The following is a 144,179-nucleotide window of genomic DNA, read 5'->3' on the forward strand; positions in this document are numbered from 1 at the left end:
TTAAACTCTCGGTCCTTCAGGTGGCATAGACACCAGAGGTGGTGTACTGTTTTACTTTAGCTGGCTATTTATGCTCATGATATAGTTTTATGGTGCCTTCCTGCAAACTGCAGCAAATTTTCATCAAGTGTGCTGGGTCTGTGTGGTGAGGGAGGGGTCTACAGCTGTGGCCCCTCTGAGAAGCTGCTCAAAGCTCCCCCAGATCCAGGTCAGGCCTGCCCCTGGCCAAGGCCAATTAGTGCCTGTGGCTGCACCTCTGCGATAACATATTAAAGACAAGAAACCTGAAAGGAGGATGGGACTTTGAGGAGTTACGAGAAGGACACGTCTGCAAACACCGAGGTCGGTGGAAGGAAGGAGGAGGAAGGGTGGGAGGTGCACCAGTGCAGAGCCCCCCTGTGTCCCGTGTTAAGATGGCAGGGCCCCCCTGCCACTCGTGGAGGTCTGCGGTGGAGCAGGGATACACCTGCAGCCTGTGGAGGGACCCCAGGACTCTGTGGGGAGAAGAAGCAGCCCCCACTGTTATAGTTCAGCACTGGGAGGAGCGGCACGTGGAGGTGACCCACGCTGGAGCACCTCGAGATGAGCTGCATCCTGTGGGGAGGGCTCACGGCAGAGAGAGTTCGTGGAGGACCATCTCCCATGAGAGGGATGCCACGAGGAGCAGGGGGAGGAATGCAGAGGAGTGCTTCTCCCCTTCCCAGCAGGAAGAAGCAGCGGGCTGACTGCTCCCCCCATCCCCTGATCCTGTGCTGCTGGGAGAGGAGGTAGAGAGATCAGGAACAAAACTGAGCCCGGGCAGAAGGGAGCACTGGGGGGAGGTGTTTTTAAGACATCATAACACTTCTCACTGTCCCATTCTGTCTGTTAAGTGTCACTGTTGTTTGTGTTTTGAGTTAAAGTAACATGCTTTTTCTTCCCGTAAGGAGCCTGTCTTTTGCCTTGTATTGGGTCTGGCTGAACTGGAATCGGTTTTCCCCTATAGCAGCCCTCACGGTGCTGTGGTTTATGCTGGAGCTGCAGGGTGTTGATAGCACCCTGGTGTTGTGGCTGCTGCTGAGCAGTGCTTACACAGCACCAAGGCTCTTTCTGATATTTTCCCCAGTGGGACGGGGTGGGCAAGATCTTGGGAGGGGACACAGCTAGGACAGCTGACCCAAACCGACCAAAGGGATATTCCATACCATATGACGTCTGCTCAGTATAAAGCTGGGAGAAAGGAGGAAGGGGGTGGGGTCACCCTTGGTCCTCCGAGGCAACTACTACGCGTATTGGAGCCCTGCTTCCAGAGAAGGCCCGACATCGCCTCTTCATGGGAAGTAGAGAATAAATCTGTTTGCTTTTGCTTCCGCGCGCGGACTTTTGCTTTGCTTTGCTTATATTAAAACTGCTTTTGTTTCACCCACAAGGGTTAGTTTATCTTCTTTCCCCTCTTTACCCTGTTGAGAAAACAAAGGGAAGGGGGGGGGGGGGGGAAGTGATAGAGCGACTTGGTGGATACCTGGCATTTAGCCAGAGTCAAACCATCACATGCCTGTGAGAAAATGTAATGTAATGGGTGAGTGACCCCTCTCTGCCCTTATCTCCATTCCTGAGCCTTTGGATTCATTTTCTCCTTCTCAGCAGGGGAGGGTGGAAAGGGGTGAGTGAACGGCTGGGTGGTGCTCTGTTGCCCTCTGGGCTCAAACCACATCAAGACATACCAATCTGACTTATTTGTTAGGACCTCTTTAAGGGACAGCTGGAGCTAAACTGCTGTGGTCCTGCTAGGAGATATGTATTCATCGAGGCATTCATTTACTGACTATCTACTTTACTGCCAAATAATCCTCTCTGTTTGCTTGTCTTCATCTAGTTTAGATTCTGGAAGCAGCCTGGAAATATCGCACACTGCCCATTACATTAATGGAAAGTATTGATATGTCCAGGAGGTGATCGGAAGACCTGAGGACAACATAATCATCTTGCTGTTCTACATGCTGCCTATGATTACTTATTTTGAAATCATTAGCTGAAAATATTGACATGTTAGGTAATGAATAAAACTCACATCAAAGAAACAAAATTAGTTTTTTAATCTAAAAAAAAACCCTGCAAATGCAATGGATTTCTAATGAGTCCCTCAAGAAAACACAAGTACTCAGAAGGTTGGGTATAGTAAAATTGTAACCTGAGTGGGTTGAGGAGCTTGCAGACAAGAATTCTCATTTTGTAGCTAGAGAACTGTAACTTTAGAATTGCCTAATTTATATGTACATTTATAAATATGTATAATGGAAAGGATGCAATTTTTTTGAAAGCGCTTTTATTTTGCAACTGAATCTGCCAGTGCAGCCCCTGCCACACCACAGAGTAGGATTACAAGGTAAAACAAGCATCAGAACTTCCCATCAGCTTTTATGATTTTGAACATTGTCCTATCAGAGTAGCTGGAATTGGGAATTTTCTTGTCTTGAGCAAGGGATGTGGGGATGCAGAACTGTCTAGACAGACTGAGGCAACAACATATGTGGGAGGGCATGGGCTGGGTGTGGTAGAACTGCTCTGAAAATGCTCCAGCTGAAATTTAACATAGCTCAGATTAAAATGGGGAGAAGGAAAAACAGCTGTGTGCCACCTGAGCAGCACAACTCAGGTGGGATCCTGCACCTTTTGTGTTGCCAGGGCAAATGGAGACATCGCCCAGTAATACTCACAAGCTGCCATCACGGTGGGCAGACGCGCTGGTTTTGGCCTGTGAAGAGCAAAGGCCTTTGCCCTGCTGTCAGGCTGTGCCCGGGGACATGCTGCTGCTGCCGTGGCATTGCAGCCTCCTCCCATGGCTTTGGCAGTCAGGGAGAGTTCAAACCCCAGTGCACCCAGCTGTGCTAACAGCAGAGCAGTCCTGCACCCCCACTGATGCAGATGGTGCTCAGGAAGGGCAGGACCGGACTGAAATTGTGAAGCCCAGGGTTATGCTGGCAGCATAAAAAAGAGGAGGAGAAGAATTTTTGCCTCCTGCTCCCCCCCAGGCCCAAAACCACAAGTGAAGAGTAGATAGGAGGTAGATGGAGGAAGTCAAGCAGTGGTGAGCTAGAAAGAGTGGACAAGGGTCTAAACACACTCTCCTGGATCACAGCGTGGCAGCCCCTTCTCTGTGGGTCAGTAGAGGGACCTAGGCAGGGGACGTGAAGGTTTTCTGTGCGATGGGGAAGTGTCCTGCATTGCTCAGGGTATGGATAAATTGACCTGACAAGCCTTTTCCATCTTCGGTTTCTGAGTCCCAAACAGAGAATGCAGTTACAGCTGCAGCTCCGGCCAAATGGGAGCTGGTGTGGCAGGGGGGTCTTTGCAGATCCTGAGAAGAAAAATGTGAGAAGGAATGGGCCAGGGCTTCAGGGCCTTCCCGTTCCATAGCACTAGGACAGGAAAGCCAGAGGCTATTGTAGAGCAAGGAGTTTCTGCCCATTTTCTAACATGCTGAGCCCACAGCCTGGCAGGAGAGGAGGAAGAGGATTTAACACTTAAGCCAGTTTAATTTGTACTAGCAAAACATCCCAGATCGGGTCTGTCATAACATACCCTCATTAAAACCATTTCTGCCCATGGAATATAGAGTAGCTTGAATCTGCAGAGACCAGTCCCAGCATTAACCACTGGCGTGCCTCAGGCAGCTGTGAGGAGGGAGCTCCTGGGAGCACAGAGGCAGGCTGCAGTGGCTGAGTGGGTGCCTCAGCCCAAGCCTGGCACTTCTGGAGCCCAGGGAAAGGTGCCTTGGTTCACCCAGGTGCTTCCTGTCGCTGCAGGCTCTGGAGCCCCCGGTATGCAGGGGTTGGGGAAGGCCCGTCTCACTCATTCCTTGAGCTCCATTGTAGTTTTTTGAGAGGGCTGCCAGTGTAGTTGCACGTGTGTGAGAACCGTTCCTTACTTTTGATTTGATCCTTATGTTTGCTACGAGCATAGTGATGAGGACCACATCAGTGCATAGTTAATAACCCTTTACATGTTAAGATGTTATGAGAGAAGCATACGAGGGATGTGAGGTAATCTGGATGCCTGTTATGACTCCTCCTTTGAAAACTGATCTCTGACTCTGTTTTCTAAATAGAATAATGTTGCAACAGTCAGGAGAGCTTCAAGCCTGATGCAGAGCTAAAGATCAAAACATTGCAAAGCCGTAATGGAGATGAATTCTAATGGATAGATGGATATAAGCTGATATGTTAATATACCTGTTTAGCTTGATAATGTTAATGATGATGACAAATTTATGAATGTATTTGGATCTACATTTATCATTTGGCTGCAATATATTAAAAATTGGATTATTATTATTTTCAATCCATCAAAAAGCTGTTGCTAAGCACAGCTCCCTGCCTTGCTAAGTGGCAGTTCAGTCTTATACCAAATAGTGCAATATATTATTACAAATTTTGTCCTTAATTAACACAGTCCTGACTTTTCATCATCACCAATCCTGTCAGTGGGCATGACACATACGAATGACTAGAATTATTTTTTTTTCCAGAGCACTACTTCCAGACTGAAGACAGCAAATTTAGAGCAGCATCTAGAGACATTATTGCATTTTGCTCTTTTGCCTCAAACCAGTGTGAACTCCATAAAAAATCAACTCCTAGTTTATAAGAATGATTGTGAAATTAAGTGAGTTGGATACTGAGCTGGTTAGAAAGAAGAAACGAAAAATCTGGCCTTCAGTTTACAACATGCTGAGAACTGGTACCTCCTAGAGAGGTCAGGTTCTCCCAGAGATGCAGATCCTCTGTAATGTACTTCTGAATAATCCTTTGTCCCCCAGACGAAGAATAGGCAGGTCTGCCAGTATGAGTTGAAGACACTCCATCATCTACAATAACCTCAAAAGAGGTTAATATTTGTCAGAGATTAGTTTCAATAAACATCTGGATAATTTTTTTGTAGGAAACCCTTTACGCTATTGGCTGTCTTTCATCTGAGCATCTCAAAAGAATATGCAACAAAAAGGGGGTTAAATCTCACAATTCTGGTGGTTTGTTTGCATTACAAAGATTAAATGCCTGACCCTTGGCAGCACCTTAACACGGAGAGAGAATTTTATGCCAAAACCACATATCCTCACACCTATTCTTCTACTGCCATCAGACACCCAAACATTGACACACAGTTTGCTGAAAGAGCACCTGATTTATTCACAGATTTGCCACAAAGAAATTTCTAAGCAGGACAGAATACAGCTGTGATGTGGATGGAGACAAAGACTGTGTATCTCCACACCTCATTTGGCACCCACCAAGACACTACTCACGCAGGGCACCCCCCAGTCTCCTCAGTACTTCCATTATATCTGTCCCTACTTCAGCTTCTCTGAAGCCACCCGCAACCTTCCTGTGGATGAGTGCAAATCCATAAACCATGTGGACACTGCCATCACGTGCAATTTTATTAAATGCTGTTTGATGTCAGGAGATTGGGATGTTTATAAATAGAGGATTGATGATTTCATTTCAAGATAGGGCAGAAGGTGAAGCTGCATTTGGAAATTAAAATCCAGCAGCAAAATCCCACATCTTTTAGAGTAGTGAAGGAAGTGCCAGAAACTTTGGCTATGAGCAACTGTGCTAATACAAATGAGCCTTCTCTGTCAAGCTTGGCTCTGAAGAAAATTTCCCTTTCTAGCCCTTGGCCATAGTGCACAAAGCTACAATAAGTGGCTTTCTCGTAATGGATCCTGCCAAGACCACAGGCCAAGCACAGCTATTCATTACTCCAGCATAATTTACTATGAAGCTAATAAAAGCAAGAAAATAATCTTTTTTTCAGAGTATATTCCTCATTTGTTCTGATCATCAGCTGGTACCCTGCATTACTGGTAGTGATTCAGAATCAAGCCACATTGTGAGCAACCTGAAATTATTTATTTATCTTTGCAATATCTTTGTGGTGTAGCTGGCCTGTGGTTTCATCAAGAGTCAAAGAATGGGTTGACAATAGCAACTTGCTCAAGGCCACACAAAGTCTGCAACAGAGCTGGGATCACATCTTGCTTCCAGGTACAAAACCAGAAATCCACCCCAGCGATAGGAAGGCAGTTCACAGGAGGATAAAGTCAATCAGAGTGCATATTGCTGACCTGAGGTCTGTGGTCCCGCTCAGCTACTGATACTCAGCCCTCTTGTTGGCTGGCTGATCTAGTTTGAAGCTTGCTAGTGTTCACATACACCCACTTGGAACTGACAGTGCACCTACGCGTAAGATAGCTAGAAACAGGATTTAATCAGAACATAGGCTAGACTGTGGCGATCAACCACAGGGCTCAGCTACACTTGGGCAGCCCCTTTCATCCCTTTTCCCCTTTATTTTGCCATGTTTTTTTTCCTCCTCAATCCACCTCAAACCGTCCCTCTCCCCTCCTTTGGTCTTTGCCCTAAACATTGCACAGTATGCCTTGCATGTTCCCAAAATGGTGTTTCCATCGCATCCCTTAATGTGTCCTATACCACAAGCAACAACCACCTTTAGTTTGCAAGGCACCTGGGAGGCAGTGTCTTGGCTGACTTCTCTTGGCAGACTTCACACCAGGTAGCAAGGTCTAATCAGTTTTCTCTGATGTGCTTGGGAGCAGCCAATGTTGTATGCTCCATTTTCCCTGATGCGTTTACTGAGGTCTCTCCGCCCGTCTTTGTTCCCCCTGCATCTTTGTTTACAGGGATTACACTTTTAGTCACGTAACCCAGCACCCACAAGGTAACAGGGAATCACACTGGACCCTTTAGCCTGTGCTGACTAAGAAACTGAGATGAATAAAATGCTTTTACGGCCTGAGAGCTTCACACTCAATCTCTTAGTGAACTAGAAGATCTCGCTTTTTCCGCCAAGGAGGCATCAAGGAGGCACCCACCCACCTTACATTGCCTCTTAACCGCTATTGCTGCACCCAGGCGGGGTGAGGCAGCTGGAGCCCGCTGGGGTGGGTCAGGCTGGATGGTCACACTGGGAGCCCAGGCAGGAAGGGCAGCGGCTAGGGACCGGCATCCTGGCAGGCAGAGGAAATTCTCACAGCTGCATCCCGCAGGGGTCAGAAACCACTCCTCCATTGCAAAGCCCCTGCTGGGAACCACTTCCCAAGCTGAATTCCACGTGGGAATTTGCTATCAGGAGTTAAAATACCATTAAAGAACTAACAGAAGCTAAACCTAGATATTCAAATACAAGTCTTTTTTTAAATAAAAAAATAAATTTATCCTTCCAAATGATGTGAAATCCTTATCAATAAATTTCCTCAAGCTCCTCTGACTATATTAAGCATTAGTTCCAAGAATTCTGCTTGAAACGGTATTTTTGTGCAGATTAGCTGAGCACAGTTTTAGAAATCATTTGGCAGCTTTTCACTGTTCTAAACTGGCTTTAATTCTTAGCTAAAATGCCTTCTGCACTAAGCCTTCCTCTTCAGCTATTAAATACATGCTGCAAGCTTTTTAGAGCGTCAAACTTTATTCTATACACATGCAGATCTACTTATGTACTTGACACACACACAGGGGAATACTTTACAACCAAAAGGTACCACTTAATGAACAGGCAGCGAGTTTCCCATAAAAGCAGAATGGCTCATGCGGTATCGTGGGCTTCTTCACTCCTGGTCATTATACACTGAAAAATAATGTTCCCTAAAACAAGGCCTCCTCCTCCTCCTGTTGAAGTCACGTGGGATCAGGATTGGGCCCCTAGACTGAAAATGCAATTTAAGTTTTCTAAATGCTGGGCTTCAGAGCTTTACAAGGATATTAAATCCCACAGGCTAGTTCTGATTGACTGGCTATAATGAAAATGTCTCTTATCTTCCAATTAGGGAATGAAGATGAGAGGAGCATGCATGCGCCAGAAGATGGAAAACGAGGTTTTTTGAGGGTGACATACCCCTTCCTTATTTCAGAAGGGGTAGAGTGAGCATCTCCATGCCTCATGAAGGTCCAGCCTGCCCACATGGGACCCGTCCTGACCCAAACTCTGCCAGGTGTCACTGAAGGGCTCCTGCCTGCTGTACACAGCAAGCGGAGGGGTGGTTGTGTGACACGCTAATGCCACCATAACCCTCCACTGTCCTCAGAACTGGCTGTAGGTGTCTGATGGGCAGTGGATGTGAGAAAGATTGTGGAATCAGAACCATGGAATGGTTTGGATTGGAAGGGACCTTAAAGATCACCTAGTTCCACTCCCCTGCCATGGGCAGGGCCACCTTCCACCAGCCCAGGCTGCCCAAAGCCCCGTCCAACCTGGCCTTGAACCCTGCCAGGGAGGGGGCAGCCACAGCTGCTCTGGGAAACCTCTGCCAGGGCCTCACCCTCCTCACAGGGAAGGATTTCACTCCCTGGTAAAGAGTCCCTCCCGCCTTTCCTGCAGCCCCTTTCAGCCCTGGGGGGCCGCTCTAAGGTCTCCCCGGAGCCTTCTCTTCTCCAGCTGAACCCCCCAACTCTCTCAGCCTGTCCTCACAGGGGGGCTCCAGCCCCCCCAGCATCTTCGTGGCCTCCTCTGGCCCCACTCCAGCAGGTCCGTGTCCTTCTGCTGTTGGTGCCCCCAGAGCTGGACGCAGCCCTGCAGGGGGGTCTCACCAGAGCGGAGCAGAGGGGCAGAACCCCCCCTCGCCCTGCTGCCCACCCTGCTCTGGGTGCAGCCCAGCACACGGGTGGCTCTCTGGGCTGCGAGCGCACATTGCTGGCTCACGGTCAGTTTTCCACCCATTAATGCCCCAAGTCCTTCCCCACAGGGCTGCTCTCAACCGACTCCTGGCCCAGCCCGTGTTTGCGCTGGGGACTGCCCCGGCCCATGTGCAGGCAGGCGGCTCGCCGGACCCCGCCGGTGGTCGCCAGCAACACCCTCCGTCCCGGTGCCGGCCGGGGCAGGACTCGGCCCCGTGCGCGGCGAGCCCCGGCGGCAGTTCCCGGCAGTGCGGGCGGGCAGCCAGGCCGGCGGGCCCGGGACGCGACTCCGCGCCGGCCCCTCAGCGGCGCCCCGAGCCCCGGCGCCGGCCCCGCCTGGGCGGGCGGTGCGGGGCGGTGCGGCGAGCCCCGGCGGGCCGGGGCAGCGGCGGCGGGTGGGCACGGCCGAGGGCCGGCGGGGCGGGGCGGCGGCCGGCACCGCCCCCGGGCCCTCCCCCCCGCCCCGCCGCCCCGGCCGCAGGCTCCGCCGGGGCCGGACTGGCGGAGCAGCCCCGAAGTTCGCGGAGCGGCCGGCGGCGGGGCCATGTGGCTGCTGTGGCTGCTGCTGGGCTCGGCGGGTGAGTGCGGGCGGCGGCGCGGGGCGCTGCCCGGGGGCGGGGGGCGTAGCTCCGCTCGGCGGAGGAGGAGGGCGCCGGGGCCTCCCTGCCCCCGCTCCGCGGCTCGCTGCGGGCCGGGCCGGGGCGCAGCCGCCCTCCCCTCCGCTCTCGTCCCCTCCCTCCCTTCCCCCGCGGCCGGGCGCGGGGCACCGCCTGCTCCCCGGCTCGCTGGGCGGCCCGGCCCGGGCGGGCGGGAGGGAGGGGATGCCCGCGGTGGGGGCGGGCGCGCGTCCCGTCCCCTCCCGCCCTCCGCGCAGGGCGTGCTCGGGGTGGTCCTGCCGCCGCCGCCGGCGGGGGGGCGTGAGGGGCCGGCCCGAGGCCCGGCGTCTGCAGCGGGCTGGCGGGGCCGGGGCGGCCCTTGGGGTCGGGCGCTCCTGGGCCGAGCCGGGCGTCGAAGCCGCCGCCGGGCCGGAGGGGCCGCGGCCCCGCCGGTGAAGCCTGGGCCGCGCCGCCCCCGGCCCCGTCTCCCCTCCCGGGCGCAGGGGCCCGGCCGGTGCCCCTGGCCCGGGGCAGGGGGGCTCCGGCCCCCAGGTGAAGCCCTCGGGCCCTGCCCAGGCGTTGAAGGGGCATTTCCTAGTTTTTACTCCCGTGCATCTTTGTAGCGACTCTTTCTCCCTCTCCACGGTCGGCATATGTCTGTCAAAGTCGGGGAGCTGATGATGTTTTGTGCAGCTTTGCTGCAGGTGTGAATTATTTCTGCAACATGATCTGAGCGGGCGCCTTTCCAGGCCGTGTCAGTAGCCCGGCTGCGCGCTGCTGGGGCTGCCTCCAGCTCGCGCCTCGGCGATGAAGTGATGACACGCGGTGGGTAAAACTCAGATTATCAAGTTCAACTTAGGTTTTTTTTTTTCTTTTCCTCAAAGAATATTTGTTGTCACACAGAACCGATAAGTTTCACAGCTTCCGCGATAAAAGTTTGTTTCCAGTTTGGTGTGGATGGGTGGGAAGGAGGCGAAGCGTGGCAGGACTTACACTGTTTGGAAATGACATAACTGCAAACTTCAGCTGCAACGCTTGTAAGTCTTGTGTAGGTTTGGGTGTCTTTGCAAAACCAGCAATTCCCTTTTTGGAAAGCTTCAGGCAAAGCTCAGATTAGTTTATCTGGATTGTGTTGCCTTCTTCCTTATTAATTTCCATTTGCAGTAATGTTGCCAAGATTTCAAGTAACTACTCCTAGCAAGGTACATATTTCCATGTGTTGAATATATTTGCTTGTAATACCACCCTTAGATTAGCACGGAGGTTTCCATGCTACCAGATGCTGGTTTTTACACATGAAGATCTCCCAGCCACCCACACCCCGTGCTCTTGCTCCACCTTGGCCTGGGGGCAGTAACCAAGAAGACCTGTTTCTCATCTGGAAGTTAGTACTTCAGCTTTTCCACTCCAAACTGCCATTCTTGCACAACAGTTACCCTGCAGTTCTTTAACCAGAGGCTCTGGCTTACTTTGGGGCAGATTCAAACAGCTTTCTGAAATCTTTTTTTTTTTTTTTTTTTAAATGCGTTCTGTTTTTCTTTTGAAGAATAAAGTATGGGGTCTTTGGGGATTTGTTTTTTAAATGCTGCTTCCTCTGTATATTTTGGCACCCCTGCAAGCTTCCCGCAGGGAGAATTAGTTTGTCTCTGCCTGGCCTTCACTGTGTTTTGAATTTTAGTTCTGGTAACTCCTGAAAATACTTCTTTTCCTACTGAGTCTTTTTTGGGTACAGATGGGAAACCTTGAAACCCTGGGGATCAATTTCAATTAACAGAAAATAAACACTGTATAGCTCTCTGTCTAAATAGTTGTTCTGTTAGCATGCAGCAGTAACTGTTGCCTCAGATTGCGTCGGTAAAGATTTGCAAGGCAAAGTTTGATCTTTTATTTGCATCTTTATTCTTAATATTAGAGTTGGATCAAATAGTGCTTTTGATCCTGAAGGACCTTATCTGCATGGGAAAGGTTTTATCTTGTTTTGATATATAGTGTGAACTTACCCCAGTCTGTTTTAATTTCAGTTTTTCATTGCAACTGATAATTGATAGAGTCTGTTGCTCTGAAGCTTCAACCTCTGTTCCCCGCACAGGAGCTCCCGGATTCCTTTGCTTTCCTTTTCCGGTCCCCGCCTCACTTCAAGTCTCATCAGGCTCACCGGCGTGTGCACACACACGCACCGCCAGGCTCTGCTCTCCTCTCCTTGCCGTTTCTGGTGTACGCAGGTCACACTTAGCTCTGGTCCCCTCCTGCTGCCCTGCCTGTGCCCTGCTCCAGCCCAGCTCCCAGCATGGTGCTTCGCTCGCTGTCAGCCCAGGAGGTCCTTCAAGGATCCCACTTGCCAGCTTTGGCTGTAACAACGTTATTGGCTGAATGGAGAAGGTTTGTTAGTTAGAAAACAGCTATGTTTATCTTCTTCCACAGTTTGTATTAAGTAATACAAGCTGAGCCATAGTTACAGGGAGTTTACGGAAGGATTGCTTCAGAGAATTGCATGTACATTATAGCTGAACAAACCAATAAAATGTAAACAGTCCCCTACTTTCTGTAATCCTGACTACCACGGGGCTGTATCGTCAGGGCTTTTTTTTATTTATTCAAAGAAACCTAAATCTACTGAATATGATTTGAACATAGATTTATGTAATTTTTTCTTCAACCTGTATATTGTCCATTAAGGAGAGAAGTGATGGCAGGAGTCACAAATATTTATCTGAATAAACTGCTTTTAAAAAAAACATGATTACAAAGTGAGCGGAGAAGGAAGATTACATTTTTTCGACAACTGCAAACCTTCCTGCTTTAGCTGTGAAGTAAGTGTTAAATGCCGGTCTTCAACTGGCTGGAGTGTCAGAATGCAGTTCACAGCTGGAATTGCTGAGTATGGTCCCCAGGATGTCACAGTTAAAGACCTTTCTGATGCGTAAGCCAAATATATAATGTAGATATTATACCTCTTAAAATATACACAACTTACTCTTGTGTCTTGTTCCTTCCAGTCTTGTGGTGTACTGCTGTTGGAATCGGGACCTTGTTCCACAGACAGTATAAACGTGCAGGGCTGCACATGTAGTTGCAAATTGTGATGAAAATGTATCTCAAAGTGTGGAAAAAAACAGAACATCTCCCAAAATCAAGCAGGGCATAGGAGCTACTTGAGGAGTAATGTTACCACATTATTCTGTGATGTGTGATGCCTGCTAGCTTAAAACTTCCACCTGCTCCTAAGGAATACCTTGTATTTCCTCACATGGGTCTTCATTTGTACGGCTGTTCAGAGGTACTGCTTTCAGTAGAATTTCTTTGCTGGAAACCTCTGTGTACCGGGAAGAGCACTGCTGAATACTGTTCTGCTTTACTGCTGTATAAGTGGAGAGTGCAAGAAGACCACTGTCTGCTTGGAGACTTGTGTCTGTCCTGTGTATAAAGTAGATTTATTTTGTATTTTTGATACAGTTCTCTTAAAAACTCTTAAACTGCCTCTAGTGCTCCATAACCCGTGTTTGTGTGTCGGTACACGAGCCAGCTGCAGGCCTTCTGTAGCATGTCAATATGTTAGAGATGGACAAGGATTCTTGTAGGAGCTTTGGCAAGTCTGGAAACTTCAAACTTGGCAAAGTACTAGGAGAAATAGGTGATACGCAACAAGCATTGGATATTTGCTGAAGATCTAAGTCTGCCGGCAGGCCTGATGAATGCGGCTGTGAGGTTCTAACCTTGGTGCAAAGCTCCACGTCCACGCTGGGGAGAATGTTTGGGATTTCTTGAAGGAGCCAGCACCCCAGGCTGGTTCTCTTGGATCAGTTTCTGGTTATTGGATGTTTGATATTTGAGGCTGTTGTCAGACTTTACTCTTGCAAGTACATTTTTGATGCAGGGACTGAAGTAAGCGGATGATGCTTTTGTGGCTTTCATGTAGACTTTAGGGATTTTGAATAGCATCAGGAAAAGGGACGTGTCCCTGTCCAGACTTATGTGGGTTCCTGTTGCTCCTTGTGTGTGGGGTCAGAGGGCCCAGGAGCTGCCAGGCCCCCCCTTCCCACTTGGGATAACTTTGCCACAGCAGCAGCCTGCAGCTGCTAAGGGCTCTTAGGGTGAAAGCATGATTGCAGTGTTGCAGGCACATGTTGTGATAGGAAGCGGAGATTGTTAACCGTAAAATAGGTAGTAAAAATGCACCTTTCATACAAATGTGAAATAAAATGTTACAAGCTTGCAGTCAATCTGCAGTACCTGATACACTGGGAGGCTAGCAAGCTCCATACTTCTTTGGATGAAAAGATTTCCTGGTGATACTATAATGTGTTTATTGTGACAGCAGTAACCTGCATCCTACTTCCATTTGTATGCTGATTATCTATCAAGTGAGGAATAAAACGGCTCACTGCTGTAAATCTGTTAGACTGTAACGGGGAGATAATGATTTGTGAGGCAGCGATGATGAGCCGAGGTTCAAGCATCTCTGTTTCAGGGCAGTAGTGTAGGAAAGCCTAATAAAAAAATTATCATCTGGGGACAGACTTTGTTTTGTGGCTTTTTTAAAAATTTTATTCTTCCAAACTGGTAAATCTTACCAGGATAGTTTCTGTGATATACCCTGTCCTGTTGTTGCTCTCTGCGTAAGCGTAAATGCAGTAATGGAGCAGGCCTGAAGAATCTGTAGCGTAGGATCTGCTGTGATGATAGCAGTGCTCTCCATCTTAGTATCTTGTCTGTTGTGGAAGCTAATGAGTTTTATGAATTGGTAGGAAGCCTTGTAGGCTGTCATTGCTCAGTTGTCCAACCTGCTGCAGACTGAAGCTGTGGCTGTCCTACCTCGGTAGAAGGCACTCTCTGATAAGTATTTAAACTGGCATTTTCAGGGTTTGAACTTGAAAGCAATTTCATTGTCAGTAGGTGGGTTTTGAAGATGAGGAGGGAGAAAGATCTTATGTCTCAATAGTGCTTGGTTTTGGGTGTTCTTGTCTTTTCAAGTATTAAAGCAAACTTTTTTGCTCTGGCAGGATCTTATAACAGGATATGCCAAGATTCGGAATGGAATATTTCAGGTGAAACCAGTTTTAATGATGTATTTTAAGGTATTTCTAAAGTGAAGCATTGAATGACAGACTGAAATGTAAGTAGGTGATGGCTGGAGGAACTGTATAGTCAGCCATTAGTATAATCAGTTTATTATAAATTTACTGACTGAAGAATTTTTGAGGGGGAGCTCACATGTGTTTTAAGAAAACCCCAACAACGAGATGAAAATTTAAACATATAGCCTAAAAAAAACAAACCAAAAAACCACCCCTGCAGAAAGCATTTAACTAAATTAGTATCTCAGATAATGAAACTTCTAACTTATACCATTGAATCACAGTTTGCATTTGCCATGGACTCAGTGCATATCCAGATACTTGCTTATCTGACATGTAGAAACTTTTTAAACTGCAGTAACTTGATCATGTGTTTGAGTGTTTGGGTTTTTTTTCATGCAGACACTTGCGCTAGTAAACTGCCAGATGAAAAGGCAGTTTAAGTCAACCTTACATTGTATGCAGTGTTGGCTATTGGGAAGAAAAGTACTTTTAAGGGAGAAGATGGCATAATTTTAATTGGTTTTGGTGTGTGTTTGTCTTAACTTCCATACGGGAAGTGTTGAGGCGGTGAGGAGATTTCTACATGGATCCATCGGTGTCTGTGCTCATCCTTGTTCTCAGCTGCTTGCACAGAGATCCACACTTTGATTGCAAAGGAGCTTGTGGAATAAGATACCTAATTTAACTGCAGCTTATAGAAATATGTCCTCTTTGAAAGTTTGAGAGAAATAATAGGCAATTCCTGTTAGTGTGAGAAATGTGTTGAAGGACTGGGGAATTGTGTGGGTAGATAATCAAAAGGGCCCAGATGAACAAAATCAAAATGGAAGCAATTTGCGGGGGGGTGGCTGGTGAGAACTTTCTCCTCTGTGATCCTGCCATGGCCTGGACAGCTGTGAACTTGGGCACAATGAAAATGTACCAAGCAAAGCTGCATTTTGTGTATGAGTAAATGGTTGTGTAAGCTGCCATATCACGGTGTGTGACATGTCATGGTGAAAGGGAGCTGAGGTAATGAGGTGATGCGGGCATGAAACTCGGCTAAAACAATTTTACAAGAACGAGCTTTTAACCCACTGTGTGGGATCGTTTAGGATTAGGGGCTGATAAACTCATGGCAGATATGAGGAGGTCCTGATACTGTGTCCTCTTAGCCAGGAGGTTTCAGTTTTAAGATGGATTTAGTATCTCTCAGACACCCTGTGAGGCATAATTTATTAAAGGTTGAGAAGTGTATAGGTTCAATATGGTTGAAGCGTGCTATTGTGTTATGAAATAGTTTGTTTCAGTAGGGCCAAAAATACAGTTTTTCAGTTTTACTGCTATTTTTTTTTTCCTTTTAAAGGAAAATCTGCAAATGCTACATCTTTCTATGAGTCTCTGGAGTGTTACCTTTCATCTACTTAGATTATTACTCCAGACAGCTCCTGGGGAAGATGATGGGGGAAGATTCTTGGTTCAGGGTTCTTCTATTGAAGATTTTAGATAGAAACCAATTCCATCAGATGAGGTAGCCTATGTCAGTCTGTTTTGAAACAACTGAGTTTGTTGGATGAAAAGTTCAATTTTTAAATAACATTTTCCTGTGGGGATTGATCCCTGTTGTTGATAAAATGCAGTAATGTTACTGCAGCAAGTAGGTTGTGGTCCCATTAAACATTAAGATGTGAATTCTGGCTACTAAGTATTACTTTGTGCTCAGATTCCTTCATTCCTTGGAGTCCTTTCTCTTGCTCTATGTATTTTACATGGCTTTATCACTTCAATTGTTAACAAGTCAGATGATGCTTACAGCTCCAGACAGAACGCAGTTGCCAGCCGGATCTGTGTCAACTGAAGACTTGCGCACTGCTGGGCAAAGCTGTTCAGGGTCTTAGTGCTGCAGGACCTACTCCAGGTTGTATTACTCATCGGCAGTATGACTTTGGGCAAGATCTATTTCTTCCTTTTTACCTGTGTAATCAGGTGTTATGGAAACCAACTGTCTTCCCATCTTTATTTTATGTTGTTAGTGCTACCCTAATTTTAGTCAAGAGCTTTATGTAACAAATAACAGGCACATCTTTCTACAGTTCAGAATAGTTCTTTACCTTGGCAAGATGTTCTGTCTTGCTGTTAGGGGTTGGATGCAAGGATAAGTATATATTTTTCTTGATATTACGAATTTTTCTCAAGTATTCCTATTTTTCCTTTCTCTTCTTTCTATTGTTGTTACAGTAAGGTCATTAATATTCTTCAAACAGAGGAGTTTTAGGTTTAGAAAAATGTGAAGCATGATATGGACACACTAATTGATATAATTATGAAAATCCATATATTTGGCAAGTTGCGCTTGTAAGGCAGAGGAAGAGTTGGCAGCTTGTAGTACTGTTGCTTGTCCAGGGTGCTCTTCACAGGTAATCTGCTGTGTAGTACTGTATTGAACCTTCTAGCTAGCAGCTGCTTCATGGGGAACGTGATCATTGCCCATGCATGGCTACGGAAGGTAAAACTTCACCTTGTGTTTTTTGAGTTTGGAAGCTGTAAATACAGTCTTGGGACCGGTATTCTGCTGCCGTTCTCCTGATGCAAGAATAAGTTACATCAAGGGCTATTAAATGTTTCTGCTGGCTTTTCTGTAAGCTTAACTTAAATTCTGCAGCTTAAAATAGCCATTATTTCTCAGACTGTAAATTCCTTTCTTGTCAAATTCACATTTCTTTCCCTCTTTTTGCCTGTATCCTTGTTCTTTTGTTCTGAAGCTGCATACTGATGACTTAGTCTTCACTTGCTTCTTTCCATACCTGATTTGTCTTACCTCCCTCCTCCTTGCATCTCAATACCCTGTCGTCTTTTTATTTTTTTTCCCTCATGACCTCACCTGAAATTGTACCCATTGGTGCATAGTTCTAGATGTGGATTTCCTCATCATGCCTTTGACTCTGTACTTATAAAAGAAAGAAGCTGGCATATATGCTTATTATAACTATACTTACATGCTAGGATTGTACGCTTCTGTAGGCCGAACCTGCGGCTAGGAATTGTCATCTTTCCTTGCCTCTCTTCCAGGTGCTCTGCACCACTCTGCTGCCTTTCTCGGCCTGCAGTCTGGTTGTCCCAGTTTGTACCCCTAGTCTGTTGTGAGAATGCCTTTCCTCTACTTTGTGGTCCAATTCGTCTGTCGTCTTGGCTTGGATCCTACATTCAATGGAATATGAAATCACTGATGCAGGGAAGGGGATGCCTAGGATGATGATCTGGACTTGCACCTCGTCTGCCTGTCCTCGCCCCGATCCATTGCTCAGCTGTGCGGTGTGTTCAGGCCCAGGTTGGGGCTATGTGGAGCTTCTGCTGTAGCCCAGTTTGGTAGGTGGTGTTTGGTTAGAGCAGACTGCTTGGGGCTTGGTCTCCCTAGGTCCTTGGTATAGTTTTACAAGTGAATTGTGCGTCTTGAGCAAATGACTCATTTTTTCAGGGATCGTTTATGAAGTACAGTTAATGTACTTGACACACAATGCAAGGTGTGCATGTATAAATGGCTAAATAATTTGTGAATGAGGGCACTGTTAGAGAGACTGATATAGAATAGGGTAGAGCAGTTCCTCATGTTGTTAAGTATGCAGAGTAGTTCTACTTTGCTTCACCTGACCAAGCACGTCAGTTTTTTATGAACAGATAGATCAGTCAGCTCTTCTGACCTCCAGAGGAAACACATTGCAGTCAATGAACTTCAAAGGCAAAATAACTCTTCTAACTTGCTAACCAGTCTCCTGTCAATGGCCCGAGTTGCTCTTGTGGCTAGGGCCAAAACTATGTGATTTTAAGAGCTGGGTGGAACTGCAGACTATTAAAATGAATATATGGTCTGATTGGAACCTGAACTGCAGGTATTTTTGTCTTGAGGAGAATGGCTGTCTGCCAGAAGAGTGTGGGGCTCTCAATGAGTGATCCTGGGGATGGGGGATTGGCTTCCATGATCTGAACAGCAATAAGAAACATATCTTGTCAAAGACTTGCCATCACGTAAAACAGTCTACAGCTTTGCTCTGTAGCTGGAAGGACCCAATACAGATGCTGAGATCAAGATCCTTTCAGGCTGTCAGAATGCAAACTGCGCTTGTGAAATCCTGGTCTGGAAGAACTGTTCCACTGCTCAATCAGTTTTAGAAGACTTAAGTCATTCAACTAATGAGGCATAATTCAAAATTTACTAACAAGCAACAACAGCATATTTTGTGGTGATTGCTGTCTAGTCAGACTCAAAAAGGGCACTTTTTTTCTTTCTTAAGACAAGGTTTTGAAAGGTGGAAAGAAGGTGGATAGAGACAGAAAAATCCATGTGGATGAACTTCAGATACCTCATAGTGAGTGAAATAAAAGCCTATATGGAGTTAAAGGTAGAATTATAAAAAAAAAAAACAAAACCAAACCAGCAAACCAAAACCAAACAAACCCACCACTGTGAACTTTAAAATGAACATATTATTCACTTTGCCATGTAACTGAGGTTCTGCATGTTAAACTTGCCTTTCATTAAATCAAGTCCTGTTGGAATTCCAGTTTACATTGTCTAAGAAATTTTTGTTTGCTAGCCCTTTCTTAAAAGGTGATATTTGCCTCTACTTGTTAAGCATTTTTAATCTTGTGAATGTACTGGCTTTGAATGTCAGCAAGTGTGAAGCTCTAATATTTCAGCCTATGAGTTCTGAAAAAAAGGACAAGCATTTGTCCTTTTACAGTGAGATGGGAGGGCTTCCCTCTCGATCTGCAAGCAGTAGGTGAGTTTTGGGAACCAATTCACTTTTGCTCCTCTGAATAAGGAGCCACTGTGTGCAGTGAACAAATCAGGAGTGTACATGTGACTAGAACATTAGCAGAGTACCTGAAAGGTAGAAAGGACATTGATGGTAGAGTTGCTAAGAGTATTTATGAACAATTCAAACTGGCAGTACCGGCTGTACCCTAAAAATCTTCCATGGGGAGTGTTAGCTTCTAAATTGCAAGTTTGAGGTAGAGCGTTGTCAGCTTTTTTCTTCCTACAAAGACTGGTGACAGTATCACACTTTTTTGAAACATTTTTTCATTGCAACCTTCCTTTTCCAAAAAACAGTCTAGAATAGTTTGTGACCTTTTTTCATACTTTTATGTCCATTAAGGGTAAAAAGCCCAACAGCCAGGTTTCTTCCTCCTTCCAGGTTTCTTCCTCCTTCCAGGTTTCTTCCTCCTTCCAGGTTTCTTCCTCCTTCCAGGTTTCTTCCTCCTTCCAGGTTTCTTCCTCCTTCCAGGTTTCTTCCTCCTTCCAGGTTTCTTCCTCCTTCCAGGTTTCTTCCTCCTTCCAGGTTTCTTCCTCCTTCCAGGTTTCTGAAAACGTAGAAACAAAATGTTTTGCAGCATAATTTCCTATTTGCACTGCAACTGCAAGTGATTTACTTTTTGAAATTCCTGTCCTTTTCAACAGATGAGATATTAGTAGGCATTTCGTGGAGAACTGATTCTTTTGAGATAAGGTGTAGAAGTGTTTGTCTCTTACATCAACAGTCTTCCCTGAAGTAGTGGGTGCTTGATGACATCGGTTTACACATCCATACCTTTTCATCAGTCTCACTTTTTTAAGATAGTATAGAATGCTTTTGCCATTCTTATGCAAAACTATGCATATTAGTTACAGCAGCAATGTCCATTGTCTTTTCCTGCAGCAGCTTTGATAACTTTCAGGCTTTCAAAATTAAAGTCTCTTTACTTATTAATGACTTCTACAAGAGTTAGACTTCAGCATTTAATCAGATTGGGTATCCTTAAAATTTCTAATGGGATTCTTGAAAATCTGCCAGTGGACTATATAGTTTTTCTGATGAATTGTTTTAATGGAGCTCTGCCTTGCTATTTGGTTAACAGTCTTCATGGTAGCCTCAGGCTGCTTACTTTCCAATTTCCTTGTGTTATCTGTAGATAAATGTCCACCTTATTGGAGCTTAATGGCCAATTAGCTGAGTCAAATGAAATCTAAAAATACAAAAAGCAGTCTGATCACTGGCAGGATTTTCTTGTCCTAACTGAGGTTGAACCCAGAGTTGCTGGCCTGCTGGCTGCCGCTGCTCCTTTAAGTGACATGGGGAAACTCTTGTTCTGCCTGTAAAGGACTGTTCAGCTAATTTTTCTCTACAGTGTTGGTACTTCGTTTGTTTGCTCATCAACGGTTGCAAAATTAGGGAGCCCACTTTTGTGAACAGGCTTTCCCATTTCAGAAGAGATCAATGTAGCTTCGTTTGGGCCTGTATCAGAGACCTGTGTCAGGCCTGTCACATCCTGTTAAAATTAAACTCGCGTGTCTTAAACTTCTAAAATACTTGGTGGTTGTCTCTGTTTTGGACAGGAAGCATGTCTGATACGGGATATTTCAAAGGGACAGTGACTTTTGGGAAATAGGGCACTTTCCACCTTTGTCTGTCTGGCCCTTGAAGGTGGGATGAGTGGGGTGTTTGCAAACACGAGCCCTCCAAGCTATTTTTTGCATCCCTATAAGAAAACTCGTTTGGCATAGGTTTAGTAAATATTCCAAAGTTGTTGTTTACTTCAGTTTGGAAGGACTGTGTTGGACTGTTGTTTTGGAAAAAATGTATTATTGCAATGCTGTAGTAAATGTTTTGGTTAGAGAACAGTTTGAGTGAGCTCAACTGTCAAAATTAACCCCTAGGTGCAAGCATCTGTACCAAGAGCTAGTCATTGCATATCTCCAGGACAGAGTCCTGGATTCCTTGAAACGTACAGATTCATAATCTGGTTTTAAAGCTTCCCAAGTTGTTCGCTTCTCCTCCTCCCACAAATCATGCTCCAGCATTAAACAAAAGAGGTAGGTATGTATGCGTGCAAGAGGAAAATAAAAACTGACACCATACCAGGAGTTCTTACCGAGCCCCTGTGAGTGTAAATAAGAGGGCGGTTAATTTCTATATCTAAAATTAATTGGAACTTTCTAGGTCCAGCGGATCACTTACCTATATAGAGTCATCGTGTGAATTGAATCTAGTTGGTAGTTGATCGGGCAGAAATTTGCGAAGTTGGAGTTTTGTCTGTAACAGAATGAGCCTACCCATACTTTAGTCAGAATCCCTGGAGTGGGTGTTAGCTGCATACCTGCTCAAAGGTTTTTGGTTATGACTTTGCCTGTTTACTACTGAGGAATAAATTATTCAAGATACACCTGTGGGCTTTCATATTAATAATTTACATTTTTATTATACTTCTTAAAAAACAGTTTATATATATGAAAAACTACTGATCAGCATGTATCTTCAGGTACCCATCTCCTTGGCATCTGAGCAGCACAGAAACAAATTATGGATGCTTGCAGCATTCCCATGGGACAGGAGAGCATTTGCAATCAGTAACAGATAAAGGAAACTGAAGCCAAGCAAAGCAGAGTAATATAATCATATCAGACATCTGTGGGAGGGCTGAACCCTGTCTCCAGTCTTGTCAAATTCCACCCAGAAATCTGCCCTTTCCTGAAAGGGACGCTGTCTGCAAGGCTGGACTGTGTCTCAAGTACTGACATTAATCTTGCTCCTCCTGTAGCTTACGTCGCCAACATTCCTGTTGGGGAGGCCACTGGTGTGAAACCATTGTGTTGTTTAACCCAGCGTCATGGTGTTTAGATGACATATGGCTGCAGTTTCTAAAGCTGAAATCTGTGTCTGCCTCAACTCTGGCAACTGCTGTTGAGGGTGAAAGCTCTGGAAGTGTGAGAGACTTAGATTTAAGTGTGTGTAGACAATACATAGGACCTGGTAAGAACTAGGAAGGACAGGATAGGTAACACCATGTGCAGTGAATGCTCATGTCCTCCTGTGTCTTTGGTGTTTAATAGCACAAACAGATAATGGCATCAGTGAAAATCTCAGGTGTGAAGTATGGTAGGAGTAGACTGAGTTCTCTTTCCTAGATTACTTTTAGACGTTAGTGATAGGAAATGTGCCTGTGTGATGTTACTGACAGCCTTGAGTGGCTGGCAAGAGTGTTTTAAATCCAGGACTGAATTCTTTGGCTTTCTGCTGAGCTTCTAAGTTGAATTTATTTGCGTTGGCAAAAAAGTTGGCTGACTTGAAGACATGCTATGCGCAGACTTAGTGTCTTGAAATAGGAGGGCTTGAAGATCTTTGCTTTCTCAGGGGCAAATTCTGCCACTGAACATATGTTGTCGATCACATTTTGAAGTATTTTTTTCACCGGCTCCCATTTTGTTGCCCTTTACTTTGAACACAGCCCTCCCCCCCCAAAACAAACAAACAAACAAAAAAAAAAGCAGCCGGTAAGATGTGATTGCTGAAATTACTGAATTTTGTACGTGGAGCGCTTACTGTGCCCCTCTGAAATGGGAAGTTTTTACACATGGGTATAGTGGGACACAAATCGAGGTCTTGTGTGACCATGTACAAATAAATAGAACTAAGATAACGTCTTAGAGATAACAGTGATCTTTGGCAGTGCATAACATCAGGCAAATTGTTTGCTGTCTGCCTTACTTAAAATGGAGATACCACTTACCCACCTCAGTTTCTTTAGTTTCATAAATGCTGATAAGTGCTCCATTCCCCACAGTGAGTGTCATCAATAATTCATTATCACTTAATTGCTGGAGCTGATTTCTGATTGATTTGGTAAGTAGGATGCGAAGAAATGGTACATTTCCGCTGTCAGTTCCACTTCACTGCTTTTACCAACATTTCATGGGGGAGTTGTCCACATACTTTTTCACTCTTCTTCCATGGGTGCTTTGCCTTAGGGCCACAATAAAACTGCAGGATCTTACAAAAAGAGTGGGGCAAACAGCATCAGATAGGGTTGTGGATTTCTTTCTTCATCAGCAGCATGTCCAGGAAAGGCAGAACTGCAGAGAGGCTGGTGTTGGTGGGCTTAGCCCTGTACATACAACACACTGTCGCTGTATGTCACTTCTCTTTCTTCTTACTTGTTTGGATAGAGAGAATTCTCCTGGACTACTGTCTTTTCTTCCTGCTAGTGCCTAAAGGTCTGCTACTTTTGTCTGATGCTGTTGTCTCTAAGCTTGGCTGAGAAGGCTATTTCAGTTGTCCCTTTTGTATTCTTACTTTGAATCACTTGTGAGCTCTCTCTGGTGGTTTTCTGTCATAACGGGAATACGTAGTTTTGGAGTGGATGACTGTTGCGGTTGTATTTTGCTTTCTTTATATGAGGAATGTATGTTAAATTGTAGTATCAGAGGTGAATTTGGAATTATGCAGGTTCTCTTTCCACCGATTCCTGATTGCAAGTGGGCGAGTGCCTCCAGTCTCCCAGGTGGACTATGGCAGATTTCTCTTCTGACAGCAGTTTGAACACTAGAGAGGGGAACTTTAAAATAGATGTCCTGGAAAATAATGTGGTGCTTGTTTTCAGTAGCATAGGATGGTGTCTGTTCTGTTTAAGATATGAACTAAAATACAAAAGAGGAAGCAGTGCAGTATCAGTCTTGCATACCTAGAAATGAGAGTTGGGGAAGAACTATTGGTTTATATATTTTATCCCCTAGGGCTACTGTAAGCATCTGTCCTGGTTTATGCCCAGCCAGCAACTAACCACCACATGGCTGCTTGCCCTGCTGTGATGGGATGGGGAGGAGAATCGGAAGAAAAATGTAAAACTTCACGGGTTGAGATAAGGACAGTTTAGTAGGACAACAGAAGGAGAGAAGAAGTAGTAATAACAATAATACTAATGAAAGGATGTATAAAGTGAGTGATGTACAATGCAGTTGCTCACCACCCAATGCTCAGCTGGTTCTGGGGCCATGATCCCTCTTCCTCCCACCATAGCCAGCTGCCCTCGTTCGTATTGAGCTTGACATCCTATGGCACGGAATAGCCCCTTGGCTAGTTTGGGTCAGCTCTCCTGGCTGTGCCCCCTCCCAGCTGCTTGTGAACTCTGTCCCAGCTGAACCCAGGACATCATCTTTCATCCCCTTTGTTGGACGAAGGTCCAAAGGTAAGTAGCTACAACAGGACTTTAATCATAGTATCTTCTGATCACTTTCTCATCGTTTGGGACATCATCTTTGCATTGTTGTACCATTTAACACCTGTGAAGGGTTTGGCAATGCAAAATGTTCTCAGAGGCTGTGGTACATCCTAAAACCAGCACAGAGTCTCTTGGAGCATGTCCTTCATCTGAGTCTGGTTTGCCAAGGAGACATTAGAAGGGAATGTGGTGTGTTTGGGTTTTTTTTGTACAAACATACATATTTTTGTATAAACATACATAGTTTCCAAATAGATTCAGTTCTATCTTAAACATATATCAAGGATTATTTTATTACCAAATTTATACATTTTTGAGGCTCTGTGTCCGGATTCTTCTCCTCTTTGAATGAACTTACATGGATATGTTTCAGTGTGTTAACTGTTTTAAACTGCTATTAATATAAAAATGAATTGACAACCTAGCTCTCAAATAAGTTCTTTTGTTTTGAGGTGTTCTGATGTCTTCATTGAAATGGCAAGGTTTGGAAAGCACATCAGTTGCTAAGCTGCTTTGTGGGATTTCCCTAAAGACTACTTCTTTGAGTGAATAGTTTTCCATGGAGGAGTTGTTAAAACTTAGAGTTTGAATACATTGCGGCTAGCATTTCTTACGTGGTAATGTACCTGCGCAGCGTGTTCTGAAATCTGTTCTTTAATGTCTCACAGAAAAATTTATTGTAGACTTTTCTCAAGAAGGGGAAAATAGTAATTTTAAGGTCTGAGTATTGTGGCTTAAAGCCTCACTTTCCACAAACAAAATGCTTGATTCTGTGTTCTTTTTCACTAGTGAGATTTTAAGTTTCAGAGGAGTAATTCCAATGTAAAACTGGTGCAACAGGAGGAGGAATAAAGACTTGGGTTGATCTATGGGGAAGGAGTAATTGGATTTTGATTTCTAGTGGCACGCCTGAGTTTTGTGCTCTGGTTGGGGACGCATGAGGGGAAGGAAGCTTGTTCTGTCTATACATTTAAAGTTTTTCTGTGGTTTTCATCTTGCCATGGAAAATTTTTTTGTGCTAAATAAGTGTATGATCCCAAAGCATCTCTGTTAGCACGTGCTTCTTGCTGACAAGGTGCTTCTGAAGCACAGAAGGTACGTTGACATACCGGTAAAGCTGTGTCACCCATCTCTGGCAGTCGCTGTGAATGACATGACAATCTGCTATGTCTGTGCCTGGTGACAAATGTTGTCCAGGTACCCAAGCCTATTGTGTCAGTGTTGTCTGGCCCTTCCTGAAACCTGTTGTTTACAGGGTTATCTCACATACACTGAGAAATTCTTAATGGGCACTCAGATAATGACAGTAACAAAGCTGCAAAGTTACCTTGCTGGCAGCAGTCTCTGTGAGAAAGTCTTACTGCCTTTGGGATGAACCTTCCTGACTGATGGAAGATACTCTGTATCATTGGCAGTAGATTTTTAGAGGAAGTAAGAAATTCATTTTCCCCAGAGAGCTCATTTCTTTGTCATTGGATTTCTGGTTGTATCTTTACAGCCTCCATCTAGCTGCCTTGACCTGTGTTGCCACTGCTACATGTTGTTTGTGTGTTGCACCCTCCTCTTTGGAGTCAGCATGTTATAGATGAAGTTCTGATCATATGGGTAATCTTAGCTACCTCTTAAGTAGAAAGGAAGCAAGAACTTTCATCATCACCTTAAGGATGTGTGTGCTTGGGATAATTGTATCGCAGACATGTTCAGGTATCCTTTGAGTTGACACATGGAATGAACTAGTGCTATTTGGTGGTAACATTTCAGTTAAGTTTGTGCAGTCATCATCTGTAATGCAGTTAATACAGTATTATTTTTAAATTTATTTATTTGGAGATCGGGAGAAAACGCAGCCATAGTGCAAAGAACTAGTGGATAATTTCAGTGCTGCTGGCTGAGCCACATTATCTCCTTTGTGTATGAAACACAGAAATATGGTGTAGGACACCTACAGCTTGTGTTGTGTTTACCAGGAATGAAGTTGTTTGGTGCTAGAGTCCTGGGCAAGTTTTAGCATTGCGTTATGTTTTCTGTATCTCAGTTTTCCCTTTATACTTTCAGCTAGTTCACAGAATATGGATCAGTGTATATGTCAAAAGTAATATTTTTGTGTTAACTTCCTGAATCAGAAATATCCATATTATATATAACTTACAGCAAAGCAGTGAGTGCATAAATCTTTCCTTTCTGTGTTAGACTATTGTGTTGGAATATGTGAAAATTAATTGCATGGTAGGTTAGGAAAATGGAAAGACCTATAGTAATCATATTCATCCTTTTTTGAGAGATTAAAAAATTTAAGTTAAATGAATTGTATTAATTGAACTTTACACCTTTTTCCTTTTTAAAAGGGACTAACCCTTGAACAAAAGGGGAACCCTGTTGCTTAAGTAGAATGCAGAGATGACTGAAGAGAGAAGTGCTTTCAGTTCATTTCTTCAGCAACCACTCCAGTTACATGGCCATTAACAGTTGAATTATTAATGAATATTGCTAAGGCAGCCACACCTGACTGTCAGCTATTCTCTTTCCTCTGTGCTGGTCACCAGGGTCACAGGAATCTTGTTTCACATGAAGCAGTGTGAGATGTAGTCAAGCTTTCTTCCAGTGGAGAATGTGGCTGAGTTGATGTCTTTCACAAAACTCATTTTTTCTAGTTCTTGAACGCAAGGAATTTACTTTCACGTTACAGTGAATGATGAGCATCCTCTTACATACTGGCAAACAAGGCCTGTCTGAAGTGAGTGGGTCTGGGAGGCACTTGCATGAGTGTTAATGAAAAGAAGACATCCTGATGTACTGTGTAATATATGAGGTCACGGGTTATCCAATGACATCACCTGTCCCTTGTGATGGTGCTTATCCTGTGTCCTAGGTGGCATGGCTTACTGTCATCCTCTAGTGTATAATGTCTCCTGCTCACAGGATGGTATAGCTGTCCTGTTCAGTTGCTGTGACTGGGTCTTTACAAAGAGGAAAGCACCCTTTTTTGGAAGCATCTTGAAGGACAGTGACTTTTTTTGTTTGCAATAAAAACAAGAATAGAAAAGATCCCAAATTCGTGGTCTGTGTGATCTAAGTGCAGGATTCATTTTCTTATCCAAATATTTTGCCTTTCTCAGAGTGATTTTTTTTTTTTTTTTTTTTTTTTTAAGCTAAAGTACTGATCTCCATATATTTCAGTAACTTGCCAGTTTTGGGAAGTGTGAGTGAAAAGAAAATTTAGGGACGATAATTGTGTTAAATGAAAACCCCTTCCTGCTTCTTTTGTAGGAGGAAAGTCTTTTCTCTTTAATTTTTTTATTTTTATTTTTTTTCCATTTGCTTTGCCTCTTGACTGAAGTATGTGATCTCTTTCTGAAATGTTTAATTTTCCAAAGTTATAGCAGGGTCTGTTAGCTCAGAGAGCTTTGTACCTCACCCATGAGGCCTGTTTCTCTGATCCTAATGAAGAGGATTCAGAGAAGAGAGAAAACCTCAGTGTATGGATGAGTGCAGTTTACCAGGCTTTCCAACTGGGAGGGTGGGAGCTGTGACTCTGTAACTCTTTGATGGAAGACCTGAATAGATTGTGTCAGCTTGTCTTTTAAGAAAAGTAGAAATTTTTGCAGTAGCTGGGAATCAAAATTAAATAAATGAGTCTATGAAGAATCTCAGGTGACTTTTTAAGGATATTTATTGCTCCCAAGCATCTTCAGTTCAGGTTTCTCCAGGAGAAAAATGTATTTTGAATGCTCAGCAAGATGGCCATTCTCTTAAATATGGGCTTATGTGTTTCAAAGTGAGGGTATGTGTGGCAGCAGCTCTGGTGCTGCGAGACTGAAAACCTTAGTAAGTCTGGAGTAGGTCTGCTTAGGTACGTTGTTAGAAAATCTAAACCCAAATGAGCAGCAGCCAGTATGGGCTGCAAGTGGGTTGAGTCCTTGTTCTGTCAAGTAAGAATTAGTTGTTATTATTAACAGCAGTGATGTGCAGACACAGTGGCTCATGGAAATGCAAAGGCTGAACGCTGCTTTGCGTGGTCGCTGCCGTTGCACACTTGTGTTACAGGGAGTAGAAAAAACCTTGTCTAGCGCCCGTATGTGTTATACTAGTGGTCTATTTTGATGGCAGTGGCTGTCAGTCTAGCACTATATATTACCAACCAGAGCATCCTTAAAAATATCAATTATGTACAGTTTTCATTGTCTTCTGAACTTGCAGTGTGTGGGAAGGACGGAAAGGAAGGTGCAAATGCGTGAGTGGTAGAGGAGAGCCAGTTCGAGCTAGCCAGCTGCTGATTCCCTGGGGCTGCAAAGGAAATTTGAACGTGGTTGTTAAAGAGAAAATATGTTCGGGTTGTCTTTGTATTCTAGAGATGTCTCTTTCTGCTTGCCTTATCTTACCCAGATTTGATAGCTGCTTGGCAAAAGTCTTGGCACTGCTTGGCACTAGCAATTCTCTGCTCATTGACCTGAAAGAAACAACTGCTGAAATTCAGAATGCACAGTTTGAGCTGTGCTGCCTTTGTTATTATCCAGTCAATACAGTATGGGGTTTTTTTCATATTTCTTTCTTTCCAGAGATAAGGGGAAAAATAGACAAGCTTTCATAATGTGTAATATCTTTCTTTTAAGTCTGATTAATCAAATACAGTCTCTACCAGTGAAAAAGCACAGTATGTGAGACCCACTATGCTAAATTTACACCCTGCAATTTTCAGACATTAGTTGCTGCTAAACTGACAGAGTGATTGGAGCCAAATATACCTGCTTTGCAATTATATCTGTTGGGTTGGTATTTATGGGAATAGCCAATGAGACTCAAGATTAACCCTTAATGGCAACATGCTGAAACTTCTGTTTCATTAGTGTATTCATCAAGGCTTTCAGGAACCTCTGCTACTGCAACTGGTAATGTTTGCTGCCCTAGAACCTTGCAAAAAAAGATTGCCAAATCTATAAACTTAGTGCATCCGAAGTCTCAGTTTGGGTTTTGTGTGAAAACAAACATATCCTGTCATGGAGACGAGTAGATATTCACTTTGAAAATAAAAACTTTACTACTGAATATGACAAGCATTGTCTTTGCCTGGCCATCTTGAGTTCTTGGGGTTACTGAGCTATTACAGACTTTTGTCTTTGTTGAAAATTTCCATGAAATTCCTGAGATCTTGTCTGTTTCTGTAGGTCCCCATCTATGTACCTTCTGTCAGTGATTCCTCAGCTCATCAGGTTGCTCCACAGCCCTCGGAGCATTTGCCAGTTTGGTACTCTCTGTCTGGGCATGTCTTTGCCCCAGCTTCTGCAGAAAGTACACTTTGTAGCATACATAAATATGATGGATGCCAGGAAGAGTGTGGAGCTATCAGAGTTTGTTTAACCAGCAAAATGGTGCATGGGGTTATAGCAAGTTTTTAGAGATCTCCTGAATTTTTATTTGGCTCAGTGGAAGAATACCTGATGTAAAAAATGTTGAATGAAGCCTTAAAAGGCAAGAATGGTTTTATAGTTAATAAAAAACTTAGTAATTTTTGTTAACTTGGAATTTGTCCCAGGATTGACCCATCTGAGTAAAACACATCTAGGTTCGGAAGCTCCAAGCAGCTCAGGTGAGACACCCAAAATATTTGGATTACGGGCTGAAGTATAGAAAGGCTTATTCTTTCTTAACTAGAGTGCACTGGGATGCTTCTCTTTAAGACTTTTTCTCTAATAGGCACTCTGAGTAGTGGTGTGGTTTAAACTCAGTGGTCAGACAAGCACCACGAGCCGCTTGCTCACCCTCCCCTGCCTGGGGGATGGGGGAGAGAATTGAAGGGGTAGGGGTAAGGAGACAAATAGGTTGAGATAAAAACAATGTAATTGAAATAAAAATAATAATAGTAATAATAGAAAATACAAATGAGTAGCACACAATGTGATTGCTCACCGCCCGCTGACTGATGCCCAGCCCGTTCCCAGATAGTGATCCCAGAGAAGTGAGAATCCCAAAATCACAGTTCCAGAAGTGAGAGCCCCAGCTCCCAGCAGCCCTCATCGATACACTGAGCGTGATGTTACATGATATGGAATATTCCCCTGCCCAGCTTGGGTCTGTTGCTCTGTTGCTCTGGCTGTGCTGCCCCCAGCTTCTTGTGCACCTACGCATGGTCAGGACATGGGAAGTTGAAAAGTCCTTGATTTCTTAGCAACAACTAAAAACATCACTGCATTATCAACATTCTTCTCATACCAAATCCCATACTGAATCCAAAACACAGCACTGGTCTAGCTACTAAGAAGGGAAAAAAAAAATTATCTCTATCCTAGCTGAAACCAGAACAAGTAGGCTGGCATAATTTTTTTTTTTTTTTTTTTTTTACTTTCAAGGCCAGATTAGACTTCTAACAGGCAGGTACTAGTTTTCTTTATTGGAAACTCCTCAGAGGATTTTAGGAAATAACGGAAGCAGAATTGGCAGGAATCAAGAAGCAAAAAATTGGAAAAGGAAGAAAGCTGGTATACCACATAGACTAAATCCTGGACTGTTTCTTGTGTGGCCCTTTCCAGAGACATTAACCACAATTGCCTCCACTGCTCCTGGGGAAACGTTCATTTTTTCTCATGCACGTATCAAAAGTTTTTCTGCTTTTTGATAAGTCTTCCTCTGCGTATATTCATTCTATTATTCTTCAGTCTTCACTGTGCTGTTAAACAGATCAACTGTTGAAAGAGCCAAAATCCAAGATTGCCTATATTGCAAACAAACCCCTGATTTTACTGCTAGCTCGAAGGCAGTTTGTAATATATATATAGTGTGCATGGATGGTGTTTTGCTGTGGCAGTATGTGCTGGAAAGAATTGGTCACCAGTGCCTTGCAGAAAGATTGCACAGCAGCGCTACGCACCCGCATTAACATCCCGTCTGCGTGGGGGCACTCTGTGTTCCTCTGCAGTGGAAAAACATCGTTCCTCTCGGCTAGGGCTTCTGGTACTATGAATGAGTGAAATAAATAAGGTGAAACTAAAATGTTGTGCAAAGAATGAGCCTCTCGCTTCAATATAATCCCTGTTATGTATCTTCTTAACAGCATGTTTCCCATTGACAAAATGCAAATGCCATTTATTTTTCTGTTATTGATTTACTTACAGAAAGCAGCAGAAATCTAATCCGTGCAGCAAATACTGAGTCACTTTATCTTCTGTATAAATTTTTATTATTACTGTATAAAGCACATCAAAGAGCTCAGTTTGAATGGGAGAAAATCATGCTTTAGGTAGGTGGTTGTAAAGGCTGTTATTTTTCACTTGAAGTGATTATTTTCTAGGTCTCTGGTAGTGATTATGGGAAATTCCCAACTTCAAATAACTAACCACTTGTATACATCTGTCATTCCTGAGCCCCATCTTCTGCCCCCACTTAACTCTCTTTGAGGCTTGCCTGGTAGAGGACAGGTGACCAGAGCTATGGGAAAAAGACAAATGTAACCTGTCTTTTAGAAAAGAAACCTCTCAAGTGTAAAGCAAGGGCAAAAGCTCTTTAAATATACCTAGGGCATGACATTTGAAGAGGCTTGTGTCCTGTGGTGTCTCAGTATTGAATTAGACCAGTATATTAGCAATGATCCTCAAAATATTGTGAGTGTGGTGTGAGGTCCTTGACCACCGTCTAAAGGGTGTTGCTGTGGCTGTGCCATGGCATGGCAAGTTTTCAATATAGGGTGGATGAAAATTGGCTGATTATAAACCAGCCTGGCAATCCTCTGAAATCAAGGTTCTAGTTTGTCTTAAGTTGAAACTTTTTTCTGAAGGTGTGTATGTCCATTTCTGCATTATCATTGCAGCTGGAGAAGAATGAGTTGTCTTTCCCCTTGAAGATGCAGGGATGTTCTAAGTTCACTTTGCACCGTGTTTTGTCACCCAGCTCGAGTGGGCTTCCTGTATGCCCTCTTTTCAGTCTGATCCTTATCTCTGTTGTATTTGCATTCCTATTCAAAGAGGTTATCTATTTCCAGGTAATGCTTCTGTTGCTCCCTGTGTGCTATCACTAGCACCTAGTACAGTCACTCTCCTCTTAAACTGTTGCCTTTCTTTCACTCTTGATTGTCTTCTGCTAATTCTTCTCCTAATTTTAACTGTTGCTTCAAGGTATTGCTTGGAAAAACATTCTTGTTGATCTTCCAATTTTTTTAGGAGCCTCAGGAGAGAGGTTTCTGGTCTCCTTGTTTTCTGTTCCGAGGGCAGGACTTCAAAGCAGGATCTGAGTTGCTTTCCCAGGGTAGGGAAGTCTGCAGATCTGTCTGTCTCTGTCTAGATTAAAATCGTGGCTATCTGTCATCAGTCTCCTAACGCTTGGAAATTAGTTCGGTGTTATTGAGTGAGAGGTTATGAGTTTTTTGTCTTTTATTGTTAAGGACAATGTTGATGGTCTGTTTTGTTACCTTGGCCTGCATCCTGGCCCTTCTTGGACTTGGCCCCTCTGCAGAGCCTCACATCCCAGCTGTGTCGCAGGCTCCTTCCAAGGTGTTGCCTTTTAACGTAGCAGTACAGCCCAAGTTCTCCCCTTGTTACCAATACCACAGCTTACTTCCCCTCCTGATGTGCTGTACTGACATGCAGTCAGGCCCTAAATGCCTGAGTTACTCTCCTGATATCATCAGGACAATATCATTATCATAACTTCATCCCGTTTTGCTTTTTCCACTGTGCTTATGCAGCGAGTTTGCTTTCAGAACCCTGCATGTTCTGCCTCTAGCCCACGTGTCAGATGGTGGTTCACCAGTAAGATGTCAGCATGGGATACCAGTCTTCATCCCCTACATGCTTGCTGGGACACAGCATGGCGTGTCTGGTTCTGACAAGCAGCTTTCCTTACTGGGGAAGACTTTGATGTGCAGCTGCCAAGACAATTATTGCTCTTAAACTTTCACTGCTTAAATAAGGAATTGTGGCATAGTTGTTAAGGGCAAGCAACTTTATTAGTTAAGTGATGCCTGTTGGAGTTGAAAATGGCAGAAGTGTTTTGGTTTTAGGTTATCTAGTTTACCCTGAGAAAGGCTATAGGTTAGCTATGGTCAGTTTGATGTAGTGCTTCTGTCACTGACCAAGAATATCATTCTGTACTGTCATCACCTTACATATTTGAACTCTGAAAGTATCTGGAGATGCAGAGCTTGTTTTTTTTGGTTTAGGTTTTTTTTTTCCTCAGTGGGTAGAACATTCTTCTGCCTACCAGTTAACAGTTTCTGTTTATAGGTTTTTTTCCTAAAATAAATAGCTCTTGCTTAAACTGCATTCATTTGCAGAGGTTGATTATCTGTGTGATCTGTGTGGTGGGAAAGAAGACTGCAAAAATACTAAATATAAGTGCTGAGTGACTACTTACTGGAGAAGAGGCAAGAGGATACCTCCTCAGCGTCCTGCCGAGGGACAAGATTTGCATCTCTTCATAGTTACAGCTTTTCCCATCCTCTCCTCCCCTTCCATATTTTTGTATTACTGCGTGTTTGGGCATTGTTGCTTTTGTATGCTGAGATGTAGAGAGTGATAGCATGTCCAGTATCAGCTACCAACTCCAAAGGGCTTCAGTGGTTTTTTGCCTATAAGTTACTATATAAGCATACTTTACTGCCATATTGAAAAGCTTCTAGAGCAACTGACGTTGTAGAAACTTTTTTTTTGCAGAGAATTAACACTGATATTTACAGCCTCACAGCTAAAAGCTGCAGCTCCCTGTGATTACTTCTCATTGGAGCACCCTTTTAAGTCATTGTTGTATGGCACAACAGAAAAGCTTGAGGTAGCACCTGCATTTGCAGAAATAAACTAATAGTAAATTCAGTTGTTTTCTCCAGACAGAACGACTGTGAGATTTTTCTTACATTGGGTGTAAGACCTAAAAGAATCTGCCCAGCTAGTAAGGCTGAACATCCCAGAGTTTGCACAGCTAACCATAATTTCTGAAGGCCCTTAAATACAGGTAATTCAATACATGTTTTTAAGCAAGAAAATGTAATTAACAGCAGCCTTTTATGACCCCTTGCATCTGCATAATGCAAAAAAAGTCCTTGCAGAAACAAGTCTCAAAGAGCAATTAAAAACCTTTGATCTTTGAAAGTAAACGTTAGATTCTGTGATTGGCAAACTTAACTTTAATTGTGCTAGGTAGGTTTTTATTGACATGGAGTATTGTGTGACGAAATTCAAACCTAAGCCCCAACTGTTAGAAACCGAAAAAACCCCAAGGTGCTCATTGTTAAATGGAATTTCTGTTCATCTCTTCTGTTGTTATAGGTTATTCCTTTAAATTTGATTAATTTCGGACATTGAATTCACTTTTGTTCTGAACCTGCAGCTTGGTAGGTATTAGCTGGACAGATGTTTCTTTGCCAGCATGTATCTGAACTGAACTGACAGGATTTCTATTGGTTCTGCAGTCACGCTGCAAAATCCCAAATATAATGTCAGTTTGAACTTTGTCATTCTTTATTACCTTTCTTGCTCTTCTGATCATTTAACTGAATGATACATTCTTCTTTAATCTTGGTGTTCACTTTTTTACAAGATTTACTGTCCAGTTCTGCCACTTGTCCTTACTGGTTCACAAGCTTATGATTTACACTGGGTGATGTGTCGGAAGTATCATGTTGCCAAGGAAAACGTTAGACAAAGAAGGCTGTGTTTGCTGAGAGACCAAGCAGCTAAAACCTGGGCATGTAACAGCAGAAAGTAACTATAGACAGATCTGTATGTAGCGGTTTGGTTTCATCTCGCATGAATGTTTAAAGACTGGATTTACGGGTGACTGTATTGGGAGAGCGTTTTAAAATTTCATGTTTTATTGTGTTTTGGAGACAGAATGTAATTGTCTCAGCAGCTTGTGAGATAAAGGCAAATTTGTGTTCAATCCCTAGGAAAGATCCTTGCATAAACTAAAAATTATTAGTAGCACTCCTCCCACCTTCAAGGTGTTTATCTGTCGATATGAGACTGTATTTTTTTTTTTTCTTTCCTTCCTATCAGTAGGCCATTCAGGATTAGTGGTCAGACTTCCTCCTGTTGAAGAAAAAAGATAAGATTCAGCTTGGAAATCTTATCGAGAGGTGGATGTTGTCCATGAGTACGTTTCTCTTACTCTTTATCGGCGGAGTAAGCAGTGAGATGAGACTGCTGGAGGAGGAGTTTCGGCATTAAGAGCTGTTGTAGACAAAAGAATGTAAACATTTCCCTGGCTGTGATTGGTATCATTTAGCTTTTCAGTCAGCTCCTCTTGTCTGCCCTGATAAAGGATGGATTTGGTTCCTGCAGTGGTTCAGACCAGCAGCTAGAGCTGAGGTTGCAACCCACAACAGTGCTGTTTCTTTAGAAATTATTTGAAATCTCTGTTCTAAATAAGCTGACATTTAAAAGCTGTGAAAATCAAGTGGGTTTTATCTTCCAAAATGATAGTGGGTAGTAATTTGAGCATTAGGTCTACAAATCCAGGATTTTCTGCAATCATACACAGGGGGGAGTTTGATATTGATGGTAGTTTGGGACATGAGAAATGAGACTGAGTTTACTTACTCTCTATTTACTCTCTTTGCATCCGTGTCCTGTTGAGAATAATTTCGATTGTGTTTTCAGGGTGACTAGTGGCAAATGACCAGATAGTGCAGGCTTGATGAAGACTGCATATCTGCTCAGTTTGGTGAGACGCAGCAGTGTTGTCCATGGGATGACAGATGATATCAATAGATCATAAAGTTTACTGAGGCAAAGCTAGCCCTTGCTAAATTTTTCAAATCCAGGCTTTTAAGGCACAACTTTAGACTAATCTGAGGTTCTTCACTGTGTCAGGTACTTGCACTTGTATTCATCTGACACTGGCTATGGTATAACTCGATTTACTGTCTCTTCAAAGCATGGTCTGAATCTGTCCAAGAGGAGGATAATACACCTAACTGTATCATATGGGTTCTGCAGAGAAATCTTTCCTCAAAGGTAGAGAGGCTGAGCAAAATAAAATAAAATAAAATACTTTCTTCTGAGAGGCTAAAACCAGTTATCTTTTCTGTACTCTGCAGGTGTCTGTAGTTTGTAATGTGATCTATAAGGTGACTTACTGTTGCCTTTCATTGTGGGGTAGCCGGTATATAGTGATGAATGTATTATATACACTGTTCATGAAGAAGTTGCATTCTTTTCTATGTACACAGATTCTGTCTTTTATCGAGAAGTGTGTTGAAAGTTACAGAGTCTGGAGGGTATACAATCAATAGGATTCACTTTGCTTTTAGCATGTTTGAATATAGAAGTTACATCTAAGTTTTTTTTGTTCTTTCTTGCTGTTTTTGCTCCTATCCCCATTGAGATGCTTAGTTGCATTTCTTGATGTGTATTTATACTGCTTATCTTTTTGACACCTGTACTCTCCTCTTCTTCCATCAAGTTGAAGCTTGAAGTTAAATTCAGGAAGTATCCATTTCTAGCCAGGGAACATCTGGGAAAGGGTTATACATCAGACACTAACCTGATTGCAGTCAAAGCAAAGTTCCACGCAACGGTGTCTCTCTTGGGAAATGACACTGTGATACTCGATAGCGGTCTAAGCCAAACTGTTGGCACTGGTCGGGCCAAGAGAGCCAGAGCTGTTTCAGAAACAAGCAGGTCTGTCACAGCCTGTGAAGGTGACTGCTGTTTTCTGATGCTGAAGCTGAAATTCCAAATAATCTGTCTGTACTCAGGACTGTGCCTTCAGAAGCAGTGCCTTCTGCTAAGAAGTAGAAAGAGAAGTGGTCCTGTTAACGTGCTGGTGTTTGGAGTAGAGCTGATAAATTGCTAGGAGTGATCTCAAGGGAGGAATGCTGCTGCCCTGTGATTCAAAGCACTGTGCTGAAGGAGGTATCTTATGAAGACTGAAAGCCACAAGTCAGTGGTCTTCACTGCCTGCTGCTTGAAAGCCTTAATGGTCTATAAATAACTGTGCACTGCCATACTGAAATCTGAAATGTGAGCTTCTGGTGCAGCAGAAACAAAAAGAATCCCCCAAAGTCTGCTGGTTTTACCTTTTCACTTTTCTTTGCTAACTGTGCACATTACTTAAATAAATTGAAGAACCTGTAGACTTCTCTAGCAACTGTGCAGCAATCCCTTCTGTTTCTCTCCTCATTCTGCTTACCAAGATGCACGAATGTATACCTGGCTTTAAGCTGCGTGGAAGTTGAAGTGATTAAGCACCTGATCGTGGAGCTCATGTGGAGACAGTAACTGGCCAGCTTTCCTCTGTTAGAGAGTAGCTTCCCTCTGGACTCGGTGTTTCCAGGGGGTCTGTGTATGTGTGAGCTGCCTGCTTTTGTTCAGATGCACTGCTATGGAATTTTTTTTTTTTTTTTTTTGGTGACAGTGTCTTCTTCTCTTTTGGAAGATCAGAAAAATAGTAAGAACCTGTGGGTGTAAGACAAAACGATTAGAAGAGAGTCACTGTTCAATAACCTGAAGATGACAATTGATGGAATACGTTCTTTGTATATCAGTTTTTTATTCTGGACTGTGTTAACTTTCCATTTAAGTGCCCGGAGATAATAGCTAAGCTCTTCTGAGAGCATAAGTAACACATAATTGGGGAAAATGTTTCCATTCCAGAGGATGTTAATTATTAGAGGGTTCTGTGTAAGGGCATGCTCTAATTCATTGCACAGTAATAGTTTTCATAGTTTGCTTAAAATCACTGAAGGGGGAGGGAACTGGAGAGGAGTCTGGGGTAAACAAAACAATCCTAAATTTGTAGTATTGATCTTGTTGTAGGAGATGGGCGGATGAGTCAGTCCGAGTTGGTCTTCTACTGTAAGTTATCTTGGGGGATTGAAGGCAAGCAGGGTGGGGAAACTGCTTGGTAAAGATAACCATTTACTCATGTGGCCACTATAGTCAAAAAAGAAGTTGGGGGTCATGTACTGACCCCTATTGCCATGAGCATCCAGGAGTCCCCACTAACAAAAATTAGGGAGAAAGATAGTCATGTGATGACTCCATTGCCTTGCAAAGGATCATAAATGTTATTCACCAGGGGATAAAAAGGGCTCAATTCCATCATTCCTTTGTTCTTGTCTGGAGCACCATATGTACTTCTTGGAGTTAAATGCTTAAACTCGTGAATGAATTGGTCTCAGTCTCGCTGCTGTCACAGTTCAGGCACGATCTCTGTGTTTTCCAGGCAGAATGTCAGGAAAAGTTGGCCTAGTTGTCAGGAGACCACAGTAGTGTGATGAGACACACAGGCTTGTTGTGTCCTCCCTCACCCCTACCCCTCATTTAATTTCTCTTAGGTACAGCTGTTTGATACAAACACTCCTGTTGGCGAGTAATTACAAGTATAGTGCTAAAGCAGAGGCTGGGTTCATGAAATCTAAATTCTGTCCCAAGATCTGCTGTAGGTCTTCTGTGCTTAAATCTTATAGTCTTTTCTTTTTGTGAAGACAAAAATAATGTAGTCCTTCGGGTGGTGTTATAGCAGTACATTCCTCAAAGGTATTAAGAATAAGATATATATTCTTTCACTTCTGTAAGGAAGCGATCTGGTTGGGTAGCTGTAATTTGGGTAAGAACAGTGTATAATCTCCTTTTGACCTTCTTCCTTGGGGAATGCTTCTCTTTCAAGGTACACCCTGTTCAGTAATCTTAAGTATTTCTTCCTACTCTCCCCCTCTGTTTTCTGTTTGAACTTGTACTAGTTTGGAGCTTTGTTCACTCTCCTGTTAATGTCTCATAGCCTGTTTCTCTTCCACCACGCTAACCGTGCCGAGAGCTCGCGGTCCTAGGAGATGTATGTATTTTTGGTGTGTGATCAAGCAGCTGCACTGGAGACAAGCAGATGTGGGGGCTCTAGTGAAATGCCCAGTTCCCCAAATATAGAATCCAGCCATGAAGGCAGTAGGATTAAAATAAGCCTGTTAACCTTGGTTCACTTCCTGCACATGGTGTTGCAAGGAAAAGTCAACTGGTTGTTTATTAGGGAGTGATTCAGAAGACTGTATTTAATTTAGGTCCTTGCATGACTAAGTGTTGAAATGCAGCCACCTACTATAGGAAATGTGCCAATTTCTTAAACACTGTAGGATATTTAGAAAAATATATTCTATGCATATTGTATTATTTATGATGGAGATCAAGATGTGTAAATTGCTCTCCAGTTCCATAAAGGCAGCTTTTGGGTGAAGGATGGGCATCCAGTAGTAGTCAGTGTTCCCCACCACTGTAGGTTTTCTGTCTAAATTAAAAGCTGTCCTTTAGTGCTCTGAAAAGGGATCTCCCATTGATTTTTGACTTGCCTCAGTAATACTTAGTGTGTAATTGGAATTAACCATAGGAGTTTCTGTTCTTTTGACTAGGCTATGTATTTTAAATCTTGACAATGCTAGGTATCAAATATACTGATTCTCATGGACCACAGTTGAAAACTGAAGGAGGGAAAGTTGAACCTGAACAGTGAGCAGTTCCTTGAATAATCACAAATTTACCTGCTGCTTCAGTGGAGAAACATTTTTAAGCACTGGTATTGCAGTGGAGCTGTCAATCTGCATTTACAAATAACCCTCATAAGTTCTAATGTTGCATAAGCAATGTAATCATCAGGCAGTTTAAATGAAGATAGGGGAGGATAGGGATTAAAACTGTTCAAGGGGATTTAAATTGTCAGATAATCACTGGCAGGTGTCCTTTACTTGTGACAGATGGCTTAGGTGTTGTCAGAGCCTTCATGGCAGAGCAAGAGAGAGCTTGTCTTGTTCTTTGCTTCCTGAAGCCAGCCTGAATGTGCGCTGGGGTGCTGGTTTTCTGCAGTAGTGTATAGGAAAGCAAACCAAGTTGAAGATTAGCTAGCATTTCTGGGGACTTACGAGATACACTTATGAACGTGCAGCTGCAAACAACTTTTTTTGGTGATACTTTTTGGAAAGTAAACTTAGTCCTCATTACTGTACTTTCCTTACGTGTTTGGTGCAGCTAATGGGCAATCTTTTTATGCCCTACGTACTTGAATTCAGTATGGGACCTTCCTCTTAAAAACTAGTGCACTGTTTTCATTTTAACGGTGGGTAAAGTGTAGTAAGGAGGTTGAGTAAGTTTGCCACAGACTCTGGGTGGCTGCAGAAGTCCTGACTTTGATATTCTCTCATAAGTGGAAATTGGCTCTGCTGTCCATTTCAGCGCAGTGAGTGTTAAGCCAAGTCTACCTTAATTCCACTGTGTTATTTTGCTGACAGCATGCTTCTATTGCCAGTGAAGTTTATGCATGCACATGTTAAACTGAAATTTATAGACAAAGCGTAATGTTTAGAGTTTCTTCATGCTCAGCTTTTGAGTTCCTCTTCTGGGTGTATCATCTGCACTAGTAGATATTGTAAAGTAGATGTGGAGTGGGTCAGATGCTTGATGTCAACATAAAGAAGTATGATAAGATACATCTGTTCTTAGTGGCTAAGTTTAGAGATGCAAATGGACCTGCATGTAAGCATTTGTAAATAGTTTTGCAGCCTCTGAGGAATCAGATCTTACAGTATCCTAGCAGTCATTCAGCACTGCTTATTTGCTGTCTTTTAAGATGATGAAGGAAGATCAAAAAGTGTTTGTTAAAGTCTGCTGTTATCGCTCACTTTAGCTGTCATGTGTTTTGCTGGTGAGCAAATACTGGCAGGTATTGAAGGTGAGTCGTCTTGATGCTATCTTGCTGCAAATTCCAGCTACTGACTTGTTCTAGTCTCTCTCCTTTTGTTTTCACACCATGTTGCAGATTTCAGTGGAGTGAGAACAGATTTCTGGTGCGCTGAAATCAAACCTGGTGTGGATTTACACCTGGCAAGGGGATAAGCAGAAAAAAAGAATGAATTCATTCAAGTATGGAGCATACCGTGTGCATCATGGGATAGGAAAGTATCATAAATACCCCTTCAGCCTCACAGCTACATACCAGCCTGGAACAAAATAATTCTTTTCACATTTGAAAAACTTGAAGCAACGATGTATTGAAAGTATCCAGTGACAATCCCAGGATTCTCACAAAAAACATGCCAAAGGTTTGGCAGTGAAGAGTTCATGCTTCATCCTTGGCGACAGAGGATTTTTCAAAGAGGCTGAAGTTACTGGCATTGTTCATGAGGGTGTTGAACACGCAAATGTCTGGTATTTCTTCCTCAAAACCTCCTTGGCCAGGGTGACTGCCTACTCTTACACTTTCTGTGTGAGAGTGATACAGAGGCAGCAGTGTTATCGGTGGTGATCTGTTCTGTATTGTGCACAGTTCTCTGGAGTGCTTTCAGGTAAAAGGCTTTTTGTGAAAGATATCCTTGACTTGCTTTCTTAATACAGTGTCAAGTGCTCAGTATGACTTGTCCTTTTATTTTTCCCTGATTCTTTTTCAGTGAGTATTAAATATTTAGATGCTAACATTTTTGGAAGTGGTTGCTAAAACAGATTGACTTTCTTTACTCCGTCCCCTTTAGAGTGAAACATGAGTCCCTTTTTTTATTCAGCCCAGATGGTGTGCTGCTTAAAGTGAGCAATGTGTTGCGGTGAAAATGGACTACTTCTTTCCCCTTCCTCCCTTCCTCCTTTACTTAACTGAACACATCCGCGTAGCTCATATTTGGGTTGAATTCAAAAGTAGTCAAAGAGGCTGCAGGGTAAATATGTCAACTATTGGAAAGCCAGCTCTGCCAGATTGAAGGAATTTCTGCCCCTGCCAACAGGCGGTATAGTCAGGTTTTGTGCAGACAACTTGCATCTGTATGGACCTTACTAGAAAAATGGACAAGATGATCTAGTTTGGTCCTTTCCATGTCTGTCCGGTGCGTGCGTGTAACACTGCTGCTCCTCACGTGCGTGCTCAGAGCCCCCGAGTCACGCAGTGGGCTCTGCGCCGAGCGGGCAGGAACAGCGCGTTCCTGAGGGCTGGGAGGTGATGACTGCGCTGAGGATTTTTTTGAGGGTTTTTGTATCCGATAGAGAAGACTGGCAAAGTGAGGGAAGCAAAGGAGCAATACAATTTAAAACAGTTCCACATGTGCAATTGTTTTGACAGTTCCTTACCCACCAGTGGATTTTTTGGAGATGGAGTAATGCACGTAACAAGTTTCTAGATGTGTTGATGATATTGTTGTCTGTAATCTGCAGTTTTCTTCTAACATTGGATGAAGGGTATGTTTTAAGACAAAGAGCTGTTGCTTTGAAATTGGATTGAGTCACAGTTCTGTGTTCCCATTCTGCAGCAAAGGGCTGTCGGCAAGTAACTTGATCTGCCGGCATTTTTTGTTTCCTGTTTGGTGAAAAGGTTAGTAATAAATACATCCTTGCTTTAGTAGGACATTGAGGATAAATTTATTGTATGACAAAGGAAGTCCTATAAACGAACAATTTACTGAGTAACAAATGAAATCTGCTATGTGTTCCTGGAATGTTGCTTCAGTTTAGTAGGTAGAAGTATAGCATTTATTTAAAGGAGTTGTGGAAAGTAACAGGGACTCGATAGCTTTTTTGGAGGGTTGTTTCTTGGTTTGTTTTGCTTTTTGAAACTAAAAATTCCTTAAATGATTTGTCTTGGTCTAAATTTTTTCATTAAGGTGTGGACATCATGGCTAAAGCTTTTCAGTCAAGATGGCAGCAGTAGATCTGACAGGAGCTGAACTTCAGTTATTCTGCACGGAGGTGTTACAGGGCTTGAAGTGTGTCCAGCTCTGTTTTCTCAGGCACACGCCTGGATGCGTGGAGGGCAGAAGACGGTTCTGTAGTTAGGGCAGGTAGTGGTGAAACCTGGTGTCTGTTCTTAGCTAGCAGCTTGCCCAAGTGTAGAAGAGGTCTCACTTAATCATTGGCAGCAGGATTTTTCATTTTGAATAGGTGCAGCTTCCACGTGGAAGTGGAGCAGTTTGGATGAGAGATGTAGGTATGAGGTTAGACAAGAAGGTAGCACAGAGCAACAGGGAGGGATGCCATGAGAAGGGCACCTTTTTGATATTGCTGCCTAAATGTACTGCCTAGGTGCTTAGGTTCTGAGAGAGTAAAAGCCTCAGTGATTCCTAGTTCTCTTGTTAAGCTTGAAATAACTCTGGTTTGCATCAGAGATTTATTCTTAGCCAGGACATTTCAGTTTTGTAATATTTGAAAACTTGTAAATTTTCTCTAATAAAAGTTATGACAACTACCAGGAGTGTCTTCCAGTGGTACCATACTGACCTGAAAGCTATTTTTAGGGAGGAGTGTGGAAAAAGGGAGTTAGGTTCTGATATTGGAGCTCTTGGATGCTTTATAGCAAACTTGAGAACATGGCATATTGCCTGTGTGTTGAATAGAATATTTGCACTGAATGTATAGAGCATTGCAAAGAATACCTGTGTATCTCATCTCTTTCATATCTTGATCTGGTGACGCCATGCTGTGGCATGTAATACTGTGGTAGATTTTCTCCCATTGCAGGCAGAGGTGTTATTAGTGCACCGGGAGTTGTTTGCTAATAGGAGGTTGTGTAACAGTGACAGTTTCACCCACTGTAGCTGTTTGAGAGTGGTGATTTGGTTTGGTGGTTACTTACTAGGTACAGGTCAGTGATGGAAGACTAATCTGAATGGGTTCAATCGCTAGTTTAAGGAGGAAAAAAAAAAAAGGATAACACCCCCCCCCCCCAAGCCAACAACAAAAAAAAACCCTTGCTGGTTGAACATAGAGCTTGTAGAACTCAGCGGTGATGCTGCACTAGCCTGGGGCTGGTTATTGACAACACCGTGTCTGTTGGGTGTTTCATGACAGGACTAGCCAAGGACAAACTGTTCCTATTGCTGATTCAGATTTAGGGACCTGGGCATGAAGCAGCATTTCCCTGGGAGGTGCTGGGAGCAGGGAGGGCCCTGCCTGAGCAGGCTGGAGTTGAGCATCTGCCAGTATGCTCTGGGTTGTAGCCTTCTCCCATCACAGTGTAGGGAGCAAGCCCATTCTTTCTTGATCCGACTTGATCAGAAGAGCAGTGATGCAGGGAATGAAACTGAAGTTTGAATGAAACGGCTAAAAGCAAAAAGTCTCAAATTGTCAGCTCCAAAGCCTGGGCTTGATTTTTGCTGGCTGTCATTTTCTTTCTTTAAGGTGCTACAGCAGGAGAGTTACAGGTGGCTCTGGGTGAGTGGCCAGTGGCTGAGATTGCCCCATCTGCTTCAGAAGACCTTATTTCCATCTTTTTCTGAACTACATTTTCTTCTCACAGCTCAGGGCAAACTGTCATTAAAGTATCTGCTCTGTGCTGGCAGATTCTTAAAACATCCCCAGGACAGTCAGCTGTTTGCAAGAAATGACATTTGAGAGGAAATGCATTGTTTGGGGCAGACACAGGCATAAAAATAAAACCTCCCTGAAGCATTCCTGTCATGTGTCATTTGAAACAGGGATGTAAAACTTAGCAGTTTTGCCTGTGTCAGGGATGGAGCGTTTTGCTAAATTACAAGGGAGGAAGGGAATCATCTGCACTGGGCTGATTCAGGAGTTTCTGGAAAGCCTCACACTTAGAGGCTCGTTGTTTTGGCAGCTGAGTTCTCCAAAGATGGAGAACATGTATGGAGCAGGTTCTTCCCTGGGACTGCAGAAATGAGCTAGGAAAGTGTCTTCCCTGAAATGGCTGTTCCTGGCAGCTCTGTGCCCCGTGCCCCGCTGCAGAGTGGGGCCCTCGCCATCCTGTGCTTCTCCATGGCCCGAGGAGGGGAAGGGGTTGGGCTCCAACAGGGCCATGGAGGGAACTGCCTGCCACTCCCCTGGGTTCCAAAAAGCATGCGATTATCTTCAAAATAGGTAAATGATTAAGCTGTGCATCGGCTTAATTTGTTCTTCCTGGTTTTGTACCATGAAGATACGTGGGCAGGTGGGGGGCGTATTTTTGTGACACCTCCACCCTGATGTGGGAAGGTTTGTGTTTCTGCTTTTTGCCTGGTCAAGTGCATGTTGCCTGGGACCAGTCTGGAACATGACAGAGGAAGGTGAGGGGAAGGATATTCTTTCTCTCATCTGCTCCTGTCTTGCAGCTTCCCCCCAGCTCGACAACATATTGGTGCTTATTAAAGCCATTGAGTGTCATTATCTTCCTTCACTGAAGTTTGTGTTTCTGTGATATCTGCATCCAAAAACAATGCACAAAGAGGGAAACTCAGTAGATTAAAATGACTGACTAGAGCTGTGTTTAACCTCGAAGGCAAATGTCTAGGTTTCCATCTTGTACTGTTCTCTTGATCTCCAGTATCCTGTTCCACTTGGCAGGCTCTTAACATGCTAACTGCCTTACTAGCCTGTGGACAGATACATGCCAGGGGACTGCATTAACACCAAGAAGCTCAATTATAACTTTGATCAGCAGCACTGTGTTTTAAAACTTAATTGAAAACCTAGTATGAATTAGTCAGTGTGTCACCTAGTTCCTAGCCCTTGGGTAACAACAACAAAACCAAAATACTCTGCAAGCTAACTACTGACCTGACAAAAGCATGGGAGTAGGAGCTGAGTTCTTGTAGTCTCATTTATTTTACTTGTGTTTAGACTGACCCTGTAAAGGAGAGATTTAAAAAAATTTTTTTTTAAACGAGGTTTGCTTTGACCTTAGGATACATTGAAGGCTGCGTGTATGTTCCTAGAAAGAAAATGGCAAGAAAGAAATCTGTAGAATGGGGAGTGTGAATGGAGAACGGGTAAAATGATAATTTGGGAAGAAGAAATTGCTACCAAGTACCATACTCAGCATGCTGGTAGGATAATGACAAAATAAGCAGGGTCAAGATCCATTTATCTCCTCTTCATTCCATTACTGGTAAACAGCTTCCTTGGTGACTGCTTTTGCTGCCTTTTTTTAAATCCCCTGTGAACTTTCCTCTTTTTTGTTTGTTGCAGAGAGCCAACTGTTGCCTGGGAATAACTTCACAAACGAATGCAACATTCCTGGAAACTTCATGTGCAGTAATGGGCGCTGTATCCCGGGGGCCTGGCAGTGCGATGGGCTGCCGGACTGCTTCGATGACAGCGATGAGAAGGAATGCCGTAAGTGACCCTGCTGTGACCTTGGCATGCTTAATATCACAGGGCTTGGCTAGGTAGTGTCACTGGTGTGTTCTGTAGTGTGTATTAGGTAAGTAACAAAGTTACGGCCACTTTCTTAATTTAGCTACTGTTAGAAAAAAAGTACAGCCTTACTATTTCAGATCTTTAATGTTCTTCAAATTGTCCAGTTTTAATACAGCACGTAGTAACAGGTACCTGAAACCCTGTTCATGGATGGATAACTTGAGACGGACTTGACTTGTGATTCTGTTAGTGGAAGAGTGATGCTCTGATTTTTAGGGACCCTGCATATACTGCTTCAGCACACTGGCCTGGTACTATATATTGACCTCCACTACATCAAGACTAGTTCCTTTTATTTCAGAATTGTTGACTGTATCCTGCTATTTTTGTTCTCTCCTGTCAAAATGTAAATAAAATATAAATGATAATAAAATATAAATAGCTGCAAAATGACAAGAACAACTTTCACGAACTGTCACAACAGACTTGAATAAACCTCACTGACCTAGGCTATGCTGCAGCCCCGCATTTAAGTTTCTGCAGAACTATCCTTTGTTGGGTGTTTTTATTTAAATCCTTCCAGCCCCTTTGACTAACAGTTTTCTGGATGAGCATCCTTTTGATCCTGCCCATATTAATGGAGACAATTAGACTGTTTTTTCCTCTTCCCATACATCTATCTGCTAACTGATCACCTTCATAAACGTAAAATTAGCATGGAAAAGGGATAGCAAGGATTCATATCCTGTGCTGGCCTGTTGTTAACAGGTCAGATAAACCAAAACAGAATGGAGATAGTGCTCATTTGAATCTCCAAACAAAAAATTATTATTCATGCAAACAAGGTTCTGTAATGCATCCAGAGAGCTTCTAGCTGCCTGTTCTGCATCACCATCCCCTCCATTTTAGTAGGCAGCTTTTAACTCTGTGTGTGCTGCCATGAGAAGCATGTCTAATGAACCAGCCACGGTGTGGGGGATGCTGAATGTGCCTGTGTAGCTACAGTCAGTGCAGAGGCACGGAGACAGAGGCATGGAGTGGGACAGGCATCACTGGGAGAAAGAATTACAGCATTAGTAAGAAGCTGGGAAGGTTTTGCATTGTTAGTTGTTGGCTTATGTCTGAATTGAGGAAGTTGGCTTGCTGTCTCAAGGATAGATGATCCTTCTAACCCAGGAAACATCCCCTTCTGAGTCCTGCTAAGCACCTAGCCTTGCTGATAGCTTCAGAGGGACAATTCAGTCACTTGTATGTGCATACAGTGTGTATAGCTAAAAAAGTTTGCTTTGCTCTTTTGCTGAATTTTGAAAATGGTCCCATTCTTACGGTGTGCTGTTACAGTGCCACCAACTAATCTTTTACATCAGAAAATAATCAAAATTTGGATGGGCTTATACAGCCCGAATCTGCCATTAGAGTTCCTAGCTCAGAGTTAAGGTGTTGAAAGACAGCCCTAGTGTCTTGTCTGAGAAGGGCAAAGGAAGAAAAAGTATCATTTGTCTCTTCTCCCCTCTCCAGTTTGTGTCAATCTGTAAAGACAGGCTGCTAGGTTACTTGAGGCTGGAGAGGACTCAGGAGGTCATTTGGTCCAGCTGCCTGTTCAGCGCAGGACTAACTTGGACTGGGGTTGCTCAGGGCCTTGTCTGGTCAAGTTTTGTACATTTCCAAGGATGGAGAGTCCATAACCCAGTGGGCACCTGTTCCAGGGTTTGAATATGCCCACTGGGAAAACTACTTCTCCTAGTACATGATCAGTTTCCAGTGATGAAATAGAAGCTGAATCAAACAATTTTTAAAGATGTGCAGTGCGATTAACATTCAGATCCTCTGGCCTTGGTGAGGGTGAGAGAGGAGTGTGGGAGCCCAGGAATTGTTGTTCTTCGCTGCGGAAACAGCAGTTGAAAAGTAAGAACAGTTGGCATTCAAAATGTGTGTGGGCATCACCTCTGGTTGTGTCACTGTACCAGTGTGTGTTGTGTTACTTGTGTCAGGCAACTCCAGGGAGGACAGTCATGCTTGAAAGTGTCATTCTAGCATCACAGGGGTTGGAGTGTGTGTGTATAGATACAAATATAAAACTTTTACATTTTTAAAATCATTTTACATATAAAACTTATTTTTTTAGTTGCTTTAGGCCAGGTTTTGTTACCTTCCTCTTAGCAGAATAGGGCTATACTTACTAAAACTTATCTTGCAGCAAAATTGGAGTCCTTTGTTTTCTTCTGTGATGCTGCTTTGTGTTAGCTGAGCTGTTGACAGTGAAGACAAAGCCATAGGAGCAGCGTGAGATGGCTGAGCTCCCAGTGAATTACTACTCCGAGCTGTGCTTTAAGCTGCTTTGTCTGTGATTCCTCATTGACTAACTAGTTCCCACTGAAAAGCTTTACCTTGCTTTAAAGTGTTTGTGTGTGAACAGGAGTTTGGTTACAGGATTCATTTGGTGCTGTGTATTGCTGTGAAGGCAAGTATGCTGAGTTCTGGCATGCCCACTGAGGGAGTTTCATGCAGACGTGTGTAGTTATGTGCAAAGTCTTCCCTTCTCCTTTGGATTGCCTCATGGTTGAATGTGAACGTCCAGCAGTATTTTATCAATTCTGTTTGCTGCACCATCTCGTCCTGTCTGTCCTCATTCATACAGGAAAACTTACAACTCGTGGTCTGGTTCTCATTTTCTGCAGCCAGCAAGTGCAAAGCGCTGGTCTGGGTGTTAGGAGGAAGTAAGATGCAAAGAAGAATTATCAGTGCCTTGTCCATTCATGTCTTATCTCTTTCCTCTGTCCTTTTGACCCTTTTCTGTCTCCTGCTTTGCAGGACCATCTCTATTAACTGTGTTACTTTGCTTGTGGGCTTTTTCTTCATCTTCCACACTTGCCAGAATCCATACCATCTGTCATCTTCCTTGCTTCCTCTGGGCCCTGACCGTGATCGGTTTAACACTTCCCATGCCAGCTGTCTCTATGCCGTTTAGTGCACAGAACATTTCTCATACCCTTGCCTTCTGTCAGGGTGGTGTGATGACAGAAAAATTTTACCCGGTTTTATCTGGGGAAGAGGGTTGAGAAAAGGCATAAGAGGGAGGGAATAAGCTGAGACAGTGACTTCTTACTGTCATAAATAAGAACTGCTTCTCCTTGAAGCACAGTATCTCTTTGGCTTTTTCTCCAAGCCACTAATTGAGCTTGAAAATAATTAATTGACCGTAGCAGTGTAAATGTTTTCTGAGTATTTCCAGTACTGTATAGTTTGAGTAATCAGCTATCATCAGTGCATCTCCCAAAATGGAGAACCCTTTTGTAGTTCATTGCCCCTGGCTCTGCTGGTTCTTTTCTGTTGGATTGCTCATCAGCCTGTGTAGTCCATTCTCTGCCATGCAGGTTTCTTTTAAATGTTAGTGGGCTTTTAACTACTACTACTGCTTTTTTAGCTGCGTAGATGATTTATAATGGAAGCTGAGGCTCCTCTTGACAAATGAAAAATCTTTACCAACAGGACTTTCCTGTGGAGCACTACAGGTGCTGATTGTTTAGCTCCTGAATCCTGCTCTGGTTGCATACCAGGCATAATACTTGCACTGGTCAAGGCGGGAGCTGCACGCTGTCAGCCACTGTTACCTGTTACCAGACACAGAAGATCCAAAATGGCACAGAATAAAGAATCTGAATGGAAGGAGCCTAGAAATGTGCGCTTGCATGTTTCAAAACATTTTGAGTTAAATGGATTAGCTTTATACCTACCTGCTGACATGTTCCTTTGGGGCCAAGACCTCTATCCTGCTGTTGAAGGCATTCTCTCCTTGAGATTTAAGAGTGCACTAATGTTCTTATTTAAGCTCCTAATTTACTCTGTCATCTGTTTCCTCTTTTCTTTGCTCTTTGTACATCTTTGTATTAGATTATTACAGAAAGAACAATGTGAACACTGAAAATGGCTTTTGTCAGCTAATGAGCAACAGCTAGTGGAGAGATGGCATGTTGCTCCCTTTGTCAGCTAACGAGCAGCAGATGGTACAGATTCAGAGCATGGCACATCATCCCTGCTAAGTGCCTGGCATGACAGCAGCCAGAATTAGAGACATACCAAATACCCAGAATCTAGATTTTCCTTCATTGCTCTTCTGAGAGCCGTTTCTTACATGCCAAGTTTGTGTGTTCAGCTATGAGCAAATAGTGGCGCACGGTGAATAGTGAGTAGCTGTGTTAATCCAAGGGCCAAAGAGTGTAGACTGTGGGCTAGAAAAAAAATCCTGTGTGAGGATAGCCTTGGGACAGTGTATTCTCATGTTAGGAACTTCTGTCTCTCACATGTTTTTGTTTCCAGTTTTCACTGTTGCTCATTCAATGCAAACATAAAGGTGAAGGAGGTTTTAGAGTCAATGCTGAAGGCTGTGTGATCGGAGTGTATAGAGGTCTGAGCAACAGGGCATCATCCGTGCTTGTAAGAGTGTGCTGCCAACACACTTCTGCACTGGCTAGTGAGAGCTGGCCTCTGTAGGAACATCTGGAACTGCAATAATAAAAACTTCATCACCAGCAATCCATCATCATCAGACCTTGCTCCGATTGCCCTTCAGACAGAGTCTTTATGAGTACAAGACAGAGTCTTTATTCTCCATGGGGGGAGTGTCTTCATTAAATGAAGTGCTGCATGAAAATGGTCAATTTTAACTAGCATTCCCCAGGCAGGTACTGAAGCCACCTGCCAGTAGGCTTCCTCTAAAGGTCAGCTTCATCTCTTGCCCGAGACACTTGTGCTTGCAGGGAACCCCCTGCAGTCAGACCTGCTGGGTTTATAATGTCTGCAATCCAGGGTTGCACACAGCGTGGCGTGGTGACCCAAGCTCTTCTGGAGTCCCACACCAGCGGGCTAACTCTCATAGCCCTGAATGCTGTGACTTGTATTTGGGCAATCTGAGCAACCATTCTAATCTGGGTGTCTAGCAGATCTGATAAGACCCCTTCTGTTTCTGTAACAGGGACCTGAAGCCCTTGGAACCCATGCAGAAGCCATGCCATGGTGACAGATACCCTAGGCACTCTTAGAGCTGGTAGGCTGCCTGCTGTAGGCAGATGAAGGCCTGATAAAACTTAAATTTTATGTTCAATTTCTTAAAAAAGTGTTGGCGGCAGGGATTTTATTGATGTGTGGTGGGAGTGTTTTCTGATCTATGTTTTTATGGTTGTAACCATGCTTCTACTGTTGCTTTTTGAAGCATTTTTAACTGCCTTTGGCAGGTTAGTAGAATAAGATTTGAGATAGTGCTGTAATCACTTGTTCATTACTGATATGTTGGCATATTAATCCTTAATTTCATCTTCTCTTATGTGTTTCTTAACCATGTTCTTGGTTTTACCCTGTAGAGTTTGAACTGTGTGTTTATATATAATGAAAATGTTCTATTTTTTTCACATTCCGTTCTGTGTCTATCTTTTCTATGTTGGGTTTATTTTCAATTCCATGCAATCCATCTAAGTCCATACAGCATTTTGTATAAATGCTTTATAGACTCAGAAGACTTTATAAATCTTCTGGTGTCATCAAGGAGGTGGAGTGAGGGAATGAGAGATGTGGCACAACTAAACTTGCATCATTCAAAGAGTTTGTATCTGCACACTTGCTCTTACTCTTCGTTGGCCCTGCACTCGTGGGGAATTAAATTGGATTAGTAATATATTGTAGTTTGAAAACACAGCCCATGACAACCATTTTTAAGTTAAGTTTCCCCAGGGTTTCCTGTACCTTATTGTTCCATGTCCAATTTAAAAACTACCTATCAGACAAATGTTTACTGCTCCCTCTGGTGTTCACTTGCAACAGGTTTTACTGCTCGACGTGATCAGGAATGGAGAGTCTGCAGGACAGTGTTGTTAACAAACAGCTACACGCAGTTGTGGATGCGATATAAAGAGGCTTTTCATAAGAATGCTAAATGAAACCTACATTCTGCAATTAGGAGCCTGGGTTTCCTAGATCATGTGAAGAATCTTTCCCTGTGCTCTAAAGCCTTTCAGTCTGGAAACTGAAACTCTCACGGAACAAAGGCAGGTTGGTTAGGTTTTTCATCTTCAGACTGGTACTTCAGGTGCTTTTTCACTGACTTAATTACATCAAGTTTCTACAAAAGAGGTAGCTTTTGAAGAACTGCATGCATTAAAAGCTTCACAGCATCAGATGGGTGTAAATTATTTAAAAAAGAAAAAGCCCACTGAAACCAAAGTCATGGCTGAGGAAGTTGCTCTGTCATTGGAAAAGCTCTTGAGTGCAAGAACTCCTTCGCTGCCCAGTGCAGCCCACATCAGGAAGGAAGAGGAGGACTGGATGGGGACTGCACCAGCTTCAAACCCATGTCATACACCTGGGAGTCTCAGATGAGGACTGTCAGACTGCCCTGTCCTGCCCTCTTTGATGTGGGGTAGATTTAAGAGGAAGGCCTTCAGATTTGTTGCTGTTCACTGCTTTAAAAAGAAAAAAATAATTCATGGGGTTTGCCCTCGATCTGGAGCTTTGAGCCAGCTCTACAGGAAGATCACAAGCTGGAATTCTATTAAGGCACATTATGTACCCATGCTTTTCCCTTTGTAGGTCCTAAAATTAAAATGGAGGCACAGACAAAATTTACTAATAAATGGTCGTTACTATCAACCCAAATCATTCTGGTGACAATCTGAATTTAGATGTTTGTCTTTCCCTTCCCTTAGCTTTGTTGTGAGAGCAAATTCATTACTTCCACACTACTAAGTAACCAGATCTAGTAGCCACTTTAAAAGACAGAGGGAAAAGGTCTTGTAGAGACAATGAGCTCTGCAATCTCTATAAGCTATTTAATGACTGCTTATTATGATAGTACAATTACTAGAGCTGAAGATATTTTGCTTGGGTTTAGCCACTCAGCAGAGTCAGACTAATGAATGGCTTTCATGTAGAGGAACAAAGGGCACAAAATAACTCTGACTGCTCTCCTTTTAAATACTAGGCTTTAGGCTCAACAAGCAGAGCTCAGTGCACTGAAGAATTACGTGCAGCGTTTTGTTAATAAGAAATATCTGCCCAGTTCAGAAGGGATTGTCTAAACCAGCTGAGGTTTCCTACAGATACAGCAGTGGGCCAAGACCCCAGGTAGGACTAATCCTACCCATCGGGAAAGATTGCTAATTTTGAATTGTCTAATATATCAGTGCCCCCCCCAAATGGTTCTTAAAATGTCAGTTAAAACCTGGTGTTAACTAAGGCTAATGCTATAGATGATGGGGGGTAGGGTGTTAAAGAGACAAATTCAGATTCCTGGGATTAAGATCCTGCAACAATCCTTTAAACTGCGCCATCATGTGTAAAGGTGAAGTTCTCTCATCTGCTGCCGTCTGTTGCTGCTAGCCAAGTGCACTTTTAGCTTGGAGGAGTTTCCAGTGCTGGTTTCTGATATTTGGATTCTCTCCTGCTAGCCAACAGTTTGTAGTAGTATGAGCTAAATAGCTGTGAAATGTGTGTTGTATCAAAGCTCACCACATTTTGGAAAAAATAAATAAGCGAGTAATGAATACCTTCAAGTAAGTGATTTAGCAACCTGTCACTTGAAAAAAACTAGCCATGAAACAACAAGCACCAAAAAAGGGAACTCCAGCATCAAAATCACTGTCACATTGGAGGATTTTGTCTTACAATTCTAACACCATTCAAAAGTATCAGAGCTGAAGTTGTCCCCTTCAGTTCACCAAATCTATGTCTGCTGCTTTGGGAAGTGTGGAGTGGCCGTGGCATGGCCAGTGTTACTCAGTGGAGTCTTAGGTGGCTGTGAACATGGGTCATTGTGTGCAGTTTTGGAGATGGTCACAAGCCTCTGCTGCAGACTGATGTGTCCAAAGACACTTAAATGGTTGATACAAATAACTGAGCTAGCTGTCAAATACTGACTGATTTAATGTGCTTTGTGATCCCCTAGGAGTGTGAAGGAAGATGATACGGGCACAAGGAACAAGATACAGGTATAGAGATAAATATAAAAGCAGTACATTAAAACTGCAACTTGGATACTTTGCAACTCTGTGTTCCTGCTGAAATCTTATGTGCAATGGTGGAAGTGTGGGGTTTTTTGAGAGTATGACCTGGGAATTGAACTCTCTCTATAAATGGGACTAACTGTCTACCTTTGTGCTGCCCTACCTTACACTACATCTCCATCTAGTGCATTTTAAATGTCTGTGGAGAAAGCACAAGTCTGTAAGGAAACCTTTAAGTAGGTAATTCAATTTTTATTGACTACTTATGGCAGTGGGGGTTAATACATGGAAGGAGAAAATCTAACAGCAGGGCCAGAACTAAGGAAGAGAAGCATTCTACCAGAGCGTGCACTCTGGAAGGATCACAGCAATGAAAAGCTGAAGTCAAAGTAGATTTTGTGTATTTATGTTAATAGAGTAAGCATTGTCTTGTGCTGGGAGTCCAGGCTGCCAGGTGTTGTGCAAACAACAGTCTTACAAAACTCTGCAAAAACAATCTTTAGTGGTCCTGTTCTTATTTGTAATCCAGTGGTAATTTGTGTAAAAGGCTAATGAAATGAACACCTTTTTTTCTTTTTCTAAATGACTATATAGCAGAAGGCTAGGAATTTGTCTATGGAAGTAGTTGTATGTATTGTAGTAGTTGTACGTATATCCATGTATATCCATGGAAGACCTCTGGACTTCTATTCACAATTTATGATCACTGAGGGCTTTTAAGTCTCCTTCTGTTTTGCTTGCTGCCTGTTATCCAGGTTGACCTGGAATATTTCTTGCAGGTAGGTGACAAACGTCAGAATTCTTAAGCAAAGCTGAATATTAAGCAGTGCATGAAATGAGCATTTGCATTAATTGGGAAGATGCTGTAAGCCAGCTGCTGATCTTTGTCGCATACTCAGATGGCTCTCAAACTTTGAATATCAAACTGGAATTAACTCCTGTTTTCACTCGTGATTAAGCAACCAAATACTTAGCAGTTATAATAGGATTTATAATGAAGTGACCATGGTGAATGTTTCATTTGAAGCTCAATTACAGAAATTCACACATGGGTAAGGGCAAGTGCAATAGCTATTTACATTTGATAGCTTTTTATGCAGGGACATCAAGAGGGTTTGTGGTGCTAATTACTTAATCCTCTCGATGGCCTCCTCTAGATGGGGTTCAGTAAACAGCTGAGTTGGAGAGCTTGGAATCGGACAGGTTTAGCAGTCCGATGGAAGCAGTGGCACACCTGAAATAAAAAGATCAGGTAGCTCTTAGCCCAGAATGGGGTGAGGGATCATTAGCCGGCTGATTTAGAATTTGTCCTTTTGTATGATATTATTGTTCAGGTTGTTTAATGAGTAGTAACTTCTAAAATACTTCTTGTAGTGAGAAATTGCTTTACTGACTGTCTGAAAAACAAGCTTTTTTTTGTCGGTGCTCTCTTCTGACATCTCATCTGCTTTGTGATGATTTTGAAGGACTGGAACATAGACTTCTAGACCATGAAAGATTACTTTAAGGCCTTACTATCTGGCAAGAAGTAAAGGCCACTGACCTATAGTAGTCCAACTCTGAAGTGCTTTCTCTTTTTCCCCCTTTTCAAAGGCAGCAGTTTACTCTTCAGGGCAGCAGACTCCGCTGGCTTTTTTACTTTAGTAATGTCCTTTCTCTTACTGTAAGCTATAGTGTAAATGTTGTCCACATAAGTGGGTGATCGTTTACTATGTTGGAGGCAACCTCTGATGTTCCTATGGTGCTAATTTTACTACTTTAAAAAAAAAAAAAACAACAAACAAACTTGTTGCCTTTAAAATAGAGTCATTTTTAGGCTCACTTTCTCTAAGTTTACATTAGCAGTTTATGACTAGCAGCTCTTTCTCCTGAGTGGTTGGTTAAACAAGGCACAAAGCTAAGAGTGGCCTAAGGGCTGGTTGTAGGTGCTGTGAACGCTCTGCAGTTGGCTGGTTTAGATCAATTAAATAGTTGTTTTGTCTTGAATTGGAGAACTTCTGGCACAGTAGGCTGTTGGTGGATTTTATACTGGGAATAGTACTCAAGTGCTAGTGTTTCTTCTAGAGAGGAAAAAGCAAGGCGAGGAAGTGAAACTTCTCTGTCATTCTGCAAGACTGTTAAAGAGCTCTGTGGGCCAACAAATGATGCATTTGCCTTCTGGGCTGAGACAGCTGAATGACTGCAGGTAATAGTGGTTTTCCCACTGGGAACTGAACTGAAAATACTGTAGGGTCCAACAGCAATTAACTGATCCAAAATAACCGGTAGTATTAACTGAGTTATGATTTCCATCAGTTCTTGGGGTGAAAAGGTATCCTGGTGCCATCCTGCATGTGTTACACACCATTGTAAAATCGATCCTTCTCTTTGTACTTTGAGGTTAAAACCTGTTTTTCCAAGAGCAGGGACAAGTTGAAAAGATACCTGCCCTTAACTCCTTCATGTAGAGACTTTACTGAAATGCTGTGCCTCGCCATGCATCAGGAGAGCCTGGATTTACAGTGCTGTCTGATGTGGCTGTGGCATCTCTCAAAATAAATGAACACCACCAGAGAAGTTTAAGATGGTTCATTATCAAAGTCAGGAAAATACCTGTGGCTCTGCAATAGTGCAGCATCTGCACACAACAGTTTCTGTCTGGAGAGTTGCTCTTGTCGCATGCGAGTAATCAAGTTTTGATTAGCTGAATAAATCATCATCTCTTGCTGGATTGTGACGTGTGGGTGTGAAGCAGCATAAAATTATTCTGCATGATTGCTACTTGGAGGGATTCTAAGGCAACAATTTGAGTTTAGAGATGCTGATGCTGGAATCCTGTGCAGTTTACTTCTAGCTGCAGATTTTCACAAAATGTCTGCTGTTGGATCTGCTACATCCCATTTCCCTCACTCCAGATTGCAAAGTAACTGAGAAGTATTTCGAAATAGATATGCTTGTCCTAGTGTCTGCATCATGTGGGGTGCCTGTTGTGTGCTCTCTTTGCATCTGTTGCTGCAATAAGCAGTGCCTAATTCACTGTAACTAGGCGTGAAATGCTGGAGGTGTGGACTAGCTGGCTCAACAGTAACCATTCAGTCAAAGTTTCTTCCCTGAAATTTCATTAGCAAGACTGTACTGGCTTCTGTAAGAGACACTCAACCTGTTATAAACATATAATCTCTTCTCTTTAAGCATTGTGTCATAATGAGGCACAGCTCTAAAATTTTACTGTGATGCTGAAACAATAAGTTAGTGTCTGCTTAAACTTACACATGATAAATTCTTTTCCAAGAAGTTGGACCATGTTTTCTTGCCCTGGCTGTATTCCTCAAATCTGTAGTCCACAACTGCACTTGCTGATATTTATAGAAGACATTTGATGTCTTTGCTACTTTCTCTATGGAAGGAAAAATCACCTGCCCATCACAAAAGATCTACTGTAACCCTCTAGTCTGGTTTTAAGTCTTTGTAACCAAGTCAAGAGTGTCAGAATTGCTTTTATACAAGGGGGCATCTATATACAGTTTAAGGTTTTACACCATGCATGCCAAATCTGATCTTTTTTTTTTTCCTCCTGCTGTTCATCTCTGCTGAGAAATAATAAAGTGGATTGCACTTTTTGAAAAATAGTGATGTTTCATGCTTACTACCCTAAAGATAGCAGAATGTTTTTCTGTTAATGCTGTAGAGCCGTGCCTGCAAACTGTCACATCTTCAGTGGAATGTACAACTGGTCCTGATGGGAAGTTACTATTTTTTTAGAGCTTTAAAAGAAGGGGGTGGGAGGGTTGGTTTCTGCATAGCATAAGGAGCTACTTCACACGCTCACACATACAACTGCCAAAATAGTTTTCTTCAATTTAAGTAAATCAACCTGGAGGGAATGTTTGGGAAGCTTATACTGTGGCCAGCAGTTCTCTGCCACCATCTTCACCACTTGCTTCGTGTTTGAATTTTAAGAGATGAGAAGAATATTTTGGTGAAGAGCAATTTCTTCCCATGATTAATGGAGTCAGAGGAGGCTCCTCCAGTGCATGGTGGTCCACTGACACCTCTTTCTAAACACCATATCAATTCCCTTTTGTGTAATGTACGTACAGATTCACGTTAAAGTTTCATTCCTGGATTGCTTCTGCCGTGACCAGATAACAGATGCAGAGTGCAACTGGAATGAATTGATCCTTTTCTGCCATAAGTTCACAAATTGGTTGAATGTCAGTTTATTTGGGGTGGGTTTTGTACTTGCAGTATTTCTGCAAGTGAATTAAGACTGGATCTGCTACTTGAGTAGCCTTCCTTTAAGCACAGTTTTGTAAGTTGCTGTGTGATTTCTTTCTGTATTTTGAGGGTGTCTTGTTAGTCCTTACCCCTTCCCCTCCAACGTGTGGTCTCTCAGTTTCTTAGGTTCTGGAGATCAGGGCTCAGGAGGACTCGCCAGTTCTTTTAAAAACAACTAACTTCTCCCTTCTGTTTCCTTTAGCTGGTTATAACACTAGGGCTAAACAAGATCAGATGATCCACATGGATCTGTGTCCTTTTTCACTTATCTTTTGTAATTTCCTTATATCCTGGGAATTTTGATTACCTTGAGCCCATTTCAGCCAAGTGTAACAGAAGGATACAGATTGCAAAGATAATGCTGTCCTTGAAAGCTTATCATGGCTGAAGTCACTGAAGGAGCCAAACAGATAGCTGCTGTTAAATAAATGTAAAGCTTTTCACATACAGTTCTGCCTGAAAACTTTAGACCCGTGCAGTAGAAGACACAATGATGAGAAAGGAGAATAAAACCTTTTTCATAGCAGTGATGTAATAGGAGATGGAATTGCAGAGGAGTGCTGTGAATAGTGCAGCACGTGACTTGAATCTGCTGCAGGCAGTCGTGATCCTGGTATACGTATATTTGTTACTTGCGAGGGGCCGAAGACCTGGAGAAAATGGATAAGCCCCTTCACGTTAAGGGTGTCTCCAGAGATGGCTGCAAAATGGGAAGGTGCATTTCTTCTCAGGAGGAGATGATTGTGTTTTCCATAGGAACTTTATAAGCAATGACCAAACAAAACATGCTTGAAAACCTCAGGAAAACTGTGCCAGAGGACAAGAAGGATGTTAAATTGAAAATAAAGCAGAAATTCCCCAGTGGAGTTCTTCAGAGTCAGGAGACGTGGCTTGTAGTAAGCCATTACTGGTTTCTCATTTTTCGTACGTTTATGCATAGCATATGAGAAATGCATTTTGTGTCTGGAATTGGAACTTGGAAAACTGAGTTCTGTTTGGGAGTGAGACTTGTCTAGTAAATGGCTAGCTGTGTGACTAGTGAGTCGTTACGGTGTTTGAAATGCTTTTATCTTTCCAGGGTGTACAGTGTAAATGTAAATTTGAATTGGAACTGGTTTGTGTGTATATCCATGCCTGTTGAAAAGGGAGACTTGCATTTGGGTTTTGTTTGTTGTTTTTTCCTTCCCTCAAGCTTTAAAAGAAAAACAAACATCGGTCAACTATGTAAAAGGGAAACCTAGAGATAATTTGAAGGTGTTTAGTTTCATGTTTGGTTTTGGTCTGTGGTTACTAGTATGTGCTCTTTCAATAAACAGTTATTCTGAAACAAAATTTTCTTGTTCTCTGGCTGCTGTTTCAAGAGGAGGAGATAGGAAAAGGTCTGGGGAGATGATGTTGAACAAAATGTTGTGTATTGTAATGGAGGTGTCTAAGTAATACCTCCATTAAATCATTGTCCTGAATGGTTTCTCCCTCTTTTTGATGGGGTATTGGGATGCTTTGGATGGAAGACAGAGTTGCATTTTCCAGAAACTTGACTTTGTTCCTGGTCATTCCAGTACCTTTTTCCTCCACATGTGATCAAACATTAAATATTGCTTATGGCTTTACTGCGGTAGCTCAAGGTAATGCACCAGATGTGCTTTGATCCTCCTTGCCTTAGGGGCCAGGACAGCTGAGGCTGCTTAGACATGTGTCTGCTGTACCTGAAACAGAGCTTCTAGCTCTGGTCACAAATGTGCAGGCACATGGCTTCTGCTCTTCAGAGGGCCAGAGGCTCAGGTTTTCATGGTTCTCAGTCTGAAGTCTGTCAAGCATAAGGCTATAGGAGTAAGAGATAATCCATATTAGAAATTTTAGAATCGAGTAATTTTGAAGCCTTAATTTGGTGGGATTTTTCAGAGATGGCAAAGGGCATCTCTGAATATGATTTCCCAGAAAGTTGATAGCCTCTGAGTTCAGACCCCGAATGACTGAAGTAAATCTGCTTGAAGAAGAGTGATCCAGTAAATGTTAACAAGGGCAAAACCACAGTTGATTTCCCCTTCTCTTATTTCTTCTTCCTCTCCTCTTCTTGGAACTGTTATGGCTTAAAAAAAATATATCTCTAAAAAAGGAAGCTATCCAGAGGCAGTCATTTGGTCTGGGGAATGTAAATGCACTGTATGGTTTCAAAAAGATATTAGCTTTTGGAAAAACAACAAAAACAACATAGTACGTGAAGCGTTGGGCACCTCTTCACATAGATGTGTTATTAGCATGCGCTCCCCGCAGCAGCTTGGCTGGCTGGTTAGAGTGTTAAATGTTGGTCAAATGCTAATACAGGCTGTTTGCCTCCCTGACAGTCTGGGAATCTGTTGCGGAGGTGTTTGTTTTGCTGCTTTTGTTTAAAGACTGGGGGTATGGTACTGCCTCAAACCTTGTGGTTACTGAATTACTTAGCTGAGATCAGTCTGCCTCAAGACTCTAACAGAAGTTGCTTTTTGAAGTTGTGTGAAGAATTGCAGGGGCTCGCATGTCTTGGCTGAGGGTTTTCCATTGTCAGTGGTGCTAAGCACGCCAGCTACTTCTGGGAAATTTATCACCTGTTTTTCTACAAAGTAACGGTTCCCTTTTTTTCTCCTTAAGTGGACCTTGGATACTCTTCAGAAAAAGTGGTAGTTGAATATGTGAAATTCAGTGATACATCATATTTTAACACTTCATAATTCTAATTGGAAGCTACTGGCATAATAAAGAAAAACATGTAAGAGAGGCGCTGCAGGAATTTGCTTTTGGAGGACACTAAATCAAGTAAGAGTTACTGTAGCTGTGGTTTAAAACAGTTTATATACACTCTGTTGAGTGATGGAAGAAGGGTTTGCTACAGCTGCACTTTGTTTTTAACTCTTGAAGAGGCGATTCCTTCCAAACTAATGCTGAAGCTGTTTGTCCTTATTTCATATACTTTTTTTTTGGTCAGATTGTCCCTGACCTTGTCCTGGCCTTATATAACTGTGTAGGTTGGCGTATTGATGTGCTGTATGGCTCCATAAAAACACTGCCTGTTGCTGTGATCTCCAGATCTGTCACATCCCAAAACCTGGGAGTTGTAAACGCATCTTGTAGATTTGGTGTAGGAGTACATCTACTCGAAAGGCCTGCAAGTTATGGAGCTGTGTTCTCCCATCAGTGGTCTGTGCATGGCATTACGGTTGTGTTCACGTTGCGCCACACACACCTTCCTGCAGTTATGTAGAAGAATTTTAAATATAATCCCTGGTATATTTGAAATAGATTTTAAGGCCTAATGAAATGTGGTCAGGACTGAGCTATCTTGTAAGGCAACTGGAATGCTGCTCAACAGGCCTGAAAAGTGTTCTTAGCCTGCTACTTGTATAGTCCCAACCCAAGGCTGGTTTAAAACCCAGTCAAGCTAGTCATATAGAGACAGTTTTAATAAAGGATGATTAATCGACTAAACACAGGTGTTTTGCTAGTAAGAGAATTTAGTATATAGAAACTGCTTGCTCTACCTAAGATTTTAATAAACATCTTGAAGTCTTTCTCAGAATTGTGTGAGATGAAAACTAGTGGAAGAAAGATGAAGAAGATGGTGACCTAAAAGATGACCCTGAAACTGAAGCAAGAATTGGAACAGAATGATGAGAATCAGCTGAAGCTGTGGAATAAAATGGACTTTTGAAACTGATGAAGAACGAAGAGCTAAGAGTTCGTGGCGAAACACCGAATACTTTTGTATTGCATAATGTTATGTAGAATCTTATATACAGAAGATATTTTTTATTAGCCACTGCCGGTCACTGAGGTGATGGCCCAACTCTGAGTTGTTAATAAAGCCAGCCTAGAGATACCCACAGTCTGGCAAAATTCTTTAACAGGTTACCAGCGTGTTCTTCCTGCAGAGACTGGCTTCGCTTCTGAAGAGTTCAGTGTCCTGTGATGTGCTCCATTGTGTCATGTGCTGATTTGAAAAAACAAAAGGGAGGAAAAAAAACCCTAACCATGTCTCCTTTTTCTCTTTGGGAGTTGCTTTGTTCTAAGCTGGCTCTAGGCTACACAAGACTTAACTGGCGCCTGCCTTGAGCATCATGGTGGAAGTGTCTGCACCATTCTAGCTGAGGGCAGTGTTCTCCTCTTGCCATGAAGAGTTGCTGCAATGAAGTAAAAAACTGTGAAGTACTTGAGATCATAGTGAGAGTCTGTAATCTTTTGTTAAACACATTTTGATGCTATTGTTTAGTGTTACATGAATAGCTGTGCTGGTACTGTGAAATAGATGTAGTTTTTGTCCTAAAGAACTGTATAATGGGTGATGGAGAAAAGTACAGCAATTCATATAACTCATGTTCATTTTGCACCCAATTTTATATAAATTGTTCTGAATAAAGGCAGTGTTAATTATAGAATTTTCCTTTTGAGTTTCATTTTTTGCAGCCTGAAAAATACTTTCATGAAGGTCTCTTGTGTTGCTTACTCTCACAGTCACAAAGACACTAACTTGCTTGATATCTCTATTCCTTCTTTCCTTCTTTCCTTCTCCAGGTGTTGCTTTACTCTTTGTACACCTGTCTTTGCCCAAGTTTGTCCCCAGATCCCAGATTCTCTGAACTTGCTGCTGTGTTCATTATCTCTGTCTACCTTGGGCTCTTCACTGTTTGACTTCTCTGAGCAAGCAAGGGAAGCTTGATGGTGTACAAAATCTGGACTTTTGCTGCCGTTTAGTGTTTGTGGACTCCTCATGACATATAGCTACAGGCTGGGGGGGACTGTGGCTAGTCCAGTAGAACTTTGCTTCTGAGGGTTGTTGTCTGCCGCCTGAGGACCTGCTTAGATGTCTGTCTCCTGGACTTAGGCCTGGGGCAGTGACATTTACAACAAGCTTCTGTGCAAAGAGGAATTTCCAGTTGAAAGGAGGAGAAGGAGATAGGAAAAGTTCTGGGGAGAAAATGTTGGTCTTGTTTTCTGTGAAGTATGACTCTTTATTGTAATTTTTTTCCCCCACTGCTTCTAAGTTGGTCAAATTCCTGTAGGTCTTAAGGGACAGTAGGGAGTACCTGCTTGTCAAATTTACAAACCTGTACTCCAAAGCATTGCTATCTAAACTTGATTTGAGAAGTCATTTGACTTGTTTTAAGTATTTTTTCAATTTTTCTGGAATGTTTCTGAATGTTTCGATTGTTCTGGAAATCATAGAAATTGGAAAAAATTCAGCCCAAGCAAGTGAAATCTCACAAAAAACTGAAGTCAGTTGAAAGCAGGTCATGGGGAATTTGGAAGGCACGTAATATCAGTGCCACCAGCACTGCCTAGAGTACCCTAACCTGTGCTGCTGTAAAAGTATCTCAAACCTTTGTAAGTTATTTCCCTCATCTTTGCCCTCTTCTGTCTATGTGTTTTCCCAGCGAAAGCCAAATCCAAATGTGGTGCCACGTTCTTCCCCTGCGCTAGCGGGATCCACTGCATCATCGGCCGCTTCCGCTGCAACGGCTTTGAGGACTGTCCCGATGGCAGCGATGAGGAAAACTGCAGTAAGTGCGAGCCTGCTCGGGAGTGAGGCTCCTTCTTTTTCTTTAAGCTAAATACTTAGAAAGGAAGCATTTGTTAGCCTTCAGTTTCTGAGTCAGATATTCTCCCTGTCATATATGACCCAGATGATCCTTGTGCTTTTTACTTTATAAATGACAGTCTTTTTTATTCTTAAGGTCCATCTCAGTCTGGGTTTGTGTATAATGCCTGACTGATAGGTCAAGCTCCTCTGTAACTTTGAATTGAGATTTAAGCTGCATGTTTGCTTTGAACAGGTTCTCTGAACTCGTAACTCCAATTGGGAAAATATAAAATGGGACTTAAAATTGTTTAATATTTATTTGCCTGTTTTTTGTCACTGAAGGACATGACTTGTTCATCAGGAGATTTAGGTTTCTTTCTTTGTACACGTTCTCAAACAACAAAAAAAGCACATAAAATGTTATTTAATGAAACAGTTTTTGGGAAGGAGAAGGAGCTTCTCGGAGTTGGAGATGCCTGCCAGTGCACTAGCTTCAGCTGCTGTTCAGCAGCTTGCAGGGAAGTCACAGCAGAGAGATCGGCTGAAGTACTCCTTGAACTTGGGTTTAAACCCCCAGTGTGTGGCTGCATGGATCCATTTGTATCTGGAAGTCTAGCAGGGATATGTCATAGCAGTAAGGAAAGGTTACGTTCGATCCAGCAGCTCTGTTGCTATTATGAGAAGCTGGTAAAAGCATGGGTCTGTAGGTGGAAGCTTGCAGCAAATACTTGTGCATTCTCCTGTTGGAGCACACCAAATGTTTCCTTTTAATGACATTTAGAGGTCAGGAGGAGGACAACAGACACCAGCTTTCAGAGCTAACAAAAGGGGTGATCTTTACGGTTGATCTATCACTGTCTGCTTCTTGCAGGACTTGCCTTTCTTGCTTGTGTGCTTTCCCCCACAGCATGAGCATCTCTTGAGGTGCTGCTGTCTGTTGTTGGCCTAGAGAGGCTGGTTTGGGGCTGGGAGGACTATGGCAGGGAGACAGCACCTTTGTGGAGCAAGTGGAGCTAGAGAAAGAAGATTGAAGGCCAAGGAAATTACTTTGGGTTATGCTTAAACAAGTGGACTAGGAAGAAGTTTTGACAAAAGTGCTTTGAATATCCTTGATGTGGCGTACTGACAAGTGGCAGATCTCACCTGAAAATGCACCAGCTCATGGAGTTGGTTATGAATGACATAATTTCCCGTGAGCTTGTGGGGTGTAGCTCCAACGGGACCTTACAGCTGCTGATCTCCCCATTTCTCTATGCCCTTTAAGCACACACTTGGTATTTTCTAGCATATCCAAGCATCTAGTCACTGTTTTTGTGTATGCAGAGGAATAACAGTGTAGGCCCTGAAGTGACCTGGAAAATCAGTGTGCTATGCAAGGTTGCAGCAGTGTCAGACCAAAGGGGATTTAGCATGTTCATGATAAACATGCTTTTTTGGGGGGTGGAGGAATTGGGAGTGTTTGTTATACAGGTTATATGCACGGCAGACTTTAAAGTTTTGTGAGTTTTTTTAAAGACTCTTTAAAGGCAGCTCTTACTTTAAAGAACAAGAAACGAGAAGCCACTTAGTATATGAGAGCTGTAATCCCCTTTGTTACTGTGACAGAGAGGCACTTTGAAGCAGGCAAGGCATCTAAACATCTTTTTTAAGGATTTCAATTGGAAAGTTGCATTCCATTTCAGTCACCTCATTACCAAAAACTGGCATGAGTTCAGAGAAGACTGCCAAAAGTGATTAAGGGGCAGAGAGAGTGATTTATGAGGAGATATTAAAAACTGCTAAATTATGCATATCTCAGCTAGGTGATGACTGTGTTGGAAGATAAGGCTGTATATGCTGTATATGAAGGGTGCAAACACTGTTCAAGGTAGTTATGTATGCTGGACTATAGCTAAGAGTAGAGGGATGAAATTAGAAAACTAATATGAATATCAAGGAAACTTTCTTGACAGTGAGATGCATTGAAGCTGTGCTGTAATCTGCTAGAAGTGGTGAAAACTGCACTGCTTGAAGCTTAAATGAAATTAGACATAGCATCTTATGGCATATTTACTACTGGGTTTGGCGTGGGTGAGAAGACTGCTCTACCTAAATGAGTCTGCTTAAATACTATTCTGGTTTTGCTCTGTGTGCAACACTGGGCCTTATGTGAAAGGATTTTCTGGGCGCTACTGTAATGTGTATATTACCCTTAAAAAGGAAGTTGAAAAATTGAAACACTAAGAAGTTGAGAAATATCAACATTGCCATTGTATGAATTCAAAATAGTGAGGAGGATGGGGGAAGGTGAAAAAAGACAGAAGTAGAGGTAAATAAAACACTGCCTGGCAGTTCTCAGCCAGGGTTGTTGGCTTATAATATGAAACTTGAGCTAAACTGAGTTTGTTGCAATGGGATGCAACAGGCAGTGTTTATGGTAGGCAGTGCTACCCTCCATATGTCTTCAGCGTGAGCAAATGCTGAGCACCGAACAGTGAACGTGATAGGGGCTCTCATGAAAGTGAACAGAAGGCTATCACAACTGTGGGTGGACTAAATCTCTGCTAATTTTAATGAATCTTGCATGAATTAGAAATTTCAGCACGCTCTGTTTAGAGAGACAAGGTTGGTTGGATTGCGGAGTTACTCCCACATATTCAGCGAATTGACCCATTGTGGCCTGTTGTCCTTGATTGCTTAACGGCTATTTCGCAACCTGGACAAGAGAATTTCTAATGAAAGATCTTACTTTCTCTTTTCACAGCAGCAAATCCCCTGCTTTGCTCTACTGCCCGATTCCACTGTAAAAATGGTCTTTGTATTGATAAAAGTTTTGTGTGCGACAGTCAAAATAACTGTCAAGACAACAGTGATGAAGAAAGCTGCGAAAGCGCTCAAGGTAGGCACGGGGTTTTTATTCTATTCTCCAATATTATACCAACTCAAATTAACGTGGAACAGGCTCAGTAGAAACTACAATTCTGTTGGCTTGCTCTGTGTTGGCTAGAGCTGTTGTTTCCTAATTCTGCAAATAATGAGAGTGAAATGTGGATTATGTGTGTATGTGTGCATATATACATTTAATTCTCAGTTCTCAGAACAGTGGTATCTTTTCCAGATCAGTAAAAATGCACTTTTGCAGGAAGTGCTTGTAGTCTGTGATCCAGTGCTCACTGGAGTTGCTGGGAATCCATGTAGTGACTTCTATGAGAGATGAATTGGACACAGAGGGTTCAGTACTCAAACTTCAGTTTGAAGTAGTTTGGTGGTCTGTCTGTTTACCAGATGAGTACATCTGTGTAGGTTTAAAGCTTTAGATCCTCGTTGCTCATTTACTTTCTGAAAGGCACGTTTCACTGCAGGATGAGTCTACAGTGAAAGAATTTATTCCTACCCTTCCTTGTTTCTGTATCTAGAAAAAAGGATGAGGACAGGGAAGAAAATCTTTGCTTGAAAATTGTTGTGTATTGAGTCTTGTGAGAATCTCAAAACAAAATCTCTGACTTTTTAACTTACATAAGTCTACATCTAGTGCTCCTCAGTTATATTTTCTGTAACTTAATACTATAGTATTTTATAAAATGTGAAGTATATATGAATGACTTGAGGTTAACAAATTTATGTGCATTGGACATTGGCTGCTAAACATTTTAATGTCTGAGTTACCACTGAGAGATCAGGCTAGGCAAAAAATGGGAGATGGTGGATATTTTCAGGGGAGATGGGATGTGCTTGGGCCTATAGGAAGCAGGGCACATGAAGAGAGATAAAGCAGGGTATGAAGGAGGAAGAAATTAGGGAAAATGAAGGAGAATGACTTTAATATCTAACTGCACTGATGATTTAGTCCTCTGTGGGAGAGAAAATAATTCTGAGCTTACCATGGTGATAAATATGCTTGACAGCTCACAGGAAGAGCAACAGCAGTGCCCACAAAACAGGGTTTATAGCAGTGGTGTGCGACAGTCTCCTCTGTGCCATTCCTCTGTCAAACCCATGAGCTCCTTCCTCTGGCTCCATGCGTAAGGGCTGAAGGGGTCATCCTGGGAACTCACCTGCTTGCTGGGCTCCTCGGCAGCCTGCTCAGATCAGAGCCTGGCAGAGGGGGCTGACCTGCCCCTACTCTGTCTGGGGCATGCAAGGGCTGGTGAGGGGCTGATGTGTCTGTATTGCTGCTGCAGCAATGCTGCTGCCCCTGTGCCGAGGATGGAATTGTTTTTCACTGCACACCCAAGGCAGTATCTAATAAGATTAAAGCGGGTGGTAAGGTTTCTTGTTGGGTGTCCTTTTTTTTTTTTTGGGGGGGGGGAAGTGGGTGTTGTTTGGCTTCTGAGGCTTAAAGCAGCAGTGTTTTTTTCCAAGGTTGGGATGACTGCTTCCTCTGGAGATTAATTGGCTGGATTGCCTCCAGGTTGTTTGTTGTCATGACAATCTGCTTTTGGAAGTGACTGTCAGGCTCAGGAGAAGAAAAGAGCTGTATTTCTTGAAGCCATTACTTTTGTCTTTATCTTTGGTCCTTCTGGAAAAGTCAGATTAGTAAAAGATTTAAGCAAAGTAATTCTGTCTGATTCTATGCCTGAAAGAGCCCTAAACACGGAGGAATGAACTATCTCTCATTAGGACCGGGAGCAGCAATGGTTTGTGGGCTTTTTTACTTTAAAAAAAAAAAAAAAAGTCCAAGTGCAGGGTTGGGAATGAGGAGTTCCCAAAATGAAATGCTGGTTGTGGGGAGTGTGGGTGATTGCCTTTACCCTTTGGCAGCTCAGAGCCTCCCTGAATTGCCTTTTGACGGTCTGTAAGTGGATGTTGCTCATGTCTGTCAAAGCGAGGATTAAACAGTATAATGTGCTTTACTTCCCATCTGAATGTGAATGACTCTTCCCTCTGAAGTTTGCAGCTATGTCTGTCCTGCCTTCCAAACACGCCCACGACTATGTGTTAATTGAGAATTAGAGGCTACTGTTAACAGTCTTTCTCACAATCCTTTCTACAGTAGATCTAATTACTGTAATTACAGTGAGTTTTGTGTTAACACAGTACCCAAGAATCCTGGTCATTAACTAGAACTCAAGTGCTCTGGCTATTTAGGGACAGAGGAAAGCAAATCTGTAGAGTGTTATAAAATCAAGGCAGAGGGGTTTTTTCCCACTAGCTGTTATGTTGAATGTGGTAGCTTTAGTTCAGTGCAACTGGTAGTCTGACATACGAGATTGCCCTTGTGTGCTGCTTTTCTGTGTAAAAATGTGTTCATTTAGAAATCACTGAGCTTCTGAGCCACTGTATGATAGTGTCATTATCGCCATTTAACAGATGGGGAAGAGGGGGACATAGATCAGCTAAATGAAATGCCCCCGGAGTGACATCCTGGCTGGTCGGAATACAGCTTCATCCATGCTTCTGTGCTTCAGAGGGATGTCGTGAGACTTAATCAATGTTTGCAAACTGTTTTGAGATACTATGATAATGTGGAATAGAAGTGTGAATTAATTGGCACTTTGCTCTCCATCGGCTCTTGGGTATACTGACACGGTTTTTAAATTAACACCTCTTCCTACTCCTCCATGAACTTAAAAGGCCCCCTTTATCCTGTTGTCATTACTGGAAAGCTCCAGTAGCATATCAGTTTGGTTTCTGTCAGATACTCCTCCGTGCACAAAGATCCGTTCAGTCAGGAAGGGTCACTCTGCAGACTGGGAAAATGGGAATGTGACCCCCTACTGAAAACCGTATTGACCCAGCTTTGACATAAACACTTCAAAATGTGCCATCCTTGATGGATAATAGCTTTGTTAGCATGCTGCAATTTGAGATGAGCCTGAAGCCGTGGCTTTATAAAGAATTAATTTTAGTCGTAAGTAGTGGCAGCTTCTTTTGAGAGGAGAGGGACAGAGGCCCCAGGATTTAGTTGTGAAAATGGGAGGAAGGTCAAATTTTTAAAGTTCCCGCCCCCCTTTTTCCTTACCACTTGTATCTGAGTGTTGCACATCTTACAGAGGTTAGTATGTTGTGGGGAGACTGTCAGTTTAAATGCTTAAACCATGACAATTTAGCAGCATGTGAGACAATTTTGCTCTAATTCCCAACAGTAATTATTTGTAGCTCTTGTAGCTGCCATGTTAAACTTCAGAGCTGTTCCTTTAATCCCACCCCAGCTATACTTTGTTCATCTCCAGTTTCCAGCACTATGGCCAGATGTTTCCCTTAGACTGGAATGTGTTGTATTCATCGAAGTATGTGCTTGAGTTTTGGGACTGGATGGAGGATATAATTGTTTTTTCTAGGGCGTTATTCCGGTTTTAACAACAGTTGCAGCAATTGGAAATTTCTGCTGCTGTTCCATACTTAATGGATCTTAATCCAGGAAAGTTCCTCTCCCCTGAACACTTTTTTTTTCTTACTACTTTAAGGTCTCTCCCTATGCCTCGAATTAGCTGGCAGTGCTAATCATTCACACCGGCTACGTTGGGTGTACTCCTTTGGCCACCTGTCCTTGGGGGGATTCTCTGCTCTGCGACAGGCATCCACTCAATTAGAAGGGAATTCCTCCTCAATATTTTTCAACAACCGTGAAGATTTGTTCAGCTCTAGGACTGAATTTATTCTCCTAATTGCTTTTTATCTAAATGTGTCTTCACAGTGCTTCTTCATTTAGTTTTCTCCTCCATTTTGTATTTAGAGTCTAGAAAGCTTTAACACCAACAAAAGCATACTGGATATTGTAATTCAAGCTCCTTTTCCTTTCATGGCCCTTCTTTTCTTTCCTTCTAAGTTCGCTAAATACCTTTATTAGCTTTAACCCCGTTGCCTAGGAAAGAGGGTTTTATTGCTGGGAGTCTATATATGCACTCTGGTGCTGTAGAGAGAGGCTCTTGTCTTCTGGAATGTTCCTACAATTCTAGCTCTGCAATTGTTAGTAAACACTACCATTGTGGTCAAGTTATAAACCAAATGTTTTGCAGGTGTCTTGAAGTTGATGCCTGCCCCGTGTTTCTACAGTGTATTTGGTAATGTCCACTGTTATACATGGGGATAGCTCCTTTTTTATTTTTGCATATTTTTTCCATTAAATTTGTGTTAGGATTTTGTATTACCCCAATATTCTAAAACAAATTTGGCAGCATGTGCAGCTGTCAGAAGTGTCTGTCCTTTCCTCTGTGGCATGTACAAATTGCTTGTATAAAAATGGGCAGCATGTGAACAAATCAAAAATCTGACCCTGTGTCAAACAAATGGAAAAGAGTTCAAAAGGTTGGCTTACTAAAATTAATTTTAAAATGATAATACAATTTCTGTAATGATAACTTCTGTGGATTCACTTGGAAGGGGACTGGCTGTAATGATAAATATTATGGCCCATCGATGGTGTTTGCACAACTGCATTGCAATGCAAAGTGGGTTTTGGGACTGACAGCCAAGTGGAATAGACACACTCTAAATTTCAGTGAAATACCACAAAACCTAATTTATGAAACATAAATAGCTCTCAGAACATCCCACTCTGTATGGGGCTTGTAAGCAGCCCTTTGCACATGGCAAATTGAAACTCTGAAATTCCCAGATGCTGTGGTATCACTTAGACATCCCAAAGCTTTGTAGTTGGATCCTGGCTGCATACATTTCGTTTTATCGAGTCTCTCTTTGACTCATTATTGACTTAGTCTGTAAACTGAAGCTCAACTTGCAATTACTGTGCATCATTTTAGGCCAGATTCAGCCTACAGCAGGAATTTAATACTCAGAGGCAGACTAAATAGAAGCAGAAATTTAAGGAAGGATACAAATGAAATGTCACTGGATGTTTTATTAAATGAAGGCTTTGCTTAAGCGTATTTAGCTCTCTAATATCTCTTGTTTGTAACACTTGCCTTTCCTCTGTTCCTCCATTCCCCGATTAAGTCCAGGTTTCCTCCTATTTCTTTTTTTCTCTCCTCATAAGATTATTTGAGAGGGTTCTCATCAAGAAAAATACTGACCCATCTGCATGGAGACTAAAAGGTAAGGTGAGCTGCCATAGGCAGGTGTTAATGTTAGTTGGTACTGATATTTCAGATGGCCAGTAAGTTCATCTGTGCATTTATTTCAGCAACATGTGGACACCACAGTCCCTGCTACCTCCCAGGCCAGTCTGTTGTTTGCAAACTTGATCATTTCATTTGAACAGCAGATAATAACACAGGCATAATTGTAGACGGTCCAGACTCATTCAGAAGCGTGAAACTGTGAGAAGAATTCTTACTTCACTGTTCATTGAGGCTTTGCAATTAAAGTACTGATAAATAGATGTGGGGGTCTCAGGGAGAGGTCCAGGCAGCTGGTACAACTGGATTTGAGTCGCTTCGTCTTGCAGCTCCCTCAGCTTGCCAAGATGACAGGGTTTTGTTACAGAACAGGCACAGAACCTGAGGAAGATTTTGTGGATCAGCACATTGCTCCTGCAGCCACTTTGGCCTAGCATTTTGGCAGAATAATAATAGACATGCTGCCAAAATGTTAGGCTACCACTGTTTGGAGAGCAGTTACTCTATTAAGAGGAGCTAAAATGTGACAAGCAGTGATTTCAGGTCTTCAAATGGACAGCAGACTTACTTAAAAGGGTGTTTGTAGATCTGGGAGGTGTCTAGCCTCTTCACCCGATCTCCTGCTCAGCCCACCTTCGATGGCTTGAAAGCCCGAAGCAGTTACCAGCAATTATCAGATGATGACTTGGCCAGTGTAAAAATCAGTTTTTTGACCTAGATCAAATCTTAAACAACATATCACTGTATCACTGGAAGCTCCTCATGTTTGTCAACAGCTCTAGCAGGGAAAAAAAAGAAAGAAAAAGAGGATTTGGCAACAGTCACCTTGCCCTGAAAGCAATTCCTTGAGGACAGGGAACTGACTGTGTCTCCAGCTCACATCACACCTGTTCTGTAGGCAGGTGTACTTCAGGGTGCTGATGGAAGCCTTCCCTCAAGTCACAGCTTACTCCCCTGATGGAAGTGCCGTTCTTACAGGAGTGACTTATTGCACTCTTGCTGTAATACCATGGGTTTTAATTTTTTTTTTTGGTTGGGTCTGACATTGCAGTTCTCAAGATGGTTACAAAAACAGTACGTGCAGGTAGTGACCATGTATCAGCTACTTTCAGCCAGTGGCTGATGAGGGGAGCTGGGAATTGAGACTGTAAATGTCATGGTTTTTTTCCTCACCTGTGAAGAAATGAAATGTGAGCTCTTAACAATTATGTCCGGATATTTTTACCTTCACTGTGTGGAATTTAGGCCTAATTAACAGTTCCAGGAAAAGCTGATGACATGAATATCCAGTTTCTTTGCCTGTGCTTCAAAACTTAAAAAAACAGGTGATAAAATGTCATGCTAGAGGAAGACAAGTTTGAAATAAAGGACATTCTTTTTCCCCATTATTATTGAAGCTAATTAAATTACCTGTTGAGCTCTCATTAGTGAAAATCGATTCCTTTCAAATACATTTTCCACAAGTTTTTAACGGCATGTAGATATTGGAAATACACCGTATGTATTGGCATGTCACACCGTGTCCTGGCTGCTGAACTGCATTAACTTTTCATAGATGTCTGTGTCATTCAATTGTGCAGGACCGTGGGTGCCAGCCCACAGCCTTTTTTGCTGTTAGTGGAGGGAATCCGAATAAAAGGCACAGATCTTTGACTTGCTCTAACACAAAGTCTACTCCAGGTAGGGAGACTAAGTGCTTTTTCTACAGGTATTCTAGAAAAGGATCATAGCATTTGTATTTAAAATGAAACTTTCATTTTTGTTAGTACAGGTTTCAGTACTGGGACAACCTGGTTTTTATGTGAAAGTGATAGTTGTCATAGCAAACGTGTGTCAGGGAGGAATGACAGCAGAAGTTTCCTGGAGAAGAGAAGCTCTTGCTAGCAGAGAGGGAGTTAGCTTGGCTGTCTCTACTCTTCCTAGTCCTAACCCTCATCCATGAGATCAGCCTGCCCCAACCTGTAATTCTACTTCCAAGCCCAGCTGGGAGCTGGTCTGCACAGCTCTCCTGTCAGGTCTGGCCCATCAGCCCTGCAGTTCCAGTCAAATGGCAAAACCTGTTCTTCAGCTTGGGGTAGATTTTTCATTTTGGTTTTACCCTTGGCAGCTGCCAGCAGTAAAGTTGGAAGATGTGGCTCCTAAAATCACAGGCTGCAGTTCTGCTCCCAGCTGAAACTAGTTTTGCACGTGGTTAAAATCCGTGTCTTTTCATAACTTCACTTATATCTGGGAATAATTTGTGACGTGTGAGCTCTGTCAAAGCTTGTATGTGTGTTCTTACTCAAATTTAAAACCACAAGCAAAGCCAACATGGCCAGGTGTAGAAGTGTCTCTGTTCAGATGTTGTAGCAGTTTAATACATAATCAGTTATGTCATTGACCTAAAGCAGTGTGTTTGCACTGTAGCCAGTCCCTTGGAGCAGGGTTACCAAGATCTGTTGAAAAGTTTTACTGACATCTGCTCAACAAGAATAAACGCAGTGACTCCAGGTCAGCCAGATGTCTCTCTAGCTAGAAACTGCTGGTGCAATGCACTTGACTCATAAGGAGGAGAGCAGCTAGAAAGGCAGAATTGTCCTCAGGAAGGTGGGTAACCCCATGTGTGCAGGACCTTGATAGGTCTGGGCAGTTTGTGTCTGTTATTTTGAGAAATCCTTGCTTAGAGTAATTCTGCTTTTTCTCTAAGTGGTTTCACTGTGCTGGCATAGCTACAGTTTCACTCTGCCTTACAGAAAATATGGCTTTATATCATATACAGGAGAAAGAAGGGTATGGAAAACTGAATTTGGGGGGGATACCTTGCAACTGAGCTGGTATTAACATCAAAGTGTCTCCCTCACTATGGCTTCATGCCCACTCCTTCCAAATGCTGGTCCTGGCCAGGTCAGCAGGAGTGTTAACTTTCTGCAGCTGAAGCAAATGGCATTTGTTTCTTTATTGCAGGTCACACTTAAGTTGCTGTACCAGTGTGCTGTATTCACTCTGGAGCATAAACTACTTCAGGGTGATTTTTAAAAGCCAAGCAAGTTGCCAGCCAGGGTTCCAGAAAAAGGTATTTAATACTGCCTGATCTAAAACTAGCAAGTGAAACTCGATAAGTAAGTGGATTACCACAAAAAAGAAAAGTTTCTTGCCAGGCTTTAGATTAAGCCAAGATTCATCCTCAGCCAAGCATTTCAGTACCTGTAAATCTGTGAAGGATGAGGCTGTTGAATTCTAGCTTTCCCTTCTTTGCTGCTCTTGCATTAAAACTTGTGTCCCAGAGTCTGATCAAGCTTCCTTGGAAAGCTGGGCACTGCAGCGGATTTTCTTCTGCCTGCTGAAAATTGTGAAGTCGTGAGAGACATCATGCCAGTCTTCAGTCTGTGTGCTGTGCCCTGAGCTTGCCATCTCACGTTACCAGATAGTCTGTGCTAATTTGCCATAAAGGATTGTGTTAAAAATCCATATTTATGAGGGATGTTAAAAACATAAAGCAATTATATGGTTTTCAATTACATAAACATCAACATGCAATGGGAATTAGAAGCTCGATAATTAATTTTCTGTCTTTTTGTAATATAGAGTCTATGCAAACAGTAAAACCTGGAGAACAAGTAGAGGGAGGAGTGAGGAGGGTACAGTGCCATAAAATGCTTTTAGTATCTCTATTCAAAATCGGTTCAGATGTCGAAGTAGATATTGGCTGTTAAGGGAGGTAGCAGCCTGGTGAGTGGGAAGCACTCACTGGGTGCAGGAGTCCTGTTCGTCCCTATGCCCTATTAGTGAAGTAGTGTTTCCACTAATGTGGCTGAGGTTGGGCAATGGGGGTGCTGTTCATGTGTCCTGAGCACAGAGGTGGCAACTAGAGCTGCCTGGTGCTTCCTGCGGATGGCCTGGTCAGTGACCTTGGGCATTCCGAGCTAACGCCTGTCATATACCAAACTTACAACCTTTGAAAGCTTTATGAAAGACTGTGAAGTCATTTGAAGAAAATTAATATCATTAATCATTTCTTAAACGTATCTGTCACCTGAAGTGCACCAGCTGGTTACTGTGGGGTCTGGGCATTGATGCTGAATTACATCCTCCAGGGCTTCAAAGCAGAAGCTTTCAAGGCTTCGTTTATTCTAATAGCTTTATTGCACCACAGTAAATGCAGTGATTACCAACTACTTCTTAAGTGGAAATAATTTTGGGCACCTCCTGTTTTTGTTAAGAGGTTAGGAAACATGTTACGCTGCACTAAAACCTGTGTGAACTAAAAGCTAGATTGTCCGTTTGTTCAGCTGTTTATTCTTAGATTGTCATTTCCCTTTGCCTCCTACATGGTGAATAGCTAGCAAACACCAACCTCGTTTTACTGATGGCTGTCTAGGAAAAGGCTTTTAGGCTTTCTGAGGCAGGTTTTTCCAGGGTAAAAGGTGCTCATGTTTTACCCTTTACAGAAGACTTAGGACTGTTCTTCTACAGAACAAATTCTAGAAGGGTTTTCTTCAAGAAAGGTTTTCTGAACTAAAACTTGAACTATTGTGTCAGTTAACCTTGAAGTCCATGGTGGCTGGACCCTTGCTGACTCGTTTGCAAGGAGGTAGTTTGGACTTGGCTGGAGGGAAAGGGATCATTATGTGCAATTAAATGGAAGCTTTGCAAGGTGTTTGGCACGATGCTTGTAAGAACCTGTAGCTGTAGGAATGTTGTAGGGGAAAGAGAGTGTCCTTGCGGTAAGTGACTAACCTGCTGTCAAATTTAATTTTCTTTTTTCACACTCTAGAAGCAGAACACAATAGGCATGTGACTTCAGGAAAGCAATGCTGTGGGGGAAGTTATATCTTTGTTTAATAACTGGACGACTGTGATCAGCCAGGAAAAGGCGAATGAAAAGACCATATGTTCTGTTCAAAAGCTAACAAATTCCAGGCTGAATATTTTCTGTTGTTTTTTCTTACTATTAAAGCCAAATCTGTCTGGCCAGATTGGAACGTTATATTGGTGATCGGTGAGATAGAGAGATTGTTCAGAGATGGGCTCAGACAGCAGGGTGGCTACAGCAGGTACGGGAGGACTGAAAGTGCTGTTGTGATAAAAATGAGACGTGGTGGCACTGAGCAGAGCCAGGCTTGCAAATAGGGGTGGACATCATAGGTAGAGGCTTAAGCCATTCTCCTACTTTTTGTTTTGTTTTGGTTTTAGTTTTGTTTATGAAAGGATCGCCCTGCCACAGTCTTGTTATTTGCTGTTGTAGGGAGCCAGCTCACATAATTAAGACTGAGATGGTGATAACCTTCTGCTCTTACGCACACACAGTCAATTTTGTGATGAATCAGCTGCCAAGGTTTACATTCCTGAGCCCAAAGTTCTTGTTGTTTCCATTGAGCTCTAAGTACGAGTGTGACTGAATCGCTGAGTGTTTGCAGAAGCCATGGTTGGTCTGTCCCTTGTTTTCCAGACTGCCTTTTCCACCACCTCTTGATATATAAATCCTAGAGAGCTAATGATTAGTTGGCAGCCATATGAGATCAGATTCTAGTCATGACTGATAGTTGCACGAAAATACCCAGAGAGAACCTTTCTGGCCAAGCTGGATGTAATTCAAGACTCTGTATGTGAAGGAGTGCTGGCTGGAGGTGCCTGAGGAGACCTGAGCTTGCCTGTTGGAGAGAGGTAGCAGCACAACGCCTTTGCAAGCTATACGGCCTATCTGAAAAGGAAACCAAGCAACATGGAAAAACACTGTGAAATGAGTTAACCTTTGAATAATGAATTTCCCAGCAAGGTACAGGAATGCTTTTGGTTTGTGCCTTTCTTATCTGTACATCAGTAATATGGTCGGTCTTTTCAGAAAGCCTAGTGCAGATACAGAGTAGAGAAAACATCCCAAACCTGTTCCTGTGCTCTTTCATTCATCGTTTCACCCTCGCCATATTCTCTACTTTCTCTTGTTGGAAAAACTCCAAGCAGTTTATTAAGTTTTTGCTTGTAAAAAAATTGTCAAATTTGTGCTTCCCTGACAATTTTTTATTTTATTGCATTCTTTCCTGTAAGTCATCAGGGGCTTTTTCTCACTGTTTCCTGTTGCTTGTTTGGTTTCTGGTTTCTTTCTCCAGTTTTTGTATCATGCTCTCTCTTCACGTGTTTGTTTTTGGCTTTTCTGGAGGTATCAAACAGGAACTATACATTCAGACTTCAGTCCACTACCTACAGTTAAAACACTACGAAGTTTTGTTGCCCTGCTCAGGTAAATCTCTCCTACTCAATCATTGTTCTCATATTTAGTGTCACCCTGCAGGGGCAGAAAGTGGTCTAGGCTTAAAACACACAAACAAATAGAAAAGAAACCCAAAACCTGCATGTGGGGGAAATCACACATGTCCCTGAGAAGACTGGACATACATTCCTTCCTGTTCTGTCCAGTCTCTGAAATGAGCCACATCTCTCCAATATGAGTGCCAGACAGTGGTCCTCTGAGAACATTGTCAGTTGGCGATATTGATAGCAAATGTGTGTTTACTGATTATAATTTAAGCAGAGGTTGCGATATTAATGTTCAAAGCTGTCTGCAAGTCACAATCAGGTGAGAAAACGAGTCAGTTTTTGCGCTGGTTGTGCTAAAGCTGTTAGAGCAGGAATTTCCTTTCTGCCTATTACACAACATGATTTGTACTGCTTATATTTTATGGCCTTGACTTAAAGTGTATGTCACGAGTTTCTCTGCCACTGACAGCAGTTCCCTGCCTGTGGTTTGCTAGGTGGGGGCAGTCTCCTGATGCGTTTGACAACAAGGTGCGTGTGTTGGCCACAGCACATTCCTGCTGGACACAGAACCAAGCACTCGCAGTGGCAGGGGGATCTGGAAAGATGCTGCTGAATTAAACATCTGCTAGAGGAGGAATTTTCCCCAGGAAGTGGGTTAATAGTCCACTTCTGGAGTGTAAGCTCGGAGTGGCCGTTCCGCCAGCCCCCGGCCAGGCACAGCACATGGCAGCACGGGCAGCACTGCAGCAGTTGGTGTGCAGGGCAGGAGCTGCACCATTTGGAGTTACCCACTCATGTACTGAAGGGGAGGAGGGAGAGGAAGCCTTTGCAGCTGGGTGGAGTGCAGGCTGCTGCCAGCAGTTGTCTGGAAGCATCCCTCACTGCTGTGAGATCTGTCAGTGGTGCTTCAGTGAAAAATCTCCCCCCGGGTTTTTGATGTTTTTCAACCACAAGTCTTTGTCATTTGCAACAGGGTGGAGTTCTCTGCAATGCTCTTCCCCAATTTTCAATTGTGGGAGCTGAATGAAGGGAGAGGGGAGAGGAAGAAAATACTTTTTAATTCCTTCCTTTCCAGGGGCTACATACTGCCTCCCCAAAACTGTTACATAACTCTTATGGTAGTTGCCTCTGCAATTGCATTTGTAACATATTCTGTCTCTTCTCCTAGTAGTTAGAAGGGGCTTCTTTGTGGTTTTGCTTGCTCTCTCTTTTTTTTTTTTTTCCCCATACCCTTTTTCTTCTAATTTTACTACACAGTGAGAGCACTAGGGAAATGAAGAGGGTGCTGTGCACCTCTGCCCTTTTTACACTGAGAAAGGAATGTGTGTCTTTTGTGTAGGCTGTGGCTATGTCCCAACAAGAAAGCCAAAAACTATGATGATGGATTTTTTTCCAAAAATATCTGTTTAGATGCACAAGTAAGGTCAACTTTTAGTAGTTTTGTGCTCTTAGGGTGTTTGAAAAGATGACTCTTTTTATGTAAAGTCAATATTTTTTTTTAAAGGAGGTAAATAATGAAGCACCAAAGAAAACTTAATGCAAGCAAAACTTCTCCCTCCTTGCAAGAACACTGACTTTAGCAGATATCACACAGACTTTATTTTCACTTCCCTTGTTGTTAGAGGCTGGAAAGAGGATGTCCACTGCTTGACAATTCAGTTTGCCCTCTGCAACACCACTCTGTCGTGCTTTGTTCAGTGGAAGTTTCAAGGCCTTGGGTCGTGAGGATTTTATGTACCTGCAGTTCTCACAACAAGTTTTCCTGTTCTATCTTCACCTCTGCTCTAAAGCCAAATAAAACTCTTCAAGTATGACATTCTCTACCTGGTTCTGGGCCTCTACAAGCCTATTGTGCAGGTCATTTACTGTGGGTACAGAATGATTCTGACCTTTCCGTTCTTTTCTGTTTTGCATGCAGAACAAACTCTCTCATCCTCTTATTTCCCAAATAGGGGAGTGAATTTATCTCAGCTGTTGTGGGTGAAGACTGATGTTGAGATTTGAGAGCTCTGCCCTACACTGGGCTGCTTCCACTCTTTCTGAGAACCGTACAGTGAACGTGTGCTCTGCATGTAATGAACGGTCCGTCCCATCTGCATTTTTTAATGAAGATCTCGTGGACCAGTTGTTGCTGAGTCTTTTGCTAAATAACTCTCTTGCAAGAAGATTCTACTTGTCCTGAGGTAGGAGCATGTAGTGCTGAGCCTGTCATCTGGCTTGTTACCTTTCCAGTGGTTAGTTAGATCAAGCTGAATTCAGGCCCATTCTGTCATTAGGAGCTAATTAAACTGCTGCTCTATGGCTTCATCTTTAAACATCAACCTTTCTGTTGACATTTTGTGTGTGGTTCAGCCTGCCCTAATCTTCTGTTCTCTGCATTTTATCTGTTGTGGGTTTTTTTCCCTCACAAGTCTTGTGTGTTTGCATAGGTGCTTCATTTCAGAGGAGTGCAGGAGGGATGCAGATGCTATGACTTCATTTTTTATTATTTATTATACTGTTTGGGCTTTTGATCTCTGGAACTCAAAACAATGATCAAATAAGGATTCTTTTTCATTTTTCTTGGCACTAGTTTCTCTCCTCATGGATGGAAGTGACTGAGGTTGGTTCTCACAGAGTCAGTGACCGGTAAATCACATGAATCCATTCTCAGTCCAGCTGAATTTATTACCTATTTCTTTTTTTTTGATGGATATCAGTTTCTAAACCCTTTCTGCCCTACATAGGTTATGTTTAGTGTTTCAGGCTGAAAGTGTATCTTATGGGCCTGGGGTGGAAAGCTTGGGGGTTTCCCCCTTTCGGTTCTGCTTGTCCCTTGGGCAGGATCCTGTTCCCGGTGTCCAACACAGAGATGCCCCGGGGAGCCGGGAGGGGAGGGGGATCCAGGCCCTTGTCCCCAGCCTGGCCCGGGCAGTGGCCAGGCCCCTCTGTGGGGTGGGACTGTGCCGGTGTTCGGCAGCTGCGGGTGAAAGGCAGCTCTGCCACAGCCTCAGCAGGTGCTCAACTGCGTTTGTTTTCCTAGGCACTTTCAAGCTGCGTGAAAATGATTTCAGGAAGCAGAAATACGTTTTACTTGCCAAGTATAGCATGAAATGTCCAGAAAACAGATCTGGTTAAGAGGAGACCTTCCTTGGCGGGGTAGGAGGAGAAGAGGAAGATAACAGTTGTGTACTTTTTACTGCTTTGAAATAGCACCTCTCACAGCTTACTACCTACTTAAATCTCTTTGCTTACTGACTTGTTTGTTTCCATTTCAAACCTGAATCTAATTAATGTAATTTTATAAACACGAGTGCGTAGAAAAAGGGTAATACAACTTGAGGGACCTCTCTGGCAGTTCCTTTTGCAGAGCAGTTTACGTGCAGCTTCGAAGTATTTATCCTGCTTAAGAACAATGTTAAGTATCTTAATTAGCTCGAAAAATGTTCTGGGCTTTTTTGTGCTTTATTATATTTTAAAGATATCTTCCATGGTGAGGCTTCAAAGGGATGTTTCTACAATGCCTTTGGCTATGCCAGTAGGCTGTCATATTCTCTAGAACTGTGTAAACTACCTGCTGACATTTTTTTGTTTTCAGGACATCTCATCAGATGAGATGAGGCTTTTGCAGATAGGCCCAGAAGCCAGGTTCGAAACCATCAAGAAGAGTTGGTGCCACATCACCAATCCTTTTGTAGAAAGAGGGAGGGAGAAGGCTTGAGGGAAGACATATGTGCTTTACTGGTGTGGAACACATGGACATGCTGCATACATCCCCTTGTACGTGGCCCAAAGAAAAATCATAACCTGCCCAGGGGCTGGGATGGGCACAGGTGGTACAAGCCCCATCCTGAGCTCAGCCAGGGGTGCTGTGCCTGCCCACTTCAGCCCTCAGTTCTCTGCATCACTTTGTTTTATCTCTATGTAGCTGGCAGGTTTTTCTCTTAATTAAAATCTTTTGCTGGAAGAATCTGCTGGAACATCAGGCAGAAACTTCTACATCTGTAAGTGTGTAGACATCAGAACCTGTCTGAGGGTGTTCAGCAAGGTGGAAAGGGGGGTATCTCTTTGGTCAAAATAGTGAAGTCCATGATAGTCCTGCTTCTTTCTCCTCCCACCCCAGTATCTCTTAAATTTTCCAATTGTTGCTGCTGTTTGTTAAAAGATATTTTCATTCTGTTGTTCATGTCTCCATCCCATATTAACTCACTGGTTGTGCTGCACCAGTCCCCGGTTATGCCACTGTTGGTGAAAAGCCTTCAAGCAGAGTTCCTTCTCATGCAGGCAGTTGTTGGGTTTGCCAGGTTGGGGTTGCTCTGTTAAAATAGGGGAGTACATTAGCAATTTTACAGCACAAAAAGGAGAGGTTGTCGCTTGTATTGGTGATTCTGAAGGTGGTCTGTTCTCTCTTTAATTGGGAAAGATGCTCTGGTGTCTTCACACCAGCTCATTTGGCAGTTTCTGGTGAACCTGAAAGCCTGTTCAACACGTCTCCGTGACATGAGAAACTCTGGGCTTTTCTGCTGGGCCCTTCGAGCTTGGTGATTCGGTGTCACCCTTCCCCAGGGGCATGTTTCCACCTGTTAAATGGTCTGTGGGCAAAACTGCTGTTTGGCTGATGTGGTTTAGGTTCTGTTGATGGAGAAGTGGTAATGGGAAAAGTGGAAAATCAGATGTTAAATGGGAGATGTGGGCCTCTACCAGCATGTAGAGGGAGGGAGGGGAGGGAAGGAGGGAGGGAAGGGTTGTTCTGTGGCAAGAAAGGATCTTCAGGCTGCCAGTGAATGCATTTTTTCAGACCTGTCTTTTCCCTCTTGATTTCATGCTGCTTCTTAGCCATATGTTGTCAGCCCTGGGGAAAGCTGCTGCCTTTTCTTGTTTCACGTGCTTAGCTAAGGTTATGAATGTTCATTCCTCACAAGGATGAAACCCCTGTCTGTTGTCATTTAAAAGTGGTTACTATTACGAATTACCGTGCTGCCTCTGCTCTGCCCAAGAGTGCTTCAAACCAAGCAGGGGCTTGGTTCACTGAGCTGTCGCTGCAGCAGGAGTCCGTAGCGTTAACATCGTACTCGTTCCTACAACTTTTGCCATGTTGCATATAAATACACGTTTTAAAAATGCTTGATGTAGGCTTCCAGAGCTCAGATCGTTCAGTCTGTGTTCTGTTAGGTACATCCTACCTTCAGTTTTAACTTGAGAACTAATGAAATCCAGACTAATTACAACAGCTTGCTCGGTAGAGGTTTGTTCAGAGAACTCCAGGAGGCAAAGTGGGAGTCCTAAGAGCTCGCACAAAGAAACTGCTTTGTTCTCCGTGAACACTTAGTGATGCGGTGGTGGTAATTGTTCTGGTTTTAGGTACCTTTCCCAGAGGAATTGCATTGAGGGCGATGGGGCACAGGCAAAGGTAAATTGTAATTTGAGTCCTGTGAAAAATGCCAAGTAAATCAGGTATTGAGGTACAGGACTGTCAGTCAGGACCTTGTGTTTTCATCTGAGAGGAAGCCTTGAATATTGAGGAGTCTTTTAGCATGGTTGGCACAGCAGTGTTCCACTGATAAAAGTGGGCACTTAAGTTGTCGAATTCCTAGTTCTACTGTTTGCAGTAGCATTTTTTTTTTCCCTTTCTTCATCTCCACACTGTCACAGGCATCTCAGGAAACTCATTTACCCCAATCCTGTGTTTGACTCATGAGACCAGATGAGCTAATACTTTAAGGATAAATTGCTGTGACGATTGCATTCGTAAATATCACAAACAGCTTCCTTAAAGTGGTGTTTTATTACTTGAGACAAAGCTTTCAAAACATTAAAACAGCTTAAAAATGATTAAAACAGCTTAAAAATAATTGCATGGCTAAAGCAGTAAAGTTTTTTGGATACGTTTCATTTTTCATTTTTTCCCTTTTTCAGAAAATGGACAAGAAGCCTGTATTAAAAAGTAATTAAATCTACAACTCAAGCAAGACACAGAAAATTCAAAATTTAATGCTAGTGCAGTATTTTCATTTTGCAGATGATTGTTGCCCACTCACATGCACATCATTAGCATTGACATGGAGCTGTTAACTTTTGAAATTCTTGTTTTCCAGGACTTTATCTCACAATCTCATTACGTAAATGTGTTTTTTTTTTTTTTTTTTAACTTTGACAGTTGCCATGAGAATAAGTGTCTGTCTGGAGCACTGCATGGGATGTATCCTGCAAAAGCTAGGCAGAACTATCTGTTCTGTTGAGAGAGAGTTATGTTGCTTTGATTTATAATTAATCTTTCAGACTCTAAAGCATCATGACAGTATAAAACAAACAAATCTGACTAACGGCGGTGTTGGATGAGACAAAGTGTCCCTCATTGCATTGTATGCATTGCACTGAGGCTCGATGTTTTTCTGCTGTGTAATTGCTGGCTTTCCTAAAGAAAAGGTGCGTGTTGTGTGAGGCTGTGCTCCTGCTGAAAAACTGTAGGAAGGAATATGCTTTAAGAGCAAGCCCTTCTGGCTATCCTTTAAAAAAATAGTATTGGATCCCTAATTTTGTCTAGCACAACACGGGATGTGTTCATTGGGGCGGTGATATTTGACAAAACCTTATTTTTGTTGCTTCTGGAGGCCTGATGTATTGTTGCTTACGTGTCTGATCCAGCACGAGGGAAAGGAGAAGATCCCGTGGAGCACCCCACTGCCTGAAGCTGTCCTGGCTGAAGGGCACCTCTGGGAGTTCTCATGTCAGGTAGTTCACCTACCAAAAGGAGCAGAAGAGAAGCCTCGTTGCAGTCTACTTTATGGTGGTAGTCATGTACAGGCAGGAGTTGGTGGGGACAGGTGATGGGCATGGGAGGATTTATTTTCACTGGGAGAACAGTGTACTTCTGTGAAGCTGCAATGCACGGTGCCAAAATTACTTTTTGTGAATGCTGTCAAATGCTTTAGGAAATAACATACACAAACTTGTCCCATCCTTCTGTGAAAATAGATTCCTTCTAGCTTTTTCATGTGGGGAAGGGGTTTGAATAGGCAAATGGTTCAAGATCATACTTCAAGGCGCAGTACTCAACGTGTCTTTAATCTTAAAAGTTGTTAGTATTAGTCCATGAATTCTGACTTTGAAGCTTGCCATGGGTGACATGTTATGTTATTTTACCAATCTTGTCCTTTTTAAAACAAAACAACACACCCTTAGGTGGGATTGCTGCTTCGGACAGGAGGTGTGGTTTAACTGTTAGATTGAGAATTTTATGTTTGGTAAAGAACTTTGCAGGTCTATGTTACGCCAGGAACATGGAGAAAGGGGCTTCTTAGCACTACTGGACTCATGGTTTGACTGTCACAGAATATTTATTAAGTGGTATATGTAGCTAGAGGTGAGCATCAGGTTTTTAAATACAGAAATCTGTTGACTTTCATGTGGCTTTAAGCTTAGAGTGAAATGCAGTAACTGATGATTACTCAATATAATCTCTGCAGTAATGGCAGTCTGGTTTGAACATGACTCTGCTAGTCCCAGTCCTATGGTGGATTCTTCCACTAAAGCTTCACCTTCCTTCATCCTCATACCTGCAGGGTAAATGAGTGCATTTTGCTGTCCTGACTGTCACAGCCAGATACTGAAGATAATGCTTTGTTCTGAAGAAGTGAAGCATCTCAGGCATCTTGCCAGCTGCCATCTTGCTGTCAGGAGAGACTTTGTAGCTACAGCATGAATGTTCAGTGGTAACACCTCCCATCTTCTGCAACCAGCACGGCCTGGCGTTCCAGGGATCACTGGATCCGGAGCATCTTTGCTGGTGGTGGTTTCATTTTCCATGATCTGGTTCATATATATGCAACTTAACCACTGTGAGTTTTGACATTCAAAATATTTTTTTTTCCTCCTGGTCCCATACAGAAATTGCTTTGAAAGCTGAACTAATGTTTTGAATACTTCCCATATTTTTCCCCATATTTGCAGATATGCCTGTTTCATCATATTTTTATGACTTGAAAATGGGCCACTTCAGACACTTTCCTGTATAAAAATTGAGCTAGATCTTTCTCATGATGAGCCTTTAAAATTAGAAACTTCACGCTTGAATTGCCAGAGTTGTGTATAATTTGCTATGATGACAACCACATGGCCTCTGTCAAGGAAGAATGAAATGTCTTGAGCTGTTAATGGGTAAGTTTGTGCCTGTTTCAACAGCTTCTGTGCTCCCATAGTACAGATAAAAAAGTCAACCCCGGATTGTGTTATGGCTGAGCCTTTCTGGTGCATTAGTCACTCTGCGGGGAATTATCAGCCTTTTGTTATTTGTGCCATGCCAGGGTTATGCTAGTTTATATTTGTAGTTTCTGTTCTGCTATTAATGGCATCATGTAAATACTGAGTTTGGTTTGTGTTTAGAATTACTAGAGCGAAGGAAAGATCTTTCTTCTCTGGGCTACATATAGAAAGCTCTGGAAGAATATGTTTGATTTCCGATCAGAATAACTTGCCATTGCCTCCCTCACTCCAGAGCAGAACGTTTTCCCTTCTGGTTCCCATTACTATAATTACATGCCTTCAGAGCATTCTGTTTCTGTCCATTAACGTGTAATCATGTGATTGATTCTTGCATGCCAAGTAGATACTTTTACCAGAGGAAATGCGTTATTTACGTGAGTTTTCAGACCAGCTATGTAAATGGAGTGCTTATGAGAGGCACTGTGATGTGCAGCTTGAACACTAGTCTTCCAAGCTTCTGTCCTCTGCACTTCCCCCTCGTGTACCTCCATAGCTTTCTGCTACTTTAATTGTTGGTTCTCCTACTACCTCACTTAGTCCGATCTTCAATGCACTGGCTATTTAACTTGCCAAGAGATGTTTCTGTATCATGTGGATTTTTTTATTGATCAGGATTTAGTAGGAGGCTGACTTGCCTTTCTGAATAGATCACTTGTGTCAAGGAGAGCTGCTGACCAAGGATATTTTTAGACATTGTTAATGATCCAGAGAATGTACTGTCAAATATTTTCTTTTCAGTCTCTTTTCTTTTTCTGGCATCACATCAGGTTAACATTAGGCTTGTTGTGTCTGTATCCTTTGGTATTATGAATCCTTTGCATACTTTGGGATAACTGTCCATACAAACCCTGTGTATCTGATTATTTCTGTACTCCCTGTTTCTTTTGTTCCCTAATGGCAGGGGATAATATTGCCTCTGAGCTATAGTAGAATTCCTAAAAGTAGCCAGTAGCTGTAAAAATACAAAACCCCTAAAACACCTATACAAAAAACCACCTCTGTTTCTCAGCCCTAGAGAACTAAATTGTGTGCCTGTGGATAAGGACATAGGTGATCAATACTGTCTTCCTTCAGATTGCCTTGTGCCAGAGTGTAGGATCAGTCTGAGCCTGTGATTCCAGAATCATTAACTCTGGGGATGTGTGCTGTTGTATCAGCCAGCAGTACAGATTTGACCAAAATTTTTGCTGTTAGCCATGACACTGGGTTTAGATCAGCTGAAGGAGGACAGATGATACCTATCTAGCACAAAGTCTTTAGACAGTCACTTGTTTTTTAATAAATTGCTTATCCAAAACTAGCACTTTGCATAATGTGGCCCAGGTATTTTTAATTTGATATTTCAGTCTGTGGCCCCAGGACTTGTGCTGGGGGTGCAGCGGCTCAACAATGCATCTAATCTAGGAAGGGTTTGAAGCCCCATAGGTGAGCAGATACTGCATGCTGCTTCTACTGCTATTCTGAGCTGAAACAGACCACTTCACCTAAAAGCAGGAGCTCTCTTCAGAGATGTAAAGAAGGATGTTTTAATGTCACTTCTTTATCCTGAATTCTCCAGCCTGTATGTCTTCAGAATTTATTGTGGTTTATGGTATAGGGCAATTGCAAAGTAAATGAGAGCATCCCAGCTGCTTCTGCTCGTGTAGCCCATTGCTGGGTTGACAGACTCAGGAGCAGGGTATTGGTGATAAGTCTTATGATCCTAATCTGCTGCTGTATTGATATTATAATGATTCAAGTGCTTCCTCTATAATAGAGCCTCTTCCTAGGGAATGAACATTTGCTAGGAGTATTTGTGGAGCTTAGCTTTGAGAATGCATCCTCCCAAGAAGGAAGAGCCTGCTGGAGGGAGTCTGACATACAGTCACACGTTTGACAGTGCGACCCCGAGTGCTTACATGCTGAGTATGTGGAGCTGTTCCTTGCTGTTGAACTCCTTGATGTTAATAAGAGGATCTGCATTGTTGGCAACTGATTTTGCAAGTCAAAGATGATGTCATTTTTATTTTTAAAAATACTTTTCTGCTATTGTAACTAGAGTATAAATATAGGGACAGTCTGTATTTAGGCTTCCTGGCAGACTCTAATTACCACCAGAGATCATAAAGGTAAAGATCAAAGAAAGCGTCCTTGCCATTTGGGTCATTCTAATCAAAGAATTGAGAGATTGAATGCACTTCCTTGATCATTTGTGATTCTACTGCGTGACTTACAGCAAGTTTCTGTCTCGGTAATTTTTTTTCCCCCCAATTTTTAAAATAGCAGTACTCTTCCTCGTCTCCCAAGGATGTAGCTGGAGATTATATAAACTATTTGTTGATTGCTTAGTTAAGACTGCCTTAGGTAATGAGAGTCACAAAAGTAAAAAAAAAAAGAATTTTTAGCATTATGCTAAGACACTGAAAAGAATGTGTCCTGGAATTGACTCATACTTCCTTGCTTTTTTTCTCTATTAGTTGAAGGAAGGACACTCTGGTAACACCAGATTTAATAGTGTCTCTTATTCTTTGTGCCACCATGCTTGTTCAGTATTTCTCCAGTGATGGAAGAGAAGGACCTGAGGGTATTGATTGACAGCCAGCTGAACAGGAGCCAGCAGTGTGCTCGGGTGGCCAAGAAGGCCAATGGCATCCTGGCTTGTATCAGGATTAGTGTGGCCAGCAGGGACAGGGAAGGGATCTTGCCCCTGTACTTGGCGCTGGTGAGGCTGCACCTTGATTACTGTGTTCACTTTTGGGCCCCTCACTACAAAAAGGACATAGAGTTACTCGAACATGTCCAGAGAAGGGCTACAAAGCTGATGCAGGATCTGGAACACATGTCCTGTGAGGAGCAGCTGAGGGAACTGGGGGGGTTTAGTCTGGAGAAGAGGAGGCTGAGGGGAGACCTCATGGCCCTCTCCAGCTCCCTGAAAGGAGGGTGCAGAGAGGGGGGATGAGTCTCTTTAGCCTAGTAGAAAGCGACAGGACAAGAGGGAATGGCCTCAAGTCGCGCCAGGGAAAGTTCAGACTAGATGTCAGGAAGCATTTCTTTACAGAGCGGGTTGTCAGGCATTGGAATGGGCTGCCCAGGGAGGTGGTGGAGTCCCCATCCCTGGAGGTGTTCAAGAGTAGGGTCGATTTGGAGCTTAAGGATATGCTGTAGGTGGGAACTGTGCTAGGAGAACGGTTGGACTAGATGATCTCCAGGGTCCTTTCCAACCTAGGTGATTCTGTGAAGTCAGTGAAAGCAAAGGACTGCCTTTGCCCTGTCCACCAGACAGATACAAGCAAAGCACAAACCTGCCAACCCAACAACTCCTTTCTGAAGAAAAGTTTGAAAAGAGGCAAGGAGAGTTGTGTTTCTGAAAGAGACGTGTGTGTTCATGGCTCTTAGACAGGTCAGTGAGGAAGCGTGCAAGTACCGTGACGCAAGCTACAACCCGTTTTAACGCCCAGTTGTGTGCAGCTGTGGGAGGTGGTTGTGCTGCTGCAGGAAGATGAGCTCTTCTGGTTTATACTGCTGCAGAATTCAGCCATTACCACTACAGCGTTCTGGTGTTTGATCTCTCTTTCTTTAGGAGCAGTCAATAAATTATATGTAATGCCTGTCTTCAGCAGACTTTCACTTGCTCTTTGGAAGACTATGGCCATGGTAGTGTTTTACATGTATGTAACAGCTGCATGTTCTAAAGAAGTGAGACTGTTTTGGGGTTTAACATAACTATTTTCACTACTCTCAAAATTGTCAGAGAAGACTGAGAGGTGATAAACACACACTGTAATCATTGATCATGGGCACTTAACAGATGCATTACTTGATTTACAGTCTTTTCAAAAGGCTACGTAAATAATTTTTAATTGTCAAGCTGATATGTTAGTAGAAAACAGTTTTGTTTTTTCCAATCCTGAGATTTTCTTATACTGAATATCTCAATGCTTGTTAGCATCATGGCTTATTTATTTTTGACAGCATACATAGAAAAATAAGTTCATCTCTAAGGGCTCTTATAGGTTTTAAGGGAGAAGGGGAATCATTTATGTAATTTTAAGCTTGACAGAGTAGCTGTAATTTCAGGTAATTAAAAAAGGAAAAAAAAAACCAACAAAAAACAAACTACAGCAAATAACCAAACCTCAGATTTAAGTAGTCAGTTGTATGCTGACAGAAGGAAAATCTCCAAGTCATGGTACTGCGTAATGTTGTTTGCACCTTGATGTGATGTGGTATCCAGAACTTGCAGTAGGTTACCTATTTGTTGAAAGATTGTACCTCTGCTTTAGCAGGGTGTCTTGTGTTCTCTACACAAGCTGCAAAGCACAAAATTACTGTCTAAACAGAGCAAGACTTTTAGGAAATGGGAAAAATATATTTGATTTTATTTTATTGAAGTGAAGGGGGCAACACCTTGCATTGAGATTATGAATGGGTTTGTACCAGTGGTCTTAAACACGGCTTTTAGATTAATTGTAGTGGACTCTGTGCATTAGTGTCTTGTCTTTAGGATCCATCAGGGCAGAAACATACTGTCACAAGTTCACCTGAAAACACTGTTCAGGAAGAAGTTAGGAATCCATTTCTCGTTTGGATGTACCCTTGGAAAAGTTAATTCATGCAGTTCCCCAGGGCTTCTACACCGCAGTGTATTGGAATAGGGTGATCTTGACTGGATCTCGCTGAATGGTTTGCAGTTTGATTCAAATTGTGCTTCTCCTAGTAGATTATTTCACTGGGAACGTGGAGCTTGTGCGTGTGGAGTTTCCCAAAAGAAATTAAAGCTGTGTTACTCAAAATGCCAGCAGAACTGCTGTCTGACCTCTGCACAGGTGAGATGAGCATCTCTCTGTGTGCAGAAAATGCTTGTATCACTCGGCAATTTGAAGTGCAACAAAAAAAGTAAGTTTCCCTTCTGATCAATACAGTCTGATTCTAGCCGTTTTATCTTTGTTTTTTAGCATGACTCTTTTATCCCTTGTTAATCCTCTCGAGCAGTGAGACCCATTTCACCTCTGAATTCCTGGAAGCTAACACTTGAGAATTGTATGAAAAAAGTAATGTGGGGACAAGAGGATATTTGCAAAATAAGCATTTACACTCTGATCTCAAAATGTTCACTTTGACCTCTAAATCTATCAAATGCTTCTTGTTCTTATCTAGCAAAATACAAGAATATGCACTCATCCCTTTTCATATTTATACATATACATTTGAAATCAGTCCAGCAGCTGGTAAATATATCAGAATATCAGAACATAATTAAGTCACACTTTTGCTTCTGCTGTGAGAGCAAATGATGATGAAGGGAAGTTTATCAAGCTGCCTCTTATGTTTTGTAATTTTTTTTGCTTACATGGGTAAGAAATTTATCAATTTACATCTCTTAAGAGGATGAAAGGCTTAGGTAGCCTTTCCCTAGCCTTGGCAAATACTTCTAAGGAGTCTAGGTATGTTATCCTCTGTTTCCAGCAAAGTCTTTCTGATTTTATGGGGGGTTTTTGGTTAAGCTTTGTGTGTATTAGGCAGATTTTAGTTATTCCAAAGACTGCCTTTATTAATAAAATCCCCAGTACTCATCGGGAAGAGAAAAATATCTGTTAGCTAAAACAATGCAGTGTTCTTCAAGAGTCGTGCTCCTTCAGCACAGCTTTTCTTTGAAGACAGTAATACAGAAAGAGAGGATTTTTAGCTGTAAATCAGTAACGGAAGGCTAAAACATGAAGTAAATATGAGGCATAGCACAGAGAAGGCACTGAGGTTTTTTCATTTAGTCAAATGGCTTTTGTTTTATTATAGGGGCAGGGGAGGAATTTCACTGTTTTTAATTAACAGCAGGAAGAAGCATCTGGTGTTCTACAGAGGATTTTTACTTGGAAAGTAATTTCTTTGTTAGCATCTTCATAATGATCATGTTCACATGGTTTGTGTACATGCCAGCCTCTGTTCCCCTAAGCTACAACGTACAAGCCCCTTGGAGTTTGGGGGATGAAACAAATGCTGTGGGGGTACTGGGGATAAGAGACTCACTGCTGCTTGATTCTGTGACGGTCTGAAGCCTGTACGTGTATGAAGATGTTCCTGTCTCCCCTCAACTTGACAAAGAACAGCTCTTGTTTGTTAATTGTTTTCAATGTGAGAAGACACTGTTTTATTCTGGCATCTCCTAAAGTTGTTTGAGTCAGAAAAGCTTCTTCTAAAGAATTAAAATTAAAAGCCGTTTTCCGTTCTGTAGACAATTCTGAATTTTATGTTTCTGTATATACTGAAAAGAATTAATATAAAAAACTCACCATATAAAACATTATGTGGGATATACAGTTCATTGATGTGAATTCTGTATTCGGTGCTGCTCATTGAGCTGCTTCTGTTTCATTTCTTTGGAGAACTCAGTGAAACAATCCTTAAGTTACCCAAATTTAAAAGATATCAGTAATTCTTTCATGGATAAGTGTGGTAGAAATACAGTCTCTACCGCTTTAAATCATCATCTCAAAGAAGAGACCAGTCAAGCTGAAAATCCAGCAAATGGGGTGAGGATGTTGTGTGAGGTGAAAACACCATTACCTTAAAGAATATGATTTTCTAAAATGGAAAAGGCAATGTAAAAGGAATCTAAAAGGAATCTAAAATTGAAAAGGCAATCTAAAAGGCCAAGTGAGAAGAATAGAGACTAGAACAATTATTAAAATTTATAGTAGTCAGTGAACAATAGAGCAGTTACGTATTATTCCATTTCCTCATGGTGGACACACTTTCAAATAAACATGATGTATCACAGAGCTTCAATACACGGCTCTAATACTAAGCCAAGCAAAAACTGGAGCAGTGTGGTAATCAGCTCCGAGAAGATCTGATGCTGATGGTGACAGCAGTTTTTCACTTACCTGGTTGGGCGCCGGTGGATTCCATCCTGAGCTCCTCTGGGCCATGCGGTCTTAAAATTGGCCTTTTGCTTGAAAAATAGTCTACTATTAAAAGTTTTGTCTCAAGAGAAATTTTGAGACTTGCATAAATTTGGTTTGTTTCATGTCTACAGAGGTGTGGAGGGAGGGAAGGAGGTGAAACAGTGCCCAAAAAAAAAAATTATTTAAAATTTCACAACTGCCAGATCTTGGGTCATTTTCTTTGTAAGTAGATCGGCACTGCATGTCATTACCCACTGATTTTCATTTCCTTTTAACCCAATTAGAAGAAATATATACACTAGCAGTCCCTGTGTTTTGAGGGGAAATGTGTGAAAAGGAAAGGATCTTGACGTTACCCCTCTTGCAATCACTCCTCTCATGGGTCGGGTGAATTTTTTTATATAGTGTAGAGAAGAACTGGTTGAATCTTCTTATTTTTCTGAAATTAAGTATTGATCATTTTAAGATAGAAACAAGTATTGGGCATTGCAAAATGGAGCCCAGAGCTGAAGGAAAATGGAACTTGTGTGTGTGAAGACATGCCCAGTAATGCATTGCTACTGGCATGGTAAATTAAACTCAGCCACACATGTATGTATATACCTCAATTTAAATATTCAGTTGACAGCTCTTGAATCACTTGATCTCAGCAGGAGCGGAAGAGACTACTTCCCTTCCATTATCTAGATTGATTTCAGTTCTCATCCCCAGGTCCGAACTGGAAACTATTAACTGACCTGTAGTCTACAAGATTGGCCTCACATGCAGATGGAGGCTGTCTGATTTCAACAGCACAGTATGTTAATAAACTTAGATTTGCATCAGTCCAAAAAATGAAATGTCTCTGTCGTTTCAAGCTTCAGCAAGTGCTTGAAGTTCAGTGCTAATATTGGAGCATGAAAGTGTTACCAAGTACTGATTAGTGTGACAGTATTTGTTGTGAGAACTTGTCAACCAGTCTTGAGATTTGTTGTTTAAAAAAAAAAAAAAAAGGAATGCCTAAGTAGTTTAAATCACTTTGTAGATGTTGCTGAGATGAATTCTCCAAGACTAGTTGCCCTAGGGGAATCAGTATTAAGATTGTCAAAATGCGAAGGACCTGATTTTAATAGAACATACTCCATTTTAAACGGGTAGTAAGTCATCTGGTATTGTAGTAATTAATCTGGTGTAAATGAGATTAAAATCAATATCAGATTAATGTCTAATTGGAGGCCTCTGATTGGTGTGGGTATGTCTTCAGGGGCCGGGGAGAAATTCCCATGCCTAATTCTGCTGTGCAAACTGTTTTCTTTGTTCTTTCCCTCATTTGCTACCGTGCTTTTCCTCTATGCCTGAATTTGCAATCTCATAATCTAGAGCACTGCACAGTGCAGTTGAAGAGCTCTCCTTGGGGGAGAGTATTTCAGAATTGTCTGCTAATCTCTGCTAAGAAAGATAAACCTGAAACCAGAGCAGATGGTGAGAATTCATACTTACTAAGAAGTAGATGTTACAAAATTCAAATCTTCCTGCCTAATATTGGTGCAGTTGTCTTATTTTCTTACTGTTCTTTGTCAAATCCCGATTCTGTCTGATTTTCTCACAGGCTTGCTTTATTGTTCTGTGTTCCTTGCATTCAGGTTGCAGTACAGCTGGCTGACAGATGAGGGGGAATTGCAATTGTTTTTCTTTGAACAAACTGTATTAATTAAAATGCCTCCCACTGGGCTTGCAGTTTGCTGTAAGTAACACATATCATTAGCTTTTAAAAACCAACAGGATCATAAACTTAATATTATTTTATCTTAAGTGCTATATGATTTATGATGCACCGTATAACCCCGAGGCAGAACACTAAACCTAGACACACAGCTCAGTGTCCCACAGAAGAATGTATTTTTGTTGTTGATGGAAAAGAGTCTGTATTAACTAAAAGGGGGAGAAAGTTTATTTTTTTAGTCAGCAAAGCAGGTTCATCATTTGACCAAAGCAATCAGATGGGAAAATTAATATAGTCTTGACAGATAAGTTCTTTTTTTTGTATACATGTGCATATATTACAGGAGAATAGGGTGCCTGGCATGTTTTATTCCTGCCAAAACGCTTTCAGCAGGCTTCATCTGTGGACAAGTTGTGGCTTGAAAAGTGTAGGTCTGTATCTTCTTTCCTGCTTTTCAACCTAGGTCAGAATATTCTTCTAGACAGGTGAAACCATTTGTTTGCATCGTTTTGGGACATTTTAATGATCAGGAGTTTGTTGGAGTTAGAGCGTGAGAAACTTTGGATCCAGTAGGAAGAAACAAATTGATTTCTCTGTGAAGCAGGAAGGGGTGAAACGAGCATTCCAAGGTACCTGGTTTGCTATATCAAGAATAATTGCAAGGAACAGGTACTGTGTGTTTTAGGAGAAGGTGTCATTAGTTACAGGAGAAAGTCAGAGCCTTGGACTATTTCTATACAATTCAGTCTGGGTTAGGGTTTATTGAAGTGACCCCTTGAACTGTTAAAAATGTACAGTATACAATGGATGAATGAGTAGGAGCTTTCCTCTGCTAGAAAAGGAGGAATTTCCATATAGTATTTAAAATGTTTATCACACACCAGAAGCCCTAGCACCGAGTGTATTGCCATGGCAAATGCTTATGCTTTGTGGCATGCATTCACTGAGTATAAGTAAATAGAACGGATGAACTTGGTCTGTTGGGCCAAGGGAAAATTTCCCTTATTAAGGGAATTGGCCTTGGGTAATGTAATGCAGTATCTTTTTTTTTATTCCACTCAGCCTATTATTAAAAATGCAGTGCAGTATAAAGGATTGTTAAATAAGGATGTGCAGTTCATTAAATGAAATGCTTTAGATCCAGTTAGCAGTGAAACAGCAAGCAACTAGTAAGCAGATGAATAGTTATATTTAGAGCTTAAGCAAAGAAACTATGCCAAAAACAGGAAAGAAAATTTGTTGTTTATCTGTCCCTCATAATTTAGAATTACACTGATGATAATGGTGCACACAACAGAATGAGAAGGATGCATGTTTGAAAGATCTGTGCCGTTGAGGTGTGGCAAGTAATCGGTCAAAAAAATAGCCCTAGATTAATGCAGTTGAAATGTTCTGTTTCTGCTTCTGGACAGGGCAAAGCAGTTTGGCTTTGGTTTCACATCTGTATCTGATTGGGATGCTTTCAGCTGGAGTTCATTCACCAAAGGCTCCCAAGGTGGAGGACTCAGGTGCACAAACAGGATTTAAATTCCACCAGAAACATATTGTTGGCACCTATTTAGCTCAGAAAGACCCAGGATAAGATGCTTTTCCCTTTCATCCACTATCATAGTTAAATCTTTGTCCAAGAGTATGGAACACTTGGCTGCCCTCATCTTAAAGTCATTAAGAATAAAACACCTTAAGAGAGAGCCTTTAACTGTACAGCTTCAGGCTATTTGGGTGGAAACACTCTTTTCCTTCTGTTTTTTTTTTTTTCCTTTGCAGGAGAGAATTTGAGAGTCCTTGGGCTGATCAGGGGGAGAAAGAGGAAGGATGCTGCAAAAAGGGCACAGGAGGAGGCAGCTCTGTATTCCATTCTCCTCCTTGAGACTGACTTATGTATTTATATGTTGCACCATATAGAAGAGCGTAAGCAGTCCTTGGGCAAGAGATCAGAATTGCTATCTCCTGTTTCCCAGGTGATCTCTAATTGCTAGGCCACGACCTACAGCCTGGGTAGGTTCAGTAACTCTGGGGAGATAAAAGAACATGGATTTGAACTCCCTTGACTAGATAATATCCCACCACCCCGTTTCCTTTCCTATTAGATGCTAGTGAAGGAGGAGGATAGGAGAATACTGCTTTTGTGTTAAATGTCATAATGCTGCAGTTCCATTATGGAATTAGCATGCAATGAAGAACATGCATAATATTTGTTCTGTACAATGAGTGTCAAGTTTGGAGTCTTTGTGTAAGGTGCAGCATTGAAAAAGGGACGTGCATCACAGAAATTGGCATTGTTTTCTCCTTCATCTCTACAGATTCTATTACTTCAACGCTGGTTTAATTACTTCCCTGGGTATGGTCTCTTGCTACTCGTCCTTAAAGCATCATGGTTTTAATCCCAATGGGAGAAAACCTTTCCTTTACTGAAACTTGGCAAGTCACTTTCAAAAGGATGCACTTATTCTGAGTCTGCAAACCTGATTTATTGGTTAATCCCCACAGAGGAGGTAGAAAGTGTCATATGTTATACATTCTATGAGTTTTCTGTCTAGACAGAGTATTAGAGTAGGGTTATAAAGATACTCAGGAACATCTGCAATTTTTAAATGCAAGAGGACTGTATTACTAAGTACCTTCTCAGCTGCCAGTTGCTTTTCACTGAATACTTATGTTTTTTTAATAAATCCAAATGCTTGCAGTTGCTTCCTGCTAAACAGCTTTGGCCTGTGTTCAGCTACTTGGCTATCATTGAGCCAATAATTGCTTTTGTTGCTCAGGTTTGCCCAGAAGCAGAACCACTGTCTCCATCTGATACGTAGCCTTTTGAAATTCTTGGTCCAAAATCTTAGTGCAGAAAAAGAATGAGGATGTACACAGGTTTTCCTTCACAGAGGGCTGAAAATGGATGAGGTGGTTTCAGATTGCCAACTGCTAGCCTAGAAGTCCCTTTATGTCATACCTCAGGAGGGAACAGAATTTCTTACAGAATCACACAGAATCATCAAGGTTGGAAAAGCCCTTGAAGCTCCTCCAGTCCAACCATGAACCTCACCCTGACCGTTCCCAACTCCCCCAGATCCCTCAGCGCTGGGTCAGCCCGACTCTCCAACCCCTCCAGGGATGGGGACTCCCCCCCTGCCCTGGGCAGCCCATTCCAACGCCCAACAGCCCCTTCTGCACAGAAATCCTTCCTCAGAGCCAGCCTGACCCTGCCCTGGGCAGCTTGAGGCCATTCCCTCGGGGCCTGGCGCTGGGTCCTTGGCTCCAGAGACTCATCCCCCCTCTCTGCACCCTCCTGTCAGGGAGCTGTAGAGGGCCAGGAGGTCTCCCCTCAGCCTCCTCTTCTCCAGACTGAACCCCCCCAGTTCCCCCAGCCGCTCCCCATCAGACCTGTGCTCCAGACCCTGCCCCAGCTCCGTTGCCCTTCTCTGGACACGCTCGAGTCATTCAATGGCCTTTTTGGGGTGAGGGGCCCAAAACTGAACCCACTCATCCAGGGGCGGCCTCACCAGTGCCGAGCACAGGGCTCAGATCCCTTCCCTGTCCCTGCTGGCCACACTGTTGCTGACACAAGCCAGGATGCCATTGGCCTTCTTGGCCCCCTGGGCACACTGCTGGCTCCTGTTTAGCCGGCTGTCAATCAATCACCCCCCAGGTCCCTCTCTGACTGGCAGCTCTCCAGCCACTCCTCCCCAGGCCTGTAGCGCTGCTGGGGGTTGTTGTGGCCCAAGGGCAGCCCCCGGCATTTGCCCTTAGTGAAACTCCTCCAGTTGGCCTCAGCCCATGGCTCCAGCCTGTCCAGGTCTCTCTGCAGAGCCTCCCTACCCTCGGGCAGATCAACACTCCCACCCAGCTGGGTGCCATCTGCAAACTGACTGAGGGTGCACTTGATCCCCTTGTGTAGATACGTCATGTTGGATTGGTTTTGGTCTTTTCCAAACCTTAGATGTGAACAGGAAGCTATGCAGAGTCTCTGCTCAAGGTGACAATCTTCATTCTCAGTGTTTAATGGAAACACTTTGTACTGATGCTGTGTGATCTAAAACGATCTTCTGCCCCTCAATCACCTCCACGCTCGCTTCTGGCTCAGAGTTGTTTCCTAGGTTTCATCTTTCCTTTCCCCTTTCCTGTACTGCTGTTGTCCCCAGTGAGAGCTCAGTCACTTGAATGGACCTGACCCCTGGCACCTGTACTGAGATGGCCGAGTGAAATGGTCAGTGAGAATAATGAGTCAGAGGAGAAAAATATCAATCAAACCTGAAGATATTTAGGGACTTCTGACATCAGGTCCACTCTTCCTGAGCTGATAGAGTTAAGGCTGAATAGGCCATTTCCCTGTAGTGGTCCAGTTAATTTATTTCCATCAAATGTTCAGCTGCCACAGACCTCAGCTATGTTTGGATTAAACTAGTTAAACCGGTACTTATTTGTGAGCCTTGTATTACTGAGAATAGTGTTTAAACTATTCCATAAGGGACAAATTCCGGTGTCCAGCATCTTGCCAGACTGAAGATTTTCCACTAGACTGAGGTCATCCTGCTAACCTTCACTGATTTCAAGTGGAAACAGGCTCATTTTAAATCACAACAGTAATTAAATCTGCATGTCTACCTGCCCAATTTGGTATTTAATTAAAGCAGAAATATTATGGTGGGGTAGTTGAGATGACAGTCAATATTTGCAAGACTGACACGATCTGATTTTTGTTCCTTTTTAGGTTTTAAAAATGTTTCTTAGCACAGTATGTAGGTATGCGTGGAGAAGTCCTTAGGAATTATTCCACTAGCCTGGAATGTTCCTAGCAGGTGGTTTTCAAGTTTTGAATAACAGCATAGAAGACTCATCAGATGAAAGAAGCAAAGTACATAAAAACTTGGAAGAATTTCACACCAAACCATTCATTGTGTTTTTGTGTATATACCTGTGTAATACTATTGCTAGCCATTAGCAGAATGAAGAATGAAAAATTCTTTGGTTAAGAAAATTTTAGACTTGTTTACAAAGAGCTTTGCAATACTGTGTGATTAGAAGTATTTAACTATAGTCAGTCTATGAAAGTGTGCGACTGAATTTATGTTTTGCTTGACTTTTTAAATTGGACATGGTAAACAAGTAGGGATTTTTCCCCATTGAATTGCAAATTATCTGTAAAACGGAAATCATTGCTTTCCGACAGCGTATCAGTCTAGTTTGTTCAGAAACTTCTTAGTTAATAATATACGTGTGGCTCACAGGTTCGACAGCTCTTAGACTACTGAGACATAGCAAATGAATATAGTATTTGTTTTACTGGTAAGGGATCACTAATCATAGATCTTTACGACACTTACTGAAAGTGCTTTTTTGGCATTCTTGGGCTCTTGACTTTCAACGCTTTTTCTTTTTAATTACCTTTTTAATTACTCCTCATTTACTGTGGGAACTCACTATTGGCTCTTCGCTCAGGAGTTTTGAAATGAAGAATTCCTCTTGGCTATTAAGTTTCCACCTTCCTTATAATATCTGCTCTGGTGGTTATGATGTACACCTCCTCCTCTCTTACTGTAGATGTGGTCCAAGCCAGCTTTATCCCCCTGCCATGTCCTACAGCTTGTTATTGCTGACGTGTTCTACTAAGCAGTTTCCAACACAACTGATGGGATTAAGTGTCTGGGATCTGATTTTTGTTGCAACAAGATTTTGAAGCGTTCTGGACATATTCCAGATGTAGTTGCTCGTACCAGTCTTTTGGAAGCTCTTGTTCATTGATGTTGTGCCATATCTGAGGCGTTCCTCTTCAGCCTTTTCCTTTTTGAGGACACCAGTCTTCACTCTAAATGACTGGAAGAAAAGTTAGTGGTAACAATTCCCTTCCTGGCAAGATAGATAGCCTGCGCTGTGGATGTGTGTGACAAATTTATTGTGGGCAGATCTTTTGCACTGTTGGAGCAACAGGAATTTTTGCAGAATTGATCAACTTGGTTTGCTCCCTTTGTGTAGTGCTGTCTTGTTCATTGAGCAGCTGTCACACTTTTGAGAAGAATTTGCTTCCTGAAGGAGTCAGCCTATAAACTGTCCACCTTGAGTTGTTGCAGCTCGCTCTCTCTAGTTCTTGTAGTGAAGCCCTGAAAGATTATAAGAGAAAATTTACCAATTGAGTTAGGTAAGTAGCTTATAGAGACTGTGGAGGAGTAAGGAATAAGTGTTCTGCTTGCAAGCTTCTCTTGCCCTTCTGAAAATCTACTAGCTGATTAGACATTTGCAAGATTTCTTCACAGATGAAAAAACTTAAACTTGATTAAACCCAGAAAGACTATACGGATCAGTTGACTCTGTTGTTACTGTTTTGATTTAAACAGTAATTAATTGTTTTAATGGGCCAAAAAGCTAATGTTGCCGTTATTATTAGGTACTAAGGACATGGACATAGCCCCATGTGGTGTGGGCCTCTGAAATGTCCTCTGGTTTGCTGAAGCATGTTACTGGTCCTTTTAAGTACCAGTTGCATTGTGGAAGTTGCGGGGCTGCTGCATCTTGCATCTGCTGTCACAGCATGGAATTTAGATGCTTTTTAGTGGACAGCAAGATTTTACATTGTACAGTGTCCTTTATAAAAGGCATATCCCAAATCAGTAAGACACCATGTGTCCATAATGGGTGAGGAGACTCTGTTAAATGTGTGTTTATAGCTTTGAAAGCCTTTAACCTGTTGATTTAAAGGTTTGCCAGGCACAGCATGTACCCCAGGGCAATTATTTTTCTAAGCTAAATAAAAATTTTTCAGACAATTATTTTTCTAGGCCAAGTCAAAATTTGGCTTTCTTATTTGATCCTTCCTCTTCCCCCACCTCTCAAGGGAAGAAATGTTTGTTACTTTTTTTGAAATCCATTGTAGTACTGGAAATCCAAAATAATTAGTCACACTTTAAATATTAGGCACAACGTTTGAACCAGAGTCAAAGAAAATTCCAGGTTTGAGTTTGATCCAAGCTCACTGTGGCACTGATGGAGTAGCCTGTGTCTCAGGCAATGATGTGCTCATGTACTGCATGAGATGCCAAGTGACAGCGGGCAGGTTGAATGTTCTCTGAAGAGTGTACAACCAACAAGCATATAGTAAATATGTATTAGGGCAACACTCTTATTTTTTAAATTATAACATTTACAGTACTCCTCTCTGCTACATTACTAGTACTCTATGCCACGTTACTAAAAGCAATTAAAAGAACATTTTGGTGTATGAGCTAAAAGCACCATGCTTACAAGAATGACTTGATTCAAAAAATTTTAATTTTCAATTAAGCTTGAAAGGACAAAGTGCAAAATTAACTAACTTGCAATTAATTTCAGTAGTAATTATGTAAAAAATTCCAGGCATATAGAAGATGAGAAGCATGGCATAATTAGTTGTGGAGTTTTTTACTGCTGTAATTACAGTGATGAATATGCATGAGGCTGTTTGGGGAAGGGAAGCACAGCAAGCAATTGTATTTAATTAAACTTTTAGCTGGCTTAGTTATGGAGGCTGTTCTTTGTTTTAATGCCTTCAAAACTGCTGTGAAACTCCCAAGGCAGGGTAGTTACACCCTAGAGTGTAAAAATGACTTCTCTATTTTTTCTATGTAAAGGCCTCCCAGATCATCTGTCACTTCATGAGTCGTAGGTAACCATTATGCTCCAATTTTCTAGCTCTTGAAACTTCCACGAAACGCCTGATGAAAGCAAAGTACATCTTTTATTGTTTCTGTATTAAAAATGTTCAAAGAGAAAGATGTAGAGTTGCACAGGTGAGCATGAGGTGGAGGAACCATCCTGATCTTCAATAGCATGAGGCAAGAGTGCCTGCTATATGCAGTGATGTTAAGATCAGAGTCAGTCCCTTCGCTTCCAGAGGTCTTTTTTGTGGAGTCCTTATCTGTAGAAACAGAAATTAGCTGAAAAATTAAAGAGAAATGGTTTGTAAAAGGAGCAGGAGCTCATGAGGAGCGAGTGTATGCGATTGTTCTGGGGTTTTATTTAACATTTTCTGTATAATTTTCTTTCCTAATTTGTGTTTAGTCAAGATTTTAGGCTGATGTATAAACATGTTAAATCAATCTCCATCTTGAATACATGGACACTGTAAGTGGCTTGTTAAAATGCTGGGGAGGACAGTACTGAGTTACTCAAGGATAATTAAGTGCACTTTAAGAGTAAAGCAATAAAGCTACCTCCTTTATGGCAGTAAAGAAAAAGTAAATAATGCATGTATGTGTGTGGAGAGCAGGGTGTGGCTGATGGAAGCCAAGAACTGCTGTTTCTGATCCTGGCTGACAATTTTTAGCTCTGCAACTTTAGGTGAATAATTTTATTAATTTAAGCCTTGTTTTTTAGGTAAGGAATATGTTTACCCATCTGTAACATTTCTGTGATTTGTCTGTAAATACTTGAAGGAAGAATACTGTAAAAGAAATACTATCATTAGTTACTTGCATCTGTATTATGAAGGAGAAGTAGTAAATGTTTTTGTTTTTTCCTGTTTGAAATTAGGTAAACTCTTAACTTTTTTTGTTTAAAGAATGATTTTTAAAATTGCTACGGATGCTGTTATGTGTGTGTGTATGGAAACATGTCTCAGCTGTTACAAAAGATGCTCCATAGAGGCTTTCACCATGTGATGTGGTTATTCTCCACATATTCCATATGGTCACCCAGCTTTTATTTAAATATAGTCATGAAACATCATCTCACCTATTTTCTCTTCTTTGTGTGAAATGTGTCATTAAATTTATCCTGCATCTATTCCCTTTTACCCTTTAGTTCTGGTCTGCCCAACAATCTGAAAATGAGTACTGAGCTTAATTTTTATAACCCATGGCTATTATAAATACTTCAGTCATGTCTCCTCTTAATCATCTTTTCTCAAGACTAAATAAATCCTACTTTTTTCTCTCTTGATATTTAAGCACTGTTTCCCCATTCATCATCTTTGTTTCTCATGCTGTACTCTCACTAACCTAATTCTGTCTGTCTTCAAATAAGCTGTCCAAAATAGAATGCCAGCATTCAAACGTGGTTCCATTGGGGTTTTGTAGAATCATGCAACAGTATGTTTAATATCCTTTGCTTGTGATAAGCTGGTTTTCTATTAACCTTCTTTACCACTGCTATGCATTAGACCAAGATTTTGTCAATAAAGGTTCATTTTTCTGTGACACTTTAGCTAATTCAGTGCCTTTGAAACTATGCTTAACTGTACTAACAGTTCTTATTTGCCTCCAGTCTTTCCATGCAGAATGTGAACTATAAGTATGCTACCAAAACTCTGTTCATTTGTCCTTGCATACAGTAATTATTTTTACACAGTGATTAATAATTATGATTCTTGCCTCTTAATACAAATTTTAAAATACATTGTTCTGTCTTGCATTGTACACGTGCTTTCCATATCAAGAATTGCACAATTCAGTATGACTGGTTCACTCAGCCAGGGTCAAAGGGAAAATAAATGTTTCTACAGTCTCTGTGGAAATAAAAAGCAAGACTACATCTTCAGTGAGAATAAAATCTGGCGCACTCACATTCATTAGGCTGCATTTGTCAGTGCTGAATAAACAACCTTTCATCAAGTGCAGCAATTTTCTTCGTTCTGTAATTAAAGATATTTTTGCTTAATTTATTTATATGAAAACTTGCTGAAGTGAGACCAAAATTTTTATAATGCGTATTTCAAAATGAGGAATGAAGGTTCTGGCTAAAGCCCCAGGTACTATAATATCTTGATTTACTGTTCGAAATGTTATGCCGAGTCCATCCACAGAGGAAAGATATCCAAGTTTCCTCTACACATTAAAGGAGGAGATGAGCTCCTTCTTCCTTTATGAATGCATGGTTAGTTTCTAAGGCTTGTAGAAATTATAGATTTGTCAATGAAGTATGAACTTCTGCTGAACTTGGCAGTAGGAGGTGGTCATGCAACAAATGAGATAAATTTCTCTAAAACAGGAGGTCCATACTCATTGGTAGAGGGTGTATTTCGTCTTTTTTCTGTTTATCTGAACTCAGGCTTGGTGAAACTAGTGGAGGTTTGTTAGGTCACTTGGAGAAATAACACAAATTTGGGGTTTAGGGGGTGTTTTGGGTTCTTTGATTGGCAGGGATGGAGGTTTTTTGGTTTGTTTGGGTTTTTTTTAACTAAAGGCCAGCATATACCTTCAGGACTATCCGGGGTCTCGGGGTACCTCCAAAGAGGCGTCTAGACCATTGTTAGCTGGAGGTGATGTATTCCAGAGCTTCATTACCCTTTCCACTTGGCAAGTTGTATCTGACACAGAGCTACACACGTAGCTGATAGTTGTTGTGGTGCTTTGCCTTTGGGGGTAACTGATTCAGTTTCACCCTAGCTTGTAGTTACTTAAAATTTGTAGGATTTTTTTAATATTCTCCAGAAAAACTTAGGAAGCCTCTCCTAAGGACATAAAGGGATGAAAGTCCCTACAGTAAAACCATCAAAGCAGTCAGGGTAGCTGGAAATCTAAAGGCATGGAGGCATGTGGTGCTACTCCTGTTCACTGACAGACGAAGGCAGCAGCTCTAATCAGTTAGATGTATGAAATAAAGCTGTGATCTCTCATGTAGTCATCTGGGACATGTTCCTCCAGCTTTTGAAAGCTTAAAACTTCACTGAGTTTATATTGTTATTTGTACAGGCATTGTTTTCATTCTCTTTCACTTCAAACTTCTGTATTTAAAAATATTAAAAGCTTCCTTGCAGTGTTTTCTTCAGCCTGAACAACCCTGATTCTTACAACGTTTCTCGGTAGTTAGTGTCTTATGGACATCTGATAATTCCTGTTGTTCTCTACCAAGCTCTGATTCATCTTTGCTTGTTTTTAAGAGTGATGTCCTGAGCTGGATGAACACCCCAGCAGACACCTTGCTAGGGCTGGGTACTGTTGGGGTTGCATTTTTTCAGGGCCAGTTAACACTGTTCTTTGCTGACACTTGACTACATGTGAACCTGACCATGCTTGCTATTTTCTGATCATTTTGAATTTTAATCGTGTTTAGCAGAGTGCTTGTGCTACCTCACAGCAAGCTGAATAAGCATATTCTCTCCACATTGTCATTCAAGTAGTTTACTGAATAGTATCAGATTCAGAGCAGAGCCCTTTGGGCCCCCCTGAAAAGCTTTCCATTTTCTGATGAACTGCTGGCAGCCACCGCCTTTGGTTACCTACCCTCCCACTCCCTACTTTCAGTGCCATATTTTCTGATCAAGTGAGATTTTTAGCAGAAGGTGAAAAGCACAAGTTTATCTTCTTCCTGCATTAATGCTTTACAGATGTTCTTTGGTGTCCCATTTGTGTACAATAGCTTTCAAATGCAGCTTTTTTCCTTTTTTTCCCTCTGCTTCACTTGCTTGTCTTTTTTTTTTTTTTTTCCCCTTTGCTTGCTTCTGTTTTTTTCTTTTTTTCTTCCCCCTCTCTCTCTGGCATTAGACAGTCTGTGTCTTGTGATCAGGAAGGCCAGACAGCTGTGCAATAGCTACTTTCACAGCCAATTGTTGTCATTTTTGCTGTTGTGTTTTATGCTTTATTTCTTTTTTTATAATATTAGAAGAAAAATTTAGAGTTTGATTTGCAACCAAGTATGGTGTTTAAGACCTTCCTGAAGGTGTAACCTGAACATAGCGGATCTTCTGAGGACACTGTTTGGCAAGTCTCTTGCTGTTTACACTGAGCTTACAGAGCATGTAGCAGGAGAGAAACATTTGTTTGTGTGTCAAATAATTGTAAGGCAAAAGTCAGGATAACTCTAAGGAGCAAAGAATCTCATGATGCACCTTCACACAGGTGCTTTCCCTGGTGGAACCAAGCACTGAGCTCCACCTTGGTTTGAGCTGCGCATCTACCCAAATCCACTGAGCCATCATGGTCTTGCTTTCCTCCCCAGGGGCCTTTTGCTTCCAGGAGGCAGCCAGGGCAGCCTGCAGAGCTTTTGCTAGGCTGGACTTGCCACCCGTTTCCTCTGTTGCATCCTAGAAGCAGTCAGTGAGGGGATGAGAGGTATGAGTGGATGATATGAAATGTGATTCTAGGAAAGGGGTTAGGTGACCTAGCAGGTCTTGTCTGACTCTGCCTTCTGGTTTGATTCTTTTTTTTTTTTTTTTTAAACTCAAGATCCCAACCTACTAATGGTTTCTAAATCGTGAGGACACTATCTTGAGTAAGTGAAGCTATGTGGATTGTGTATCTGACATCTCTTTGTGACCTCTTCACAATGCTAGAAAAAAAAAGAAAAAAAAGGATTGATAACAGTAATATATGACCGGGCACAGACATTGTACTAACATTTTTTCAAAAAGCAGAGCCATTAAAATACAGTCCTTCAATGATTAAATTTAAAAGCTGATTAAAAAGTTACTTTACAGTATATCTAAATCACACTTAAGCAGTCTTTCTTGCCAAATATAGCTGACTCTGCAGGCTCCGTAAACCCTGCACCACATCTCTTCAAGCCTTATTATCCTTCTTGTGCGCCAGCTGTCTGTACCACTAATGCAGCAATCTAGGAAGAAGATAATGCACACATTCTAGCTGAACAGTATGTGTCTCTTCTTACCAACCTCCAGAATAAATGCTGTAAAAAGGCGATTCATCTGTCTGCCCTGTACAGCATCCCACGTTAAGCTTTTTCCAGACGTTCTATTGAAATAACATGCGTTTTTGCAGGCGTGTAGATCACCCAAGATAAACTGGTAACACTTTTGCAACATGGCGTAATTTAGTTTCAGGGTTGATAGATGGTAAAAGCACACAAGCATTCCATCCACTGACTTTCATTTTAATTAGTTTACTTTTTGTTTTGAGTTGTTTTTTTTTTCCCTCTTAGATATTCAGATGATTCCAAGGAACGTTAGCTGAGCATGTTAGCATGGAAATGTGGATTCTAAATTCTCAGGGTCAGACTAGAATAGGAAAGACAAAGCCACCCATGGCCTTTGACAAACCTATTTTCCTTCATACTTTTGACTTGAAGCTGCTTAAGACCTTTAAGAATTAATCAAAGAACAGCATACTTCTGTGCTAGCAGGGAGCTGATACAACATCGAGGCTCTTACCTACCTCAGAGCTCCAATTAACCTTTGTAGAAGACAGGTTGGAGCACTTGCACATAAATTTGCCAGTGTTGCCAAGGGTATCTGGTAGAAAATACACTTGCTATGCCATTAGTTAAAGAAGCGAAGATAAAGCTGATGTTGGAGACTGTGTGAGTCCACTTGGGTCTTGCTGGTTGAATTTCACATTTCTGTTAACTTTTCTATTAAAACATTCTTTTGTTTCAACTTTCAAGACTATGCAATACTACTCATTAATTGTACATAAAGGATTACACAGCAACCAGAGACCGAAAATCTGGACTTTTCCTGCAATTGGAGAATACTGTTTGTGACTTGAACAAGGTGAGACTGGAATCTCTCTTTGGAGATTAGGGGGAAGAAGCAGGCTGGGGTACGAGATCAAACGGCTGTTATCTCCAACTTGGAGACAGTGGGGCTAGAGCCTGGGATGCTGCTCATTGTCATAGATCTTGGCAAGAGCACCAAGAGCACGTTTATGCTACGAAGACAATGCAGTTTTTCTTTGAACAAAGCACGTTGTTGCTTTATTTTATCGGATTGCTCCACCAAAGAGCCTTTTAGTGGTGCTGCTATTTGAGATTCTGCAGAACAGGTTTAATTTAGTGACTGGGAGGAGAATGATAGTAGAGAAGCCCCTAGAGCTTTCAGTGCACCAGGCTCTTGCTGAGCGGCATCTTCCTGTCATAAAACGTTATGAGGAGTGTATAATAACTAACTTCTTGTCAGTCTCTATGATGGTGACCCTTCATTTTCAAAGGACAAAGAGGAGACGAACAGAAGTAACTGAGCTCCTCATCAAAAGAGGAGATGAACAGAAATAACTGAGCCCTTCTATTTAGAGAAGAGGAATTTATTAGTAGAAAGTTTATCCTTTTTTATCCTTTTTGTGTTCTGCCCCTGCTTTTGGGCATAGTTTCTGTGCTAGCTGTGAATTAATCAAATTACACCACTTGCCTTTTGGGCTATCACATGTCCAGGAAGTGCTGCTTAGATCAGTGTCAGAGTGATCCTGAATTGCATTTGAGTAACACTTTAATTTCCTCCTTGGCCTCCATCCAGCTGCCAAGCCTGGACCTTTTGTTTCCATGCTTGATGTCAGGTTTTGCTTTTGCAGGTTTTTACATTCCTGCCAAGTTAATTTTAGAACTTTAGTTGCCATGGCTACTGCTAAGTATTTCTTAGTTCTCTACTTATTTGCTCAGTTTGCTGCTTTCCTTTCCTTTTTTTTTTTTTTTTTTTTTTATGTTTAAACTGCAATGTCTGAAGTGCATGGAGTAATTATCCTACCCTGAAGATGATAAAAAGGGGGGCATGTGAGAGGTGAGGCTCTTGATCTTCAGTCTGATGACTCAGCTGCTCTTTCAGCAGCTGCAAAGACTTGAAAAGCACAGCTCTTGCAGTGCCTGGCCAGGATGAGGGGCTTAAGTCTGGGCAGGAAGACATGGGTAACGCACTCATTCTGATGCACTGAATGAGACTTGCTGAGACTGCTGCTAATTCTGCTGACCAATACTGTCTTGAGGTTTATCTGTGTCTTGCTGGCTAGTTGTATCAACTTAGAATTATATATAATTCCAAGTCTTACACTTAGCTTTAAATTCTTTGGAACAATGACCATTGTCTTGGTCAGAACCTGTACAGTACATTATACAGAGATATCCTATTTCATCACTAGAGCTCCAAGATGCTACACTAATACCAATAAGGATTAAAAAAAAAAGATGGATGGGTGGATGGATGGATAACAAGTTCTCCATATCAAGATGTCCTACTCTGTTAATGCAGGCAAGGTCATGAATGCCTTTTCAGTTTTCTGAAAGAATAGGCTAAGACAGAGCACCCAGCGGTATTTAGACTTCTGATTAACACTTGAAACACTTAAGCTTTTGAGGAAAATGTAGTTTTTGTCAGTACAGAAGAACCTGGAAGAATGTCCTGAGAGCCCAAGAACATCCTTATCTAGTTTTCAGGTGGTGAGAGCAGGGCAGGGAGCTGGGCAGAGGTGGTGAAAATTACCTGATGGGCAATAAGAGCAGGGAATGGAGTCACCCTCTGCTCCAGCTTTGTAGCTCGAGGGCTGTGCTGGCTGCTGTGGTTCTGGTCCATGGGTATTAGAGACACTTGTGATTAGCACAAGGTGAAACGCAGAATAACCTGGTGCCATTTCAAGCCAGAACATCTGTGCAGATCAGTGTTGTCTGGATGTGAAGCCATCGCTGTTGTAGATGTACCTGGAAGGAGTTTGGGGTTTCATCCTGCTGCTTTCCCAGAAATCCATTGACCTGGTGAGCAAAGAGGTAATTGTTAACCTTTGGCCAATTCCCATGGATAAATTCTATTAAGAAATCTATCTTCTGGGCCTGAATTGGAGAAAGCCAAAGCAGGGCAGAAACATGCTTTGAATTCAGTTGAAAACAAATCCTTGTCTTGGGTGTCTGAGGGAAATAAGAATCTGCTTGGGGAGGGGAATACATGGTAACTGAGGATGAAACTCCATGAACTCAAGGTGCTGTGCTGTCTAGGCTAGATCTTTTTTGTAGCTTGGAGAAGGGAAAAAAGGTAATTGGGTTAGAAAGGACATCACCAGAATAAAGAATATTCTGATGTCCATTGCATAAAATCTACATAAGACTTGTTCTAGTGGGCCATAAAATGACCAAGGATGAGAAATTTAAGAGCTTTTGGAGACCCAGCAGAATGCCATAGGAACTCCTAGCACAAAAAGTAAATAATGTGCAGAGGGTCTGCCTGTTTGTATTTGATATTTGTCATCTTGAACCTTCCAAGCTGCAGCTCTGCTCTTTAACCAGTTGGAATTTAAATGTGTTGTTACAGTAGCGTCTTTGCTGGAGATGGACCATGACTCGTGCTCATTAAGGCTACAGATGTCTGCTCAGATTATGTATTTCAAAAGCTTTTTCTCTGATGAACTGTGAAAAGCCAGGCTTGAGCAGAGAATTGTGAAAGATAAAATAATAGACCCTCATCCCTGTGTCTGGCAGACTTAATGCCGTTAGTCTCAGATCTCTTTAAAAACTTCAGGACAGCAAATTTGTTCACAGTCAATAAGATAGCCCTCTGAGCACAACTTGTTATGTTTCCTTTATCAGTCTTTTCCTAAATTACTCACAAAGCTTTTTACACTCCAAAAAATCTCTTATCTGCAAATTCAGCATTTCCAAGATAATAAGGTTTAATAGGCATAAGTGGCATTGATAAACTGTTTATATGTGGTGTGAGTAGAAAACATAGATCTTCTTAAGCAGGGTGGGGGGAAGCATGAAAGAATAAATACTCCATGAATTTAAGCTAAAATAGCTAGCCCACTCACCTTTTTTTGTGAATTTGTTTTTAATATCAGAGCAGAGCAGAGCTTTTTAAACCTGCCTGGATAATACCTGCTTCCTCTCGGAGAAGATGACTGAATTTTCAAGAAATTCCATTTGATTACTTCTGTGATGTGTAAATATTTGCTGAAAGTTAATAGAGCAGAACTAAAGTGTCGTTGGTTTTTCCTTCTGGAGTCATGCATGTCCAGCTAAGATTTTTCAGGTGTTCTTATATCTCACCTTCTCCCTATTAAAGTGTGCTCAAAATGGGTAGAGGTTCCTCAGGCAGTCTCAGCTAGTTACCCACCACAAACCAGAATCTTACCAAGAAGTTACTCATTTCAGCATGATCAGATATATAGTAAGATGAAGAAAAAACTTGGTGTGAAAGTAACTTGTATGCAAAAGTGCCTCATAGTTCTGCTACTTTTGTTTCAGCTGTGCTATAGAGCAGTTTTCTTGCCAGAGCATTATTTTGGAAGACCGTTAAGGGCAGTTCACTTTTTTTCCTTGAATGGGAAGGGCCCTCTGTAGGGCTACAAGTCAGGCAGTGTTGATAGGCTCAGGTAATGTTACTTCCATCATTTGCAGTTTGGGATTTACTGACTCTACTAGGAAAGGGAGGTTAGATGCAGATTGGTTGGTCTTTCTTGGTTTAAACTACGCCGCAGCAGAAGCTAAATGCCACTGGACTTCCGCTTGTGAGCATGTTTTGCTAAGGGACATTAAGATTGTGTCTTCTAGGCCCAGAAAACCTACCCATAAGGTAAGAAGGTGGCTGTTATGGTGGTGGAAGAAGACTTTGTTTCGATGATAGCTGTATCTTCCTAGGCAGAACTCCATCTCAGAGATACAGTGTGCCTCTGTCTGTCCCTGTAAAGGCGTAAGGACAGCGCGTGTTTAGGGAGCTGGATTCTTTGCATGGGGAGAGAGTCTCCATGCAAGGTACTCAGCACTGCCCACGGCAGTAGAAAAAGCACTTGACCTATAAACCAAATCCTTTTCTCTTCACAGGATATATCAGTGCAGCTCTATGTTAGAGACACACAGGCTAGAACTAGCTGAACTGATGGAGATGCTAATTGAGATCCCTGAAGCAGTATTGCTGTGTTGGCTGGTTCAAAGGTTGCACCAGATAGTGCTATTCAAAACAGCCCCTTCACGGCTGGACTTCTGGTTCAGAGCTCTCCATACAGACCTGTAGTCCCTAGCCTAGGCATGCCCTTAGATTGCTCTTGTTCTCAGAGGTATGCCCGGATAAATGGGAATACAAGCCGCATATCTAAAAACCTGAGAAGGAGTAGTTACTGATAAACAAACGGGTGTTTCATTAGCCACAGTAATCCCAAAGCATCAAAACAGCATGTTAACAGCAAATTTGCCCAGAATCTATGCAAGATATATGGGTGGTTGTTGTATGGAAAGGATCATAAATCCATATAAAATAGATGTTTTGTTTCAGACTGTTCTAAAGCTGGTCATCAGATCTCATCTGACTTTTGACAAGATATTTTTTCTTCAGCAATCCGGTTAATCTGTTTGGGTTTATGGAGGCTTTTCATGCGGGACCTAGAGGATGCTATCCTAAACAGATGGATAACTTTAAAAGTTTTGAAAAGAAGTAGATGTATAATTCACTTCTCTCATTTTTCTATCCTTTTATGAAGATTATGAAGAGAAGAGACTGTGCTGTTGCAGAATGATCCCATGGTAACTAATTAGGTCCATCGGGTCTGCAAAGGCATCCTGTTCTCAGTCTTAGGCCAGCGCACAGTAACCAGTCAGCCAAGCTGAATGAAAGTCTTGTGGTATTTTACTGGGATGTCATAATATATTTATCTTCCTTGCACTGAAGAATTGAAGGTAGTGGTATTCGTCCACGTATCGTCCTTTGCAAATAAATTTGTTGATGTTTGCATAAAAGTGATCTACTTGTCACTATACTCCCTACGCTGGCCCTTGTCCGTGGTATGTGACGTGAATTCATTTCTCAGGTGGTGAACTCAGGGAGTGTATTTGAAGAAGCCACAGCAATATGTGATGAGCTATAATTAAAATTACTAATACATGTAAATTCCTTTCCTCCCTTCTGCTTTGGTTTACATTCTTCATGCAGTAAGTCTCTTAGCCAGAGACTTACTGTTGACGGGTAGCAATGGTTTCTGCTCTCTCTCCAGCACAGTTGCATGGGGAAATAAAATTAGTAGTGATGCTTGCTGCAGTGTGACACTAGGTATCAAGAAAACTGTGGGGCTTGCAGCTGGCCTGCAAAGCTCTGCTCTGTTTGTAGTGGCATCCTCAGTAAAACAGATGTATTTAAGAGTGGTAGTTTTTGTAGTCAGTAGCAGGACCAATAATCAGGTTCTCCTAGTTCTGGTAGAGTCTTTCTTTCCCATCTCATCCCTTCTTACTAAAACATATGTGATTTTAAATGGAGGTGTTTAAAGGATTAGCCGGTTTATGTTGTATTATCTTACCTAACTAATGCATAAGTTATTTTTAGTGATTCTGGAAAGTGTGGTTTGGTGTTTAACCGTGGAAGTGAATTACCAAAATCAAATATTGAGAGAAATACCGAAAGCATCTAGATGCAGAACAATGGGTGCTTGAGGAAAGCTCTTCTATTATGCCAGACACAGCTGGTATAGGTATATAATTCATTATTTTGTTGCTGGAGAAATTTGTAAGTGGCTTGGTCGCAATTCTGAGTGACCAGAAAGCGGGTTTAGCTGATAAGTGCAAGAAAGGGAAATCGTGTGTTAAGATTTACTGTCCCGGCCTTCTGCAGTAGGAAATGAAGAATTTGGATGGATAGTGCTCTTGTAATTGTGTGGATTTTGGAGGTCAAGGGGTTAGTTTTGTTCTGTTTGTTTTTTACTCAGCCTCTCGTTTTTCTTGAGGTAGATGAATGTCTTATATCAGTATAGTATTTTTCTTTTTGAAGCTAATGAGGAGTTACAGCTTGCACAGAAATAGAAATTCTCCCCCAAAAAAGAAAACATTACTCAAAGGCTGTATGACCTTGTGAACAGAGGGCTGAAACAGAGGCGGGGGAGCATGGTTCTGTGGTGCTGGCACCGGCCTCAAGTGCAGCAGCATTGCATCTGTGTGTTTATAACATTTTGCTTCTCTGAGTCTCTTTCCTCCTTTGCATTTTGTTGCCTTTCATTGTGTTTTCTCATAAGATGCGTGTGCAGTTGAAGATCCATTCAGATGTTGTCCGAAGTCATTATTCCATCACCTTTTTCATTCTGCGGACCCAGGGCCCGGGTGGGAATTCCTTCTCCTGTATCATGGCTCTGAACAAATCCAACTGTAACTTCTCTTACAATTCTTGGAAACTTTGCCGATTCCTCAGTGCCTCCTGCAAATAAAACATATACTATATGCTATCTGAAGTGCTTCTTCTGATCTGGTCTTCTAATCTCTTCTCATCACCCCTTTAATACAGCGGTTTAGGGTTGTGCTTCTGCTCCTACTCCCTGCCACGCAGTTACCCTTTCCAACCATTCTCCTTACCATTTCCAACCATTCTCCTCACCATTTCCATCTCAGATGGAAGCTCACTTGTCTGATCTTTCCTGGCCTCAGCCCAGCTCATGTTTTTCTTTTCCTCATCTTGTTCTATCTTAACCTGCTTTTTTGTTTGGTTTCGGGCTTTTGTTTTGTTTTTACCATTTGCTGCTTTCACTTCACTCTGCTTTTAGACTTTCACGTCTCTTACTGGTATCACATCTACCAGGCTTACATTACTGTTTTTGCTGTTTCAAGGCCTTTTCTTTTAAATTTTTTACAGCAGGAGCTCTTCTCATCATAAACATCCAAATAACCACCTTTTACTGGGCAGCTATCTGTATTTTCCCCTGTACTTATTTTGGGCTGTTAGATCTGTGGAGCACAGGATGTAGTTGCTGCCTTTTTTGATATACTCCATATAAACTTTGACTGCACTGCAAAGTTATCATTAAAAATAAAGATCAGGCCTTTTACATCTGGGATTCTAGTGTGCTTTGCCGGGTGCAGCTGAGGTGCTGTGCTTATGACTTGGAACTGGGAGCCTCATCTCTGGAAACAAGAAGTTACGACGTAGAGCTAGGGATGGGGGAGATACTCCCAGGATAGTGCACATGCTTCCTGCTGCGGTGTGTATTTTCCTCTTTCTCAGTTTGTCTCTCCCTAGTAGTTTATCTGCTGGCATTTATTGCTGGTGAGGATGGGCTGAGTCATAGTCAGCCAATCTCTGACTTGCATGTATATGCTTTTAATAAGCTAATTTTTCCCAATCCGATTTTAAAAAAAAAAAAAAAAGGAAAACTTGCTTTTGTCACAGAGTGCATTAGCAGAAAACGCAGCATAGGTTAAGAGCATTTTTATATGGAAACAAATCTCAGGCTTCCTTTTCCTTTTGTCGTGCAGAGGCAGGCAGCGGCCAGGATTACGTAACCTCAGAAAATCAGCTGCTGTACTACCCCAGTATTACCTACGCTATCATTGGCAGCTCTGTCATTTTTGTCCTCGTGGTGGCCTTCCTTGCCTTAGTCCTGCATCACCAACGGAAACGCAACAATCTCATGACCCTGCCAGTGCATCGACTGCAGCACCCTGTCCTGCTGTCCCGGCTGGTGGTCCTTGATCACCCACACCACTGCAGCGTCACCTACAACGTCAACAATGGGATCCAGTACATGTCCAGCCAGGCCTACCACAGGCCGGTGGACCTGGACTCTCCACCCTCCTACTCAGAGGCTGTGCTCGACCAAAGGTATGTGCAGGAGCCAGTTCTGGGCTCACCAAAGTTTCACACCTACTGGTTGCAGCTCTGTTAATCTGTGCTTCTGCTCCCCATTTATCTGTGTGCTGCTTTTGACAGAAGTACAGCATTGCAATTCTGGCACATGCATAGGACAAAATTGGGCAAATATGAACTCCTCCCGCATACGAAAAATTCATGGTCCTCACGTCCCCTTACTGTTACTGGAATTAAAGGAATTTAAGGGAAATGTAAGTCATGCTCTCTTTGCACGTGCTGGTGGTAGTAGAGGTTTTGAGGATGGCAGAGAACGCAAAGAAATGTATCACTTGTAGTGATATCCTGTGCCAGTCTGGAATCGAAGCATGAAAATTGAATTTGGAGGTTTGCCAAAAAACAGCTAGGTTGTAGGTCATACTATTTTAAAAAACCTTACCCTGGTCATATATGGTAAGTATATAAAGGTGAGAGGTCTTCAGTTCTTGCATAAAGCAATTGTACAGCCCCTCTGCTCTGCCCTACTTTCCCTTTACCAGTAGAAGAAAAGAACAGGATTCTGAAATGGAAAGCGCTGTTCTCATTTTATATAGCCAGAAGTGCTTTGAAGTGTTGTGGGTGGGTGTGGTTTGGGTGATGATATTTTTGTAGTTATGACACTGATTTTATTTGTAGATAATTAACCTTTGTTTTAACCTCTGTCTGTAAAATCTTTCCAAACAAAACTCCTAGACTGCCATCCTCTGTACGTAAAAAGAGCGTGGTGTGAACTTTAATGATCCAGGCTGATCACTGTCACCCTGTCGGTGTTTTTTAGTACAAACTCTGGCATCTAAGAATGACAGTGTAATCATTTACATTCCTCATGTCTACTGCATTTGGCAGCAGCTCCCTTGTCTTAATGTTGACATTCATAATAATGGTATCTTTTCATTAGTAAGGTCAACGAAATGGGCAGCCATCCAGACTGTAATCACTTCTCACCTGGGCTGATACAAACCATCAGCAATTTCAGAGCTAGTTGCTCCCAGGACCCATCATCTGCTAAACCTTTCAGTCCCTTTACTTATTTACTATCAGAACAAAAAAAAAAAACAGTTTTCCTGAATCCAGTACTCATCTTGTCTGTGCCTACTTAGCAGTTGCTCCGCATGTGATATCATGACAGCAAAAGTGATTTGTCATGTGAAGAATTCAGGTCATTATTTATTTGTAGACTGTAAACCATTAATCTCTGTCACTTAATGGAGGTTTTCTCGCAGCTTTCTGTGTTCACATCTTTATCTACAGGTGTAAATCCACTGCTTACTTTATTTCTTTTAAAGCACTTTCTCAGGGTGTGTAAATGCTATACAGAAAAAATTCTTACCTCTTGAAGCTGTCTTTGAGGGTAAGCCGAGATTTGTTGGAATTGCATACCCGTGAAAATCAACAGTGTTAAGCAGGATGTAATTGGCTATTTTGCATCTTGACCACAAACCTTAGTGCCTAGTGGATGTTTTGGAATGACCTGAATAATGTAGGCAGGTCTGTTTGAGATCTCCGGGTAGATGTCATCGTGGAAAAGCTAAGAAATATGGTTTCCAATATTTTTTCTAAATTTTTTTTTTTTTTTAAATGTTTTTAATAATTATAAAACTATGTACTTTCTTCCCTACCACTGTTTTCAGTAACCTCTTACGATGTTGTGTATCTCACAGCAGACCACCTTGGTTCGACCTTCCTCCACCGCCTTACTGTTCTGAGTCGGAGTCCACAAACCAGCCAGATCTTCCTCCTTACCGATCTCGGACGGGAAGCCTGGTGAGCTCGGACACTCCTGTAGCAGGAAGCCCCCTGGGCACAGCTGTCAGCTGGACAAGAGACATCCATGACAGCGTGGATGGCCACAGAACTCTTCTGGAGAGGACAGCAGATCAGAGCGATTCTCTGGTTGGCCACATAGCTGAAAGAGAAGTGTAACTGCTCCGGTATTTGGGCTGGGCGGGAAGGCATTTACTCTGTCAAGTATCTAGGGGTTAATCTGCTGTGGCTAATAGGTTTCAGGGGAACATATGCCTGAATGATGACTTGATTTGGATGCACACTAAGTTAATAGCTGAATTCAGCATTTTGGGCTCATCAAAGACAGAGCTGTGAGAGCTATACCTAGAGTCACATCAGCTTTCCACAATATTTCTGCAAGCAAGTTCCAGATCAAACTAAGAAGAAAAACATCAGTGCTGGGTCAAAGAACTGATGTGATGTATTTCTTGGACTGTTTACTGTATATGAATGTATATATGTGCATGTATAATATATACAGATGTTGCACACAAAAACTTTGCCAGAAGGACTCTTGTTCTCAGACTGCCTCCCGTCCTGCGGACATGGGAGCTGTTTCTCTTACCGCCGGTGCCAGCTGGTGGTCACTGAAGCACGGGAGCAGCAGTCTTTGTGCTTGGAGGTCTGGTGCCCAATGCTGGCCCACGGGCAGTGCTCAGATTGCAGAAAATGACCTACTTGACCCTTCCCTACATCGCCTAGAATATTCTCACTGTGAATGTAATTTTCAAAATTTAAGCTTGTGAGGATGCAACAACTCTCTAAATGAGCAAACAGAGTTTTTTCCCCAGATGTTAATATCTAGGCCAAATATACATGGGTTTTCTCAGGAACACCACAAAAGTTGTCTTATCTGTCAAACTTCAAGGCTGAGCACAGAGGCACTGAAGCTTCTCAACAACCAGCACAAGACTTCTTTTCAAGCATGGCAAAACAACATTACTCCATGTGTTCCTTAAAAAAACAAAACAAAAAAAACCCCAACCAAAAATACCCCAAACTGTTTCAGCTAAATCTTGAACACCAAAACCAGCCTGAGGCAAACACCCATCACGGAAAGTGTTAATGTGAATGACTAGTTTGTTATATTTGTAAAATAGCTAAAAGCAGGTCATGTAGTGAAATGTGTTGGGCTTGTTGACCGTATCTACAGGGTGTATGCGTACATGCATGGATACACATGTTTAATACTATGTGTACATACGTAAGTAGGTTTTTTTGCATAGGTTTAGTTCTGCTGCACCAGTAGAACTCAAAAATACCAAAGTCTCACTTAAGATATTCTTATGGGTTTTTTTATGGAGTTTGCCATTCATTTGGTTAAAATTGTAGCTTCTACAGAAAAACAGAATTATTTGTGCCTGTTTTGTCCTGACTCTTGGAGTGGTCTCCTGTGAAGTGTGTTGAATCACCCGTGTGAAAGCATCTCGGAGGTAAAGGTATTCGGAGTGGCAAGAGGGGAGGTAAGCTGTGAATTTAAATGCCACTTCAGTGGCTTGTGCTCAGTATACAGAAAACAGTGCAGTGCCATCCTCTTGTCCAGAGGGAAATTGGCCTTGAAAAATTATTTATATTTGTCTATCAGACACATATCCCACTCCTCCTTCCACATAATGAACACTGTCATTAAATGGACTTTGCTGTTCAATGGAAATGAAGGAAGCTGACTGCCCACACCTTCTGCTTCCTTCCTCCCCATCTTTCTAAGGTAATTTCTTTCACCCAAAGGTTGTATGCTCAGAACCCAAGAATTTTTGAGCTTGAGTGTAGGTAGGGGAGTGACTGAAGTTCAGTCTCATTTCCCACACATAGACCTGAAATTTTTTTGTGTGGTTTTTTTTTTTATTTATTTTCAGCTCCGGTGTCTACTGCCATGCAGGGGCCAGATGAATTTAGAAGCACAGGTCATTCCAGGACTGAGCTGACACAGTGAGGAGCATTGGAGAATTCTAGTGCTGATGGGCTTGGCTGCCTTTGGAAGCCGATTAATGGCAGGTTTTCATCACAGGCTTAGGCAGCCTGTCTTGAAGGGCCTTGGTGAAGATGCTCCTAGGTCCCTGTAAAGCAGTCCACAAGGTTGGGTCAGCTTTCATCCTTGCTGTGAGATCAAGCAGTGTAATTATGCTGTCCTTCACAAAGCAGGACTTGGCTACTTAATGACTCCAGCTTGATAGGCAAACTGTTATTGTCACAGAGCAGACAGTTAATCTTTATTTTACAGGTAAGTTAAACTCAGGTACATAGCTGAGTTAATAGTAAAGGTGGGTGCGGGGGTGTCTCCTGTGAGCACCGGGCCCTGCTGTCCCTTTTGCCTTTTGTTAAAGTTCTGCTCAGCCTCTGTCAGAGCTACGTAATGGTGTATCACAATTAGCCTTAATGTTTTTCTGTTGCAGTCTTTAAAGCACTATATTAAAACATATACTATTGGAGTAGTTTCATTAGAACTAGACATCTTTTTAATGTTAAGGTTGCCTAAGGCTGTATTAGTGAAACTAACCCATTGTGCCCAGTCTAACTTTCATGGCACACCCCTCACACAAGCCTTCCACGGGGGACTGCGTTTCACCACGTGTATCCTCAGACACCAGGATGTCTGCAAACCAAGTATTGTTTGCCTATGGCATCGCAAAAACATTGCCTTGCATTGCTAAGAAGTTGGAAAAGAGTGGACATAGCCTGCTTCTTCTGCCTTCTGTGTCAGTCACTGTCACATATGTACATATATATATATATATATTTTTAAAATATACTCTTTCAGGTTGTATATATTCATGTAACTTTTGCATTAAGATAATCCATTTGGACTTTACAAAAAAAAAAAAAAAAAAAAAGGAAAAGGCATTCTAAATGGTGTGACGTTTTCCCTTCCAGCTAAGGGTGTATTTATCTTTGTATAGGAATTGTTTAGTTCATGAGAACACGAGTTACAAAAGGAGATTGTGCCTTTCTGGTTGAATGTTGATTTGGGAGGCTGTTAACTCCATTTCTGGGTGTTGTTACATATCATTGTCTAGAGATCCAAAAAGAGAAACAAAGTCTCGTCTTCCTCTTTGTTGTTCATCATGGGGACCGCTGAACTTTGAGGGGTACGGATGTTAGTATCTGGTTCTGAAAACTTAAAGAGGATTTTCATCTTACTCCAGTTTTCTGGTTTGTAGAACAGATTTGCTAGCTGATTTGATTGGAAATTGCTGTAGTATCACACAGAAATTGTTTATAACGTGTCACTTGTAGTAGTGTTAATGCAGCATTATACTGCATTATTCAGTGGAGTCGTTGGGAAACCACGATAGCAACAACCACACTGATGAAATTAAATATTTCACTAAAAATCCTGCACCTTGTAAAGCTGGAGTTAAATGTTCATGAAATACCATGTGGAACAATTTCTTTCCAGTAGCTGGTAAAATTGGGATTGATCATTCTATTGTTTGCAGTTGCTCTTAACTTTTTAGTTTAAGGTTAGTCCTCCAGGAGCTTTCCTTTGTACTTAATAATTGAACAGGTGGATGTTGTTTCAAAGTCCTGTTCTCACAAAAGTAAAACCAATTAAAGCTTTCTTCCAGAGCCAAATTCTGATTCCGCATCTGTGTTGAACGGTGACCACTGTAATGAGTAGTTCTCCTCAGCACAGCTATTAATATATTTGATTGCAGCAAAGCGGTTTGAAAAAATGACCACTTGAGGTAAATGAAGGAATGTGGATTAGCCTCTTGGAAATCAGATTTGGGTTATTTAAAAATAAATAAATTTTAGGAGTTTTGAGCGTCTGTAACCTCTGCTGAAGTCAGAGTGCTGTGTATTTCAAATTAGGCCATTAGTGAATCTGCTTGATAATAATCTCAAGTTCCTTGTAAGGCAAATTACAACTTACCTCTCTGCTATTGTGCTAATGGAAGACTGGTGGTAATGCTTCTAAAAGAGAGCCTGTGAATAATTTTCTTGGCTCTTGTCTACAGCGACATACATGACAACACTGACTGCACTGCGATTTTTAAATAACCTGCATTCATTCTTCCTCTCCTTTTAAGTCAAATACGTTTTATTTACACCACTTCACTTTGATACAGCTAATAGGGCCCTTGTGATAGATTTAGAAGCTGGGTGGAGGAAAAAGATGATGACTCTCGTTTTAATTAATGCTGCAGCTTGTTAATCTTGTGCGCTTTACTTTTTAGACATCTTGGGAAAGACAAATGGTTTTAGTAGATAAGGAAAAACTATTAACGATGAAAAGGATAGAGGGACACTGATTCTGAAATTTAGTTTTTAATGAATATTTTAAATTGTATGAACAAAGGAAGAATTTAATTCTGTATTTTTCACGTGGTGATCAGACGGCAAGTACTGTTTTTTGACTGTTGCTCATCAGAAGCTTCTTTACATATAAAGCCTGGAACTAAAATGATAAGACAAGTGCTCTTCTTTGCAGTTCAGACTAGATCTGAAATATTTTTTGTTAACACAAGGCTATATTGTACCCATGGACTAAAATATGGACTGCAGAAAGAATTTCAATACCATGCTGAATTCTGCCTGAATGTACCCCAGTACAGGACTGTGGCCTTCATTTGTCCTTTTCTTCCTCCCCTCCCCCCCTTATTTGAGGGGTTTTGTCAGCTTGAAATGCAGATGTAACATAAGAGCTTTAGGGGAGGTTGTATGTTGGAACCCAACCTTGTCTTAAACTTTTGTAAACTGGAAATCTTCAAAATTGTATTCTGTTTTCCTGAATAAAGTTGGTGGTTTAATACTACTCACAAGTAGCATGTCCCCTGTCTCATGAAGTCTCAGCTGTCTTAGTTTTATAGCTTTATGTGGTTGTATAGCTCTATAACATGAGGCTGCTTCTATCTTCTTTTGCATTCAATTTTTTGTTAAATCTTCGTGAGGTTTAAGTGTGTTTTTGAAAGTAAGTGATACTGGAAGCCCACAGATGTGTATAAAAATATACTGAAGCGTACGTCTCCGTATTTATACAAAAGAAAATTGCTTAATTTCATAATTTCTCATTCTCATTTTGCCACTCTGTTTGTACTATCAAAAGACGAGGCATTTGAAGCAGTCATGTTTTGTTGTTGTCTGCTTTGTGAACAGATCCCTAGAGGCTTCAGGAGAGACTAGTGCTCTGCACGGGTTGAGGCATATGAACATACTGGCAGAGCCAAGGGGCCTTCAGTGCGACCTTCTCCCTCCCCCTTTCCCCCCGCCACGTTCCCAGCGCAGGGTCCCTGCGTATCTCTGGGGGGCCAGGTGCCCGTTGAGCCGCTGTGGGAGGCGGAGGGGTCTGGCTGGAGTCTGGCGTCGGGGCCCCCTCCCCAGCTGACTCCTGATGCACCACCACTGTCATGGGAACCACCCAGCCCCACGAAGTCCAGAGCCCCTTGACAGCTGCATCGTAGCCACACTCCTTGCCAAGGTTCTTCATTAGAGACAGTCCTGTCACCCAGAGGACTGGTGTTAATGAGTGCCCCTTACGTTACGGAGTTCTTTTTGCAGGCTAAGAAGAAATGGGTTCAAATGTTATGTCTCAATATTTCAATCTATATAAGCATGCAGAGGGCGACGTCTTTCACCTCCATGACTCATCTCCCCTTGCTACCTTCCCAAAGGCACGTCAGTTTTATCATTATCCCGGTTACTCAAGTCACATACCCTCACCAAATTTCTCAGATGTTAATCTTTGTTTGACACTGGCAAACTGCCCCAGCGTAAATAGCTGTGGAGCCAGAATTCACAGCAGCGGCACAAGGGAGGTGCAGCTGCTGAGATGGCCACGACGGGCGCTGGGGTCTCAGAGCTGGCCCAGTCGCTCATGTCCCAGCAAGAGCTGTGCTTGAGAAACATTGATTCAGAAGATGGCCGCTTATGAAAATAAATAGCATACTCTTCCAGCTAAGCTCCCTGGTTAATCATTTTTATTCTCTCTGTTTCGATTTGTTTAAAGATGTTCATTTTTACACCTTAGAAATTAAGTGTGCCATTCATTTCAGCAGTGATTTCTGAGTGCAGCATCTTTCCTTGCTGATTAGCAAGCAGTCTCTGAATCATTCAGCCTCAGTTGGTGAGAGAAGTAAATAGCATTTCACTTTTGGGGGAGTTGTCGTCCAAAATTTTGTGCTGTTATTAATTGAAGTAAAGGCATCTTCCTGCAGAAATTCACAGCTCTCCTTTGCTTTTCAAAGCTAAGTTGAGGGTATGCATATTGCATAAAGCACTTTGGAAGAGTGGATTGATCTCTCTAGGAAATTAACTTTGCTTATCTGCCAAACATACTGTGAATAGATAAACTGAAACGTGATTCTCTGCTTCCAAAATGCCAACAGTATTCCTTGCAGCCTCCCTGAGGGGACCACTGCAGATGAAAAGGCAGAGCAGTTCTGCAGCTGATCTGGCCCTTAGCTTTTCTGTGGGAACGGGGACAGAGTGGGTCAGCAGTGCCATTGCTTTGGTGCCGGATACCATGCAGAAGACCTTTCTCACTGAGAACTGATTTTGGACCATCACTTCCTATATGCTTCCCAACAGCCACAAGTAAGTGAAGTTTTTTGGTGGTTTTTTTAATAGCTCTCACCCAAGGTTACTTCCACCCAGTTACCCTGAGGTAAAAAATTTTATATCTCATTACTTGATACCACAGCCTGTAACTCCTTCAAATTTCTCGGCACAAAAGTACAGCAGCCTTCACTTGTGTAAGAACAAAAGGAGCAATAGCTCCGTCTGACCCACAACAGCTCACCTCCGGAGGAGCATCCCAGCAGCGTCAGAGTGATGGAGTGAATGAATGAACGGTCTGCTGCGTTTATTTGGAATACCTGCTATTTCCTTGACAAATGCAAGTCGTGTTGCAGCACAGTGATGAAAAAATATGATGTTTTATTTGACAGAGTGGTTTTTTTCTTCTCGTTTCTGTCATTTATCTTTTAGAAAATGCTCTTTGCCCAACACTGTACCCAGAGTAGCGCTAGCTTCCAGAGTCCAGGGTAAGGGAAGGACAGTGAGGTTAGCTGTTTGATATAGCTATAACCCTTTTTCTTAAGTGTTCCAGCCGTTATACCTGAATAAGAAATATTTAAATGCTGCACAATACGTGTGTTTCCAGGCTAAGGCAACATGGATGCTATCTGGCTGCTCTTTTGCTAGTTTCTGTGTACTCAAATACAACGCAAAGCCAAGAGCAAAAATTCTACTTGGATCCGTGTTGCTGTATTTATTGTTCTCCCTTGGCAGTCTGTGTAGAGCAGAGCAGTTAGCAGAACCAATGAATTACCCAAACTGGGTTTGGAGAGGGTGCTGCTTCAGAATAACGGAGCTGGCTTAAAGATCTGCTTTCAGGGTGTCGCGTTAGATATGCTGGTTAAGATATGGATTACATAAGATACATAAAATCATACCTGAGCTTCTACAGGGGAAAAAAAAAAAAACAAAAAACAACAACAAAAAACAAACAACCAAATACAACAGCCCTGTGCATCTGAGAGATGCAGCAGATACTCATGAGCAAAGCCAGTCTCTCTAGGAGCTGCAGGTCAGGGTCAGGAATTCCTGTGCCGGGGGTGTGGCTGGACCTGGTGCTGGTGCAGTCAGAGTTGAAAGCGATGGCTGTTACGGTTTTGGTACCACCAGTTGGTCTATCTGATACCTGAAATATGTGAAAATCATCCTAGACCGGTTGTCACCTTCCTTCAGGGAGCTATACAGAAATCCTCTGGCTGCTTAGTTGAAGCCGTGTTTCTCAAGCAACTAACCACTCCCGATACTCTCTTCCTTTTTATCAGTTGCAGGGACCCGAGGAAGATTTGCACTGTTTGCTAAGTGACAACAGCCGAGACAGGGAGAGACATCCAGATGAGTTTTAGGAACAACAGAACCTGCATCTTCCAAGATCCAGCCTCCTGACCCCTGGGTAGTGCTGTCTTATCCCTCCATTTGTAATCTTTTAAATCCATTCAATTTAACAAAAAATTTTTTTGCAGATTTAAGAAAAAAGGAGAAGAGGTAAATCTGGACCTGCGGCTAACTGTTTAAAGTTCTCTTCCTTTTTTCAAAAATTCAGGCAGTGATTGAAAAACAGAAACAAATATTTGAATTCCATGTTTTCTCCTAACCTCTAAGTACCAGTTTGCCTTATTTATATTTTCAGGCTTATTGAAACAGTTATTCTGTATAGCTCTTTGTGTGGAGGAGAATTCTACTCTAGAATAAGTTTCCAGGCTGGGACTTAACCTAGAGTTAGGTATTTCTGTAGGTTTCCACAGGTGAACAAATATGTGGACTCTGAATGTCTCCCAGAAGGGAGCTAGGGTGTGTTGGGAGCGGCTGGTTTAAAGATGCAAACTGCAGTTGCAGTATGTGGAGGGTAGGGGCTCAGGTTCCTTACAGGGGCTGTGGGAACACCGTCAGGGCCGGCACCAACATTTTTTGCTTTCTGCAATTGGGAAAGGAGGGGGAGGAAACGGGAGGAAGAAATATCATTTTGACCTGGAGTGTATAGGTAGCTCCTGTAGGGAGCTACAGAGAGAAGAGAGCAACCTGGCTGACTTTTATGCTGTCATTTGAGAAATGAGATCAAGATAGTGCTTTGAAGCGTGGCTTGGTAATGTTATTAAAAAAAAAAAATTAAAAAATTCCTCGGTTTCTTTTCTTGATTTCGGTGGGGCGAGAGTGGTTTGAAATTATTTTTGGATGTTGTGGTTGTTTTTTTTTTTTTCTTCCTTTGAAATTTTAGGTGAAGTTAATTATGGAATGGCAGCAGCGTCTGATCTGAAGCGGGCGCTTTCATCTCACCTCCTGCTTTTCAAATAGCTGCGCTCTTATCTCTGCTTTGAGGAAGGGGGTGCGGGGGGGAGAGCACCCCGGTGCTCTCTCAGCCTGGCGGTTGCCAGATGAATGAAAGGCCTTGTGAGATCTGAGGCCATTAAAGACTGCCAGCAAAGAATTAGTAAGACTTTAGGAGCTAATTTCCCATGATGACCGGAGGAAGAATAAAAAAAAAAAAGCCATGATCTCCCAAAGACAAATGAAAAACATAAAAAATTAATGAGCCCAATTACTTTAATACTGTCCAAAATATGTTCTGTTTAAAAGAAAGCGGAAGCAGACAAGGATTGGAGATGTGATGGGTGTTTGCCATAATACCCACTGACAGCCTCAGTCACACAAACGCTGACATTAACCCCCTTCCCTTCGTTAATCACGACTAAATTGCAACTATTAATCATTATTAAGAGCCCACCACTATGCTGATAGCATTTTTAAAATTTTAATCTGATAAAGCAAGCCAAGGAGCTCTGTCCCCAGCAGCGGCCAGGTGCACTCGCTGCACAGCGAGTCAGGGCACGATTTGGGCTGTCGGGGAGGGGGAGATGTGGCACCGAGACACAGGACTGAATGCAAAATCCCAGGAGGACGATCCCTGGCTGGGGAGGAAGAAGGAGGCAGGGAGCTGGAGAGCTTCAATTTGCTCTCTCCTTGCTGCCTGCTAATCACATCAAGGCAGAAATTGCCTTGTTTTATCCCTGGGGGGGGGTGTACGCCCCGCACGTGGTGGATCCCAGCTCGTGTGAGAGCTGGAATCGATACTGCTGTGTCCGGGGGGGCTCTGCTAAGCTGCTGGGTGATGAGGTTGGTAACCCCTGTGCAGAGGTTAATAGCACTGTGTGATGTGCTGGCTGCCCCCACAGCTGCAGGGGTTACCCCTTATTTCTCAGGGACATGGGACTTGCCTCTGCAGGCACACCTGAGTGTTTCCTGTGCTTTTGAAGAAACGGGCATTTGTTTCAGTGGGAGCAGAGTCTGATCTGAGTTTCTACAATCACCTGTAGCCAGTGGTTCATCTCTTGTCCTGCTGAGCTGTGCTGAGTGGACTTCTGAGGGTGGCTGTCCTACTTCTGAAGTAAGATAGACTTTAAGGAAAGAATCATTCCTAGGATTTTTGGGCTTTAGGTCACTGAGGCGAGATCTATGTGAGGGGAGCTCTTGGGTTGCTAGGTATGCTCAAGATGAGGGCTTTGGGCTTCAGGCCTCTTCCAGTGCCTGTTCCTGCCCGGCAGCCCCAGGAGGAGGGCTGTCTGAAAGCCCTCAAACCGCAGCACGGGATCTGAGCATCCCCTTGAACACAAGCAATGCACTTCATCTTTATCAAACAGACTGCGACAGGTCCAAAGGCAAAGGGGGTGGAAATGAAGGGGAGGGAGGGATAAGAACATAAAATATCATCTGGAAATGAGCTTGTGCTGTATTCAGAGAGTTCCTGACTTCACACCGTCAGACAAGCAGGGGCCTACAAAGGATCCCTGAGGCTGTGGGGGGGCTTTTCCCCACCACTTTCAGCTGCTAGGAAAATGCCACTGAGTCAGCCTGCCCTCATCTCTGTTCAGAGAGCTTATTAAGAAGTCCTGAAGAAAGTTTATTAAGATGCCCTGAAGAATTTCTTATTTATGCCTGTGGTTAGATCTCCTGTCAGCTTCATGTTATGTGTCCCTTTGGTGAAGGTCTGGTGCTCCTGTCTGAGGACTCAGTCTGAGGACTGCCCTTCTGCCCGTGCTGATGGAAGGGAGTACAAGCCAGTAAAGGCCATATCTGAACTGTTCTGGGGTATTTTCACAGCCTAACATCTGCCAATGCTTCCTATCGCAATTTGGGATGAGGCTGTCATGTATGGGCTTTGTACCCTCTTGTATGGTGGGTTTTAGAATCATGGAATCATTTAGGTTGGAAAAGACCATAATATCATCGAGTCCAACCATTAACCTAGCACTGCCAACTCCACCACTAACCATGTCCCTAAGTACCATGTCCACACGTCTTTTAAATACCTCCAGGCATGGGGACTCAACCCCCTCCCGGGGCAGCCTGTTCCAATGCTTGGCAACACCTTCTGTGAAGAAAATGTTCCCTAATATCCAGTCTAAACCTGCCCTGGTGCAACTTGAGGCCATTCCCTCTTGTCCTATCACTTGTTACTTGGTAAGAGACTGACACCCACCTCGCTACAGTCTTCCTTCAGGTAGCTGTAGAGGTGATGAGGGCTCCCTTCAGCCTCTTTCTGTCCAGGCTAAACAACCCCAGTTCCCTCAGCTGCTCCTCATGAGACCTGTGCTTTGTTCACCAGCTCCGTTGCCCTTCTCTGGACACGCTCCAGCACCTCAATGTCTTTCTTGCAGTGAGGGGCCCAAAACTAAACACACTATTTGAGGTGCAACCTCACCAGTGCCGAGTACAGGTGTAAGATGAATTCCCTGCTGGCCACACTAGTTCTGATACTATTTCCCATAGTTTTGTCCCAAAGCTTGCCAGCATGGAGCAGGTCTGGCTGCACTGCTGTGGCTTGACCAACTGCTTGGATCTCCGCTCACTGTCTTTAGGCAGCCAGTAAGCCTCCCTCTCCTGAGGCAGCAGGTTGGAGAAGTCTCTCCCAAGCAGTACGCCAGCAATGCTTGGTAACACGAGACATCCCCGGCATCTGAGGCACCACTTACCCTTTCTTCATGCAGTCATATTTTCAGTCAGCAGCCCGTGCAGATAGAAGTGGTAGCATACTTCTCTGTAAGACAGACCCTGGATTCAGGCGGATTAGCAGTGCATTAGTTAGGATGTGTTTGTGTTTTTCCAGTTTCGTCTTGTTTTTTTTCTACTAGGAAATTATAGCTTTGGCTGTAGTCTGGTGAGTCGAGGAGTCACAACTTAAGGAAAAACCTTTCAAATCCAGGGTCTAAACCAATAAAACATCTGGGATGGTTACTGCTGAGTTAACGGCCCAGTGAGGAAACAAATCACTGTGTGACCCTTCATGCTTCTAGTCTGCCTGATCTCCATTTTCCCCCTGCAGCCAAGCTACCCTCATCATCCAAAAATCAAATGCAATGCAATACAATCAAATGCAATGCAATAGTTTTCTTTCCCTTCTCTGTCTGGGCTTATTTTTCATCCTGTGCTACAGAACAAGGGGGGCATGCAGCCATGAAGCTGAATTCATTGCTCCCCCTCTGATTCAGCAAGAGATTGCTCAGATTTTTTCATAGATCAGTGAGTTGCCATCGTGTCCCAACAACCTTGCACTCCCTGGTAGTGACATGAAAAACGATCCTTTGTCTTCCATGTGGCACTGGCACTGTGGGTGACAAACACTCCCTTTTTTTATGCCTGCTTATTTTATGGCATTGTGCACTTTTCTAGATAAGCTGTGTGGCAGCCCTCTCGTTAATCGAATGTGTTGCTGGCCTATGAACTGCTAGCCTAGAGCAATCTCTGTAAGATTTGACCCCGCTGAAGGCAGGGCGGGAGGGGCTGGTGATTCTGTGGGGACTGGGGTTGCGTCCAGTAACATCACATTTCTGTGCCGAGAACCGTGCATTGGGGTAAATAAGTGAACCTATCATTAGTCTGAATATTTAAGAACTCACTTTAAAATGCATGAAGCATTTAGGCCTCTTTAGTCTGCAAGTAAACCAGTGATTCTCAGTTAAAGGGAACTGAGAAGGGGAAAGTATCAAGAAATGGGCACTGCGGTGGTTTTAGACAAACTTCTGAAAAAAAATGCCAGAGAGCAGCACTTTATAATTTTCCATTTGAATAATGTTAGTTTCAAGGGGTTTAATTTTTGAATGTTGAATGCCCTCCTAAATATACCCCGCCCCCCCAAGTGAGACTGCTAATGAAACAAGCAGATGGTGATTTGAATAGAGTAAAAGGACATCATAAAGATGTGCTTTGAAATAGCTAGACACTGCAAATCACACAGGAGACGGGGGGAAAGAAAGTGGTGGAAAACTGAGAACAAACCACAGCACTCAGGTTATTGACCAAACAGCCCAGCATGTCAGTGGAGAGGTGTTTAATTATCTTCCATTGTCTGATACTAAAAAGCCACGTTTTCCCATCCTGAATATGTTGGGGGTGATAGACAGAGGATTGTAGTCTTGATCAAGCACAAGAGCCAGTGGCGTGCATCTCCCTTCTGTCTCCAGGGCTGTGTGTGTCAGCAGTAACATTTGTTTGCTCTCTATTTTTAGCAATTCCTGGGAAAAAAAACACCCTTATTTTTTTTTGTTTGCCTCTTTCCCACATTAATGCAACTGGAAATGCTGTGCCAGAGAGTCTGGAAGGCCTGAGGCAAAAGCTGAAGCTGTGACCCTCCGAAGATTAGACTGCACGGTGGCCAGCTGAGTGCAGTCTTACTGTCTTTCTGTCTGGGGAGAGCAGAAGTGCTTTACAAACACCATGACTTAAGATTTATAAGCTGCCATGAAGAGGGAGAATGACAAAAATAAATAATTATTTCAAGTCCAAAATAAAAATAAGTAGCGGAATCTGCCCCGAGACTTCATGCTGAGGAAAAACCCAAAATTGATTTTATTGCTGCTCTTCCCAAGGTTTCTGCTGCTGGAGCAATGCAGCATCTCCCCTTTATGCCCCATTTCCCTGCCCCAGTGTGTCGCAGCCCGCTTTGCTGGCCCCTGCCACGGCACTGGAAGCAGTTACCCAGGTGTTGAGCACTTTGTAAAGTTACAAGCAATTCACTTAGACTAAGGTGAAGTCCCTGAGGGTGGGAAAAGCAGAGGTGACACCTTTGTTTCAGGCCCACCTACCAAAGCCGGGAGAAAAGGAATGAGTTTTACAAGGATTCTTAGTTACAGAATAACCCCCTCCCTCATCTGCACCTGCCCACAGGGAGGTAACAAGTAGATCAATATCCAAGAAATGCCCATCTCCAAAGCTTTGGTATTTCTGTGTCTGACATTCTGATACTCCCAGTAAAAATTAATTGTGCTCTTCTGTTGGCCGAAGTCTCCACGGCAGCCTCATTAACACACAGCCAAATGTTTCTCTCTTCTGACTTGCTGAACTAGAAATGAGTTTTATTTGCTTGGCTTTTGTTTGCTGTGAACAAAATGCTTCCTTGTTTCTCTGATTCCTGCAACTGCTCCCTGAAAGGAGGAGGAAGGCAAAGCAGGTCTCTCCATAATCATCAGAAGACAGTTTTGCAACCTTTGAGCATCATCTTGCACCTCCCCTGGCTGTATGGCAAGTTCCCTGGTTCCCTCCTGCACCCTTCTCTCTGATCACTGGAACTGCTATGATCACATCTCCCACAGCAGAAACACGCAGGAGCTGTGGGTGCCCTGACGGCCCAGCTCGCTGCTACTCAGTTTGGTGCCAAAACAGCTGTGGCAGCTATTCAGTCTCAGAGAGAAACTTCTGTCTCACTTTGTGTCTTTTATTAGGTTTAGTGAATAATAAATATGTAACTTAAGAACAGGTTCCTCTCATGCAGACACACATCAGTTCTGGCTTGAAATCCTTACACAGGTCATTACGCAGCCCCTTACAGAGAACCAAAGCTTTTTGTCTTCCATGTGTAAGCTAGGAAGAAATTATGATCTGGCTTTTACTCTGGTGTACCTCACAGGCAGAGAGGTGAGACAGCCTGCACGCCGGGCTCTACTGCGTGAGTCAGGACGCGACCCCTGGTCCCTGGCTCGCTCTTCCAACAACTGAGCTGTGTGCACCAGCTTCAGCAAAAAGTGATGACAGGGGGAGATCTCTGACAGCATCAGAGGGATTTGGAAGCACAACATGTTCCAGAATGTACCACCTTGTGCGTGTTGAATATGCTGCTGGCACGGCTCTGCTTTACTACAGGGTGTGTAAAAACATACGTTGCCCACAATAGTTTTGGGGACAAAAGGTGGATTATCAAGCCTAAGTAAATGTCTAGTCAAAAACCTGATTAACACGTGGCTGTTTTTCATTACATGGAATCAGCTTTTTGCTGTTCTGTGCTCAATCCTGCTGGCAGTGATGAGGCAGCTGCTGGTGGTGAAAGAACTGTCTCTGTCTTACCCCTCCTCTTGCAGCCTGCCACGTGCTGTGGCCGTTGAGGCATCCCAGCAGCCATCCATTAGTTCTAGCAATACGTGTTTTTGCAAGGAGTAGGGAGTCATCACAGCGATGTGTAAAAGTGATTTTTGCCGTACTTTGGAAGACTGTGGGGTCAGCAGCTCTGGAAGAGGTCAAAACCTCAGACTAATGCGACTTGAGGCTGGTTTTATTAAGTTTTTCTAGAGGTTTGTGTGCAATGCAACAGCTTTTTAACTCTATTTCAGCTCACCTTGCTTAGGCAAACTTTTCTGTGGTCTTCCCGGAGAGCCAGGGCCAGACAAGACAGCTCCAGGATGGCCAGGACCTGCCCCGTTTTGGAGAGCGTTGCTTCACAGCCTGTGATGGTGTGTGACGACCTGTCCTGGATCGCGGTGAGGAGCAGCGCTGGCAGTGCCCAGGAGTGTGGGGAACAGGGCCCACAGACCTCTGCTGCCAAGATCACAGCTCCACGGGGAAGCACCGCTTTGCTTATGGGGGAAATGATGCACTGGAGTATAGCAGCTGGGTTTAACTGGCAGAGCTGGTCTCTGCCCACAGTGGGACTGGGGTGGTGGATGGGGGTATCTGCTGGGCCGCCTCAGCCAGTGTTGCTTTGTTCAAGCTGAGCTTTCAGGTGAGGAGGGAGGGACCTCTACCTACTTCTGGGGCTCCCCAGAGTTTCTGCCTGGGGAAACGGCTCCTTTCTCATGGGGAGTAGTCATGCAGGGGATTTCAGCAGGGCAGGATGGCAACAGCTTTTCTGAGGGGCAGGGGCTAGGCAGATGGCTCTGAGCCCCCAGAAGGATGTTGAACTGTCAGAGCCTCAGGGTGAGGGCTGTTCCCCAGGGTGCCCTTGAGTAAATCCCTGTGTTCCTGTGCCTCTTCAGTCACAGAGCCCTCTCAAGCAGCCTCAGGAGGAGGGGACATGAGAGGGGACTGCAGTGGCGGCAGGGAGGGAGGGGAGGGTCCCTCGGTCTCCTGTTACCTGGATGGAACAAGCAGTTGGCTGAAAATTCACATCCAGGCTGGGGACTGGGGAAAATGTCTTTGAGAAAAAGGCAGCAAGGTATGGGTTGGGCTGCTGGAAAAGCCTTGTGCCACCTGAGGAAAAGAGTCATCAGAAGCAGAGGTGCACCCGTCTCCTGCCCGAGCCACACCGCAGCACCCACCCAACCGACTTTCCACAAGCCATGGTATGGGAACATCTCGTTCGCTAACCCTGTCCTGGGGTTACATTTGCTGTGGAGTCTTCTCCAGACATTATCTTGCTGTCCTTTCCAAACGTCCCTCCCCTTTGTGGCTTTTGGCTTGTGGTGTGGAAAAACCAGAGCGGGCTCTCTAAAGAAAGTTATCGCAGCTTTGTGTGGTTGCTAGCCTGGCCTGGTGACATGCAGGCAGTGGTTTGTGTGTGAGAAGTAATGCAGACAGGGTAAGCAGTTAGCCACTGCCCCTTGCACAGTGTGGTAATAAACTGGAGGAAGGATAGAAAAATAATCGAAGGGTCTTTACATCCAAGGCAGAGAGAGAAGCTGTGATTAACATGGTCAGACGTGAGAAATTTGGCAGGGGAGAGGATCGGTACCAGAATTTGCACTGATGTCCTCCTGTCCAGACCCTATCAGACTTAACAGGGGATTTGATAGGCAAGAAAAGTCAAAGAGCAGCTGAGGGATTCTGAAATCAAAGGGCTTTGATAGCTGGATCAGAGAATGGAGCACAGTTTTCCATCTGCTTTGAATTTATTGTTGCTAATGAGGAAGCAGCCTCTGGTCTGAGTGAACATGCTGGACCACAGGGGTCACTTGACATTTCCATCACGTTCAGAAGAGGGTATCGAGGGACTCTCTCCGTCAGCCCTTTCGCTGTCGAGCACGTACAAATGAGCAGTTCAGCACGAAATGGCACATGGAGGGAAACATCGGCCCCTTCCAGGCTGACAGAACGTGCTGCTCGGACTCCCAGCTCCCAGGGTCCTATTTGTCCATCTGACTGGTGGGAGCTCCTGCAGGCAGGGCTGAACATCCCAGCATTAGTCCCTGATGATGATCCCTTCCTAAGCGTGGCTCTGTTTCTTCTGCTTTATTGCTGATGTTGGCTGTGATGTCTTTCGATGTTGTCTTTTTCTGTAGGGCTGTGAATCCAAGATCTGCAAGTACCTTTGCTCAGATATAGAGCTGGAAGTGGTTGTGTCAAACAGTTATTTACAACTAGGCCTTGTGTCCCCTTCAGGTTGGATGCTGTCCCTGGCAAGGGAAGTTGTGTGAGGGGACAGACCTCCCTACCCCAGCCTCCCCTAAGCAACAGGGACCACACTGTGCTTGGGCGAAGGAGCAGGTGAGCAAATAGGCTGATGAGACCGAGAGGAGTGATGAAATTAATTTGAAGCCTTTTGCAACCCACAAGAGTTTATCTTGAAACTGGTAGCCTCGTTATTTAAATACCAAACACCAACCTCCCCATCCCAAATTCCCCAAACCTTTTCTGTATTCCCTGCCCTTTCCTGCCTGCTGCCCTAAATGCCGATGCCATCGTGTTTGATCTTTTCTGACTCCTTCTGATAACGCTGAAGGTGCAACAGCCAGAGACGAAAGCCATGAGAATCTGTTTGCTGAGGTTACGATCCCCAATTATCATTTCAGGCTGCTGCCAGTCTGCAAGGCAAGAGCTTTAGTTGAGACTCACAGAGCTGCAAATCTTCAGAGGGGGACAGAGTGCGAGAGGAAATGTTGGCACAGGAGCAGCATCCTTGACTCATCACTGAAGAGACCGGCCATGCAAGACAAGGAGTCTCTGTTGCACCAGGGGCTGGGCTGCTTGCACTGCAAAGGTACGCTGCATCTCTTCTCCTAAACGCTGCAGAGCTCTGAGCTGGCTGTTGGAATAGGCACCGGTCACAGAAATTAGTTCAGGGGTTGAGCTCAGAAAACTTGCAGAGCAGCTGAATGGAAGCTTGAGTGGGTTCACCTCCTGCGAATCCTTTACCAGCAAAACACATTTAAACCTGGCACACGATGTGATGGATTAGCCCCACCATTCAGAAGGGGATATAGTACGGCCTTAACTTGGCATTTCCAACCTGACCGTGTCCTGCCTGAAGGAGGGAAGTGTAAGGTGAGAGGTGTTAACCTGCATGTTGCTGCAGTTCAAGTCAGTGCAGTTGTGCGTGCTCTAACTAATGAGTTAGCGTGGCTCAGCTGTCATGCAATAACTTGTTAAATGCTGGTAGACTGATTGTGTGGCCCAAGCATGAGATTTGCATGAGCTTAAAACCATAAAAATGAAATTACTCTCTAAGGATTAATTCACAACCAGTCTGTTTGCGATCAGACAAAGCTGCATGACGACCTCTCTGCTATGCCCTGTCCATCTTTCTGCTCCTCTGAAAGACTTTGCCTTTCCTGACATATTTCTTCTTTAGTTGTCTTCTTGAATGTCAGGATATGTAGTTTTAGGGCAATCCATCATCTGACTTCAGCAGTGTTGCACTGGGTCTTTTAACAGCACTTCTGAGGCTACTTCAGTGGATTGTGATAATGCAGTAGAGATATCAAACAGCAAAGGCTCCCGGAGTGGGTGAAGGATGCTGTGGCCATTGGTTAATGTGATATTTAGGATTATGTAAAGTGTTGGGAATTAAAGAGACAGTGAGTTTTCATTTTATCTTCTGGGAGTGTTTAAACCTGGAAAGACACAGTGCTGATAACATAGCAGGATTAAAGCTTGTTGCAATCAGAATCAGCCTAAATTTTGTTGCCAGCCAGTAGCTGGAGCACAAAGCCCCTGTGTATCAGTTAATTCTCTTATTTGGAGGCGTTCCTACTTTACTGCCTGCTAAACTGCAAATACTGACCGACAATTGTCTGTTTAAAGCACTGTCTATCCTCAAATCTCCCCTCTGAACTTCCACCTGGATCCCTGCTGCTGTACCCAGCCCGGCTCACTGGACACTGCCTGAGCTTGGCACAGAAACCCGCTACATGCTCTAAACACTGCACAGCTTGGGAGCATCTAGCCTTTCTGGGGCATGCCAGAATTAGTAGATACATATTTTTAATACAAGCTGTTTTTTCAGGTAACATAGGTATTGATTTTCTAAATCAAATGGTTTGCTAAGTCTAATCTTAGTTAGCAACCAGTTAACGAGTGTTAAAATAGGACCGAGGTGTAGGTCAGGCTCAGCCTGCCATTTCTCATCAGTAGGCTGACGGTGAACATTTTCAGTCTTGTTGCTTGCACAGAGCATAGTAAAATTGATCCTTCTCCTCCCTGCCTAATTCCTTTTTTTTTTTTCTTTTTTTTTTTCTGTACTTCTCCTAGCACCAGCTAAACAAGACAAGCCGTAGGCATCGGGGCAGTGTCGATGCTGTCAGTGCCTCCCTAACAGTGCCTGGCGGGTGGCAGAGCCCTGGGCTGCCGGCAGTCATGTCACAGCCGTGCAAAGCCGGGATTAACACTGGAGAGCCCCAGTCCAGGGTCCTGGCAGCAGACCCGCCCTTCAGACCATGCTCCTGAGGAAGAGAGACAGAAACACCAGCTGAGGGACTGCTACATTGTCATAAAAGAGCTCTGTGGCATTTTCTGTGTAAGTTGGTGTACAGTAGATCTCAAGGAGATAGTAACGGACCCATAAAATTCTTTGTGAGCTAGCCCTAATAAAGGACAACACCTGAACATAACCAGTTCGTTGCAGGCATTTCTGTCAGGTGTGGGATGTCCAAACACCATAAAAGCTGTAATAAAAGTGGGTTAATAAGGCAATAAATGGCAATGATGAAGTCTCTGGTTGATTTCAGCTAAAAAAACCCTGTATTTATATTTCACTTAGGATGGCTGAAGCCTTCCTTCCTTGTCTCCTGCATCTGCTTCATCTCAGGTTTATTTGAGCAATATATCACTCCACCCATGAGACATCGCTGGTATCTGCAAGCTCTGCAGACCCTCCTAAAGCCCTGCCGAGGCTATACTGCCTTCCAGGATATATTTATTCTGCAGCAAATCTGTGCTGGTTTTGGCTGGTGTAGAATTAATTTTCTTCAGCGCAGCTAGTCTGGGGCTGTGTTTGGGTTTGTGCTGGACTCAGTGCTGGTACCAGAGGGCTGGTGTCGTTACTGCTGAGCCGTGCTTACGCAGAGCCAAGGCCTTTCCTGCTCCTCACCCCACCCCACCAGGAGCTGGGAGGGGACACAGCCGGGACAGCTGACCCCGACTGACCCCAGGGGTCCCAGCCCATACGGCCTCATGCTCAGCAGATAGAGCTGGGGGGAAGGAGGAAGGGGGGGACGTTCGGAGCGATGGATTTTGTCTTCCCGAGTCACCGTTAGGTGTGGTGGAGCCCGGCTGTGCTGGGGATGGCTGAGCTCCTGCCTGCCCGTGCCAAGGGGTGAATGAATGCCTTGGTTTGCTTTGCCTGCCTGCACGGCTTTAGCTTTACCTATTAAACTCTCTCTACCTCAACCCACAAGCCTTCTCACTTTTACCCTTCCGATTCCCTCCCCATCCCACCAGGGGGGAGTGAGTGAGCGGCTGTGTGGGGTTTAGCTGCTGGCTGGGGTTAAACCATGACAAAATCCTAGAGCATATGACTGGAAACCAGGCAACTCTAACAAAAACAAAACACCCTGGGCAACAGGGAGCTAGCTGTGAAAATGAAATTCATGTCAGTGAATGATGATCAGAATCACCCAGGCTTGATTCACTTGGAAGCGCCCTAATCCGGCACAGAATTTGGCAATGCATGGGCACGTGCTGCACGCAGGCAGCGGGGAATTTAGTATGTGACATTTCTTTCTTGTGCCCAGCAAATTCACCTGCCCCGTCACAGCTATGTGAAAGGAGATGCAAGGCTAAGGCAGAAGATGCCACTGGAGAGGTGGAGAAGGGAAGGGGAATCATCTTGGTAGTTGCCAGTTTACATGCAAGGTCTGAAACTGAGCCAAAGCAAAGGGGTGTTCTTCCGAAACAAACTGATGATCGGCTCTTTCATTGAGGCCTCTGTTCACAGTTCCCTTCTGAAGCCTTTCATATGAATGAGGTAGAAGGACAAACTTAAAGTGGGTCAGGGAGAGGTGAAGACTTGCTCTCGGCTATAAACCCAGCAGGACGCGATCCCTTTGAAGAGCATTGTAATAGTGATTCAGGCTTTAGTTCAGGAGTTGAACCCTGTTGTATTTTCAAAGTTCTGTGGTACTGTGCTCCTGAGGAACTGGAGAGAGTGATAAATTCTGCAAAACACTGTTTTCTTTGAAGGCAGCAGAAAATCATTTCAGCCTGCGCTGTCATAGGGAACACAATACTATGGCATTGACATCTTTTTCTTGGCAGTACGCTCAGTACGCTTGTAAGTTCCTTTGCCTACACACTTCAAGAGGCTTAATACAGAGTGGACTGGTTAATTATCCCATCATCTCCCCCAAAATAGGTGTAACCTAGCTTTCTACCTGCCAGGCAGAAGACAGGTAAAAAGTGAGCTGCTCGAGAATCAAGGCAGAGACAAGCATGCCGCTCAGCAGTCCTTGCTCATTTCCAGTCCTCACTCTTCCCCCCATCCTACCTGCTTCCGTTTTCCTGGGGTCCCAGAGGTGACAGCAAGGCCTCCAGTTCTGCTGTAAAGGTCGAACTCAGTCCCACTGCCCAGGGTCAGACATGGCCAACAAGCCTGGAGACCTGCAGCTGCTCTCCAGGGCCCTCTGTTTCTGCACCCAAGGAGCTGCGAGAGGTTTGACTTTTAGGGCATGTGGAGGTCTAAGCAAAGCCAGGCCGGGGTCACGAGTTGCACCAGGGTCTGCCATTCAAGCAGCTCTATGCTAGATGACACTCCTTCCCCAGAACCCTGCTCGTGAGAATAAGCTGTACTTAAGAATAAATATTAGTGACCAGGATATTTATTTTGTGTGTAGTAATCACCTCCAAAGCTTTCTCCCCCTCTAGAGAATTACCAATGAACTGAATTTCATCACCTGGAAGTCAAGTTCATTTTCTGTTGCTAGCAGACTTCATTGCTCTTCTTCATTGCTTCAACAGCAGCATTGAAGACAGTCTGTGTAAATTTACTTATTTTTATATTTCAGTACTTTTCATTTATTATTGAATTCTTGAAATAGAATGGTGTTCTTTCACTGCCAGAGTGCATAGGGGATGACAGTATGATACAGAATGACTTAAGAAAAAGGAAATGTAGAGGAAGAAGAAATTTTAAACCAAAAATGCCACAAAAATTTATTTCTCTTGGGGAAAGAGATTGTACTGGAATCCCTTCTGATACTGCGGATTGGACGAGCCTGGAGGGACAGTTATCAGAATTACATCAGAAGTATGTGAAGTTCCACAGAAAGCACACTACACCTCTGAAAATGTGACTGTTTCTCTGAGAGCTGCCACGGGGGACACAATCCACCCATTAAACTGCATAGGTCAGCCTTACACATCCAGGACAAGGGAAGCTGTGTCAAGCAATGAGAAAGCCTGAAACCTGATCCTGAAATAATTAAACTGTGTTGGTGATGCGTTACAGCCAAGGGACAGGAGCCTTAGTGCTGGTGATGACAGCACCGGTGGCAGCGTCGGCGCCCTACCTGGGGCCGTGACAGCAAGGTCTCTGCCTCAGGGAACGTGCACTCCAGAGAGGTGAGGTGCAAACTGGGACAGAAGAGGGAACGAGAGGTGCACCTTGGTTAGGTGTCCTGCTTAGATATTTTTTGAAAGCATAGAAAAGGTTTTTAATTTGTTTCTTGCCTGAGGACAAGGCAAAAATGTCTCTGGCTTTCATAAGAGGTCTTTGCTTTATTGAGAACTATGTTACCACACCCATGAGGGTAGCTCTGAATGTCTCAATTTTAATGCCTTTAGTATTAGCCAGAACCTCTAAGATAGCACCAAAGGGAGAAATGAGGTCATGGAAAGCAATGGGTATAAACTGTAAATAAGATTGCTTACAGGGCTGATGCGGTAGGTGAGAGTGACAGTGGTGTTTGAAGTTTACCATCTGTGCCCAGGAAAAGGAAAACATCCTGAGACACAGATGGCTAAGTACCCTTTTGTGCTGTCCTTTTCAGAGAGGGGAAAAAAAAAAAGTTGTCTCTAAATGCACTTCTCATAACTATCAGTTATGCAGTGCACTCTGTCCTGACTCTGTGTTTCTTTGATTTCGTTCTCATCTTCTGATGATTTGTCACCAGACACATCTTTAAAAAAGCATTGTCAACATCCAGTTCAAACTTTCTAGATTACCCATGACTTTCTGCCACTCTGGTTTAGTAGAGCATGGAATAATACTGACTGTTATAAGCGGACAAAAAAAAAAATCAAAAGCAAGGGTCATATCTCTATGTGGGTATGGAAATGAGATAAATGGAGAAACAGGCTGGGGAATGAGGCACCAAAGCCTAAATGCCACAAAGCACTAAGGAGCTCAAAAGACTTCAGACTGGGTGTAACTTACTGATTGTAGGTCCTAAACCTCCAGCAGAGTTTCTGCGGACGGAAACCTGAGGCTGTGTGGAGCAGGGACACAGCTCAGGGAGCCTGGCTGACCTGCAGTGGCCTTTCTTTGGCAGCGACAATGACAGCGGCCTCAAGACTTACCAATAGAGAACAGGGGTTTGGACACCCCTGGACCTACAGCCACTGATACAGCTGCCAAGGCATAGGCGTTTCCAATCAGCCCAGCTCTCCGTCAGCCCAAAGGCCTGTATACTGCAGTCTCCTCAGTTAGGTTTCTTATCTCATCCTTACAGCGTGGTCCAGAGTGTCAAAGCGAACTTGGTATTTATTTTTTTGTAAGAAACTAAAAAGCCCACTGCGAAGTCCAGATTTTCAACGTAAAGTTTCTCCTGCATCTTATTTGCATGGCTGAATTATAACCCTCTAAATTACAAACAGAAGCACTGGCAGACTCTAGCTAACAACTCTAATGGATGCTATTATATTTCTGCTGCTAGTTGGCACTCTACCTTCACTATCTCATCAGCATAAAGGGATGCTGTCAACTTGAAAAACTGTGTCTTCCTTAGAGAGAGAGAGAAAAAAAAGCGCCATACGTACTATTGTTCCGAACCAGCCTTTTACAAGAGTGGTAAGTAGCAGAGAGTGAGGATGGGAAGTGATGCTATTTAACTGTCCCTGCTCAGTGTGGGTCCCTGGCATCGTCTCCGTGATGCTGGTGTGCACCAGCACTTCCTCTCTGCCGCTGGTGAGACGGTGCCTCCTGCGAGGCGGGGCTGCAGGAGGGTCACCAGGAGAGGGGATGCTTCCATCCCAGGCCTCGTGTTGGCAGCAGCAGCAAAAGGGAATGAAAAAGCAACAAGAGGATTTGTATATACGTGAACAGAGATCAAATATATAGGATGCCATTGTGCTTAGAGCACTGGTTAAAAGAGGCTTGTAACATGCTTGGGAGAGCAGGAACTCTCCCTCCCCCCATCTTCCTTTCTTCTCCAGAGATGATTTTTACAGTGTCCTGCTCACCACTATTTAAAGACAAATCTATGCAAAACTTGCACTCTCTAAGATGGGCCAGTTTGGAACCATCCCAAGTTATCAGTATCCCTTTAAACACACCTGTTTCTTTCCCTTGCAGGTGCCAAAGCCGTCCGCTGAGGAATTTGCCTCTAACCTGGCAAAACAAAGAAGGGTTCCTACTTCTTTGTGACTAAAATGACTGGCACGCTGCAGAGACCCATCTGCTACTACCATCTCTGCCAGCTTCCCCTAAAATGGGCTCAGCTGCCTCACCCACAGGTGTGTTACCAGAGAGAGATCTTTTACTAACCGGTGAGTAACAGTCCCCTTGCCCTTCTGCAGCTGAAGCGAAGGGTTTGGTTTGGGCTGTTGCAGGCCCTCCGCTGCTCCCAGCCCAGGACCAGCGAGGGAATAGAAATGGGAGACCAAGCTCGCCATCTCCTGGGGAAAAGGCATGAACGCTTCCAGGAAAGTTCATTTTATTTCAGTCCTTCCTTTCATTCTCACTCTTTCTTTGTGAAAGATCACGATTGTAGAAGGCAGCTTAGGCAGCTTTGTAGTGCCAGCTCTGACCCTACTGTGGTCCCTCTTCTTCCTGGAAGACTCAGTAAAATAAAGAGTGAATTTATGTCACAGGGTGGGTACACTGTATTTTTATTACATACTTCATACACACTTCAGCAGCAGCAGTGTTAGTGGCAGGACTCGTATGCATTACTAACCCCAGAAAAGACATTTATAGTGTTGAGCAGATGCAGGAACAATCAGGTTCTTACAAACTTAAAATGGCAAGGACTGCTCAGCCACTGCTGCATATGCCCTGTGGAGCACACAGACATTCTGACAGCTACAGGAGATTATCTAGTTACTGACTAGTCACAGTGTAACACTGCTGTTCACACAGATAGTTATATGTCACTTCAAAGACTGATGCCTACAGCAAGGCTTCTAAGGATATCTACAGATTTTTGAGTGTAACTAAAAAATTCAGGACCTTTTGTGCATTCTCATCACCAGACTCGCTACAAAAGTCCCCCTGCCGTAGCTGGCGAGATTTGATTCACCAGTGTTTGTAACAGAGCTGTGCTGTCCTCAAGCAGGGCCCAGCTGAAGGCGAACCATGAGAGCTGTTCGCAGATGTCAGGCAGGATGACTGGATCCTGACGGCGGGTAAGCCCTGGTGTTGCACTGTGCTGCCACAGTGACACTCCTGATGGGGTTAGTGGGAAGTGGCAAACCAACTGGAGTCTAAATTACACACCATTAATTGAATTACACCTTGAAGGTGACAGTTATTCAATAAGCAAGGCCCAAATGTCCCAAGCATTATTAACCTCTTACATTAAAAACAGAGAAAAAAAATCACCAACTCCCTGCATGACGTCAGCGAGGATGGGGTAAAAGTGTATGACAGTTAGTGTATGACAGACTGTGTCACAGAGGAGCTTCTAAGGAGTCAAGGAGTTAGAAAATGGTCTGAGGAGGTGGGATTCTGCAAATCTCATGCTGCCACTGATTTATCGCAACCTTAAGCATCTACTTTATCACTCTACATCTCAGCGAGATGAGACATTTAAGGGGTATGCAAGAAAGATTGGTGTATTCATTAAAATGGTTACTTTTGTAGAGGTTATTATGACTTGG

The 144,179-nt window shown here is 42.9% G+C and overlaps 1 protein-coding gene across 3 annotated transcripts; it reads left to right on the plus strand.

Annotated features, from left to right (window-relative positions):
• Positions 1–9,149: 9,149 nt before the first annotated feature.
• LDLRAD3 (low density lipoprotein receptor class A domain containing 3) lies at positions 9,150–119,231 on the plus strand. 3 transcript variants are annotated; one of them, XM_074909068.1, is made up of 6 exons: positions 9,150–9,253; positions 46,203–46,349; positions 64,027–64,152; positions 66,916–67,050; positions 116,063–116,408; positions 118,094–119,231. In XM_074909068.1, exons 1-6 carry the CDS (start codon positions 9,220–9,222, stop codon positions 118,353–118,355), a joined length of 1,050 nt encoding a protein of 349 aa, XP_074765169.1. In that variant the 5' UTR covers positions 9,150–9,219; the 3' UTR covers positions 118,356–119,231. The 3 variants fall into 3 exon arrangements, with proteins under 3 accessions (XP_074765169.1, XP_074765170.1, XP_074765171.1); XM_074909069.1 differs by having other exon boundaries at positions 118,097–119,231; XM_074909070.1 differs by lacking the exon at positions 9,150–9,253 and adding an exon at positions 9,984–10,096.
• The last annotated feature ends 24,948 nt before the right edge of the window (positions 119,232–144,179 follow it).

The sequence above is a fragment of the Athene noctua genome, chromosome 6 (genome assembly GCF_965140245.1).
Source record: "Athene noctua chromosome 6, bAthNoc1.hap1.1, whole genome shotgun sequence".
NCBI classification, from domain to species: domain Eukaryota; kingdom Metazoa; phylum Chordata; class Aves; order Strigiformes; family Strigidae; genus Athene; species Athene noctua.

Excerpts from the sequence above, each read along its gene's own strand:
- LDLRAD3 (XM_074909068.1), top strand. The coding sequence starts at position 9,220 with ATGTGGCTGCTGTGGCTGCTGCTGGGCTCGGCGG. Across the intron at positions 46,350-64,026 it reads CAGCGATGAGAAGGAATGCC|CGAAAGCCAAATCCAAATGT; the intron begins GTAAGTGACCCT and ends GTGTTTTCCCAG. Across the intron at positions 67,051-116,062 it reads AAGCTGCGAAAGCGCTCAAG|AGGCAGGCAGCGGCCAGGAT; the intron begins GTAGGCACGGGG and ends TTTGTCGTGCAG.